This window comes from Thunnus albacares, chromosome 4, assembly GCF_914725855.1.
Source record: "Thunnus albacares chromosome 4, fThuAlb1.1, whole genome shotgun sequence".
Taxonomy (NCBI): domain Eukaryota; kingdom Metazoa; phylum Chordata; class Actinopteri; order Scombriformes; family Scombridae; genus Thunnus; species Thunnus albacares.
Genome location: NC_058109.1, coordinates 6,259,159 through 6,381,766, shown reverse-complemented (window position 1 = coordinate 6,381,766; position 122,608 = coordinate 6,259,159). Strand labels below are relative to the sequence as shown.

At 39.1% G+C, this 122,608-nt stretch overlaps 2 protein-coding genes and 1 non-coding gene across 3 annotated transcripts; 1 reads left to right on the top strand and 2 right to left on the bottom strand.

The window, feature by feature from the left end:
- Positions 1-42,990: 42,990 nt before the first annotated feature.
- rims4 (regulating synaptic membrane exocytosis 4) lies at positions 42,991-99,552 on the top strand. Its single transcript, XM_044349626.1, has 6 exons — positions 42,991-44,356; positions 73,233-73,377; positions 81,430-81,542; positions 83,571-83,672; positions 85,563-85,702; positions 91,489-99,552. The coding sequence occupies exons 1-6, from the start codon at positions 44,260-44,262 to the stop codon at positions 91,705-91,707; spliced, it is 816 nt and encodes a 271-aa protein (XP_044205561.1). The 5' UTR covers positions 42,991-44,259; the 3' UTR covers positions 91,708-99,552.
- Positions 80,357-80,439, bottom strand: trnal-uaa. Its single transcript has one exon. It is a non-coding gene; the product is annotated as a tRNA-Leu (tRNA).
- Positions 99,553-104,115: 4,563 nt separating the features above from the next.
- Positions 104,116-111,706, bottom strand: abraa (actin binding Rho activating protein a). Its single transcript, XM_044349625.1, has 2 exons — positions 110,615-111,706; positions 104,116-106,050 (listed from the first exon to the last, which is right to left on the bottom strand). Exons 1-2 carry the CDS (start codon positions 111,242-111,244, stop codon positions 105,613-105,615), a joined length of 1,068 nt encoding a protein of 355 aa, XP_044205560.1. The 5' UTR covers positions 111,245-111,706; the 3' UTR covers positions 104,116-105,612.
- Between the last annotated feature and the right edge of the window lie 10,902 nt (positions 111,707-122,608).

Sequence of the window (122,608 nt, the reverse complement as noted above, 5' to 3'; positions counted from 1 at the left end):
GTGTGCTCATATTGTACATTTATATTTCTGTTTGTGTATGTGTGGCTGAAAATCTAATAAAACTAACACATGGCATTATAAATGAATAAAGGTGGAGATTTTAGACAAGAGGCATTCAAATGAATTCCCTAATGATCTCTCTGCAGATGTCCCTAGTAAAATATATTACTAAAGCTCCAGATAAATATATTTGACCAAAATCTTATATTGAGAGGTAGCAGGAATAGACTTGAGCCAAAAAATCATGCTAGTTTTAATCATGCAGTCCTTGAAAATACACAAAGAGATATGGAGTGATATCATTATATAGTAATTTGTCAGTAAAACTAAAATCCCATATTATCCTTCAAAGATCATCCATATCTCCAGCTACTATCGCCAGATGTGACTCATGTCCTTCAATCTGAATTCCAGCTTTTACCCGCTGGTAGAAGTGTAAACTAAACCAGTATAAGCATTCATTTAGTCAGGCTATTAACACCAAAACATAATGTGTTACTGGTCACAGAGGTTGAGCAATACTCTATGTGTTCAATCGCACTTGTTAGCGTACATGTGTTTGGGAAGAGTGGATTATGAGATTGTTTGGGATTTTGTGTGGATATGCACGTAGGATTAAGTTCTCATTATTGTTTTTTTGTAATTTGCTTGTGCTATTTTTAAAAGGTTTTAAGCCTGAAATGACTTTGATGCACCGGGGCCACGCATGCAGAAAGTGTAAAACTCATGGTAGAAGTATGAGTGTTATATATTAATTTAATTTGGAGTTGACTTTATTGTCATTTCACAGAGTTAGTACCAGTACAATAACTACTAGTAGCAAAATGCATAAAAATACATGTATTTATACAGTGGATGAATACAGAATAAACAATAAACCAATATTTAGAATTGGTATGAAAGATATAACTATGATATGTAAAATAAAAAATAAACAATAAACTAATATACAGTGTGTTCAGTATAAGTGAATGCAGCCATGATACATCAGCAATGTAGTTATGTATCATATGGACCATTTAAATATTATGTACAGTAGATAGATTTTCTCTAAGGGGAAATATGGGCATAGAACATACAATACAATACAATACAATACATTCATACAATACATGCTGTCACATAAAAGAGAAAAAAAGATTCATCATTACATACATACATACAGACAAAAAGACTAAAATGCCTTTTTCTTTATGTTTGTGTAAACATGTAGATATGTGTCCATGTGTATGTGTATATACACATACATACATACATACATACATACATACATACATACATACATACATTAACACAGTATATGTGTACATTATATTATTTCTATATGTATGTAAAATAGTTATATTTATTGATTTATTCTGTCTTTTCTCTATGCATACTAACAATACTGACTCATATCTGTGGCATGTTAACAGTGGACTCAATGTTTGTTCCGCTTGTTTGTTTGTTCATGAGAAAACCAATAAGAGATCTGTAAAACAAACAAAACAACAACAACAAAAAGATTAAAACCTGCCCTTTCCTTGGCGTCTTGTATCTGTGACTGGATGGTAGTAGAGTGAAAAATTCTTCTTCTAAAGAATGAGTCCAGCTGGTTATGTACAGTATAAACAATAATGAAAATATGAGTTAAGGCAGTGCAGTGATAAATATCATCTATATGTAACACACAGAGGTAGAAGAAGATTCAGGGTTTCAACTGTTAGTGTTAATCAAGAAATAAACTCATTAAAAAGTAAACCAACTTATTTGCATGTATTTAAGTAGAGCAATTTCCTCCATTGTATCACCATTGTGAACCAAAGTAAGCAGGGCTGTTGAGCTTCAGACGTCGGAAGTCAAACTCTGTCCGTCACTTTCTTATGTACAGTTCACAAGTCTGTTAACCTCTTAACATCCACCTGGTGACCCTGGTGACCCGCTTAAGCCAGTTGTAAGCGGTTTAGCATCACGGAGTAATGATTAAAAGCAGTTGGCACTATTTGGCCATTTCGAGACATTTTAGAGAGGTTTGTGGTGACACCAGTGACATCATAAACTAAAAACTCACTTCCCTAAGATTAGGCCTAGAGGTCTGGAATTGAATACAAGCGTGGTTGACAAGATGTAGAAGGTATGTGGTGATTTACATAGTTCTGGCATAAAGCGTGTCCTAGTTATTGTTATTCAAATATGACTCATTATAGACGCGGACCATTTTGGAGCCATATTTGAGCTGATGTAATTTTGTTTGTGTTTTAGCCACATGCTAAACAAGCATGTTTCCAGAAACTAGAAGATGTTACTTTTCAAATAAACCCTAAGACATGCATTTTGGCCTTACAGTTATCTGTTATAAGCTTTTCCATTTGGGTATACCAAATAGAGGAAAATTCCAAAGGGTGGATGTTAAGAGGCTATAGAAAGTTAAACACTTGTTAACACTGACATACCTTGTTGACCCTTGTTAATGTTCAATGTGCTTCATAGTCGTATAATGAGTATTCTAACTGTTCTTCCCCATCTTCACGTCTGCATTTCTTTTAGTTTTTATGATATGCAAACTAAAAATCACTGTTAAAATTTCACCCAGTTTGGGTCAATATAGCATCAATACAACATTAGTTTAACTTTGCCCAATAGAAATCTGTTCTTTTGACCTAGTGTTATATACAACAAGCTTTACCCAAAAACTGTCAAAAATTTATTGTTTCATGTACAAAACAATGTGCATATGACATTCAAAAGATACACAAGTTATCAATCAACAAACCGTCATTTGTCAGTTTAAAAAGAGTAGATTATAACAAGCTTTAGTTTGGGTAAAGAACCCAACAGTAAAATAAAAAATAATGCTATAACTGGGTCAAGACAACCCCTTGTCCTATTTGGCTTTCAGGGTAACATTAACCCAGTATTTTGGTGCTATATTGACCTAGAATTTTAACCCAGTGGTTTTAATGTGTAGTATTTGCACTGTGAACATGTTGATTTTTTGGCTTCTGGTGATGTTTGGATGCACAACATAACCTGGTTGTTCAGTCGCAGTCGTTCATGTGTTTGTATGTTTCCACTGTTGCATAATATAATGTAATAAATAATATAATAAAACACATTTCTCACAACAAAGTAAAATGTTTTGCAGATGTGGGGGTGACATGGTGAGTTAATCCATTTCTATTAATCTAATATCTTATTGAGAAGGAAGCATTTAATGTAAGGGTTTATTTCTCTCTGCTCCTTTTTGATCATGGAATGTGCATTGCTTTGTTATAGATAATTGCTTATATTTTGTATGGAAATTTGTGTACACTTAAGTTTTATTCTTGTGACATGTCCTTGATGTGTCCTGCCTCTTGCCCAGTGCATACTGGGACAGTCTCCCACCTCCCGAGGCCCTGAACATCATAAGTAAGAAGTTGAGAAAAGGGATAAATGAAAGTCAGAGAACGACATACACAAAATAAGTAAACTACAGACAAAACCGGAGAAAGACAATATAATTCTTAAAGAAGAGACTCTGATAAGTCTTGTAGCTGAAATGCTCAGATGTGCTGCTGCGTCTCTGTGCTGTACCTCACTGCTGCAGCCACTAGATGGCAGTAAAGACTATTGGTAGTTTATATGTGGTTCAGCCTGATCTGTGGTGGCTCTTGCAGTTCTACACTCTTACATTGAATTAGTAACTCATTTTAAATAACATCATTCATTTTTAAAATTAAATTATATCTTAAATTATTTTTATTTATTTTATTGTTCATTTTCTTCCAGACCTATGGTGGCATAAATAGTAGATATATTCTGAATATAGAGTAGATATACAGTACCAGTCAAAAGTTTGGACACAGTTTCACTTGAATGAGAAAGTGTGTCCAAACTTTTAACTGTTACTGAATATAAATATTTACATATATGACCAATATTTTTTGGATTTTGCCTTTTATAAAAGACAAACAATAAGGAAAAACATTAAAGGAAAAGAAAAAGGGGAGTAAATGTAGAGTACTGTGTAAAAGTTTTAGGCACCATCAGAGATTCTTTCATCAGTCCTAAATTTATTCTGCAGCATGATAATGAGCCCAAACATCCAGCCACAGTCATAAATAACTATCTTCAGCGACAAGGAGAACAAGGAGTCCTGCAACAGATGGTTCGTCCCCACAGAGCCCTGATCTCAACATCATGGAGTCAATCTGGGATTAACATGAAGAGACAGAAGAACTGTGGCAACTTGTCCAAGATGCAGAAACACCTGATCTGCCAAGTACCTGAAAAACTGTGCCGGTGTACCGAAGAAAACTGCTGCCATTTGAAAGGCAAAGCTGCTCACATCAAATATTGATTTCATTTAGGTTTCTCTTGTTTACTGAACTTTGTATGAAGTTAATTGATAAATAAAAACTATTCATGGCAGCATTTTTGAAAGAATCCTCACTTAACTTACACATATTGTGACACATGTTTAAATATACTATTTTTAAAATTACTGTAATCTTCTTCTTCTTCTTCTTCTTCTTCTTCTTCTTCTTCTTCTTCTTCTTCTTCTTCATGTCAAGTTTAGTTTTATGTTTACAGCCTAATTCAGGAAGAAGAAAAACTCCACATACCACCACTACAAACCTTTAACAGAAGATAACTGAACACAAATTTATTTTATTTTTATTATTACTATTATACTTCATTTTTTATAAGACTCATATTCTATTTGTTTGATTGGTTTACATACGCTGCCACTGTGTACTGAGCCACTCGTCTTTGTGTAAACGCATGTGGACTTAAACTTGATAGTTTAGGCATCAGTTTCTTGGCACATATGCTATTTTCTTGTATGCTATTCGACACCACTGTGTATTCAGCAGCAGTAAACAAGTCGGTGTAATCAGCAAGCTAAAAACCTTAATACATGTTCTGGTTGTCGTTCCTGCGACAGCTTAACCAGTTTGCTGTGACCTAGAAGTGTATTAAATTTAGATCATCATCGTCCTCCACAGGAACTGTTTAATCTCAAGATGTTCTGTATCCATTTTGGAAAGGTTGGTTTGACTGAAATTCATTCATCAGTTGTCTATTTAAAAATAAAGTACTTCCTGCTCTTAAAGATGTTGCTATTTTGTCAGTGAAGGTTTGAGGATGATTCATAACTTCAACCAAGAACATCATTTTCATTTAAACTTTGGGGGAGACGTACCGGGGCCTGTTGTGCTCTGACTGTAATTGGATACTATTCATGTAAGTAATATACTGTCTATGTAACACTGAACATAACAACCTAATATTTGTTAACCTAATATGTTTATGCATGTTTTCTAAATAACTACACAGTTGGGCTGTTTAAAAACTGACAAATTGGTTGCAAATATTTGTTAGTTTGTCCTCTAAAAGTTTTTTAATGTATTCATTTATTTTATTATTTATTCTTATAAATTAATATATTCATCTGGTTCTGCCTTATAACTTTAATTCTAATTATTTGTGAAAAGTAAAAATATTCTTCACAAAAATACTATATATAAAATATATTTAAATGGATAAATAAATGGATGAATACATAAATGTTTATAATGAATCAGGATATAAATGTGATGCCAAGCTGTTAAACACAGTGTTTTGTGTCTTGGTTTGACTCTGATTCATAAAAATGTTTATACAAAGTACAGTATACTGTCTGTATTTAGGGGATGGAAAAAAAATTGATTCACATAAAATTTGCAAGTCTTTAAGCTCCAAACAAGATTTGGATCTCTGCTAACAAATTTGATTTTTAACTTGCGTTTAACAAGCTTTCTGAGCTACATAAGATCTCAAACAGGAAAATCTACATATGAAGTTACGATTTAAACATCAATTGACAATAAAACTTGCTGTGTTTGACTGCGGACGGGTGAACTGAGCTTTTACAAATTGATGACATGAGCCTGACCAGAGGCAGTCGGGGTTGATAACACAGTCGAGGTGTTTCATTAGTCTTGATTTATGTTTATTTTGTCAGACAACTTTGCGATCGTAAAATAGTCATTTAATCAAAGTCTCAGTACAACAGTAAGGGAGTTACTGTTCAGCTGGTTAACAGGTTGCATTTATTAGACATGACCAAATCAGTATTTTATGCTCCTTTAGTTGTCTGATGATGGAAATGGAAATTGCGTGTTTGACTCCATCGAAACACAGTTTAAGTGACAGCAGAAACTCAGCAGACTGTCTGTTGCACTTCTGAACATGTTGGTTGTGCAATAAAGTGAACAATAAGAAAAACACATTTTCACGTGAACTCATATAAAACCTGTCAGATTTTGCTGGTTTAGTGTAGCCGTACTGTAGTCTCAGTCTTTTCTCTACAGATCTGCTGTTCACACTGTTTGTAAAAAGTGTGAATGAATGTGATGTGTGAACCATGGACTGTGAGTGTCTCTCTTTATGTCTCTGTTTCTTAGAGGAGGGGAGAGATTGTGCTGCAGTAGATGCTGATAGAGTTCACTGAGGGGTCTTCTTGTGTCCCAATAAAATTACACCTCTGTGACGTAGAGTTTCCTGCCACCAAGCATTTCATCATCAGAAGAAGTGCCAGGTTTAGTTTTAATTGACTCAAATTGCAGATATCTTATTCTGCAACGTCTCTGTTTTGTTTGTCTGACATTTACACAGCACAAAAACAGCAGGTGTGTGTTTGTGTTTATTTGTGTTACTGATGAAGAGCTGAAACACATCTCTTCAGGTAACTTTGGAGACATGACATGACATGACATAAAGGCGGCTTTGCATAGCTTTCTTTCCTGGCGCTTTTCATCACCAACAGAAGCACTTCAGTAACTGAACACAAAGAACGTATAATGAATGAGTGAGCGGAGTGGAGCGATATAATCAAAGTTTACAGTGTTAAGCACATGACACAGAGATGGCAGGATATCACATGTGTTGTAAAGAGATAATGGAAGACAGAGAAAGTAGACTACACATTGTCAACAATGAAATACATGACAGTATTCTCATGTATTTTCAGTATTGTAGTGAAAAATGCCACGTTTATGTTGTTTTTTTGTAAAGCTAGAGACCTGGATCCCACTGTTAGACTTCAAATCATTTTGGTTAAGGTTACCCTAAAACAGCATTTCTCATGTGAATAAGTAAATGTGGTTTTTCAGAGGTTTCACATATCAGCATTCGGATACAAATGTGGTTTTTGGGCGTTTCACGTGTAACAGGTGTACATGAAAAAAAGCACATGTGGTTTCTGGGCGTTTCACATGAAAAGTTTCAGTTCACTTTTTTCACGCTTTTTTGGTAAGGGTTGTAGAAACTTGTGGTTTTGATTAGATGTCGACAAAGTAAACATGGCTCATGCTTTAAGTCACTGCAGACTTCACCATGAACAAGTTTAATAATGCTGTAGTTGCTATAAGCAGATACTGTATTGCAAGATCAAATATGTTGGAGAACAAATTAAATACATTGTTAAATACATTGTTACATTTTACTCACATGTTCAGTATCAACATTGTGCAACGTGCCATGTTTCCTCAGTCTGTTAATAGGAAACATGATATGGGCTGTATTATGTTTCCTTCGTAGTTGCTATAAATTTGTGGTATACACACGTAATTGCCAGGAGATGGGGCTGCGGTGGAACACATTTCATTGCGTTGAATGTCAATTTGATACGGTTATTTTATATGTAACTATGCATACATTTTCAACACCATGAAAAATACTCTTTTGTTGATTTCAGTCATATTGCCCAGGCTTACATGTGCATCATTTTATATTCATTTCCCTTCATTTTTTTGCACCCGTTTAATCTTAAAATAAAGCTCTTTGGTTAGTGGTTGATCACATTGCTTGTGTAATAATGGACCCGCAGGCACAAGGGGATCTTCCAGTGTTAAAGAGGTTACACTAAGATGGTAAATAGCACAGAAACACCTGATCATCTTGAGGTTTATTTGGTCAAGCTGCAAGCTGACTCTGAATTGGTCGTCATCCAGAGGAGTGACTGAGAGCTGCTTCGCCATGATGCAGGAGTCCGGTCTCTGCAATCCTCAATCAGTCTGACAGTGTTTTAATCAATATGTTATGAAGTCCTATAACTCAGGTCTTGCTGTGGGGCTCCAAGCAGAAGAAAGATCTACTGAAAATCAATGGAGTCACCGTCTCCCAACACAGCCATTTGGTCTGAATGTGACAGCTTTGGAAAATAAAAGGAACCAAAACTAGAGAAAGGAGATACAGGAGGAGAGAGACAGGCAGAGAGAAAGACGAGTGGACAGGGTGAAGAGAAAAGAGATAAGACAGGAAGACATGAAGACAGGCTGATGCAGAGAACAAGACTGCTATTCATTCATTCAACCTTTATGTATACAGGGTGGTCAACTGACTATACCTGCAGGGACATGTATAGTCAGTGTTGGCCATGTAAAATTTTTACATCAGCTAAAGAAACCGGAAACCACATCCTGCTCTAGTTTATCTGAATGCAACAAAACCTTAGAGAATAGTTAGACATTTTGGGAAATAAGCATATCCACTTACTATCTGAGAATGAGATGAGAGGCTGTATATTAAGAACAGAGCTGGAGTCAGCTGTACAGAGACCAAAACCAAACCTGTGCTAAACCTAGAGAGGCTGGGCAGGTGGATCAACATTAAGAAAAAAGTCAAGTTGATTTTTGTTTGTGTACAGGTTGAACAAATGAGATAAAAAAACGTTAATTTGTGAGCTCTGGAGGTATTGGTAGGCATATTTTTGAACAGAGGGATAAGTTCCAGTCCTAAGGCTATCACCTGTTTTGTCAGATGATGGAGAGACTAGCAGAAACACAGGGGTGGAGAAGAAAACAAGGAGGCAGATAAACATCAGTGGTGGACAGACAGCAGAGACGATTAAGAAAACAGAGACAGATAGGAACATAGAGAAAGAAAGACCCAAGGCTGGCACTGATGAAAGAAGACATGCGCTTCGGTCAAGATCAATACGGCCCTGTATTGAGGTTTCGCCTGTGTGTGTGTGTGTTTATCTGTGTAGCTGCAGATTGAATCTCGATCATATGTTGGGAAAATCCCAGGAGAGCGCAGGTTCGATTCCTCATTCCAGTCTTTTGTCATTCATCTTTCACTCAGATAAAGACACACACACACACACACACACACACACAGTCGTGTTTCCATCACTTCAGAGGATATTACATTGACTTATATTCATTTTGTGGAGACTTAACCTAACCCTAACTTTACCTTAACTTTAAGCCACCTGAAAATGTTATGATTTACTTTATGGGGACTTGCTTTTCATCCCAAAAATGGAGACAAGTCCCCACATGTGACTGTAAACAGATTTATGTCCCCATGCACCTCACAATGCATTTTGGATTCCCTCAGATCCACAGAGGAAGACTGAGCTCTGACAGTAGCATACACTCAATCAATCACACTGTATATTAATGACCACACGATGATGAGGTCGCTGTAATTTGCTTTCGGTACAGCATGGTGAGTAAGCTCAATTCAACAGTGTCAGCAACATCAAACACAGGCAGATATTAATATCATATTAGACAATATTAACAAATTACAAGACAAAAATCACAGACAATATTTACAATACAGTGAATACACTGATGTATTATAAGTTACCACCACTGTTGTGTCTTTTTTTTTTTATCCTTGCTAGGCAACCATCGAATCACCTGTCCTTAGCCTAATTGTTATTTCGCTGTGAAGTAAACTCACTCCAGGCCTGCTGTTTTCTGTTAAGTTCCTTCATTCATTCAGTTTCATTCACAAAAATGTCACCAAGGTCCTAAAAATAAGAATTTCATATGGCAAAGCTTCAAGTCCTGCTGGCAGAAATCATTAGATGAAACTATAACAAATTTAGCAACGTCAGGAGTGGTATTAGGGGATATTAACGGTGCAGCTGCCAAAGACATGTCAGAGCAGCAGCATATGTTTCATGTTCATTTCAGCATGTAGATCATCAGTATATTATTCATCGTTATGTTTGTTGTTTGGCTGGGTTACTACTGCATAACTTAAGCTGAGGATGCTTCTGTCAACATGGCAGACAGTGATCAGAAACCAGGACCAGGTGTTTACATGCCACAGTATGTTGATTTCTATCACAGTACTCCAGCTAGCATGTTTAGGTTTCTCAAAACCAGGATTAAGGGCTTATCCAGGTTCCTGAAACAAGTATATATAACGTTCACATGTGCAAACACATAGCTGGGACGCTCCAAAAACATGAACATAATCAGGAAACTATACAGTGTGCATGTGAACACACTCACTGATGTAAAACATTTAAGGGATGCAGGAAATGAGCAGAAATTCCAATGAAGCAGGAACTGTCCTTTGAGCAGACTGTCTCTGTTTTTTACGGCTCCCACTTGCTTCCTCAGATTAACCAGAACAGAACAGTTATTTATAGAGCATGGAGAACAGGGGATTAGAGCTATTCCTGTTGTGTTTTGGATGCTCATTGCTTCTTTGATGACTCAAGGTGGGGAAGTGTGTACTTGTGCGTATAGCAAATGTCTATGAGCGTAATAAACTCTCTCTTCTTCTAACACTACTCCCCACGTGACCATGGCAAAACGTGCATTTGTTTGTTTACAAGAGCATTTATGTGACGTGAATGTGCATTTCTGTTCATATGTATGAGCTTAAGTTATGTGTAAGTGTATAGGCTGTATGTTTTTGCATTGTGCAATCTGTGTTCGAAGTGGCCCACAGTTTGCTGTCACCATGAAGCTTTTTTTTTCAGTCGGATGAGTCAAACAAGCAGCAGGTTCCTGTTTATTTTGGACAGGATATTAAAGAACCCACAGGAGGGTGGTTCTGGTGGCCGCGCATGTGTTTGTGTGTATCTGTGTGTGGATGTATTTTTTCTCAAAATAACATTGATGTAATGACACAGACTGATCGAAATTCATTATGTTCCATGTGTAGCGAAACTTTTTTTTTAGTGTTGATAAACAGGTTATAAAAATACAAAGATGACGTTACTTTAAAGGAAAGCAATTTCCAGTTTTTAATAGAAAGTGAAACAGAACCACAGACCAGCTGGGTTGTTAAACAAATAAATGAATTGCATGAAGTTGGTTAATGTCAAAACAGTCTTAAATGGCACTGACATCCTTGAAATTCAAATTGTTACCTCCTGATGTCATTTATAGATACTAATGTGTAAAGTTGCCTGAAATATACTTGAATTCACCAGATACCATCCAATTTACAGAATGTCCATGTCACTTTGCAGCTGCACTCCTAGAAAAGATGGAAATATACAACAAATTTGCAGCACTAATAAGGCTAATAATGTAATACATTTTGAAAGAAATGTAATGCCACCTCCAATACGTTTTGTATCAACATAACGAGGAAACATTTTTATATATATTTTATGTATATTTTATATATATTTTATAATGAGAGTGAGCACTCATCGTTGCTGCTGCTCTGCTAAACGTGCTAACAGACACACAGCCCTCCTGCTCCTCTGCTCCATCCGGTGCTTTTATAAACATCTCACACACTCAGACTCGGTGTTGCGACATCGCTTATAGCTCTAAGATACAGTGAGCAAGTATGTCACTGCTTTTTGCTAATGGCTGAGTGGGCGTTTCCATTTGAACAACTCAGAAAAAAAAACATACATGAAGTCGTCCTTTAATGTATTTAAGTTGCAAAAATGTTGTATCTAGTTCTTTTTTCCCATTAAAATATCTGATCTTTTTGTACAATATCCACTAGAAGAAACTACAGCGTTATTAAACAGGTTATGTGTAACAGAGTCAATTCAAAAGCAGTAATATGTAGTATTATAATTACACAGAATCTGTAAATATTTATAACCTGACGTGCTACTCCTCCAGGGTCAATATGCGGAACAATTGAGTCTCAGTTTCTGTTCCCCCTTGTTCACTTCTGTGGGCCCCCGCCCCATAAATGATGTCTCTCACCTTTACCTCTCCCCTTTCTTATTGTACTCCATGGGAGAGGTAAGCAGCAATGTGGTCTTCCTGTTAAATTACAATTGTAAGTTTATTTGTTAGCTTAAACTTATTGTGTTGTGTGCTAACACAGTATTTCTGTGTCATTTAATTTGTGCAGGAGCTCAAATTAGATCATAGTCACAATTGACAGGAGGATTTTGTTATTTACTTTTGTCGTCAGAGTAAACGGAGATCACCTCCAAAGATATCTTGGTCTGAACCTCTTCATCAAAACACAACACACACAACACTAGAAACCACTGGTTACATATGGTTGTGTTTAAACTCTGGCAGCACTTGGCTAATGTTAGAAAAAGATCAATTTTTGGTTTAATACCAAAAAAAAAAAAGAAAAAGAAAAACAATTACTTGAGGCAAAACATGATTATTAACATTTAAGTATCATGATCTACCACTAATCTTAACCATCCTCCCTCATCTCCTCCCTCTGACTCCAGAGCCATATATACATGTAGGGTTTAATTCATTTAAAAAAAAGCTGCCTGTGAACATGATCCAGACAGTGATTATGTTTGCCAAAGCAGCATAATTGAGAAAACAATTAAGTCTTATATAAACATAATTTCTAGGAGACAAGGTTGCCTTAGGGAAAGATTGTGATAAGCTGGAGCATGTGACAGTTTGTGTTTACATAAAGGGTCATGCCAACAATTTTACACATAAAGATCAGTTCAGGAGGATTAATATTCAGCCTGTGGGGGAGAAAAAATATGTGCAGGAACCCCCATCTATAGTTTCTAATTCTTGGGCTTTGTCTACCTGCTGGCTTGTGTGCAGTACAAGAACATAGCACTTCCTGGATGGGAAACAACATTGCCAGTGAACATAGAAATTAAAGAGACTATCCTCCCAAGAAAAACGACACAACATGCCATCTAGTGGCCACAGTAATTATGACCTGGAGAGGTGGTGCAGTTCCGAGATACAGTGCAGCGAGCATTGTTATCTCATTGGGTTTTGGACTGTTGGTGGTGGACATTTTCACTTTTTGCTGACATTTTATAGACTAAAGAATTAAGCAAGCAAAAAAAGATCAATGCATGAATCAATAATGACAATAGTAATTTGCCATCAAATATAGAGACAAAAGGGAAGGAGGGAGAAAATAACATGAGATAAAAGTATTGAAATGGAAAATTCCCTGATTGAAGAATCATTTGTGGCCCTGGTGTTTAATCTTTCTTCTTCAGAGTGTAGAATTCTTCTCAGCATCTTCAAAAAGAGGAAGAGGAAACAAAGCAATAAGCGCTGTGGTTGTGTACATGTCACCACTTCTCCTTCAAGACAGCTGTGTCCCACGAGAGAGCTTCTTAATCTCAGGACGGTGTCAGTGGCCTTCTGGGAAATCTGCGGGGACCAGCTATGACAGAATACAAAGCTGATGCCCTGTTGACTCAGCAGAAAACATAATGAACTCCTGGAGAGGAGGAGCAGATGGAGGAGTGATACAATCATCTGAAGACTCTGTGTGTGTGTGTGTGTGTGTGTGTGTGTGTGTGTTTGTGTGTGTGTGTGTGCATGTGAGTGACCACACTGTTAACTGCTGCTTTCCAAGAAAAAAAACATCATGGCCTGCTACATCAAGAATCAGTAATAACACAGAGATGGACTTAAGATGCACTACAAGTACCAGCCATGTAACATGCATACCAATAAAGTAAAAATGAAAGACAGATATATGATGTGAATTTAAGAGGTATCAAAAAATGGAGGAAATCCAAATGTTATTTTTTTCTATTACACACATATTCCATCCTGCATTGCACATCTTATATCGGTACTTAAACGCAGTATGTAATTTCTGCTGCTGAGGGTCTATCTAATCAAAACAATACCAAGAAAACGAGTTTGAAGATGTTGGGAAGAAGTGTGGGATCATTGCCGATGAACTCTGGTAAGATGGTACTCTTGATTTCTTCCTGGACACAACTGGAACAGAATCGGTAATTATACTTTTTTGGGGGAAAAAACCATATCAGACACACATTATTCTAAGCAGAGTATTTTTATATGTCTGGGGGGATCTTTGAATAAGATTTTTAATGCATGACTTTTATTTGTAGTTGAGTATTTCTACATTGTTGTATTGATACTCTGATGACCCCTCCACTCCACTAGATGCTCCTGTGTTTTTTTGGTTCGTTGCTGGTTTCTCTTTGTTTTGCAGGATCCGGGGCAGGACGGAGGTTCGTCATCGGCTTCATGAGCCACACCTGGGCCTCGTGTGATCTAGTGTATAAAGCATTGCCTTCCACGGAGCTTCCCTCTCTTCTCTTCCTCTACCTCTTCCAGCATGGCGTGGCTGTTTTGTCTTTTGTTGGTGACGCACATACACACACATCCATACATGCATACACCACTGATCACTGACTTCCACGTCTTTCCGTTTTCATTCATTATTTTGTAAATAAATATACTTGTCCTAACTGGCAAACTTATCTGGTCTCCCATATTTGTCGTAGCCTTTGAGCTGGGCTGTGACAATACTTTTATTTAAGTAAAGACTCTGATTACTTCTTCAAGCACTGGCATGTCACCTGTTACACACAGTTACTAATCGTCAAGCATTTCTAGATTAAAGCATAAACACTTGGGAGTTTCAGGGAAGTTTTAAATAAATTGTTTTAAATTGCAATCTTGCAAAAACAGACCTACACAAGATTTATTTCCACAAGACTGTTCAGGACTCATTGGTTGGTTGATGGTAATATAACCTAGTTCAAAAATTTTGAGAGGATGAAGAGATGAAGAGAGGGAGGGAGACAGGAAGGAAGAAGAGGTGATAATTGTGAGTCTGAGCTCTAGTTTCTATATAAGCTGTCTGTCTGAGGCCGCGCCCCACTTTCTCTCCAAACTAGGCTGAAATGTCCTAAAAGGAATTGACTGCTGCACTTCAGACAGAAGAGCCAAGTACTTGAGTTTTGGCAGTCTGGGACACACACATATACACACACGTTTGTACCTCTATATTTCATAGGACCCTCAATGACATAATGCATTCAATAGTTCTTAAATCATAACTTTCACCATCACAGCTACTTGCCAAAACCCTTTATAATGCTGTTAACTTGCCTACATTTACTCTACCTTTAACCTTTGCATGTTTTGTGTTGTGTCAGTTTTGTAGTACAGAGTAGCCTACATGCAGATTAATTAGTTGATTAAAGGATTGACATGGGTAGGCAATACTCCTTCGGCCTGTTGACACTTTTATGTAAACCTCTCTCTGATGTCTCAAACAAGATTAGATTTGAATCAGAAGCACAAATCTTTAAGTCTTTATTAGTACAAGCAAACATACTTTTCTTGCAGTGGACCAAAGACTTCAGCACTTCATAGTTAGCAGTCCATCTCAAAGTGGAGCTGCCTCGGGCAGAAAGATTTTAACGGGACAGAGCTTCTTGTCCAAAATTAGAAATACCTCATGATCAAAATATCCAAGCAGCACTTCCCCAGACTGCAGCTTTTTCTTGATTTCAGTATATGATTGAAAAAGTCTGCAAAGCCTTTCATGGTTACCATTTTAGTTATTTTACACACAGAGAAGCCACTACAACTGACATAGTTCCAGGTAAAGGTGAAGAGTGACAGAAATGCAAAACCGGCTTTTGAGACAACAAATAAAGTAAAAAGGTCAGCAGTCAAATTTGATAATTTACACTGAGTGATCAGAAAAACAGAAACCACTGGAGCCCCATTTTAATGCAATTCACTAAAACAGACCAGTAATAAATTCTACCTTTATGGAAAATGTGTTGTTGCTGACGTTGTGTCAGACAGGTGTTGATATACTCTATGGTTGTTGTGCTGGACTGCATTATTTTGGAAAGTATTTGTAATATTTTGACTTTATTTACCTCATCTTCAGATGGGCAATATGGCAAAAATATATCCTGATTTTCCATGCAGATCACAGTCCATGATCTTTTTCTTGATGATGATCTAATTCTTTTTCATGTTGGTTTTTAAGACTATTTTACAAATTACTGAACAGTACTCAAACTTAAAGATTCAAAAAACTTTGAAATTTGTCTTAGGTTAGGGGCTTACAAACAACATAAATACATACACCCATGAAAGACTCACATGAAGTTACATTAAAACACAAACCATTCCATAAATAAATAAGAGCACGTGTGCAAAGCTGCATTAATAAGTAACAGAGAAAGTCTATTTGGCCTTGTTCTAAATGGATATTGCAGTGGGAAACCAAACTAACAGTACAACCAAACTAATGTCACAGCTGAAAAGCAAACAGTTGATGTTGCGTAGAAGCGTAGAAGAAGAAGAGGCACTAATACAGTACACCTGAGTTGACATCACGCTAGCTTGCAGCATAACAGAATTTAGTGCAACCAGTCAGCAAGCGAGCTAACTGCTAAATGGTAGCGTTTACCTGCAGCCAAGCTATCAGTTTAATATAATGTGCAGCAGGTGAGCTTCTTGGCAGGACATTGAAACTGCTGTCAGTATTTCTGTTAAAATAAACATTATTTATTTGAATTCCCGCTTTTATTTAAACAACGTAATCAGCATTTATAAAATTCTACTCTTGTTTCTGTTTTTGCAGGATACTGAGTATGAGAATCAAAAGCTACAGTCCCACATTTTCTATTGACAACATTTCTCATCCACTCCACCTGGACACATTACCTAACAGGTCTGTAAAGCCAAAAATGGTCTGATATGAACTGTACAGATCTGGAGGACTTCCAGCCACAATGTGCATAACAGCAATGTAAAGAGAAGAAGTAATGCAAACACAGATTTAAACAGTTACAGCAGCCACACAAAATGTGAACATACAGAGACATGATTTCATGTAGTCTGATCTTAAGAATCAGATCTTACAAATCACATTGAAATAACAAGCATAACCGCAGGCAATGACACAACAGCAGAGCACGACAGGCCTCAACTATGAGAAGAATGCATCCTGCAACATCTGCAACATCTAACCTTTATGAAAATGTCACACCAACAAATGACGTTGGCCTGTGAGCTATTTATGGTGTGGAGCCGGAGCCACCTGCATTGTTTCAGAAGATATTTATATTCACAAGAAAACAATGACATTAAGGAGCTGCGGATACTACCTCTAAGAGGTGGTTTGAATGTGCTTATGAAATTTGGTCAAACAAGCATGCATATAAGCATATAATGCAAATTTGTGTGGATTATATGAGGAGCAGCAACAGGCAAGTTACGTCACTGAGTCCCTATGGAAACTGTTGAAAGCATGTTCAGTTAATTATTCAGTGTAACAGGGACACTGTTTCTGAAAAAAAGATGTTGCTGCTGGATTTTTTTAAAAATGTAATTTTTAATACTGTGAGCATAACTGAAATGTCATCCACTTCCATTATATTAGTGGAGGCAGAAATATCAAAAACCTCAAAACCTGGTAACAGCAAAACTATGTATTTGCATCATCACCAGAGGTTAAAGGACTAGTGTGTAAGATTTAGTGGTATCTAGCGGGGTATGGACTTGGCAGAAATGGAATATAATATTCATAAGTATGTTTTAATTAGTGTATAATCACCTGAAAATAAGAATCATTGTGTTTTCGTTATCTTAGAATGAGCCCTTTATAGCTACATAGGGAGCGGGACCTCTGACCTCTTTCTACAGTAGCCCAGAATGGACAAACCAAACACTGGCTCTAGAGAGGGCTTCCTGTGTTTTTTATGAGTTTCGCAGCCACCGTAGTTTCTCCTACATGCTTGCATGCAACAATGCACTATGCAACCTCACCACTAACTCTACAAATTATTACATTAAATTATCATTTCGTAATTCATTCTCATTTAAAGTTACTATAAGGATCTTTTAACTGGTTACGAAACAGTCTCAAGATGCCTCTGATACCTCTATATGACCTACATAAGCAAACAAGACCATCTGCAAGAACATTGGCTAATTCTACACAATTATTCTAAATGCCTGCCACCGGGTCGGATTCTCTGCAAAATCAGACGAAACGATTAACGGCACGCAGACCGGAAAAGCCTGTGTTAACTTTACATGTAGCGTTGTAGCATGAGGGAGTACAAAGACGTTACTAGGACGAGGGGAGGACACTTCTCTTGGTTTGATAACGTTAAAAGTGAAGTTAGACTTGTTGTTGGCTTCCTGACTCATTTTAAAAAATGAGAGAACGAGAGAAAGGGAGAGACAGCGGTGGTGGTCAAGCGAGAAATAAATCGGAAAAAATAAAACACATCAAACAAACACATCCACAGGGGTGAAAGTTCCTTGTAGTAACTTTATCAAACCTTTGTGAGACTGTATTAGATGCTCATTTGGTAACTTTGTGTTTGAGTTTGTGTCATTTAAACACCTTTTCTCACAACAGCTCTGTTTTAACTTCGCCAGACTTGCTGCATGTCTCTCTTTCAACTGTTTTGAATCGTTCAGTATGGAGCGATTAAGTATTGCAGAACACCAGTGTTTATTGAGCCTGTCATGGAGTTGCATATGTAGTGTGTGTTAGATTTACATCTGCCATTTGAAAGCTGAAACACACACTCAAGACAACAGCTGATATGCGGTTAAAACTCAAACTGGTTTATCACTCGTCTGTTGAGGTGTCCTGCACAGATATGATACAGTCCAGTGATAATATATTGCACATCAAACACTGACATTTAAGATCTGCATCCATAGCTGTGTCAGTGAAATTGGAAATCTTTTTTTAAATGTCACCTGCACATTCCTTAGAGATGCTTCATGATAACAGGTTTTAACTTTACAGGGTGGTGTATCTGTCTTTAAGAGTTTGGATGAACAGAAAAGAAAGAAAATGACTTTTGAGTATTGAACACCTGTACAAAATTTCCCCTGAAAGCCATCCAATGGTTGTTGAGTCGTTTATTTAAACCCACAAATGTGAGCCTCATGACAACACAAGAGGAAAATGTCACCAAAGTTGAACTGGGAGCCATGAAAGTCTGTATAAAAAAAAATTGTGCCAATCCATCCAAGAGATATTTCACTGGATACGTGAAAACTTTGACCTGCTGGCGGCGCTAAAGAAAACGTTAAGGATCCTTAACGTTAGTAGGTGATTGAGATATTTCAGTGTGTGTTTGTGGTCAGGTACTTATACTGAAACGCTGATCAGAGGAATGAGGGGCAGGTGTGCTGGGAGTTGAAGCTTGGTTGACCAAGGAATGGTGGAAACCAAGTGAGGAGTACTGCTGGACAGCCAAGGAGTAAAAGTTTCCTATTCACCTCTATTAAAGCTTGTCCGACAGACAAATTCAAGCCTGCATTTCCTTCATAGGTCAGAGTTCACCTTTGTTTAACTTTGACTGGGCGGGTGTGCTCGGTCAGCCAATAGAAGCATTGTTGTGCTGTGTTTGGAAGTAGACGTTATTATTCTCCTGTGTTTCACCACCATTTTCAGTAAATTATCACACTGCCAGATTATTATTATTTATTACCCCGCATCAGAAACATGACATTACGTCCTTTATCGGAGCGCAAGGACGTTTCAGTGAACAGAAACATCATTTGATCGAAATGACAGGAAATGTTAAGAGACTGACAAGCATGGTAAATAGCAAAAAAAGTAAGGATGAATATGTCGCCGTGACAATGTGTCATTGAGATGTTAAGGTGTCCTCAGCGCTCCTGTTGCTCGCTCACATTCAGTACCTGAATTACACAACACAACACAACACAACACAGCGAGTCTGAGCCTCTGTAAGCTCGCAGGGATCATCAGTCATCTGCTGCCCAACCTGCACACTTCATGCTTCATACACATTCATCCTGCGGCCCTCAACCCTCGTGTGTATGTGTGTGCGTGCGTGCATGTGTGTGTGTGTGTGAGGGAATTACATTTAGCTGAATCCAATACTGCAGATTTATGTAGTGTTAGGGACACTAGATCACAGTAATGCTGCTTACACACACAAATCACATCGTTCCGGGTCTTTCTCCGCTTTCTCTCCTGTTTATTATTTTCTTATTTTTCTTCTGCACCTTCCCTAACTCCACCACATGTCACGTTAATTCACTAAACTTTATTGGTACACTACATTTTATATACTGTCCAATCCTTGTCAGTAATGAATAATGAAAACAATAATGATAATACATAATTCAAATAATAGAAAAATAAATTATTATACAGTTAAAAAATTAAACATGGGAGTACCTCTAAGGAATGATGCACTATAGTACAGTGGTTCCCATACTTTTTGGCTTGCAACTCTACAATATGCAACTCACAGGTTGCATTTTAATATATTATATTATATATATAAAATACAGAAAAGTTGCTGTTTTCAACTCCTCAAATGTGAGGATTTAATTTCATGTCATATGTTCAGTAAACTCAATATATTTTGGTTTTGGACTGCTGGTCAGACAAAAAAAAGACATTTGAAGACATCACCTTTGATTTTGGGATGTTGTAACAGGCATTTCTCACCATTTTATGATGTTTTATAGACCAAATGATTGATTGATTATATCTTTGTTAAACATCCAGTCTGTCAGGTTTGGAACCACTGCTACAGGGTGTTTAGTCTTGCAGAAAATACAGTAAGATACTAATAAAAAAACAACATTGCAGTGGTTGTAAATCTAAGTATTTGAGTTGATTTTACTATTTTTTTCTCATCTCTCTCTGCCTCTCTATAACCTTCTCAACCTTTGCCTCACTTCATTTCACTTTACCGTAGTTCAAGTCAATCCCAATCAGTTCAGAAATTCAAAAAATGTGTTGAAAATACATCATGATATAAAATATAAAAGAAAAAAACATAGCCAACAAAATAATGTGCATGCGGGTCCTTAAATCCTCTGCGTACTGTGCAATAAGAGCAATCTTGCTTGGTTCACTGCATGTCACTCTGTGCAAGATGGGTTTACTCAAATTTCTGCTGCAATCTGTGTCATCAGCGTGCATGTCAGACTTGCAAATTTACCCTCCGTGTGTTGAAAATGCAGCAAAACAAAAGACAAGCTTTGGACAACCTGCGGACAACTACCCTCCTCTTTTTTCATCATTAATTTCTCCCTTGCCTTCCTTTTCTTTCTCCCAGGTCTCCTATTTACCTCCACTCCATCAATCTCTCCTTCCTCCTCCAACAACCGCCCTCTCGCTCGCTCTCATTATCTCTCAACACTTTGATCTTGCTTGTGTGATCTTGTTACCTGCTCCCACTTTCCACTTCTTTCTTTTCTTTTTTTTCTTTCTTTCTCACATTTGCTCCATATGTAATGAGAAAGAGAAAGCAACCCATAATTCTCTGGTCTCCAAGAACTTCCAACCACAGACACGGACACACACTCACTATACACTGGTCCTTCTGCAGGAAGCACTTCCTACTGTGAGCGAAGAAATGAAAGGAAAGAAGATAAAGAATAAACAGTGAAATAGAAGAAGAGTGTGTGTGTGTGTGTGTGTGTGTGTGTGTGTGAGAAAGAGAGAGAGAGTGTGTGATCCAGTGTAAGTGGAACAGTTGGGCAGCATCTGTGTCCTTGACAAGATGGTATGTTCCCTCTGCCCCTACAGGACCTGCTGTCCCTTTGTAACTGCAGGACAATACACACACTCATTAACTGAACAAGAGGACATGCACGCACACACACACACACGTGTTGCTATTCACCTGGAATGTCTGTTCTTTGGCAACTGTTAATTAATGACTGTTGTGCTGGTATGTGAGTGGATCAGATATTGTGCACACACGCGTCTACATACCTGTACTCTGTTACAGAATGGTCAAAACATCTCTTCTAATTGCTTGAGATTGCTGGTATTTTCACAAATTAAATTATATAATAAATAAGCAAAATAAAAATGTAGTTGTTAAATGTCTAAATTTAGAGTTTGTCTGCAGGTTTGTCTTTTTGTATCATTGTAAAAAAAAAAAATACATTTTTGAGTGACTCTGTCAGTGTTGTGGTTCCAGTCTCTTGTTTGCTGGGTTCAGGGGTGAAAATCTGTTTGGACCCTTTGCCAGCTGCAGAATTAGACTGAGAGACAATGCATCTAAGTCTGCCAAAGCACCCATTTGGCTGCCTGGCACACTATTAGGCTTTATATGTTTACACCCTGAGCCTCAACATGCACATTTATTTATGGTAACTGGTAGCTGATGATACAAAATGTGAATAAGTGAGTTACACTAACATGCTAAATATTACATGGTACATTTTTAGAAAGTTAACATCCTAATGGTGATGTTTTAACCATTTTTGTTATTACTATGTTTGACTGATTAAAGTTGGGTCAGTGTGGTAATGTGATGACAGATTTAGTCTTTCTTTGATAAATTGACCAGCAGGTTTATTTATGATTAGTTACATTTATACACATTTATACTTGTGTGGCGTAGCAGCAGCACTTCAAGAAATCCTGTCGTCACAGTGAAGCTGTGGAGTTTATACAACCTCCAACAGGCTTAACCGTGACGTTAGCAAGCCAGGCAAGTCGAATATATTTAACATTACAGAGACTGACATTACACAGGAAGGTGGGGAATGAAATATTCAATGTGCTCCTCTTTACTCATCATTCCGGATGGGATTTTAACCATCTGGAAATGACAGGATATGGTCTGTAATAGATATGGACACTCAGCAGGACAAAGCCAAAAGAAATAGCTTAAAGCTTCAGAACTTACCTGAGAATCATCCCATTTAAGTTTTATTCAATATCAGAGTAATCCAGTGGTAGTTGTCCGTACATCCATGGTACATTAAAAGCAGGAACTGAACTAATTCTGCATACTTTTAATGGCATATATTTGCCAAAATGTAAACAAATTAAGGCTTAAATGGGAATCAAACAGGAATACCAGTACCTGCCTGTAACTGACATTACAACAGCCCATTTGATGAGTTTTTATGGAGTCTTGTTATTAGTTCCAATAGGCCTATATTTTGTTGTTGGCATGTTTCCATCAGATTAGCAAGAACATTTTTTTTTTGCAGTAAAACACAAGCAGCTCTTCCTGCAGAAAAAAACTCAGCCATCCACTTTAAGATACAAGGACGTCACTTTAAATTAAAGCTGAAAAACAGTAGGTCATTGCGGCTGCAATAATTACTGGGGGGGGGGGGGGGATTACCCACATGCACACTTCAGACTGGATTAAATTCACTCACCAGGGCAGGTAATGTTAAATTCACCCAAACTCCCCTAGAGAAATAAATCCCGTCCAGATGGGGCTTAAGACAACTCTGGAGTTAGCGGGAGTTGTGTTTTTCTATCAGACGCTAACCACCTCGCACCAGTGTTAAGCTAACACGTAGCCTCCCGCAGCAATCTATCCAATGAACACAGAGATCAAACTCATATCAAGGACAGAGAGCGGACCCTTATCGGGGTCAGCAACTGCAATGTAATCACTGAATTTCAAATTGTAATCCCTCTAGCTACTTGTTAAGGAAAACAGTAATCAGATTACTGTAATGTGTAATAATGCATTATATTGTGTCACTGCCCAATTCTGTACTCAACTGTTTCTCTGTAATTGACAGAGGGAACAGATCAGAGTTAGAATTTTTAAAAAGCTAAACAAATTCATGTAACATCAGGTGAAGAGTCACTTCATCACTGTCACACTTGCCGTTTTACACTTGGCTCACCGGGTTGAATTCTGCAGCACTGATTGAGTCTGTTGGTATTTTACGTCTGCCAAAAAAAAGGCTTCTGGCACAAACAAACAAAGCAAACAAACACTCTGCTCTCTTTCTCTGCTCCATCTGTGCCTGCGTCTCTGCCTTCTCCCTCCTGACTGAAAGAGAGACCGCACACATTCTTTTTGTCTCTCTCTAAATATCTCTCTCGCACATAAACTGCCGTACATCATCTCAGTGATGTCATACAGTATATTCGACGTGTGGGTGTGACAAGCTGCTACATCAGAGGTGTCATGTTTTCCCTTTTGAGGATCAAATGACCTCAGAGTGAGAAGAAATTTGTAAAAAAAAAAAAAAAAAAAATCCCCAAAGTGACATTTTCTGAATCGTAAGTGTTAGAGATTTATAATGAGTGAAAATGACAAAATCATTCTGCATATATTTTAATACTTGGAGTATATTTGGAGTTTTACATCTGTAGAGGTCATGCCATCCTTTCATCAGGAGGTTAGATTAGGCCACACAGTAAGTAAGGACTAAATAAGTCGAATAAAAGATTATTAAAATATAACAGAAAGGCTTTGTGATAAAAAGAAAAGAAGAACAGATCATGATTTGTTTTAAAGCTTATAAATAATCATGATGTGGTTTACTACCACTAAGGTGAGGTGCTGCAACATTGCTCATGATCAGTACAAACTTCTCTGTATGTTTGTACTGCAGTTTTTGCTCTGATGGCATCGATAACTTACATTAGTGAGATACATCAGAGATAATATACCTGTTCAACAAATGAAACTCAGTAATGAAGTGTTTGAAAAAGTAGATGTGAAGCTTTATAAAATTACAGCTTTTTTATTTTGTGCATATGAAGCTGAAACTCAACACCAGAAAGATTATACCAATGAAGTATTTTGTGCATTCAAGGTGTTTCTGTGTGTGTGTGTGTATCTGTGTGAGTGTGTTTGTGTGGGAGCCCAGCTGAGCAGCACCCAGTGGAATGACTGGTGATGGCATTAGTCATTCACAGAGGGAACCAGCTGCTCTCTGCTAATGTGGTTCTTTGACATTTTGGGGAAAACACACACACACACACACACTGACTGGCAAACTCAGTACAGTATGTACCTGCAAATATACACTCGCGCATAAAGCATTCACACACAAATACTGACTGACCTCCAGATGTATCCTGCGAGGGAAGGAAAGCTCAATTCAGTGGTGAGGTTTCTATGAGGTCACCACACTAAATGATAATGTAGCAATCTTGATGACAAGACATTTATTTACTACTACACTATTGTCCACCACAATCTTTCTTTGTGACTTCCCATCTGCGCTATGGTTACGTCAGTTTTTCTAAGGATGTCAGCAGAACGGAGCAGCGGGTGAACGAGACCGGCCACCAGATCAACTTCCGCCCCGCTGACCAGCTGTCTAGTGCCGGCTGTGTCCTTCAGGATAGGTTGGCTGCTGGTGCCGCTCTCTCTCTCTCTCTCTCTCTCTCTCTCTCTCTCTCTCTCTCTCTCTCTGCTCTGTAACATCAAACCAGCCCGCCGCTTGATCGAGAGGTGATGACGAAGAGTCTGGTGGAGAACAGACTGCAGGATACAGAGCGTTCATTTCTCTGATTTATGTTTCTATAAGAGGAAATGAAATATATTGATGTAGTGTTTGGTTGTTCTTCGCTGCTACAACTCACTACTGGAAACATTATATGACTTTGAAAATAAGTATGAAACTTGAACATTACTGGAAAATGATGTTAAAGGGTAAGTCTGGTAATTTTCTATATTTTTCTTACTGTCGACAAATCTCATGTGCAGAGCCAAACCAACAATAAACTCATCCTACCAACAAGTATTGTGTGTGTATCCAAAGCCTGATATATCTTATTCCTCTGTGCCATAGACTTATTGTCAAAAACGATTAAAAACACATCAATGAGCCACACCATCAGGCTTTAGATACACACATAATACTTGTATGTAGATCAGCCTTATCCTTTAAAGCAGTAGCAAACTCCTCCACACTATGCAATTAATCTACACTTTGCACGGACAAATAAATAACAAGGTATTGAAACACACTTTTCAGATATTCTGTAGCTGTATGTTGAAATACAACCCAATATTCCATCTCCAGAGAGTACCTGGAACTTGGATTTATCTCCGCCTGAGTGGTGCTGAAATTTATTTTCAGGAACTCTACAGTGGAAACAAAAGCAGATAAATGGCTGCACATTAAGTTCCTGCAGCGAAAATTTGTACCATATAGTTTAGTACAAACTTTCAACCCCTTTCTAAGATTTTCTTCGACATGAATCCCCTCCTGAATGCAAGGTACAAAGCATGTTGTGTTACTATGACAACCGGTAAGTGAGTTGTCATTAGCTGCAGTATTACTGCGTATTAAAAAAAATTTAATGCAGTGATTTCTATGTTTTTTGCTCATTTATTCAGTTTTAATATATTTGAAATGTAAAATCCAATATAACTGATGTAAATGTCACCTCAGTTTAAGGTTGTGGAATTATATTAAAAGATAAATGTAGAATGACATGAAAAAATTTGCATTATCCTTCTTCTATCTGCACCCAGAGTGGGAACCACTTGGTGAATGTGTTGAAAAATGACTTCTGTCAAATTAAAGAACTGAACTGGTGTCACATATGGTTTTGTCCTTTGATGAAAGCTAAAAGACAATCCACCTGTTGAATTTTGTAATGACATGTTGGGGCGACTTTTATTCATGTGAAATCCAAAACGCTCATCCGTGTCGAGGCATCGTTAAACTGAAACAAATATATTAATACAGCGATTCACCTGCCTTACTGGTTTATTTAGTCAGGTTGTACCAGATGGTCAGAATACTGTGTTGTGCATTTTCCAACATGGAGCAGCATATTTCACTAACCTAAATTTATTTTTTTTAATTTTTAATTTCTTTTTTCCCACTAGCTGCTACTCGCTCTCACAATTTCAAAGAGAAATTGATACTCTTTTGGAGCGAGTCAGTCAATTTGTTTTTTTTAAATTTTCTTCTAGCTATCAAATATTATAATTGAAGAAGAGTCATTTTTAAATCCAGCCCCTTGTTTTCTGTGTTATCTATTCATTCCCCATTTCCACTATTTTCTTCCTCCTGTTTCCCTGAACACACACACACACACACAGTCATGGCCACAAAATCATTATTTACATGCTCTGTACACACACACACACACACACACACACACACACACACACACACACACACACACACACACACACTCAGAGTGAGTGATGGAGCAGATGAAAGACTGGAATGAGGAATTGAACTGGTGTTCTCTTGGGACTTTCTCAACATGTGATTGGGATTCAGTCTGCAGCACCACAGAGAGACCAGGCCCATTAACTAGCATGTTCCAATACACACACACACACACACACACACACACACACACACTATACATGACATACCATCTCCTGAGTTCTCCATGAGGAACTAAGGAACACAGATACACACAAAGATAAACGTGTGTGTGTGTTTGTAAAACACATTTGAGAAGCTGAAAAGACGATTCTCTACTTCCATAGTTTCTAGGTCAGAGAGAGAGACAGAAACAGAGAACAGAGAATGGATGTGGTCGGTATATAAAGGTGCATTCTGACTGTTTTAATATTAAAATAATGAACAAATATGATATATTCTTGATGATTAATCTGCACGTCCTGCTCTACATAACCAGCTTACCTTTCTGTTAGTGTGTTTACGTAAGTAACTGTGTTACAGTCATCTTTCTCCAGAGATGACTTCTTAGACATCATGTAAATAACATTTTTTTTTTCTGTAATCAAAGTTTAGGATTAGAGAAACTTTATTTCTTTAGCTAGATTTCTGGTTGAAGGCTGGTCATGTATACAGTATATAACAAAATTGAGTACAGCCCTGTACAAAATAACTAAAATGTCAAATGATTCAAAATTGCATCATCTTACAATAACTGCAGTATTTTTAGGGTGAAGTGTTTGATTTGTAATGAAAACAGGTTAGATAGACTAAATTGAAAATGCAGGCCTCAAAGTACAACCTCAATGCAACAAGTGAGTAGACCTGTGACCACTGATACAAAAAGATTACACTTGTGACTTCCAATTAAGACTAATTGCCTGAACAAGATTATAAAAGAACCTGTGAACGCTGCAGCGTTCTCACTTTTAGCCTGGGTTGTGTCTCATGCATCACGGTTCCCCATGGTAAGGGCTTGCCTGAACAAGTAAGAAACCAGATTGTGAGACTTCATAAAGGTGGAAGAGGGTAAAAGATCATCAGCAGGCTACTGAACAGAAGCTAAAACACAGATGCAGCAGTGGTGATGAGGTACAAGAAGATCCATAATACCGATAACAGAAGGCACAGTAGCCGTCCTCGAAAAAAAATGACTACACACACACAATTCACTATTAATGCAACCTTGCATTGAAAAACAGATGGGCAAGTACTTCTGACTTGGCACAAGGATTATCTGTGGGAATTGGGTGTTTCAGTGACTGCTCAGACAGCGTGGAGGACATTGCTTGAAGTCGACTTCTGTGGACGACGTCCAAAAAGAAAACCATTGCTCGCAAAACTCCAAGATTAAACTTTGCCAAAGAAACATGAAAAGAAGCTTGACGAACACTGGCTGCACATTCTTTGGTCAGATTAAACAAAAATAAATTAGTTTGGATCAGATGGGGTCCAGTATTTTTGGCGTAAACCTGGCTAGGTCTACCACAGTGACTGCATAATGCCGACAATGAAATATGGAGGTGGGAGTGTGCATGAGTGTAAAAGGCGTAGGGGAGATGACATTTATAGATGGCACAATGAATGAAAGTTTGTTTACCCAAATACTGAATGAAAGGATGACTCTCAGTCTCAAGGAGGTTGGCAGGAGAGGAATTTTCCAACGTGACAATGATCCCAGACAAACTGAAAAAAATCACATAAGAGCTCTCAAAGAAGAAAAAAGTGAAAACTATAACTTGGCCAAGTATGTCCCCTGACCTGAATCCAATAGAACACCTTTTATTTTAAAGTGGAAAGTAGAGCAACAAAACCCCTCCAGCAAAAGAGCAGCTGAAGAGAATAATCTGTGAAGAATGACAGAACATCTCTCCACACAATTGGGCAAAACCAGGATCATCCATACCCAGGAGGATCAAATCTGTCATTGAAAATATTAAAACATAAAGGATATTGTTGCCGTTCATTCTTAAATATGGATTTTTCATTATAATTACATTAGTCAAACATTATTTTTTAATTAAGCGAATTAGCTGAATTCTTCTTGGCTATTGTCTAAAAACAAATACAGTTGTATTAAATGGAAAGGATTTGTAATTACTTAACATCTTAGTGATATTGACCAAAGGATGTACTAATTTTTTTTAATATACTGTATGTACATGTTTCTGATTTGCTTTTTACTTGTGAGCATGTGCAGGACAAAGACTTCAGACAGGAAAAATATTGCTGTGACAGCAGCATAATAACATGTATACATCTCTGTATATTTAAAATACTTCCATGCAAAGTCTGATTCAAACTGAAACTAATACAAAGTTGCTTAAAGCTTAAAGTCTTCACCACCAGACGTTTGACTATTAAAGTAACATTCAGACACAAGTTGACGCTCAATGGCTAAAAGTGAGACTCTCTGCCACCTTCTGAAATCAAGGACCTATTGTTTCAAATATGACAAAGAATTTCAGTGGTAAACCTTCCATTGTTATCATTATAAACAGCATATGTGCGGTGCGAGAACAGAGAGTTGCAGCAGTAACAGAGGGTTGCAATAGTTAAAGCATCATCTCCATCATCACCTCCTATAACCAGCCGCCTCCCTCCCCGTAACTGATAAATTAATTTAGACTCTGCTGCCTAAATCTCTTGTTTCAACAGGAAATACATCACACTGAGTAAGAGCTGTTTTATTCAGACTTTAAGCAAATGACTCAGCTCATGTTTTAGTGAGATTAAAACACAAACATCCCCTTCGCTGTGATGATGAGGGATGAGAAGAAATGAGGATGGAGGAGAGTGACAGGAGGAGGGAAGAGAAACGCAGGGTTAGGAGAGGTAAGGAGGGAGTAAAAAATGGGAGAGGAGGAGGTTAGAGGTTTGAGAGAGAGAGAGAGAGAGGTGTGAGAGGGAGAAAATAAAGATACAGAGCCACGTGGGAAGGAACGCCTCATCCTCAAAGACGAATCAATGTCACCTCTATATTTACACGCCCACTGGGACACACACACACACACGCACGGAGACAAACAGCTGCACATATCACGTGCCGGTGCAAAGCTGCTCACCTCCCCTGGTTCCTACACTCACACACACACACACACACACACACACACACACACACACACACACACACACACACAAAACACATTTTGCAGTTTCCCAAAATATCTCTTTTATTCCTGGTTTGTTTGCTCTCCTTTCTATGTGCATGTGTGTAAATGCTTGCTTGTGATCATGATTATATATCTCCACATATACACATGTGGAGATGTCCCGACCTCTTGTGTGCGTCTGTGTGTATGCAAACATCCAAGCATGTGTGTGTGTGTGTGTGTGTGTGTGACAAACACCTGCAGGATGTCTCTGTTTTATTTTATACTCTTCTATGTTTTCAGTAAAGCTGAATTATTCAATGTTTTTGATATTTAAAATGAAACAAATTTCTGTCTAAAGTGAAATAATCACTTATGGTGATGACCCCATATAATTATAAGCAACAAGCATCTTGTCATGTAGCCTACTTCTGTCTTTGTGAGGACTAATTTGAGTTGTAAGACCTTGAGAGACCTTGAGAGTAATTCCTCTAAATGGCTTTTTGTGGGGTTTATGTTAGAATTAGAAATGGGTATATACTTTAAATCTGTGTGTGATGGAGGTAGGAGAGAGTAATGGATCACCATTATGCTCCTATTTAAGCTCTCAGCCACCCTGTCAACAGAGATTAGTTAAAATAAGAAACAAAACAAAACATGAAATCACTCAAACTGGAAATTGAAGGTTGTGCATGAGTCCTTGAGACTGAATAGTGTGGACAAGAAAAACAACACTATATGTCATAATGTCAGTTGCCAAAAATGACCAATAGTTACATTTGAGTGATGACATCTAGTTGCTTTAGTAATTATGATCTGGAGAATTGGCACAGTTCAGATGACGTCTATATAAGGTGACAAATTTCCATATTCGGTGGTAGCGGGTTGGCTGGCTGGTTAGATCCTAACTCGCAAAAAGACTTTGGACTTTGCTGCAGGAAACCGCTGTTCACTTCCTGTTTCCGTGTCACGAGTGTCATGTTTCCAACTGCGAGTTGGGACCGTTTTTTAAAAACTGTTACTATGATTGTCGTGGTGTATATACTGTTGCCATGACGACAAAGGTTGCCTTACTTTAAGAAAGTAGTAACTTTAACCCACACCACGTTTTAAGTGATCATTTTAACCCAAACCATCATCTTCCCCTAAACCTAACCAGACCTTAGCTGCTGTTCCACTGACCGCCAAGCCTAAAGGATGATGTCTGGATTCATTTCGGATTTAAAACCCACAGGAAAAGGCATTTATTAAAACATTAATCTCAGATTTTATGAATCGATATCTGAAAATTCAAATGAAGATTGATTTGAATTGGAAATTGATTTTTTAAACCCAGCCCTATCCCTTAATCGTAACAATTTTAACCCAAATCACGATGTTTCCTAAACCTAACCAAACTTTAACCATAGCGTTGTCACATCATAAAACGTTAAAACGGCACAGACAAACGATGTCATCGTGCTGATAGTTTCAGATCAGAAAACACTTGTATGTGTCGTTCTGGAGTGGACCAACGATGGATTTTGTCATTTTATTTTGAGGACTTGTTGGAATAAAGAGACAAAGTGAGAGAAAACAAAAAGGCTGCTGATTATATTAATTAATATTAGCCAGAATCCAAATCATGAAAAAATGGCAAAATTACAGACTGATTGTGCTGCTAATTGATCAACAGCTGTTTGTACGTCCAAAGTAAATACTGAGGAGTTTTGAGGATTTTTTTTTCTAATAAACTAAAAATAATGAGGGCCGGGCTCTCTGATGTAATGGAGGAGAGATTTGTGGTTTCACTTTGTGTCTGTGTGTGTGTGGTGGGGATAGATTTGTCCTGACTGACTTACCATGACAGGTACGCACACACACACACACACACACACACACACACACACACACACACACAGTACAGGGTTACCTGGTGATCCATCATGGCAAGGTTATATAACATCTTTATCTGTCCCCCTCACTGTGTCTGCACAAGAACACACACACACACAGAAAAGTCTGGTGTCACAAAAATAAGCCAAAGCTCTTCGTTTCTTTGTCTCATAAACACGCATTCTTTCTATCTATCACATGCACAAACACACACACACACACACACGCGCGCGCACACGTACACGCTCATACGCACACACTGTGGTAGCTCAGTGGAGGTCTTTACCTCTGGCTGCTCAGCCTTCTGTCTCATCCTGGATGGACCCCAGAGACACAGCGAGACTGACAGACTGACGTCAGCGCGCGCGTGTGTGTGTGTGTGTGTGTGTGTGTGTGTTAGACACTAAAAGAGACAGCGTAACTGTGAAGCACAAGGTTCCTGGCCAAATAGTGTATCCATTGTGTCAGCTAGTCCTTTTTCTGATCAGCTGAAGTGATGTTTCAATGTTTCAAGATTGTGGAAAATACTGCAAGACTTGTATGAAATTTGTGATATTGTGTCTCAATAACTATCTGTAATAGTTGTGGACGTGGCTGCTGCCAAAACTGGTGACTTACACTCAACACTGCTCCTGAATGCACTCTGTGTAGACACTCAAACAGACCTGAAGCTGCTGCTGCTCTGCTAACATATTTGCTAAAGGCCAGTTCACGCTTTCCACGTCCACGTGGCCCCGAGGGTCTGCGTTGGTCCAGCTGATGCAAATTTTGTCATCTGCCCGTGTCCGCAAGGCCCTCTGCAGACCTCCACAGATGTTATTTGTGTTTTGTGCTGCTTTGTATGCACTTTGTTATTGAGTCTCATGTTGTAATGTATCTTTTTGTATCATTGAGTCCTGTGCAGTTTTATGTGTATTTTACTGTTGCATTTTATGTATTTTAAAAGCCCATCTACATGATACAATGAAATACAATCCAGCAAATCTGGTTGGAATAACAGATTATTGCATTTAAAGGCTGATCCAAGAGGCACTGCAAAGCGGTTTGTAATATTCACAGACTTGATTTTACAACTCTGGAAAGTTATAACGCTGCAACCCTGTTTACTAGTAACGTACATGTGGAACACTCGAAAGTATGTATGGAACTGCATGCAAGTCCACAGCTGTCCGCAGACGTGGAAAGCATGAATTGGCCTTAACACTACGCCTCCTGTGTAGATATTGAATTGTGCCGTGGGAAAAGGCAGAGGAGGCGCCAAATCTTATCCCCATATGTGACCCCACCACTCCGAACACCCTGTGGGCTCTCACCGTAAACCTTACCAACATTTTTTTTTTTTTTTTTACCTGTTATCGCAGTGGTTTGCATCTTCTAATTATTATTTTAATTGCACAGTAAGCACACTCAAACCCAGTCCACAGAAAAGTGAATAAAACAAGTATCACTCTCTCCCAAGTTTGTCTTTTTTTTATCTCAGTGACTGAAATTCTCTCAATAATCAACCAATGTGCCTCATATATTGATGACAAATTTCATTGTTTTTGCTGTAAACCAAAAACAATGCTGTCATATTTTTCTGTCAAACTATCAACACTGGGCAGATTCTCCCAGATTTTACACAAATTGGCAAACAATTTGACTTTAAGTGCCTTTAGAGAGCTCAGAAACCTGAATAAATCACTCAGTGTAAAGACTCTGCATCGTTTACCGCTGACGGAACATTACCGATGTCGATACTTGACTTCAGCCATGACCATCAGCTTTATCCGTAAAAGTATGTTTGTCCTGGAAAATCCAGTGATTCAGAGGAGAGGTAGTTGTGGCGATGGATTTTGAAATCCTTTGGGATTTCAAATCCAGTCAGCTGTGGAAGCCTCAACTTTACTACACTCCTTCCTTCATTCAATACTGCAAGACATGAATGTTAAGAGATTTAAAAAAAAAACAAAAAAAACCAAACATTGTCAAGTGGGATTTTTTTGAGTTTTATTGTCACATGTACGGCAACACAGCAGGTGGCAAAGCTGAAAGCAGTGAAATTTTGCTTCTTCAAGCTCTAGTTCCTATTAGATTATGAAACAGATATTTACAATTTTAAAAAGAAAAAAGAGAGAGAAGGAGGAGAAAGATAAGAGGGAGACGAAATAAAGAATATATATACAAATATAAAAAAGTGTGTAAATGTTCCAAAACATTTTTATTGATTAATTTACGTTTCCCAGACCTTAAATCATAAAGTGAAATAGATTTCTAGAATAAAAACAACTTAAAAGAGCTCAGTAAAATAGAAACTAAAATAAAAGTGTGTTGTAAGTTAGAGAACCCAAAAAATTTGAAAATAAAATTAGGAATCAGATTAGTAAAATTCAAAAAAATTTTTTAGAGATAATATGGAAGAATAAGGAAGAAGACAGATGTAGGGAAACTAAGAGCTACAAGATGTAGAAAATAGAAAAGAAAAGGGTATAAATGTGTGTTTATGAGAGAGAGGGAATGAAGAAAACGAGGAAGGGAAAAGCGAGCACTTTAGACCTGCTCTACTCTACTTATAAAAGTTTCAATGTTAAGCAGGATTATAGTGGAATAACACACATTGCATTGCATAATCTCAGTCGACTACATGGCTGTGCGTGTGTGTGATTTAAAAAAATAACTGATTTGAACACTGATGAGACCCTTCCCTATTATTTTTTCATCTTGTATTTATCTATTTCCACTGTATTCCTCAGCTTCTGTCTTGTTTTACAGCATGTCGTTGTAAATACACACCACTAGGAAACGTCTCCATGTCAGGTCCTTAATTATTTCTTGGCGTTTTCCATTCACTCTCTTTTCCTCTCTGGGTGGTCTTGTCATCTCACATCAGTGTCAGCTGATCCTGACGTCGCTGCTGCAACTTGCAGTTGCCTTGGCAACGCCAAGGTTTGGTGGGGCAGGCAGGCAAGCAGGCAGGCTAGATGTGACCTTTATGCCATTTCCTGGTCACACCGTCGAGGTCGTGGTTCAACCGGGCAAAAGTGGCTTATGTTACTTAAAGTTACTTCACTGGTGCTCTCTTAATTAAAGCTTTTTGCAGGAAGGGCAGAAATGTGAAAAAACAGGTTTCAGGTGGAAAAACTGCTTGCAAAGTGCAACTGTACATTAGGATTTGGCTTCTTAACAAAAACTTGTCATCATAATTGTCTGCTGCAGAGCTGGTGACTGTTTAGCTACAATTTAGCTCAACAGCTTCAGGGATGCCTGTCTGTTTAGGGGAAATCTTAACCTACCCAAAGCAATTTTGGGACATTTTTATCAAAATAAATGTTAGTTAACATCAGGTCAATAAAACAGAACAATGTTTTGACCCACTGTTTGTAAAAACCTGAGGTCACATGTTACGCTTATCTTAAAGATGACATATTGTGCACATTTCCGGGTCCATATTTTTATTCTGGGGCTCCACTGGAATATCTTTACATGATTTATAGTTACAAAAATCCTTATTTATCTTATACTCATCATTTATGCAGCCCCTCAGTTCAGCCTCTGTCTGAAACAGGCTGTTTTAGCTCCTGTCTCTTTAAGACCCCCCTCCCAATGAGCTCCCTCTGTTCTGATTGGCCAGCTTCAGGAAGCGGCTTCTCTGCAGGCTTGTAAACAAACAATAGTAGTAGGATTTCACTTCTTTTTACTTGTCATTTATGCCAAATGACAACTTCAAAATACATCCTTACCCCTTTGAGCCCAAATCTGATCTGAAATATGAGACTGGACAACGTGAACAACCTCCGCACCAAAGATTATGAAATGAATGGCTGTTTATGGACATGCACAACGTCTCAAAAGTTTAAAAAAACAAGAAAATAACATTGCAAACGAAGTGTCCTACAGGGAGCATTTTTACATAAATTCACATTCATTCACAACATCATAACACTATATAAATGACAGAAAACCACAAAAAGCTCAGTATGTCCCCTTTAAAATAAATGTTGCCTCTGTTTTTCTTGTTGCCTTGATTACATGGTTACTGTTTTCCCATCTGTACAACTCCAACTCCAAATGTTGTGCTTTATATATCCAGGTGCAACAGTCATTTGTAATAACTGTTGATCCAGCATGGCAGAATGTGCAAAAAGAGTGCCACAGACAAAAACTTCGATAAAGAACTTCGGGACAAATACGTCACATTACATCATATGTGCTTGATTGTAGTACAGAAATACAACATTGGTTTGCTCTTACATAGCAAACATGGAAAAAAAAGGTTTAAAACTAGGCTTAAAACTTCCTTTTTGATAAATCTTATAGTTAGGACCAGCCAGGCTCGCCTTGGATCAGCCCCTAGTTATGCTTTTATAGGCCTAGACTGCCGGAGACTTCCCATGATGCACTGAGCTCCTCTCTTCACCTCCTCCTCTCCGTCTGTATGCCTTCATATGCCATTAATGCATGTTACTAACTTGACTTCTTCCTCAAAATTTTTGTGCTTTCTCATCTCACAGGAAACTCCCAAGTCCGAGGGATGACAGCTTGGTCCAGCCTGGATGCCTTCTCCGGATATTATTGCTATTATTATTGCAAGTCATCTCTATTATTGTTATTGTTGTTGTTGTTGTTGGTATTGTTGGTTACGCTTCCCTGTGTCTCTCTCCCCTCTCCGCCTCCCTCCCTCTTTCTCTCTCAACCCAACCAGTCAAAGCAGATGGTCGCCCACCTAGAGCCCGGTTCTGCTTGAGCTTTCTTCCCGTTAAAGGGGAGTTTTTCCTTTCCGCTGTCGCCAACTGCTCGCTGGTGGGGGAATTATTGGGTCTCTGTAAATTAATAGAGTACGGTCTAGACCTGCTCTGTCTGAAAAGTGCCCTGAGATAACTTTTGTTATGATTTGGCACTATATAAATAAAATTGAATTGAACTGAAATGAAAAAAAAAAAGAATAAAAGATTGTCGATTTATTCAGTCTATCAAAAGCTTTAAAAAACATTTTTAGTGAATCTTTGAATGATGAATGATGCGTTACTTCCTATCACAGCACTTTCTGACACCCCTCATCTGTCCATGGCTGTCAGACCCTGAGCCCATTTACTCTTACTCAAAAACTCTAAAAATCTTAAAACTTTAAAAATCTTTAAAAACTGGTCATTAATATGTACTTTCATTTTTTTTAAAAAAGGCTTTAAAAAACAGCTGGGCACTGCAGTGCAATGTAATAAATGCAGCACAATTGCTGGGTAATAAACTCAGCTGTGGATTTTGTACTATATGATATATGAGGCTTTGGATACACAGACAATACTTGTCCGTAGGATCAATTCATTATTGGGTTTGAACTTTTCATAGGACTTGTTGACAATAAGAAAGATATAGAATAACATCAGACTTATCCTTCAACACATACATACACAGAAAAAGATATATAGGCAAATAGACAGATAACCACTAGTGGGGAACACTGCAGGCAAAACAATCAACAAATCAAACTCAGACAAAGAATCAAGTAGACAAATAGAGACACAGATGAGGGTGATGGCAGAAGCGAAAGTTAACAGACAGGAAATCTGATTCAGACAGACAATGGAGGGGAAAGAGTAGAAGGACCGGCAGGTAGAAGAGTAAACCAGTAAGCAGACAAGCGTAGACAACTGATGAAAGCAGCCGGAAGACAAATGTAAATGCGAAGTGGAAGACAGAGGTCTGACAGAGGAGCAGATGGAGGTAAAAGGCAGGGAGGCAGAGAGAGACAGGCGGCGACACGAAAAAGGCGGAGGAAGACGCTGAGGCAGGTACTTGTAGTAAAAGGTCAATGCTCCTGTGATAAGGCGTGCTTGGACAGCATGCTCACAGTGAGCGGGCGAGCACTTGTCAACATGATACCAGTGCACTTCACTGGCCACAGTACACTCAGCAGGGCACACAAGGACAGAAGCATCGCAGTGTAAAAAGCCTTTTATGAGGCATCGGCAGGTTCTCACTGAAACTAACACAAACATGAACGGGGCCCTGAAATACGACATCCACCATATAAAAAAAAAGGCCAGTGACTAAAAATGTCTGCACAGTGTTGATAAGGTTGTTTATCACTAATTACAGGATTCATTTACATTTCTCTGGCCTGTATTTGCTGAATGAACAAAACTGACTGAAGTTTCAAGTGGAGAGAAGACAGCGGTACATATCAAATGACTGAATGACAAAGGAAGATTGAAGGCAGTGGGAGACACTTAATATAAGATGTCCTCTCAGGAAAAACAAGTGAGTCACAAACTAAAACAGACTTCCATCTATATTCAAGATGAAGCTAAAAAATTGATTACAATGAGTAGACAGGAAGCAGACTACTTGTGTTTTTGAGGAAATAAAATCAATAAATCATCATTGAAGCGGTGAAACTCGGAATTGTAACAAAATTAAAATTTTAATCATCAGTTGAGAAGCTGCAGAGCAGCAGTGCCGGGAAGTACCCGGGGCTAGACCTTGAAATATACTGAGCTTTCGAGTTTTTCAGGTTCTCGAGTTTTAAAGTGATCTGTCACCTTTCAGACCATAAGTGTGCAGGACATGCTAATATGCGTTGGTACTGAATGGAAGTAAAACAATTTCTGCTACATTGTCCTGTCAAGAAATGAAGTGGTCGGCATTTGTGTTTATCCCACTAGAATATTAATTTAAAGTAAAAAAAACAAAAATATACCAATTGACCAGTTAAGAGTGTTTCTATGAACCCTATTTTCCCATCATTTTGTTTCTAAGTGACTAATGGGGACAACAATTCTTGAAATTGGTCCAGTATTGAATGAGAGCTGCTGCAATTGCGAAACAGGCTGCAATGTAATGTAACGAGGCAATAGAGCCCCATCGATGTATGTCCACTAAATGTGCTTGTTTTTGCCACTGACAGGCTCAGATTGTTATTATAAGTGTCCGACAACATTAGGAAAGGAGCATAATTCAGTCTGTTTGTTATTGTTTCTAACCAAGTCTCACTCAAGGAGAAGTCTCGTCGTGAAATCTCAAGACAGTTGAGTCGTTGTCGAAATCAGCTAAATATTCAGTCATGACAGAGTTGGAGAGAGGAGTGTTGGAATACAGAAAGTGTAGCTTAGTTTTATCTAAAAGATTTTCAAAGTCATGCATTCAGTATTGAGTGTTGTTGCTCCCCATTAGTCACTTAGACACTTAAGATCGAGTGCTTGCTTTTAACTAGGTGTTCGAGTGTGCATCATGGTTAGCTTATGAATCCTGCATTCCTTGGGAGCATTGCTTGTATACATCCTCAGAAATTAACGCTACACGTCCACGAGATACAATTCAGCGCATGACTGGTGGTGGTGGGTCAGTATCACAAAATAAGGTCAGTAGCAGTTTCTGGTCACAACAATGGTGGAAGTTTAGAAGAGAAACTCAAAGAGCTTGTTCACAACTACCCTCATCTATACGATGTCTCCATGCCGACGCTCGATCAGATATTCCAGTGAAGACAAGGGATGATTAGGCCCCAATCTGCCCTCTAGAGGATACAATTTTGAATCCTCCGTGTATACATGAAAATATGCAAGCAGAAAGTAAAAGCAATGGAGCTGGAATCGCAGCCACTGTCCATGCATATGCGTTGGTAACTAAAACTGTATATTTACATCTTATTTATGTCTTTATGTCTGTAAGCTGCCATATATATTGAAAATACACACATTACAAAGTATAAATGTTTTAAACTACGCAAATAAATGTTTTATACTTGAAATTCAGTATTCAGTATGAAAACTAAGTTTAATGTGCAGTAAGCAGTCTACAGTCCATATAATTCCCAATGTTATTGGGTGAAAGCCAGTTTAAAAAAGTAAACTTCAATTGATTTAATTTCTGCTCAAAGCAGACATTACTCTAATGGTAGTATTTAAACTAAAATGAAGCAGTGGCTGTTCCTATAAGTTTCATGAATTTGTACATTATTCTCTCACCATTTCGGTATCAGACTTGCTGTATGTAAGTGTGGGACAAACGACATAAGTGTGAGACAACATACGCCATAAATAGAAAAAAAAACATCCAACGTCACTTAAAAAGAACATCAGCTCATGAAAAAAAAATATACACCTAAAAATCTAGGAAAACAGTGAAAACGTCTATATAACATGTAGTTTTTGGTTCCACCTAAAAGTTGCGGATCTTCTTAAAATGGTCTTAGCCTCTTTCGAGTTAATAACACTTGTTAAACTGTCATTTCTAAGACCCAAAAGCATCAGTTACGATGCTTTTGGGAAACACCTTTAAAGCTTAAGAAAGGTTTGTAAAATAGATTTCACAATCATCTTAACCTTAAAATGCTTTTGGTATTTTTCAGCAGCGAGTATGTACGAGAGCTGGTATCAGCTGCAACGTTACCAGCAGAATCCGTGTTTGTAGCACTGAATGATCTCAGCAGCGAACACATACAGCTACCTGAGGGACAAACATGTGTCAGTAAGTCACCACCTGCACTACTTAAAACAAGCTAAACATTGTCACACAGTAGTTTCAAAATTAGTTAATTATTTAAAATGAACTTTTAGCAAAGAGTTTATTTCTCCAGAAAGTTTGGTTTTTCTTTTTTAGTCAGTGTGTTTACAGGAGAATATCAGCGCTGCCAGTTCTGACATTTTCATAAATGTACTGTGATGTATTGTTGTTCTTTGATTAATCATATGAATGGTTGACTGTTACCTATATATGTGTGTGTGTGTGTGTGTGTGTGTGTGTGTGTGTACATTTGTTTGCATATGTGGGTATTGTATCTGTTTCTATGTTTAATTACATATACAAAAACGTGATTTAACTGATTGTTACTGCCTGCATGTGTGTATCTGTTTGTCTCAAAATGTGAAGTGTGTCGGTGTTTGTTTATTTTGATCGTGTGTGTGTGTGTGTGCGCGCGTGTCCCCTATGGCTTCTATCTGTGGAAGCAGAAAGATGAATGGAGCCCTGCAAAGCACTGCTGATTACACAGCCCATCTCTTCTCTCCCTCTCTGTCTCTACTTCACAGAAAAAAAACAAGAGATACAAGAGGGAAAGAGTGCACAATGCAGAGACAAAGAGAGGAGGAAGAGAGATGAGGAAGAAAGGAAAATAAGAGATAAGAATGAAAGGAGAAAGATAGAGAGAGAGAAGTCAGTGAGACCTCTGGGCGAAGGAATGTGTACAACATAGAAATAAGGATGAAAGATAAAAGGATCTCCAGAGGAACGATCACTAAATGGTCAAAACGGATCCTCCTAATGATCTTTTTTGAGGTTCCAAGTCCAGTGCAAAGTTCATTTTCTCCAATCAACACTCTCCTCCAGCTACTGCTAACTCAGAGCGATATCACTTCCTGCTACTTATGTTTCATAGTAAAACCTTTCCATTGGTGAATCACAACATCACAAAACAAGAAATGAAGTTAGCGCCAATCAAGATATGAACATTTTCAGTGCTTCTTTCCAGCGGATCACTTTAAAATATCACAGGGAACAATGTTAAAAGACCGTTTCTTTCCCTCTGCTGCACAAATGAAGCATAACATCACACAAATCAAATAAAAACACACTTACATGCTGTCTGTATGTCGTCGAATTTATAATCCTTCATATTTTAGTCCCGTTTGATCTTTGTCAGAAATACAATAAAGGAACAACCGGTGGATCTGTTTGCAGTGCAGTCAAACGAACTTAATACAAAAGTAAGTCAATAACAATTGCAATGTGATATGATTTCATGCTGCACACACACACACACACACACACAGCGCAAGCGGTTTTCCACAGAACAGCGGGACTCAGTAAAAGGAGCCGGTGAACAGTTGGAGTTGTGCCACCCGCAGCTCTTCATCTAACATCTCAATGTGGCTGTTCCTTCCTGTTCCATTTCTCGCTGCAATATTTATAATGTATCAACTGACAAAAAAAAAAAAAAATCATATGAATGAAATGTTTTGTAGACTTGATGAAGCATCGCTGTCAACGCTAACCTCCGTGACAAATACATTGTGTTTTCTGTGACTGCTTCACAAAGAAACTCTATGAAACTCAGAGTTTCATCGGTTCATCAGTTGAATGCTTTTAATGTGAACTAGCAGCAGTAGGAAATGTTTGGTTTGCTGCTTTAGCATGCAACGTTTTTTTCGTAAGTAATGGATCTGAATACTTCTTCCACAGCTGCTCTCAGTGCTACAACATGTAACTGCAGGTTGTGCAGACTATCACACCTTAAACACGTCATTAGAGTTGTCATCTGTTTTACTAAGTTGAATGGAGAACCACTCATGCTACGTCCACGTTACAAAATATGATTTGGATTGCTTACGGCACAGCATGGCGCAGTTTTACCAACCCGAAGGAAAAATAGTATTATTGAGCTGTTACCTGAAATCTGCTCCTCTTATCATTTATGAATGAACTTTGCAGGCAATCACAATAAGGTCTTTTCGGGTCTTTAATTTCATTTTCTGCCTTAAACATAACACATAGTCATATTTGTGGTCATATTCTGCATTAAAATGACTCAAGGAAAGGCATTTGTTCAGCATTTGAAAACCTCTCTGGGCTTTTGTTCCATGTATTTCTTATGATCTGCGCTTGGTTTTATGACTAGAGCTGCAACGATTAGTCGATTGACAGAAAATTAATCACCAGCTATTTTGATAATCGATTCATCGTTTTGAGTTATTTTAAAGGAGAAAAATGTTAAAACTGTCTTTTCCAGCTTCTTAGATGTGAACATTTTCTAGTTTCTTTAATCCTCTATGGTAGTAAACTGGATATCTTTTGGTTGTGACATTTTAGGTTGCACCCTGGATCAACATTTTTAACCATTTTCTGACATTTTATAGACTAAATAACAAATAATCGATTAATCTATCATAAAAATAATCATTAGTTGCAGCCCTATTTTTGACCACTGGTTTTGAGAGACATAAGTAGATGCAGAGAGAGAGAGAGACAGAGGGAGAGACATTGTAAACTTGTCCTGCCCTGCATTGCCTCCACGGTCCCCAAGCCACACCCATATTCCCTCATCCGGATTTTGATTGGCCGGGCTGCCAGCAACAGTCTTCCATTTGCCCTCCCTCTCTCCCTCCCCCGCCCCCCCCCCCCCCGGCTCTCGCTCTCCTCACAGCTTGCCACTGAATGAGTCCAGTCAGACACAAGCTGTTAAACAGTACAGCCTCTCTCTCTCTCTCTCTCTCATCATCTCTCTCACTCGCTCTCTCTCTCTCTCTCTCTCTGTCCTTTCCCATCTTAGGAGCAGACAGTCATTGGAGCATCGGCACGGCAACGGAGCGACACAGGACCGATGGAGGAGAGAAGGAGACAGCAAACCTGGCTGACAGCAGCGCAGCGTTGAGAAGATTTACAGCAGCAAACAACAAAACAGTAACTGCATTACAATTCAGAGCAAAGCAGAAGCAACAGATTGCCCTCAGTTGCAATTGTTGCTGCAACTGATGCTCTCCCAGCCGATCTGGAAAACGAAGCAGATTCGCAACAGCTCCTGCAGCTGACGTCTCCTAGGTTTTGAAAGTCAGTTTGTCTGTGTGAGAGAAATGCTTTCGCTGTGTCAAAGAATGAGGAAATGACAACGCCGTGCGACAGAAAGGAAAAGCTTTGATTCGGTCGGAGAGCAACACGTTTCAAGATGGGCGTCAACATCACCTCCACCACCAGCGTCTCCTCCCGTCTTCCTTCCTTTACTGGGATCTGAAGAAGACCAGGCATCCCGGCTGTGAATGCATAAACAGGAGGGGGGGGGGGTGTTAGATTGACATGCAGAGGGCAGAGTTCAGGGAGTTTTGCTGTGAAACAAAAAGAGCGAGATCTGGTTTTATCAGCCTGAAGAAGCAGGCGAGACCTACGATCAGACAACAGTCAAGTCCACCAGACTATCAGCTAGACTTCTGAGGACAAGACAGGGATGAACAGGAGGATGTACAAGAGCATCTGCCAGAGAACGGAAGCAAAACTAAAATAAAAACACCGGAGCAGAAGATGACAGGAAGAGAGAGATTTAACTCTGCTATGCACAGTCACAGATAGTTTAAAAATAGAAAAAAGCAAAGATATCAGTCATTAGAACAGTTCACCTCATCAAAAGTGAGCTAATAACAGAGACATATCTTCACATTTTGTATTCTTAGGATCATTTCGCACCACAGGAGCTTGCATTTCATCTAACATACGGAGAAAGAGCAACATCAGAATCTTTCTTTGACGTCAACTTCTGCCACCACTTGCTGAGAGTTCTTTGCACCGATTTAAGTCGGTGTGAGCGTCTCGGGGTTCTCGTTTGACTCTTCTTTTCGGGGTGAGGTGGATCTGCCGTGGGGGGCAGCTGACAGCCATCCAAGACGCCGCGAGCCGTACTCCGCGTGAAGAATGCCCAGCCGCGCTTGGCCAAGCCGGCCGACCCGGGCCCGACGGCGGGCCTCTACATGGAGCGATCGCAGAGCCGTATCAGCCTGTCGGCGTCCTTCGAGGCCCTCGCCATCTACTTCCCCTGCATGAATTCCTTCGACGAGGACGATGGGGGTGAGTGGGAATGACATGCGCACACACACACACACAAGCACACACAACCACAATAAAATTAATGGAGCCATACATAAAACATAGGACACAAGGCACATGTTATTTGTCACCTGTCTGTTGGAAAACTGATGTTTCCCTCCGAACGTCAGTGTGTTATGTAAAACAGTCTCATTCATTAAATCACCTTTCAACATGTGTATGTCCTGGAAAAACCTTGTATACTGTTAGTGTTTACTATTTATCTCGGCTGATTTTCCAAAACCCAAAGTTCACATTTTTATGTGATAATATGTGAAATGATCCAATGAGACCTACCAGTGGTGCTGAAACAGTTTGCTGATTAATAGATTAGTTGACCAACAGAAAATGAATTGTCATTAATTTTGATAATACATTTATTTATGGAGCAAAAATACCAAACATTCTCTGGTCCCAGCTTCTCAAATCTGACAATTTGTGGCTTTTCTCTGTTTTATAGAATTAAAACAGTTAATATGTTTGGTATCTTTGTTGGTTGGTCAAAACAAATCATCTGAAGATGGAAATTGTGTTGTGCATTTTATGATTCATCTATTACTTAAAGAGATAATAGACAGATTAAATAATACTGAACAATATTTGTTAGTTGCAGCTCTGGTAACATTGACAGGACACATATTACTGTTAAATTGTTGCCCAAAAAAGCCACTCACATGGCAGTTACAGGTAGATTTCCACTTAGTCAATAATGTTGGTATTTAGCAAAATTAAATACATCACTGTGTGTGTGTGTGTGTGTGTCCAGTATATACTGTATGTGTTGCATGCTGTCATACATGTATGGCTGTATTTATGTGCTACATACATGTGTTCATACATCTGGTCATATTAGACTCTGCATGGTGAGACTGTCTTTATTTTCATCCACAAAGACAAATCGCATGTTGTCCCCTTGTTTCTGGGTTTAAGCAACATTAAATTTTGGTGGGTTTCGTCTCCAATTGTGCTCAAATCTTTCCACAAAAAGCATGTGTCATGTGTGTTATTAGCTCTGGTATATTGAAAAATAACATTTTATTATATTCCTATTATATACTGGTTATTCTAGTCCCCTTTAATCAGATGAGTTAAGTCAGTAAAACAATGGCAAAATTAGACCAAGATTGATGTGTTGTTGGTATGTGTGTGTGTGTGTGTATGTGTTTGTGTGTGTGTGTGTGTATGAGAGAGACAGAATGAGAGAGAGAGAGAGAGAGAGAGAGAGGGAGAGCCTTGCGCACCTGTGTGGTTATGTCAGGTTTTCTATGATGAGATTGTCGCTCGGATCAAGTATTTCCTCAAAGTGGATGCATCAGATGATGTAATTGATTTTGCTCTGAAGTGGTATTATTGCTACATAACATTAGCCCTGGTTTCCTGCCGTACTAATCCTAACTGTAGCACTGGATTGTCTTATCCATACAAATTGATAAAAGTAATGAATGCAAAGGATAAAAGTACACCCTCTGTATGAAAGTATCTCTGGAAAAATAACACGTTTTGATCAGAATGTGTTTGCAGATTTTAATGTATGTATAAGCTAACTTTAAATAGGTCACAGAAAACACGTTCTATATTTTATACATTGTAAGCTTATCAACTGACATTTTCAATATTTAGAAATAATGCAAACGTTTTAAAAGTGTGTCTTTACACCTTGTTTATATCAAGCCTCCCAGTGGGAGACAACTGATGGTTGTAGCTAGCTAACATGACACATTACAGTGATAAATGACTGATAGTTGTAGTTGTAGTAACCTGGACTCACCAATAACTTTGGTCTTGCAAGTGGTGAGAAATAAACTGATTCTTACTTCCAGTGGTTTAAAGTGTACTCCTGGGTGTGTCAGTACACTGTGATGTCACTGATGGGTGTGGTTACAGGACACAGCACACTGATATATAAATGACATAATGTAAAAGAAGCTCAATGATAAAACTGTTTGAGTGACAGATGCTAGTGGAACAAAGCTCTGCAAGAGAACATCCAACATGGCCACCAAAGACATGATCACTGTATGTCATGTGGTTCTGGTAATTTTATGTAATTAATTACAACTTGTAAAGGGTTTTTGCACCACTAAAGTATCAATGGGTCTTGCATTATTAGCTATGTTTGTGGGCATGTCTTGTAGAAGGACTCAGTGTCACAATCTAGTTTAAGAGTGTTATTTCAGTTTAGACGGTGCTCATATGACACATATTCCTAATGAAATTGTGTTTGCAAAAGTAACACAAATTGAGTATTTCTTTAGCATAGGAGCACTGGTTCTGGAATTAATGGGGACAACTTGAAAGCAACAGGGGACGTACACATTCACAGAGGGGAACAGTAGGGGCCCAACAGCAAATCTTTGCTTGCATGATGTCCCCTAACAGTTAAATTTGAGCATGGCCATCAGAGTTGTATAGAAAACCCTCTCCTATCCTTAAGGTTGTTCTTTGCTTTGATTGTAAGAACTTAAGTGTTGCTGTTGCCTCGCCAACATTTCCATAATAACCGTATGAAAAAACATGAGAGAACAAAAGCTGCAGCATGGTCAGCAGTATTTCATGTGATTGTTTTCACACAGCTGGAAGTTGTTGGTAAAAGAGATCAAATAGTCTGCTCGGCTGAAACCACCTGTTGTCATTATTTACATAGCAAATCAGTGTAATTTTCAGTCCAAGACATGGAGCAGATCAGTCTTAACCAAACCGTTTCCCCCAAAGTACTGAGAGGGTAGCTCATTTTTAGCACACCACTTACACCTGCCACTTCTCAGCAACACACACAGATGTCGGTAAGTAATTATGTTTATGCAGTAAGATTCTTAACGAGACACAAACCTGATAAAGGGAAGAATATGAGAAGAAAATGATTGTGACCTGTTTTTCAGATGGTAGAATTGACTAAATGACAAAGCCCTCTAGCGGCCATAAGAATTATAACTCTTGTCCATCTGGAGCAGAGGAGGCAGGTCAGGTGACGTTAGTCTGGAGGAGGTCAGGGTGGACGGAAGGGCCAACAAACCATCTGACGTTTCTTTAATCATGACCGGAATCGTTCCTTGCAGATGTAAAGGAACGATTGCGGTCTAAACAAAGTGGTTATTATTGTAAGCAGATGTCTGAATGTGTTCAATCTTCAGCAGCCACATTTTCGAATAAGGTTTTGAGTTGTGTCGGCGGCATTTTTCATGCCTTTCAAGCATACTGAATACATGTTTCATTACGTGTCGTTACATTTCATTAAGATGCCTTGTGGCTGTACTTTACACACTTTAATTATCGTGCTACCTCACACCGTGTTTCCTCACTCGTTGTGTGTTAGCAGCAGTAAAATAATCTCCGTCTCCCTTCCTTTCGCTCTCTCGCTACCTACTTACAAACAAGAAGAGCAAATTTTACTGTAAATATGTTAAGACAAAATCAGTGGGTGCGTTTCCATCCACCTGTTTTAAATGGTATTTTCAATTTGCACATGAAAATACATGAGTGGAAAGTCAGGAAAAATCCAGAAATATGGTGAAAACGTTTTTTTGCGCTTGGCTGAGGCAGAAAAGTGCAACAAAGTGCAATGAAAACAGACTTAGCAAAGTAATTATGACGTACATGAAACATGAGACTTAAACATCCACTGAAACTTCTGCTGAAGAGATGAAAACATCAGATCTATGTGGAGCCATGAGGAGTCCGTAATGCTAATATATGAACCAAACTTAAATGCCATATTTCCGTCATGGTTTCTACATTGTTTTTTTTTCACTGTTTGAGGTTTGACTGGTGCTCTTGTTATGATGTCATCTTGTTACACCCTCTTCCTCTGCAATGGTTTAATGGCCCCCAACTGGGAAATTAGTGCCACCAGCTGTTTATCTTGATGAACCAACTCCTAATATTCACATAGCATCAGTGGATAGAGACGCGGTTTATTTTTTTTTGCTGATTTTCTGGAAATTCCATAAAAGTTTGCATTATATTTGGATGGAAACCAAGCTATATATACAAGTAAAATGCATCATTAAATATACATTTTATGTAAATTGTCATTAAATATAGACATTTATATACATTCACAAGTAACAGACTGTGTAAAGATAACAGAGCGGAAAAAAAGAGCAGAGAGATAATCCACTCACACAGCTGGTGGACATCAACACTCCAGCTAGAACGGCTTCATCCGGTGAACAGCAGAGTTATGAAACTATCCAATAAGAAAAAAGTGGTTTGATCTGTTCAGCAGAAAGTTGTCCCTGAGAAACACACACTGCACACTGGAGGTTTCTTAGACACCAAGTAAACACAGCAAATAATAATAAGCAGGTGGAAACATTTTCAAACGTCACATCTCGTGTCCTTAATGTCAGTTTGATGTTACTTCCCATCATTTAATTTTCCATTATCTTCACTGTAAGCTTCGCCTAGCATGTCACCTTAAAATGGGGAAGTAGAATGAGTTTAATTGTGTTTGTGCTTCTCTGAGCGTGTGTGTGTCCCAGAGGAGGAGGAGGAAAAAAAAAAAACCTCACGTAATTACAAACTGTCGGCTATCATATAGAAACATAATAGATTTTGTAACTTAACAGATTTCCTAGAAAATTGGATCCCGGTAGTGTTTAGGTGTCTTAGGGGAAACCACCCATGTCTTTCACACACACACACACACACACACATGAGGATCCTTGCCAAAGCTAATTCACACTGTCACCTGCTTCCAAAGTGTGTGTGTGTTTACTGACGCCAACCACGAAGAGGCTGATGAAGGTCGGCATGTTGGGAACATCACCTGTATGTAGGTGTGATTTTTTTTTTTTTTTTTTTACACATGGGAGCAGATTTCAACGTGACGGCCGCTCTTTTGTCGCCATGAAACCCGTGACGAATCAATATCAAAACTTAGACACAAACCTTCACAAACCTCTAAGAGCACTCACACACACACACACATTTACACACCCAGTTGTGATTTTAGGTGCACATGTATCTATACAAATACAAAGGTACGTCTCCAGATACACACACACACACACACACACAGATATGAAGGCAGTGTGTGAGGTAATCAGAGCGGAGCGGCAGGCCGTGGTTTGTGGCTCTCAGTCTAATTAAATGCTAATATGGCTGCTGATTGTGGCTGACTGCAGCTAAATAGAGGCCTGATTGCAGGTTAATTCTCTCTCTCTCCTCTTCTGTCTTATTGTCTCTCTGTCAAGCCTTCGCTCTCTCTCTCTCTCAGCCCCCTTTCCCCCCTCGGCGGTTTAAAAAAATCCTGTTTGCAGGTTAACTCTGTCTTTCCACCTTAAATCGTCTTTTAATCACTTTCCCTCTTGTTTTCTCTCTCGTTCTTTCCTTTTCCCCTCGCTCTCTTTGTTTAATTCTTCCTCTCTCTCTCTCTCTCTCTCTCTCTCTCTCTCTCACTTAAATTAATTTAATTCAAATGTACTTCACTGACAGGACAGGAAGGAAATCTGTGCTCTACAGCAGCAGGACATCAAGTGAAGTAATAAAAATAGAAGCTAGAGCACTTCGGCTCCCTGATAAGCTACAGCCCTCGCTGTTGTTTCTCTGTGTTTGTATTTTGGATTATAAAACTTTTAGTAGCTCATTTTGAAGACTTAGATCAGATATTCCCAGCATGTACTTATGAAGCATCTTAATGTCAGAAAAGTCATTTTATCCTTCATCTTGATGATTTGTAAAGTAAACACGTCTAGCAGGAATGTGCATTTGAGTGTATTTGATTATGTGTTGCTGGATTATGTTACATTGCCACAAAAGTTGAGGCAGCATTGTTGGTCTGAATATGATCTATAAATCTACAAGAGTGCGGCAGGTGAATGTTTTGATAAATCATATTCTTGAAAAGAATCATCTGTTGCCTCCAATTACAAGTAAAAATACAAATTTTTGTAAGCTAAATTTACTGAATTTTACATTAACCCATAAGAACCCATGGTGACAAATTCCTTATACAGCTTTATCCTTGATTTTAACTCATGAAGTCCCTCAGTAACATCTACTGAACAGTCATGCCATGTGACAATGTGTGAATCTGTGTAGCCATGACATCACTTCCAAAATGGCGGTGTGCCTGGTCAGCAAATGTGACAGCTAATTTTACTAGCTAATTTTAAAAAGTTTTTTGTTACTAAAGGTAGTTTTCAATCCATTTAACAATTCTGATACTTTAATAAAAAGACGTCCTGTATTACATTTAACCTGTTCTGAACAACATTTCTTGAACAAATTGATATAAAACAAGTTAGGGAAATATCGTTATGACATATATGTTACATTACAGATCTTTGACACTGAAAGTAGAATTTCCAAAAAAAAAAAAAAAAAATCAGAAATGTGTTCCTTGTGGTCCATTTGGTCTGTTTTATATTCCCCATAATTTCCCTTTAAGGAGAAATGGCCTCTTATGGGTAAAAATATGATCAGCTAAGTGTCAACTGTCTGTACGTCAAGCTAATCTGTCTTCAACTTGCTTGTAAGTGACAGACAGACTGACGAGATGACAACCTCTCAATTTCAACTTCATGACATAGACAGATAATACAAATGTAATCACTGATATAGTGAGTAATTGTGGTTTATACACTCAATTGTACACAATAAATTTTCAATTTCTCAAGTGAGAGTGTTCAGTCTTTGTTGTGAAATAAAAGGAGTGGACAAAATATGGACACACACAACACTAATGCCTTAACTTAAGACTACAAAAGTAGTGACTAAAGAAATAGAAAACTGAATCATGAAAGAACAATTTATGAAATCTTTTCATAAAGCAGACGAGATAAAAAGCACACCTGAAAAAAAAAAATTACATCACAAAAACAATGGTTGTGAAACAAGTTTAATATGAAATTATCAAAGAACTAGAAAGTTTATTATAAAAACATATCAGGCTCTCCACAGTCTAGACTGCATTACTTTTAGCAGCAACTAGCTCATATCCACTAATCATTTCGGTTCTATTCTCTGAGTGAATAGCACTGAATTTACATTGTAAAGTCCATCTTCTGTCCACCTTAAACATTAATGGACCTTTAAATCAAAAGGTAGGTAATATTGAGTTCAGCTGATTTTACTTTTTACTGTCTCCTTGGAAGGAAAAAAGTGAAATGAAACACAAATCTCAGCTTCTCCTCACATCCCTGTCTCTGCTGTTTTTCCTCTCGGTTCTCGTCTCCTCACGTGATCAGCAGACAGAACACCCTCTCTCTCACAAACACATATACACACGCACACACATGCTATGTATGTGTCATATCAGCTTAGGTGTCATTTCACCGCTCTGGGTGACAGACAGCTGAGGTGATTCTCCTGCATTACGGAGCAAATGTAAAACATGAAACATTAAACATTCACTCAGCCTCTCATCGATCCGTCCACCTGCTCACCTGTCTGACTCAAAACAACATCCAGCATCCGTCCGCCTTAAAGGAGAAATCTGTGTGAAAGCTGTGATATTTACAGTAATGTATCCTAGAAGTTGATTTTTTGTAATGAACATATTAGTGAACCCATTGTCCCTTCTTCTGGTAGTGATTTCCTACATTTCCTGGAAGACTTGTCGACAACTTCCAGACAAGCATCTACTTGTTGAACTCAGCTGTGTATTTTTACATGAAAGCAGAGAGACTGATAGTTATAACATAGCTCGAGGTTTTCCAGTTCAGAAATGTGCTCCATGTTTTTCACTCTAAGCCCATTGCTGCATTATATTGTGAGCAGTTTCCTGCTTCAGTGGGTGCGGAAACTGATCTTTGTGTCTCTTTTACAATGGATTTCTTCCTGTATTGCTCTCTGTTGACATGGCAGCTCTTAAAAGAAGCAGATTGCTGTTTTTTTGTGATCAACAGTGACATGAACACTTTATTTTCAAAATGTTTCTTATCCCTTTCAACACAGCAGATTTTACCTGTGCTATCATGTCGGTCTGAATGGGGTATTGTACTGTAGGAACAGGAGTATTTGAGGTAAGAGTAGTTGTTGTGGTAAAAAGTTGCTCCTCTCACAGTGTTGCCAGGAGAAAAATCAGGCCCTATAGTGATCATGGCCTATTATTATTGAGGTGTTGAGTGCATTTTCTTCCTCATAAAGCAGATTTTTTTTTACTGCCACCAACCGCCAGTCAGTGAAATAGTGTGAAACCATCGACATGGGGGCAACAAAATGTGGACCCACTTTTAAGACACGTTGCCCCATAGCGCTACTAGATGGCAAAAACTTCCCAGGGTACCATTGTAAAGGTGTGTTATATGTGATTTATCTACTCACACTGGTTCCCAATCAGGTGGCTTCCTAAGGAGTCATAAGATAACTTTGAGGGGTCATGAAATATTTAAGAGAATAAGCAAACAGACGACATCACTGAAAAAGGATATGTGATTTTATTTCTGACATTTCTCGAATCTGTGCTGTTTTCCTGGAGAATTTTATTACTTCGAGACTCCAAAAACTAATAAAAATGAAGCAATTTGATACGGAAACTGCTCCTAGCTCAGAGACACAGCTGTCATTAGTCATTGAAGTGTCACAAATCAAAAATGTTGGATCTACTCCATGTACCACTGGCTCAGACTCTCATAATGCATCACGTTTGCTGAGCTGTAAAGTACATTTGAAAGTATGTGGTGAGATGTAAAGAAAAAAAGATGAATTCTCACAACATGGAAATACTCAAAATTGTACTTTTACAGTATGTTTGTATATCATATTTACTGGTAATATACTTACTGTAGTTAACATTCTTTATATGTCTGCACATTACTGACATTTTCAACAATCTAGTTTAGAAATAACTCGGCCCATGTTATTGGGAATAACAAAACACAAATACAAAACTACTGAAAGAAAATGGACCCAGAAAGCAAAGGTACGTTGCCAACAGCAGTCTTTTTTTTTTTTTTTTTTTTTTAAATAATGTGTTAGTGTTTTAGGGGAGGATTTTTTTTTAAATCTCTCAGACGTGTTCACTCTGAACTTCCCATTAATCAGATGGAAGAAAATCTTTAATATAGAAACAGAACAGGCACTGCTGCTGCTTGGGGAGACTAATTGAGTCTATATTTCTTTGTGTGAGAGTGTGTGCTCTTGTAATTCTGTGCTTGTAGGCACCAAATGTTCTCATAAGAGGAGAAAAAAAATGTAGAAAATCTTCCAAAGTGAAGTTTTTCTCTGCGCCCTTCACTTCCTTAAGCGGCTAGATGAGGTGATGATTTGGGCAGAATTGATGTTGAAGATAAGTTCAATAAGTTTAGGTTAATGGTTTTAATTAAACAGTTTGTAAATGAGTGTAATAAACTTGCAACTACGGCCGATGACGTATTTGTGTGCATAGGTTACTTTGCATAATTATATCAAGTGCATTTTTCTTTCTGTTCATATCCCTGTGCTTCCTGCAGGCGTGATCCTTAGATTAAACACTATCCTTTAAAAAAAGAGTGCAGGTTTGAACCTCGGTGGAAGCCAGTTTTCCCCCCCGAACACGTCACGACCCCCTGGCTTTTCAGTCAAAGAAGTTATGAATGAGATTGTCAGCTTAATAAGTGTGTGAAGTATGAGCATGCATCGGGTATTATTGCATTGAAACGGCAGCTATAGGTAATGAGATGTCAGTTATCGTGGGAGGATCTGGAACATTAGCCTTAAACGAATCAGAGGATGGAAAGAGAGCAAAGTAAGGAAGAAAGGAGGATGAAGAAAAGGAGAGAGGCAGCATCAATCATACCTCAATCACAGATCACATACATAGAGGGGAGATGAAGGGATAGAAGGGAAAGGAGAGAAGTGTGATAGAGGTGAAAGAACAGCAGGGGGGGGGGGGGGGGGGGGGGGAAGTGAGAATTGAAAAATTGAAGTGGCTCAGTAGGTCTCTTTTTCCCTCCTTGCTTGTTAACCTTGTCTTTTAGCCCCTCGTTCTTCCTTTTTACATCTTTCCCCCTTAGCTGAATTCTTTCCTCTCTATTCCCTCCTATCCTTCTCTCCATCCTTTCATCAGAGCAGTTCTCCATCTTTACTCCTGCTGTCAAATCCCTTGGAGCCCGAACACAGGAAGGGACAGAAAGGGAGAGGAAGGAAAAGAGCTGCTGGTTTCCACGTCGAAGTAAATCTTGTAACACTGTGAAGTTATGTGTTTTTTCTTTTAATGAAAAAAATAATGTAGTGAAAAGATCGCTACCAGCAGAAACGCTGTGAATATGATTACAGTAATGTATAGAGTGAAAAATGAGGCGGAAAGATGCACGGAGCCGATGTCAAATATATGAGTTATAGAGGAGAAAGAACGGCGGAGAGAGGTCTCTGGTGTGCTTCTGAGCTGAAGAGACGACCCAGAAAAGTCAGGAGTAAAAAATGGAGTGCTAGGAAAGGAGGTCTATTCTATAGGGAGGAGGAGGAGGCAGAGAAAGGGGGGGGGGGGGGGGAGGAAGAGGAGGTGAAGACTGCAGGTGTTCATTTGTTATACTGAGCGGTGTGGCAGCAGGGAAGGTGTTATTAGGTGTTGTGTTGTGACACCGGAACAATCGCTGTGGTTGTTCTTTAAATGCAGAGTTTCTCACCAGGCAGTGATGCACATCATCCATCGGCACCACACGGCAGAGAGAGGTTTGACAGATTAGAGTTTCATCACCCTGTGTTTATAATGTAATATGTGTCAGACAGTATGCTCTGTGAGTCTTAAAGGGGACATAAAATGCTTTTTTGTGATTTTCTGTTATTTTTATACTGTTGTGATCTGTGTTAAACATGGTCAAAGCTCCAAAACTTGAGATGAAAGTTTGTAAAAATGCTCCCTGCAAGTCAAAAGCCAGGGCTTCAACGTGCTCTGAATGCGTTGTTTGCAATGTTACCTCTACTTTCTCCTCGTCATGGCGTCATATTGTTCATGCATGCCGACAAACGGCTTGGTTGTTCACATCGTCCACTCGCATATTTCGGATCTGATTTCTGCTCCAACATGTACGAATCAAATGGAGACATTTATATTTCCTCCCGAGCCGCCACAGGAAGTCTGCTGAGGGGCAGCTTCCTGAGGCTAACCAATCATAACAGAGTGGGCTCATCGGGAGGCGGGCCTTAACGACACAGGAGCTAAAACAGCCTGTTTCAGACAGAGGCTGAACTGAGGGGCTGCATTAAGAGCCAGTACAAGATAAATAAGGCGTGTTTTGAACTGTAAAATAAAATGATAAACATAGAGATGTGCTATAGAAGGAACAAATAGAAAGAATTAATCCAAAAGGGACTTGAGGACGGTCAAACCCGTCAAATTAGTCACACTCTCTGCCTCAAAAAACACATTTTGATGCACCTCATAATCAGAGCTGATAAAGACAGCTGTTTGGCTTGTTGGCCCCTTTACTACAGTATATTTCTGCTATGGGGAATTTCAATTATACACATTTCAATTTTACAACCTCCATTTACAGTAGCAAGCAATTCACTTGAAGCTATTGATACCATTAATATCCTTTTACACACATTAATACTGAAGCTTTTGGATCACCGAGAACACATGGAGATCCAAATGGAGGTTCTAGCAGTGCAGAGAAGAGGAAGAGATAGGAGTGAAGAGAGGAGAATGCAAGTGAAGAACGGTCAGAAGACAGAAGAGAAGTGGAGGGCTGAATACATCGTCCCCAACTGTCCTGACAGGCTGCATTGTACCAAACTGAGAGCAGGAAGTCAAGTTGTCATGCGGGCTTCAAGCGGAGACAAAGCCAGACGAGTGGAGCGGCTGCGAGCTCCACAATGCCTCTCCAAACATACCGTTACATAATGAATGAGAGTGTGATTTCATTCTTAATGCCACAGCCGGTTAACAGCCGTGCTTTGTGTGGTAATGACAGGAAATCACTGAAAGGCAATTTGAATGTGTTGATCCGCCGAGCTTTGACAGCCACCTCCCATTGTCTCTGATGACACGTTAAATCCTCCCTTCCTGCTCGGCAAGCTTGTAAAACGCTTTGATACCAGTGGCTGTTAGGGATGACATAGAAATATTAGTTAATAAGAGGAGAAAAAAAAAGATCTAAAAAGACCTGTTTTAACCTCTTTTTTTTCTCACATCTTCCTCTCACTTTGACCTTTTCTTTCTTGTATCTTCCTCTAATTCTCCTTCCTCATCTGTTCTCACCTTCATAATCAGCTCTTCTCTCCATCTGCCCTTTGTTCCTTTCTTTTTAAACGATGTTCTTCTATGTCTCCTCTCCTCTCCTCTCCTCCAGGATATTATACATATGACTCTCTTCCAGTATATAAACATCATTTGTTAGAGATGCGATGCACTAATTTGCGCTGAAAGCTGTGACAGCATCACAGATAATGCATGTTAATGGCTGACAACCACACCTTTTCCTCCGCCTCTTGTTTCATTGGTGCGGCGCTGCTAATTCAAAGAGGGCGAACACACATCTCTCATCTCTAATGTTTGTTTAGGATCACGATAAAGCAATGAAGATAGTACACTTACAGTGAACCTGCCTTACTTACAATTCAGCAGCAATACCACTCGTGTTCCTCTCGTCGGTGTCGTGTTGCCTAATGAAATTTAGCTGGAAATACATGAAAGCTTTAATGAAATTAAGTTCATGTAATTCTCTGATGTGATTATCGGGTCATACTAATGCATCTTGAATCTAATGCCGCTGTAATTTGCTTACATCTCACTTCTCATACCTTTCGATGAACCTCAAGTTTGAAAATCACCAGATGTTTCCTCTCTTTTTTTTTTTTTTGCAGGGTTGCTAAATAAGCGAATGTGAAGATGTACATTACATCTAATTCTATTTCCTGTGTCATTTCTTAATGTGATTATTGTGCATTAACACTTTTAATAGAGTTATCTCTAATGACACCTGCATGCTGCAAATAACGTTTCCCTTATACAGCAGTTTTAATTAAATGAATTCGAGGACATGCAGTACAGAATCGCAGTAAAGTAAAGGTGTGTTTATGATGAGCCATAAAGCTGTACTCACTGAGGTGAGAGGTGAGCAGTTAAAGAGGCACTTTTCTTCATATGCAGCACTTTATAACTTACTGCTGCCTCATCTGGTCATTACACGGCAAGATTCTGTTTGTTGCTCTAAGAGCATCAAAGAGCGTGAGATCTGCCGTCGTTACTTTATTTAAAGATACACTTCCTGGTTGTGGTATTGTTCGCAACTGTGTCTCCAAATTTACTCCTAGCTCAATGCTCACATTTGAAATTTCCAAACAGTTCAGAGGTTAGTTTTTCGTGATTATGGTGTGTAGGTCTCTGCATGTATAACTGAAAAGATTGAGCCCAAAACTGATCTTATGAAATTTAGAGAAAAAAAAAAACTGTTTTTGACATTCATTGCCAATATCAGGATTTTACTTTATTTGTTTTATTTTTTTTGCAAAAGTGATATGGCAACTTCCACAGCTACCTTGAGAATATAATAGGTTTTACTTTCATATCATGTTAATCATTTTGTCAGAATAAATGCCTCATTTCAAACCAACATCCTGTATATCTCTTTTGACACTGCAAGAATTTTTCTAATTTTTGATCTCAGATTGGACTCAAATACACAAAATGAGTTGTTAAAATGGAGATTTTTGGTACAGAAGGAAAAAAGATGATGCTACAAACTTAACATCAATACATTTAATAAAAATACACAACGTAATTTCTTCTAAAAGTCACTTTTTATTTAGGAAAAACAAACTCAGTACTATTCTTACTGTGCAGTCTGGTTTTTATTTGTTATTTGCACCTTGTGACATTCAGATTCCAGGTGTCAACCTGTTAATAAGTGTTTCTGATTCTGATGTTGGCTGTAATTTCAATGCGAGCCATCCTTAATCGGACTGTCTTCTACATCTCAAATGGTGGAGGAACCATTTTAGAGGGACTCTATTTAGTGGAGACACCTTATCCAACCTCCCTCTGAGTGCTTTATACACTCTGACGGCCCAACAGCTGGTACGGTTAAAACTTTTATTGTATTAGATGACATGTCACAGTGCTCTGCTGTGATTCTCGATAATTCACCGTGCGCGCCACAAAAAAAAGTGTTCCGACTTTGAAAAGAGCTTCGGTGATGGTTACTTGCTTGTAAAAAAAAGAAAATGTGCTTGTTAGAGTCAAGTCTAGAAGTTTTGTTTTATGCAAAATACTGGACATTGTTGGAGTAGTTTATTTTAGCTTCTTTTATTTCCAATTTAACACTTTTAAATTGTATTTTAATGTCACTGGCACACTGGCTTGTGTTGCTTTTGTATTCCGTCTTGATGCCTTTTGTGCTTTATGTAAAGCACTTTGAATTGCCTTGTTGAAATGTTCTATACAAATAAATTTGCCTTGCCTTGACTAATACTCTGGAGAAAGTGTCCTTACAAATAACCTTTAGTGTCAATATGAAACCATTTTCTTTAATTTGTACTTGGCTTCAGCAGCTCTCTTGGAGCCACTTTTTTAATTTCATCAAGTCTTTGTTATAGTCGAGTCTTTGGAGTAGTCTTTTCATTTCCAAATGTCCTTGCTCAGGCATTTTCCTCATTTTAAAAGTTCTTGTTGGAGCCTCTTCTTCTACTCTGGACCAGTTATTCCTCCCTGCTGCCCTGCGGTCTCAATACAGACCTTGGCGGGAACAAATCACCACAGTGCCAGCTATAATAGAGGATAGAGGACTCTGCTGTGTGTGTGTGTGTGAGAGAGAGAGAGAGAGTGACTGAGTGCTAACACAAGTGCTTTGTGTGTGTGTGTGTGTGTGTGTGTGGGTGTGTGTTCTTGGTCAAAGATCCAGCCAAAATCATGTTAAATTTATTTCATTGGAAGCACCACCAGAATTGGTCCACCTTAAAGTGATTTATTCTCTCTGCAGCAACACAGCAAAACTGTCCAGTCATCATTACCAAGTGGAAAAGGAAGAGTAAAGACACAGAAGCTAAATGATTGGCTTTTGCATTTAAATAAATGGATTTCATATTTTCAGTGGTAGTGTTTTGGGCAGGTATGTACAGTATAGTACAGTATGTCACCTTGGCTAAACTTTCGGGAGATACAATAAAGAGATGCAGTCATTGCAAAGATGTATCTGTTGAGCTGATTTACAAAGCGTATCAAGTATTCGTCTGATAGGACAATTCTTTTATGTATCTGGACTTTTAAGTACAAGTCTGATACATGTTTAGCACAACGTTGCATGAAGACTGAAACCGGAAGGAAATCATCAGTGTAGCTTGATCAGCAGCTCCATACCAGGTTCAGGTGGGATCTACTGCATTACTTTGTTATAAACTACCTATTTAAGACTGCAGTGGAGGAACACACTTCATTTTATGGAGTACTGTCTGTCTCACAATGAAGATAAATATCAGTGTTACAATTCTCTAGAAAATAGTTTATAAGTTTGTCATATAGCTTCAGCGACACAGGACTTGATATTTGGAAGAGCAGAAATATGTCATCTTTCTCTTTTCCTCCCTTTTATTATCGCAATTTATCGATGCTGTCAGCCTCTCATTTTATCTCTTTCTATCTTTATCTCTTCTTCCTCTCTCTCTCTCTCGTTCCTGTCACTTACACTCAGTCTCATTCTTTTTAATTCTGACTCCTTTTGTCTCTTGACAGATTTTTTTCTCGGGAGTCCCTCCCTCTCCTTCTCTCTTTTCTCTTTATCTGTTGGTCTTCGTCTCATTTAGTGTATAACCACCTTTTTTTTTTAAAAAAAAAAAAACGTAGCAGAGTTTGTACTACAAACACAGATAAAATACATTTTAAATAAGACCATAATCTCCTGGTAGCCTGGCACCAACCAGACCAATTAGCAAATGTGAATTAGTCTGGAACCTCTCAGTTCATTTTCGATTTCTAAATGTTATCAACAAGCGCAGACCAAAATGCCTCTGGACACAATTTGATAGACCTACAACCAATCAGAACAACAAAAACATAGCGCTGAGCGATGGGAATGTAAACAGACTACTAGACAAACGCTGTCAGAAGTACGGGAAATACAAATTTCTTATCAACAAAAGCTTTAAGTGCAGTTGTTTGTTCTTCTTTTAGAGAAAATATACCGTCCGGTACGTCTAATACTGTCGCGACAGCGGATTCAACAGAGCACTCTAGCCATCTGGTTGTTTGCGAAAATGCCTCAACAGTGCTCCTCATTCGTCAGTCATCATATCAAACCCACCCTATTTAAGATAAACTGTTGTGATTGGCCCGTCCCAGGCCAGGCGGATGGAAATCTGTCTGAACGGGAAGGGGGGCCAGACGCATCTGCCAGGGCAAATAAAACATGAGCTCACAGATTAGTCTGGTTCCCAAGCTAATCTCCTGGTGTATTCAAATCAAACCGGCATGAAGCATCTATTTTTATGGAAATGATATGCGCTGGAGATATTTAAGTAAATAATGGATAAACATCCTGACGTCAGTGTCCTCATATCCTTCCACTGAGCACTGAACAGCTTACATCCCCAAGGAGGTTTCAGGGATGGAAGGAGCTGGCTGACTGAGGCTCAGCCAATGATCTTACAGCATTACAAAGTCAATCATGGCTCTCAAACAGTGGTTACCTTCAGGGTTCAGGGTCAGAATCAGATTTATATGTTTATGCATACAAGGAATATGACTCTGGTTTCTAGTGGCTCAAGAACAATATTCAGCAAGATACACATGGACATACAACCAAACAAAGCAAGGACAATAAAGCTGAACAAATATAAGCAAACGTAATATAACTACACAAACAAGTAGGCAAAATAATAGATACATGTAAAACTGTTTCTGTAAACTGGGGCACTATAGTGCAAGGTTGGGTGTTTGTGCAAAGAGTGTTTGAATAAATATTGAATGGGTAGTGTGATAAGTTATATACATACAGTGAGTGAATTTACTGTATGGTACAGTAAGGTTTGTACATTGTCTATGTACAGTACATACAGCCTTCTCTCATTTATATGAACAGTGGTGGATAATACAGTCTGTACATATTATGATTTGTAGTAATCTTCAGTAGTCTTCAGTTAGGACGTCACTATGTTCAGAGACTTGGATCATTAACATTTACAAGTCCTCTATGGGCTTCCATAAAAGTGCTGTGTGCGTATGTGTCTTAACTACAGCAGTTCAACCTCAGTGCAGCAGGTTAAAAGGTCACTAACGAACCAATGATAAATGAAGACTTTTATGATAGAAACGTCTCATCAATACACAGGTTTAAGCAGAGTATTGGCAACTGCAGGCCTGATCAATAACTCTCCCACAGGTCACTGGGACACTCCATTTACCCTGAATGGAAACGATGGAAAACATCAACTCCAATTTGCCTGGGCAATTTTCCTTAGCAGGAAGGATGAAACAGTGATCATGTGACGGCAATCCATACATGCACAAATACACACAAACAGCTTTTACATACGTCACACTGACGTGTTATATGACCTGTGGGATAATGTAGACTTTTTGCTCTTGTTATTGTTCAAGATTTAACTTCTGGATTCTGTCACTCGCTAATTATTTTGATAATTAAACTGCTTTTAAAGAGGCATTATTTTTAACTAATTGTTAAGTCATTGATCAATAACCATATTATCATCGTTATTTTTTCTCTGGGACTGGTAACATCTTTCTTTTTTGCTCCTTAAAGTCCGACTGGAAATAAATTGCCTTGTTTTGTCTACGACAGTATACATATATACTCTGTTAATCACTGGGATGAAACATGAAAATGGAAACAGAAAAAATAAAGGCTTAAATACCTTTCTGCCGTCCACTTACATAGCTGAAGTCCTTATTTTGATACAGCAAATCAAATCTTGAATGAAGTGATAACGTGGCGTTCAATCATAGGCAGAGCAGAAAGTCACACTAAGCCTGACAGCATTCTGCTACACAAGAGCCCCAGACTCTGAACAACAACCCACATTAGCTTTCCAGCTAAAGTCTCCTTCTTATCTAAATTAAGTTAGATAAGTTGTAGGTTAGATAACCCCAAATGCCTGGCCTGGGCATTCAGGGTTTAAATCCTGAATACTTTTTTCCCAGCCCTGAACATTTTTTTTGTGTGTGTTTGTTTATTTTTGTTTTTTTTCCCTTCCAAGCACTTGGCCACATCTGGTCTGGTGTCACCCCCAGCGCCTGCTGCTGTCACTATCACCCCTCTCTCGCCTAGTGAGTGATGTGCAAAGTTGACAGGTAGGGACAGGAAACACCATGGACAGCAAAACAATGGATGTATAAAAGTTTTCCCTCAAAAACACAAAAGCAGCGCTCTCTGGGGAGCCTCAACAGCCCGACGGACCCGCTGGGCCAGCAAAACCAGGTTAGCAGGTGGTGCCACTGCTAGCTTAGCTCAGGAACGTTAGTATCCGACGACCAGAGAGCTGCAGAGGAGAGGAGAGGAGACTTAAAGAGGAGGGGAGAGGAGAGAAGAGGATAGGAGAGACTTGGAGGACAGACGAGAGGATGAGAGGAGAGGAGAAGTGAGGTGAGGTGAAGTGAGGTGAGGAGAGGGACAGACCTGGAGAGGAGAAAGGTTAATTTGTCAAAATCACCCCTGCCCCCACGCTGGCTGAGACAAAAAAAGAGCATTTCTAAGATTTTCTTTTTTCTTCATTCAAATACAAAACTTTTAACAATACATTAAAAAAAAAAAGCTTGTTATTTTTGACTGCAAAGAAGGATGATTAAATGTGATTTCAGTTGGACTTTAGGTCTAAAAGAGTTTTCAGGCTCCGAAAATGGCATTTAGTAATGCCATAAATCTCTCCACTGCAAACTAATGAAATTCTCTCAGCCATAATTCAGACACTATAACAGTTACAGAGACTTTTGGTGCTAAAACCTGAATCTGACTTTTTTGCATTGGGCATACATGTTCTGGACCAGTGCTGAATGTTCCAGGATTGAGGTAGTAAGATGTGACTGAATCAAAAAGCTTAGTTCATGCTCTCTGTGTGGTTTGATGGGCTGCCAATTTGCCATCTCCATTTCAGCATCAAGCATAAACCAGCTCTTAAACTTCTTTCTGTATCTATCTTGATGTGTGCTTGAGGAAGGCTTTCTCTCTGTCGACTGCCCAGGTGTTCAAAAATAGCATACTGTACTCAGCAAAACCCCTCATTTGGAGAAAGGTTAAAAATTGCTTATCTACCGATAAAGTAATTAGCTCTAACTCTGTCTTCCGGCCCGCGAGGTTCTGCCTTGCCTGCCGTTTGTGGTGCCAAGAGGTAGCTTCTCATTCATCTCCAGCGTTAGTCATCGCTCGTCATCGGCTGTAGCACCTCCAAGGGAAAGTCATTTTTCAAATAAATGCAACTCTTTCAGTGTCTCCCAGGATCTTCTTTCTCCCATATCTCGCTCTGACAAGCACCTTATGCCAGATTTTCTCTCTTTCTGTAATGAATGGGCTGATGGTGACAGAGCAATTTCACTCACTGGATATTGCAGTACATCCATTTTATTTTATTTAACCATTTATTCATCCGTGGAGATTCCTCCCGAGAAAAATGACAGCATAGGTCGTAAATTAATTTGCCGAAAACGACCTCTAGTGATGTTCGAGCGATAGACGCCATCTAGTGGCCGTAGTAATTATGACCTGGAGGAGTGATGCAATTCAGATGACGCCTACGTGACGTGACAAATTTGGATGTACGGCTAGATAGATATATGGCAAAAAGTGGACTTAGCTGCAGGACACTGATGTTTGCTTCCCGTTTCTACGATTGCCATGGTGTTTACTGTTGCCATGACGATGAAAGTTGCCTAACTTTCAGGAAGTAGTGACTTTAACCCACACCACATTTCAAGTGATCATTGTTTTTGTGACTGAACCTAACCAGACCTTAACCACAGCATTGCCACATCATAAAACATGATTATTTTATAACAGTGATTTGAAAACAGGGTTTTGGAAAGCACACACAAATGTGGCAGATTAGAAAGTGCTCCTATGGGTCGTTCTGGAGTGCCTGATACAATCGACCTATGCGGTGGTTTAATTATGAGGACGTGTTGGGAGGTTTGGATGTGCAGCATGGCCTGGCCTGGACCTTTTCCCAGCACCACTCTCTTTCATTTTCACCCAGGAATAGAATAGAGAAAAAGTTTCAGCCAATGATGATAAGGAATGGAGTGATGACTTGGCTGCTTGGAGAAATGACAGATAAATAATGTTCAAAAAGTGTCTGCAGAACTAATAGATATGGTAGAATCAGGGCAAATGCAAGCAGGAGGTCTCTCACAGTGGATATTATGTGTACAGTACTATTCAGGAAGAGGAACTTCTACAAAGAGTTCTGTATCTCTGCCCCAGAAGCATTTTTAGATGTCTACGTATTTTCCCAAAGAGTTGGTGTGCGAAATTAGGCCAAGCTAAAATGTATCATGATGTTTTATCTTTTTCTTTTTTTTTCCAATGTCACCCAGAGGAGGAGATGTACCCTGACTGTCTTCGTTAGCTTTTGTGACAAATTCAGCGTAGCGTTACAATAAGATGGGTGGGCGAAGGGATACGTCACAAGCTCTCAGCACAGCACAGGAGGCACTTAGAGCTTCAGATATGTGTGAAGTTGAGAGTTTCGAATGTTTATAAAAGGTTTAAAAAGAAAAAGGCATCCTGAAGAGAGAGCAGGGAGTCTGTACAATGCTCCAGTTCACCGAATAGTCTGGCACCAACACCGACTAGGCTAGGAACTGTTTGATTCCCACTATGTACCACCCCGTTGTGTTATATTTGCAGTTCTGTAAGGAGGTTTGGATAAAATCCTGCACCAAATGGCGTCTGGTGGAGGGGTTGCTGTTTAAATATGTAGAGATTTGGAATAAATATAGAAATGCCAATGTTTTAACTCTCCACATCCTTAAGGAAGAAAACATGGAGATATAGAACACAGCTGTGAGATTCAGCTTCATTTCATGACTCTTTCTCTTCCCTCCTTTTTCTCCTCTCTGCTAGTCTGTCTCTGGGAGGATGTTATTTAACTATCTCCAGTGTACAAAATACATCTTGGACCCTCTAATTTACAGCTGGGACCCCTTGAACATCTCAAATCAAAATTTTAGGGGGGCTCAAAAAACTTGCTTTTTTTTTCTATTTATCTACACAGCAAGGTTTATTTTTATGTAATTGTTTTTAAAATAACACCTTAAAAATGTACTTTAACCAAAGCATTAAAAACATTTAAATGCAATTACAGTGTAATTTACAGGGTATCTACTGTGGCTTGCTGTCACATAGCACAAGCTGCCACTCAACAGGAAATGCTGCTAAATTTGTAAACTAGCACACATGTCATTCAAAAAGCTCATTTCCCTTATGAAGATGCAGGAGTTTAACGGCACTGATGTTGGCAACATCAACAAATCTGACAAAGCTTCTGCAGAGATAATTGAGCATGTTGCTCACGAGATGCGGTGCAAATTTGTTGACAATGTTAAAAAGACTGAGCCTCTGTTAAACATCGCTGTTCACAGCCATCCCTGTATGATCATTCATGTACATTGTGATGTAACAGGTGAGAGTGATGTTGATAATGTGCTCCTTGACATGGTGTAACTGAGAGAAGCACATCCTCATACCGAAACAACAGAATAGGTCTATTTCCAGTGACTCTCAAAACGACATATATGAGTGTTTCAGCGCCCTCTATAGGATGGATGGGGACCAGATTACATTGGACCTGCACTCCAGAACGACCCATAGGAGCATTTTCAGAACAACCCAGAGGGCCATGAGATGCCGCTTCAAAACTGTTACAAAGGAGTACAGCATAGTACAGCATACAACATACAGTCAATCAAGATAAAAACATTATCAAGTGATCATTAACATTATCACTTCCATGTAGACTAAAAATGACTTCAGTGGGATGGATTTCATTTACTATAATAATGTTTTATGGTGTGAAAATGCTGTGGTTAAGGTATGATTAGGTTTAGGCACAAAAACCACTTAGTTAGGGTTAAGGAAAGATGATGGTTTGGGTTAAAATGATCACTTGAAATGTGGTTTATACTTAAGCTAGCATTAGCAGTGGCTGGTAAGTTTACATGTCAACATTAGCATTTAGTTTATTTAAGTTTGCTAAATGATAGCGCCAGCTATTACTGTAGCTAAGAGTTGGTTCGTGTTAACTTCTTGAGCTTGAACTCTCATAAAGCTCCAACTTAGATAGTTTTGGAGTAGAGACCAGAGTTAAAAACAAGATACATAACTGTGTCACAATGGCCAGAAACTTATTTTACTGTTCATTTACACTGAATGGATCTGCACATCACAAACTTTAACAGGTGTTTATCTAGTCTAGTTTATAGATATTTTGCTAATTTGAATTTTGCAAATGATATTTACGGCATGGATGCTGGAAAATATTAACTCTTCATAGTATGTTTCTGTAGAAGCCTTTACATGTTTTTTGAGTCATTTAGGCCACACGGTATGACCCACCTGCAGTCTCCCCGTCTGTCAGTCAGTGTGTTGGTCAGATAAGTTGGCTGAATGGGGAGCAGCTATTTTTATATCTGCTCTGCTTTCATTAATATCTCTCTGCTGGGAGACAAACTAATGAGTCCTGGCTCTCTGATTGCTACATCACAATTTTTGTGCGTCACATCAGACACTTTTTGTGCTACATCACAGTGGGTGCTCCATATCACACGCTGTGAACTACATTCACCACAAACGCAGTAGGCTATTTTGGAGTGGGATTTGAATTTTCTTCTTTTTTCTTCAGAGATACAGTACACAGATGTATTGGGAGAGATGCACTTGCTCATATTTAAACACATCAGATTTAAGATATTTAAAAGAAACCGGTGTTCACCTTTTAACAACATTCCTAAGGGAATTAAATTATTTGTTGTGGATGTTTGACTTTTCGTTTGACCTTTGCAGGACACTGAGAGGAGCGACTGGCATGGGTGTGGTGAAAGAAAGGGGAGAAATAATATTGACAGAGTGGACACATGCAGACTTTGCAATTCCTCAGTGTGCAGATGCACTTAGCTACCAGATTTCATACGACTGGATCAGACTTAAGATCCCGAACATCTGGAAACAAATAAACAACAACAGCTGGTCACAAAGGGAAAAGCGGTCGGGCTCGGGTTTCCAAGCAGATGCTGGCTATCTGAACATCTGTCTCCTTATAGCCGTAAACATTCATGTTTTAGAGTCATTCATTACCTGTAGTTGGTCTGGATTACTCACTATGAAAGCAACACATAGACTGGATCAGTTTTCAAGAGGATTTTCTACAAACACATTGTTATAAACAACGTTATGTCATTAGAATATCTGACTAATAACAATGCTATGCTTACAAAGAAAGAAGTTGTTTCCCTGCTTGGTCAATCAGAGATTTGTTGGCAGGATTAAGAACCTCTTGAGCTTCCAAGTTACATCAATGCCTGAATGACACATCTCTTGAATCAACATACAGTCAATCAAGATAAAAACATTATGTTAGTGCAGCTTCCATGTAGACTGATGAATGACTTCAGTGGGATGGATGTCACTTGCTACTGATTGGTTTGGGCAAAACAAACAAAATAAATAATCAAGTAACACGAACTCGATATCAGACTGAATGAATGAAGTGAAACGAAATGGAAATTCATTTTGATTATCAAGCTTGGGACTTGAATATTTGCAGTGTCCTCACCTGAATGTCTCATTCAATTGTGAGAGTAAAAAAACATCACAGGATTGCAGAACTTTAATTATTTCTAATTGATGGTTTGCTAATTGATGCACTAATCTGTGAATGCAGTTTTAATCTCTGCTTTACTTAATGAACTAAACTGTTGCTGTTCAACCATTTGGCTGGTAGAGTCTTCTTAGCTGTGTCCCAAAACAGCACATGTACAGTCTGTTTTTCTGTTATTTCTAAACTGTTATAATGCCGGATGTCTATGTTAAACAAGGTCAAAGTTCCAAAAGTTGGGATGAACATATGTAAAAATGCTCATTGCAAGTCACAAACCAGAGCTTCAGCCTGTGGCCAAACGGTGTAATTACAACTTTCAGGTCCGTCACGTGATCCCAAAAATTTTTCTCGCACACAATCATTGGAAAAAGAGCAGCTGTGAAATACATTTTTTGAGTGTCAAAACTCCCTCAAAATGATTTGTTTTCAGATCAGAATTTGATCCATTTGTTCCAATAACATTTGGAAAGTCTAGAAAAGCTGCACTATTAAATTATTTCATCCCCATTCAAGTGAGCAGAAGTCTCTAGATGCTCTATGGGCCTAAAAATGCAGAAGCACGAGCAACATCCAGGAAGTTTCTTTCCAGCTAGAGGATGATTTTTTGGCTTCATTCGCCACTGAGCAACTTTCACAGGAAGTGAGTTTGGTATCCAGTTCTCCTTAATATATCTGTGCTTTGTTTACATAGCAAATGTGTGCAGAGGTGCTTCCAGAAACTGTCAATCAATCAGAACAAAGTGGGCTCATCATGAGTGGGGCCTTTAGGACACAGGAGCTAAAAAATAGTCTGTTTCAGACAGAGGCTGAACTGAGGGGTTGCATAAATAGCCAGCATAAGATTTATTTATTAACTGTAAATCATGCAAAGATATTCCATTAGAGCCCAAAAGGTTGTTGAAATACAACAACCTAAACAGATGTGTCAGTCTCAGTCAGGCATGGATCTAACTTGGTGGCTCTCTAGCTATAGAAGAGGGATGCTAAGTCCCAAAAATGTATGTTTTCTGCAGAGTGACTAACACTAGATGCTGACTGAAAAAGAGAAAGCATCGCCGGCTTATGTTAATGTGGAAAGTGTGGGAGACAAAGAGAATCAGTGTAGAAATGTTGTCAATAAGAAAAACCGTCAATCTTCTAAATTTTAATCTTTTATCCTGATTGCCTTGCAAGATTGCCTTTCACTCTGCTCCAGATAAAGCATTTTGAATTGGATTGAACTGAACTGAGATAATATCCCATCAGCACCATGAAAGGGTGGCCGCGAGGCAGAGTGGTTGATGTGTCTCCAGCCATTACACACCTGCTGTATTAGTTATGTAACTCTACTCCACCTCGACACACCACCAGTGACAAGAAGCGACAGGAGGTTACGCACACACACACACACACACACACACACACACTCACAAGCTAATGTAGGAAATAACATCCCTCTGTGTTAAAAGGCTCTCAGAGCAGCCTCACCGCTCAGGTTCCAACGTGGTCTCCATAGTAACGGCATCCATGTCCATGGCAACCGTATCTGTGTCAGCACTGCTGGTGACACAATGTCCTTTTCCCATGACGGTGAGACAGACAGACAGTGAGAGACAACACATAGACGGTTTCTGTAGAATAGAGGACATTCTTTATACTCGCAAGCATGCGTTCACACACAAGTGCACATAAGAGCACACAGCTACATGAACAAACAACTTTTCCTGCACACACAAACACACAATTTCAGTGGTAGCAGTTCAGGAATTGTGTATTTCTTGCTATGCATTTAAAAATATTTTATAATCAGAAAACTACTCTCTATATAGAATAGAACTTTTGGAGAAATCTTAATTTTACTGAATCTTACTGATTATGTTTTAAGTAACATTTTAATCAGTTTAATTTGTCTAAACGTCTTTTTTTCATTTCAATTGTGTATAAAGCCTTGTGAGTTGCATTTTCTGTGTGAAAGATACCATACAAAAATGGATTCTTTGTTTACTGTTAAGTAGACTCTGCCCAGCATCAAGGCACTCACTGTTGCCCCCTCTGGATTTAAACAGTCAACGGTGTTAATGTTTCCGTCACTGTCTGTAGCTGATCTTCTGTTTTTAAAGAAACTTGTCTGAGCGTTGGTGTAGTAATTGTACAGACTTTGAAAGTAGCACACTGTCTCCAGACTGTGAAGCGTGTCATTCTGTTAATAGCTGTAATAAATCCTACAGCCACAGGTGGCCAATAGTGAGTACTTTAATGCTATAGACACCGACTCAGGCACTTTCTACCACTTTCACGTACGTCATGTAGTAAACAAATAAGATTTTTTTGAGTTTGAGTGGCTTTTAAGTTCATAAACTCATCAGAAAAAATGTTTAACAAGAAGTTGGTGATTTCATTGGGACCTTTCAGGATGTCTGATTCAACGCTAGTTAAGATTAGGATGACTTTTGACTGTTCTTACCACAAAAGTGCACATTGGCTGCAGGGCGTAGCATAAATCGTAAATCCAGATGCAGAGCAAGATTAGGATTAGGAAGTTTATCTTACAACTCCAAACATTTTTATGTAGCTGCTCAGGTTGCTTACCAGGTCACAAAAGCATTGAAAGTGCTTTCTGACCCAATTTTGTGTTGTTTTTCAGTCTGTAAGTTTAAACTTATGCCACTGTAGAACTCATTGTAAATCACTCTGACAGCATCAGGTAAATGCTTAAAACAAAAACTAATTGCATGTGCATACTACATACTCATGAGTAAGTATGTGCATGACATTGGAGTTATGCAGTCAAGTTGAAATAATTGCGACTGAATGTTGATGCCCACAGACCAGGTGACCATACATGACCTGGCCCGGGCCCATAATGGGCTGCTTGGTTCAGAGGCTAAAGATGTGAATTCATTTTGGTTGAGAATCAGTTCCAGTTACCAGCACTTGCCGGCCCCTGGAAGTCTGGCGTATCATTCATTACAAGTATGGCTTGAGTCAATTTAGGCTATTTGTGGCCCAAGCCATTTGGGCTAACTGAGTCATGCTCAATTGAAATATGAATGTTTCACTTTGTTGCAAACTCAAGACTGCCAGCAACTTTATATTAAATGATGATTTCTCTCTTAAACAGTTTAATCCTTGATATTTTCCTGTAGCTGCAGTGGAGTTTAATGGGACAAAACCTTTGAGAGACAGAAAACAAAATTTGTGAAGGTCAGGTTTTGGCGACAGTCCCTCACAATCAAAGGTCAAGGGCTTCTTTCTTGTGCCATCATTTTGCACCAACGTTCAACAATGATAGAGGAAATAAATCCGTTTGAAAGCAATTTCTTGAAACCCCAGTCGCCATAGACAGGACTGCAAAGCTGCAAGACATGTTGGGATTTCATTAAGTGCAATAAGGGATGTGGCTGAAATCAGTGACTTATCCCAGGGGAGTCTCTGTGCCTTAGTGGTCTAAGGTCCATGTTGATTCCACCTGGTCCATTCCATGTCCTTTCACCCATTGACACTACCCTCTACCCTCACTACAATCTACCAAGACTTTTTTATGTCTGTATGTTCACACAACTCTTCTCCTAGTATTTGTAGGTAACCACAGGCAGCACTTGAAGAAGATGCAGGCTGTGGGAATGTAGGTTTAACGAAACAAAACAAAACATCACTTCACCCGGAGAACACTGAGCATCTTAGAAGATTCACAATTTATTTCCTCTCACAGAAACATATTTGTAGGTCTTTAATTCAGTTGAGTATAACTTCACTCGCTGACTGAATTACGGTTTTTCCGACTGCTGTTCTGGGCCGAGCGGCGTCGACGTATGACTACGCTGCTGTGACTAACACATGAGATAAGTGATCATATGGAACCAGTCAGGGAGCAGAAGCGGTAACCCAAATCTGCCAACATCCCGTCCCACATGTACGAGATAGAAATAGCACCGTTCTAGGTCGCTCTTAATAACTGCAGAACTAACTTCATGACACTGTGCTATTGTGTGTGCTCGAGGCTTCCTAAAACATTTTTCTTCCATTAAGATGATTGAAACTCTCTGTGGAGAAAGAAAGAGTGTGACATTGTCTGGATTTGATCAGTGGCTGTAACACAAATGCTTCCGGGGGATGGTCGGGCTGATATATGTATTTTATTTAATTGATTTTACCTTCAATCCACTTATATGATGAATTTAAGCATTTATTCAGTCAAAAAAAACCCATAGTAAAACTCTAAGATCTCCTCTGAAAAGGCTGTGCAAAAATAACTTCACATGGTCTCATTTCTGTTTCAGACACGTGTGTGTGTGCGCGTGTGTTCCTGTGTGTGTCCTCGCTATTAAAAGGAAAACAACTTTCCTGTCCTGTCCTAAAAACAAGGTCAAAGACCTCCGGAGCGTTTCCTTATAAACTCAACCTCCATCAACACACACACACACACACTCACACACACAAACACAGGACACCTTGCAGCCAGGGAAAGGTCCCATAAAATCTGCCGTGCATCGATTTTGTGGTCTATTTTGCAACAAGATGTATTTCTCTGCTCTGAGGAGGAATCGAGTGCTTTTGTCCTTGGCCTTGTAAAGTAATTTCTCATCACTGTGGTTGTCCTTCTTCTGACACTGATGGGGTCACAGACGGACAAACACATAAACACCTACAGTTTAGAAACACAAGTGTGGGGATTGTATTCAAATTTTCACTAAAAAAAAAGTCATAGTTTTTAATTTTTAGATCTGTTTGATTGTTACGATAAGGTTAAAGATTGATGGAAAAACAAATGTGAAAATTAAGATGGAAATCAGATTCCATTTACAGAGCAAACATTCACTAATTTAATCAGCATCTATGGTATTTAGCTTTTCCTTTTTGCATATTCTGAGCTGTCCTTTACACTAGAGGACCCGTTTTTACTGTAGAATGTAACGAAGCGTGTCCTGAGGTAGCAGGAAATATGTGATTTTGATGTGTTGGAACATACTGTTAAAATGGAAAGAGTGGAAATCAATTCAAAACTACTTCTTTAAAACAAATCTGAAAACAATAATCCTAACGCAATAACAGCAGCGCTACTATATTTAAGTGGAGGCCAGTTTTCTTTCAGGATATTTCACTGGCTCAAGGTCCTGTACTTTGCTGGATCAAAATCTATTTTCACATGTTTACAGCAGCTGAATTTAGAATTTATTTGTGCTTCTGTCTGCAGTGGATACGGAGGGCAGGAAGTTGAAGGGAGGCATCCAGAGGAGCACAGAGACGGGTTTGGCTGTAGAGATGCCCAGTCGGACCATCCGCCAGGCCAGCCATGAGTCCATAGAAGACAGCATGAACAGCTACGGCTCTGAGGGCAAGTGAGTAACAACCTGTTCGTCAATATGAACACAACCCAGATTCTGGGCTGGATCCAACACATTCTGATGTGCTTTCATGAAATTTTGTTATGTTATCAAACACATTTTGGGTTCAGTTTGGGTGGATGCATGGACACATGTTTATGAATGTTTTTTTTTTTATGCAACCATGGTAGCGACAGCCGCGGCTGGGGGCATTATGTCCGTCCGTCCATCTGTGAGTCTGTCCATACCATTCTCATGAATGTAATATCCCAGGAACGCCTTGAGGGAATTTCTTCAAATGTGGCACAAACGTCCACTCAAGGATGAACTGATTAGTGGTCAAAGGTCAAATGTTCAGGGTCAATGTGACCTCACGTCCATCCCATTCTCATGAATTCAATATCTCAGGAACACCTGGAGGGAATTTCATTACATCTGGTATAATCTAATCTAAATATAAAGCAAGGACTCTCTGTCTGTGTGTATGTATGTATGTATGTCCTTCACATATCTCAATAACTGTTCATCTGATCTACTTCACACTAGGCAGGTGCATTGCTGCACTCCTAAGGAAGTGCAGTATCAAGTGCGAGCTCATTATTCTCATTATAACCGATAAATTATTGAGAATTATTAAAATTTGACAGAACATTTCTCTTTTAACCAGTGCAGCTTTTCTAGCCTTTACGGTACTGGTTCAGCAGCCCAGGAAACTCACAGACCAATTGCATTGTTTTAAATCATCTCATGTGATGCTACTCAGCCAGGGGAGAGACGATACGAGAGACTGTCAGAGAAATAAGTGAGTCACAGAAAAGTAATTTCACATGGTGTGCTCTAAAAAGAGAAAAGTAGACAGCGAAAACAGAGCTTTTAATTAAGAATGGACAGACTCTTACCTTTTCATTCTTCCCACGGGCAGGTCAAAACCAGTTTGTCTCATATGTTCCGAGACTGTGGCGACTGTGAAGCGCCACTACTAGACAGAACACAAACCCAACAACATACCCACTTAAATCCGAACTGAAGGAACAGAAGATAAATGATCTAGAGCCGAACATGATCGACTTTACACGATCCACTTTATTTTAGGATACACATTTTTTCAAAAGCTCTCTGTTGGGGCTGAATTATTCACTGGAATCATACATGTCAATATTGTAATAACTTCAGTTTCACCATAAAATACACTTAATACCTTTTATTATTAAGGCTTCACTACATATTTTATATGAGTCTGGACAGACATGGATGTAAACTGCAACTTGACTGGCTGGTGGAGGAATACAACCGTGAGGCGATATTTCTAGTGTCATTCCAGTCTCTTTGTATGTCTGTTAGTTAGCAGATTATTTAAAAAACTGTAAACCAGTTTCAGTGAAATTTGGTGATAGTTAAACCAGGAACTCATGAATAAAATTGTCTTCTGAAACCAGGAGTTTTTAAAGGTTTTCTTACAGTAGCATTGTGAGATAGAATTTTTTGGGAATTTTTGCAATTTTCTCTTGAACTTGAATGAAAAAAAAAACAGGCACATACCACATATTTTGGCTGAGATATGCATGCTGTGGCTGCTTTATAGTTTGAACTAAAATATGCAACTGCATCTCTTCATGATTGCTTATGAGTTTGTTTGGCCACCTGGAGGTTTTGTTAGTTAACTTTTCTACCTGTAAATTACTAAATTCCCATTAAATCTGGCTTTCAGATTAAACATTAGACTATTTGATTCAAGCCAAAACTATGAAATAGCAACAGATAGTGACTTTAATTAAAATACTGTAGGGAAGAATTACAGGGACACAAAATCTGTTTATCTAAGAACTGAAGCAGCGACAGGAGTAATATTTGGGGGGTGTAACAGCAATTTGGAGGATTGCGGTGGTGGTGTTTACATGCTTTTAATCTTTTTTTGTTTCCATTTTATTTTTCTTCTCTTAAACCTGCCTCCTGCTAGTTTATGTCTATCATCCATCTAGCATAAATTGTCAGCAGAGGTTTTGACGATGCCACACAGAGAGACGGGATACAGTAAAGCCCAGTGGAAAAGTGCCTATGACCTCAGTGATACTAGTGTAGTACTACTGCACACATACACACACACACACACACACACACACACACACACACACACACACACACACACACACACTCAAATCAGTGCCAACCTGGCTACCAGCATGAATTCCTACAGTTACATAACAAGACAAGGCAGACAGATAGATAGATAGACTGATGGGGGGCTGGGAGGGTTTAAAGACAAACAGAGGAGGGAGGAAAACAAGGAGAGGTAGAGACTGAGAGGATGATTGCATCACTGTGTGTGTTTGCATGCATATTAATATTCCATTTATATTTGGAATATGCAGATATTCTGTTTATTTAGTTGCTACATGAAAACATTGTTTAGCTCACATCCAAAATGAAAGAAAAAAAAGAGGAATATGTCAGCTGAAATATGATGATGATGTTTATTCTATGGTGTAAACTCGCAGAGGCAATAAATTAAGTTTTAGGTGGCAGTATTTGAAGTCTGTTCTCTTTGCATTGTAACACAAAATCAAATTTAACATAATTTGAATTGTTACTTTGCTTAAGTGCTAGAATAATTTTACAAACTGACCCTGATGCCTTGAAATACAATTAACTTATAAATATTGGTCAGTGCTCAAGAACTGAGATCTTTTCACCCTTCAGGAAATGAGACCAAGATGTTAAACTTTGTATTTTCCAGCTCAATAAATTAACTTTTTTTTATTTTCCTACACCCTTAACTTTTAGCTAATTCACTATTACCCTGCACAAGATATAAGCCAGTATAGTTTATGGACCGATGGATGAAAACTACAGGAAACTAGTTTTTTTTCAACTGTTTTAGTTGGAAAACATCACAACCAGCCTTAAATAAAATTATTCTTCCAACTGTAGCTAAATTTAAAAGTTAGATAAACTGTAATCCTTTTGTGTGGGATCTTAATCCTTTCATTACCTCTTGATTCTGTCAGACAGAGAGAGTTAAGTGGTTAAAATGCAAATCTGTGTAGCTCTAGGCTACAAGCATCGCTACATAGAGGGGAAACTACAGTAGAATCATTAAATTGAGCTGCACCACAACATTCATTTAAATCAGCAGCACCGAAATTGCTGCTTGTCTTCCTGTCTGTCTGTGTCACTGTGGTTCCTTCAGCTGTTTGGCTCAGTCTGCTGATTGAAAAGCTCTGTGCCTACGTATGCACGGCCATGAATAAGCACTTTGTTAGCTCACACCATCCAATCACACTTATGAGCTTACTGATTTATGGTTCGGGTAATTCAGGACTCAGCGAGTATGTGTGTGTGTGTGTGTGTGTGTGATGATGATGATGTTAGTGGTGGGGCTAAATGTGAATCATTTGCTTGTGTTTGTTTGTGTAAGGGATATTAGAATTTTTTTCTCTGTTCAGTTTTTGGTCAGTGAAGACACTGTTGACATTTGATTTGGTTTGAGTTGTTCAGTTTAAATTTACTGCATTTTCAAAATACTCTCCTCTTCTTGTTGTGATGTGCAACGATATGAAGTTTACAATGCTAACAATAATTTAAATAAACTGTGTTTATATGCAGCTAATTTGCAACAGAAAATATTTTTTGAAAGTAATGCTGCCTGGAGCTCCAACATAGTGAGAAAATGTTGCTAATGAGAGTAAATAATGTCAGTAAAGTTGCATGGTGTTCATAATGAACATAATATTAACTTCATTTTTTATGGTTATGTGTGTAACTCTAAGTATTTGTTTAAAGATAGGACGTTGTCTTAGATAAATATTGAAAAAGTCAACAGTGACATTAAGCATGACACAGAATGTATTTACATTTTCAATTTCATCACCAGATAAATCTCTCTGTATTTCACAGTATACAGAGTTTTTAATCTGATGTCAGGTTTGACATTCCTGTGCTGGCTGGATGAATGCATACTACACATGCTCTACGGGCAGAGTGTGTGCACTAGAGACTAGGGGTGTGCCTGAATACAAATACGTTATTCGGCAAAGCACAAATAGTGGGTTTCTTACTAATATTTGTTTCATGTTAAATACCAGCGCACAGGTTGGTTACATCACTATCTCAGTGTCTCTCCTCTGCTCTGCTGTTACGTCTATCAGCAGGTCTCAACAAGGGGAGTCACATCCACCTGCTACATGACGCACATTTTCTAATTTGGAAATCAATCCCGGAGTTGGGGGTGTTCTCCAGAGATAAAGCTGAACTACTGACACAAATGAAGTGCTCCCAAGGGATCACTTCATGAACACTTATTGTAACACTTTCATTTTCTAAAATTAAAAGCGTAATAAAAACAAAAACAGGATTTTAAAACCTCTTTACACTTTTATTTGAATACAAATACAAATACAAATAATTTTGCTGCCTCAACAAATACAGATACAAGTACAAATACTGGGCCCTCTGCACATCCCTACTAGAGACTTCCACCAGCTGAGCCACCTAACTTCTGGTTAGCTCTCTGCTAACTTGAACAGAGATGAAATAATTTAATCATGTGGCTCTTCTAGACTTTCCAAATGTCATCAGACCAAATGGATCAAATTCTGACAGTGAAATGAGTCATTTTTTGGGGATGTGTGATGCTCAAAACAATTTATCCACTGTTTTACAACAGCAATGGTAGCGATGGAGTAGGCTACGGGGAGACAAAAGTCCCCCCGCAGCTTTGACCAAAACCACAATCTTTCCCTGACCTTAACTAGTGTTTTTGCGTCCTAACCTTAAACACTGCAGAATGTAGAACATTGAACTCAGCCTCTGTTTTCAAAGTCCTGCATTTTGCATGCCCATCACCCACCACGACCACCTCCCTACGAGTTCTGTGTGGAAAAAAATTTGCCACTGAACATCATCCAGGCAGTGAGGACGTTTCCTTGAAAATTTGGCAAAACATTCAGTAGTATAGAAAATGTCATTTTTAGCAGACAGGGTTGAGATTTCCAACTCAAAATTACCACTTTTTGGAAAGATGAGTCCTTGATTTCACACAACTGTGGAAAAAAAATCTGGGTTCTCATTTTTAGCCAGCAGCTGTTGCTTTCGCTGCCTAAAATGACAACATTGAAGCAGAATTTATCAGCTGTATCCAGGTAGCTCATTCCATATTGAATTAGTGAGTTGGACAACTCACTAATTCAATAGTCTCAGGCTCTGGCTGCATTGTTTGAAAAGCACAAGCATGAAAAAGGCTCTTCAGCGTGGAATGTTATGGCTATAGATATGACATCATACTTTCTGGTCTCTCGGCATGGTAATGATGCAAAACAGGACAGGATAAAGCTTTACGGGTCAAAGGCAAAATTGCTAGTAGTTGAGCTGCTTAGCCCTATACAGTGTACAGTATTTATTAGGAAAAATGTGCAGATTAGACACCCATTTGGATGCGTACTATAGCAAAAGACACAAAGAAACCACACAAAATAACTAACATTTCATTTTTATTGGTCCATTTCATGTTTCCAACATCACATGTTGACAAGGACCAAACAACTTCAGTTTTAATTCCTCACCTTCATTCACTTAAGCTAATTCAAACCAGTTTTTAACTTCATCACATTAATTTGCAAAACATTAATGAAGATGAAGAGTGTTGTCATTCTGAGCTGAAGTGCGTCAGAAAATAATCATGAAAAGTGAAAAATAGACCTAAAAGAGACCTAAACATTTCCAGCGTGTCATCTGCCTACAGCACACAGTTTACATTGAGCGTCATATTTCTGTGAAACAGCAGCATAATCCCCAGATGTGCCTCACACACCAACATCATAATCTAAAGCTCAGGATTTTATCACCCAGTAATACCCACTCGGCTAATGTTGCTTGACTTATTGCATGTCAGCGCACACACACACCACACACACACACACGATCGTACGCGTATAAAAAGGATTTTATCTCATTAGAATGTCTCTGAATCTAGTATGTTGATTTATTAATTGCATGTATCTTAATTTACTCATCGCCACACATATGTGCAATAAGTACATAGAATCGCATGCACACATGCAAACCAACAACACATAAAAATGGAAATATGCCTTCTGTCAGAAACACACTTATAACCATAAAAACAGCACAAACAAAAAAAATATGTAAATAAGATGTAAAGGTGTATCTTTAAAATATTAAAAAATGACCTGCAGTAATTTAATGTCTGCATACGTCTGCATAAATTACTAATCTAAGCTAAGTGCTTTTATGTGTTAATCATATTGAAGAGAGACTGTAAATTATCTTGTAATGACTGCAGAGTGTTTGGCTATTCGTTCTGAAGTTAATATTAAATGTAAGTCTGTATATCTTTGTTGGGACAATCTACTAAATATTTTAATACTTTTTCTTAATTCAACATTGAAGACAAAGCTGTTGGGTAATTAAGGTTGCTGTCGTTGTGGAAAGACTGAAAAATAGTGCCCCATTTCCTTAAATGTGCAGATAAAGTACTCTCATCAGAGTAGGACTGTAAACTAGAATGATATATGAAAGTAAAGACAAGACGGGGAATGAAGGTTAAAGAAATGTAGACAAAGAAAGGGGAGGAAAGAAGAAGAGATAAAAGTAGAGACAGGGAGAGAATTATATCTCACGGGGATCGAAGGAGCTCCAAACTGCAAAAAAACACACCAGAGGACTGGAGGAAGGGGAAAATGAGAAGTTTAGCTAATATGTCCTGTCTTCATCTTTTTACATCCTTTATACACACAAACATTTTACCATTAACAGTTGTATACTTTTACTAAACTTTCCTATGTAGCACTTACCTCTTAAATGGTACAATTTTACATTATGGTATTGTTTTTACCTGCATATCCACACAAGTGTTTCCGCTGTTGTCCTGCACTAACAGACAATGTAATTAGGCAAAGTAAGTTGAAACACCTGTGTGGATATGTAGACCAGGATCTTGGGACCCAAATACTGCTGCACAAATTAAAGCTTTGCAACCTACCAGGAGTGGGGTTCGAACCCACGTGGGCTCATGCCCATTGGATCTTAAGTCCAACGCCTTAACCACTCGGCCATCCTGGTTCTGATGCCTATAAAATATCAACAGCATTCAACTCAGGCTCCTAGAAATTACGTTCATGTACAACTAAATTGCATTACCAATTATGTTGCTTTGGCAGATGTAATCGCTGCCTGGATTATGTTCAGGTTAGATGTAGGCAACAAAAGCACTTAGGTTAGTGAAAGATTGTGGTTTCACTTAAATGTTAATAAATATGTTGTGTTTCAAGTCATTGCAGACGTTTTTTCTGTATTAAACCAAGAACATGATCTTTCCCTAACCTCAACCGAGTGCTGCCGGTGTCTAAACATAACCATTAAATGTTTAATAATGCTGCAGTTTCTAGAAGCGGATATTGTACTGCAAGATCAGATATTTTGGTGGGAAAAAAAACAACTAGGTATGTTGTCTCTGAACAATGATTAACATCATTTTCTCATTATGTTGAGAGAGAACGTAATTCAGCAGATTGACGTTTCTAGCATATATATGTGCTGTTGCAATTTAGTCGTATATGAACATAATTTCTAGGAGACAGGGTTTTAGCATTAGGGTGGATCCATCTTTTAACTGCGGTCCATGACACGCACACACACACATGCACACACACGTACACATACATGCACACGCACACACAGTAGTAGAGTACCTGGCATTTTGCCACCAAAGCACTCTGAGCTGATTTCTTTGCATACACACACAAACACACATAAAATAGGGACACAAGGGGTCAACTCTGAAGCCAATAGGCTGAGTTTTGTTTTAGGGAGCCAATTTGAATTTTGGGAGTTGAACCAGTAGTGATAAGTGGCTTTCACTTATCAGTTCTCCTCATTTTCTCTCTCATCTTATTCCTCCACTGTTGTTGTCTGTCTGCTTCTCCTCTCCTGTGTTCTCTCATTATGTTTTAGTCTCTGACTCACTTTCTCTACCTAATAAATGTACAATTACAATTGTCTGAGCATGTTTAACTATCTCTTTCTTCTGTCTGCATCTATCTCTCTCTGCAGTCTGAACTACAGTGGGATGTGTCTGGCATCAGATGCCCAGTTCAGTGACTTCTTGGATGGGATGGGACCCGCCCAGTTTGTTGGGCGACAGACTCTGGCAACAACATCCATGGGTGAGAGAGCACAGACATTTTTTAAAAAAAAATTCAACCATTTTGCAAACACTATGAACAACAGGAACTATCAGCAGTTCATCTACAGTCAGTCAATCAAAATTTTAATATAAACAGAGATGGCTACTGCAAGACAAAAAACTTAATCTATCCCTCTTTCCTTTCTTTTCACCAAGTTGAAAAGGAAATTAAGATTTGGGGGTCAAAACTATTACGTATATTTTATGAAATAGCCTGAAACAGGCAACAGGAAAGTCTCCCCATGAAAAATGGGTCTGAAAATTAAGGAGAAAAAGCAGCTTATTTCCTCATAAAACTGAACCGAAATGACTGCTGAAATTATTTCACATTGGCAAAAAAATGCGCCTCATAAATCAAAGCTGTGTTCCACTGCTGAGTTTTCCTCATCGTCTCCTGCACTTATTCATTTCCAGGCTGTATATACTGGATATATTGTACGCAGCCTGTCCTCCACAGCAGTGATGTACTGTAAGTGGGTCAGTTTCCTCGCTGGCAGCCAGACAGTGTCCTTGGCCCAACAACAGTGACACTGACTGGACCAACTCCACTCCAAACCTGCTGTCCAGTCCAATATTATATAATGTCAGAGAACCCAGAATAACTTGGCCGTCATCTGTGCTCTGTCACTTTCAAAGGAATGCATTTTTCATATTGGGGACATTTAGCTGAAAATATTATCCAGAGTGACTTCCAGTGAGTGGCATGAAGAAAAGTTTCATTTCCCACATATCAAAAGACACTAATATCAAACATGCTACACACAGATTTGACCACTAGAAGGAAGAACGACACACAGCCCTAAAATACTGTCTGCTTACAAAGTTGATATGACTAACATGTTAGCAAACAGATGCACATTCAGAGCAACATCAGCATTCATTTGGAGTTGCGTTTCTGTCTAGCTAATGAATGTAATCCACTATTAACCTCCTTTTAGCTCTAGTTTGGTCTCCACCAACTCTTGAATAAATAAGTGGCTTTCTTTAATTGCTACCCGCTGGCTTTGTCTGCTGCAGAGCGGGTTTGTCAGAGCTTGTTTGCTGAAAACAGCCGCCTGCTATGGCTGAAACTGAGATTAAGGGGAGCGCTGAGACTGAATTTTGCAGTAAATGTGCCGTAAAACCAAAACAATGAGCTAAAAGAAGCTAAAAAGCAAATTGAACTCAGTGTTAAGCCATGAGAAGTTTGCTTCATGCAGTTTAAGTAAGTTAAGACACACAGGACTCACAGGATGTTTCTGCATCCATGAAACTATTAGGGACAGAGAGGTGCTACCTAAGAAACATCCTTTTACAGTCTGTGTTTCATTTACTGCCAAACCAGACAGATCAGGCATTCTACTTTGTAAACAGTTGAAAATCCAGAGTCGGAGCTCTCTGTACTTTCCAGACGAGTCTCTGACATCCAGAATTTGTCTAATTGTCAGCAGTTCTTGGATTCAAAAGTCTCTCCAGTTCGCTACAAAAAATTTAAAGGACTCTGTTTATGTTTGGAATGTAAGGCATTGATTGCTGAACATACACACTCATTGCATGAATGATAAAGACTAGATCTTTGCTTGTGTTGCATCAACTCTCAGATATATGATGCTTTGGCTAAAAGCATCTGCTAAATTAGATTGTAAATTGTAAATGATAAAGGTTTTATTAGCTCCTGCATCTCCGTTGTTACTTTAAAGCTCTTTAAACATGATATTTGACAGTTGGAATGGTTGGTTTCGTGCCCGTTTTGTCCTGGTTTCTTGACTTGGTCTTGAATTTGGTAATCCTAACTGCAGCCCTGTTCAACCACATTGTGTAGAAGGTTATAGTACAATTTCATACCCACTACAGTATCATTATAAAGCTTTGAGTGATGGTGCTATCATCTCTGGCAGTTTTCTGACACTACATAATTGTTAGTAATTATAATAAATAGAAAATATACACATATTCACCTCCTCCACAATATACAACAGTATATTGTGAAATCTTTTCTAAACATGTCTCCATGTTTTCATCCATTCAGGTGACGTAGAGATCGGTCTGATGGAGAGGAACGGGGGTCTGGAGGTGGAGGTCATCCAGGCCAGAGGACTCACCATGAAACCAGGTTCAAAAGGACCTCCAGGTAAACCATCACGACTTTAGTCTGCCAATCGATCGATCAAAAGAATCCATGCCGTGTTTTCTACAGGATGCCACTTTACATCTGAAACATCACATATTCAGAATCAAACCATAACAATTTGTCCCAAAAAAATGAAAAAACTTGAACGCACCACGGGAAAGCAAATAACATCAGCTAGACACACAGAACACAATCTAATCTAATTCCAAAAACACAGATACGCAGGTCTGAAAGATGCATGAGGGAAGAAGAGGAAATGGTGATTTTAATGTTGAGTGAACATCAGGGTGGAGGGAGGTGATCCCCTGAATAAGTAAGAACTACATGCTTCTGCTAATGCTGAAGTGAAAAAGCAGTGTGTTGCTCTGACTTCAAATGTTGGTCTGTAGTATTTTAAAAAATGCAGTATCTGGTCTGGATAGTCAGTTTGTTTCGACATTTCTTTTCCCAAATTTACAGAAAATGAATAAAAATCTATCTGAAAACCACCAGGAAGACGGTTTGCCAGGAGAAATGTGTGAAAAATTGAGCACATTTGTAAATCTAAACCACAAAGATCTTCAAGTTTCATGCATCACTGCGCCTGAAATAAATCAAAATTTCATTTTGTTTTCAAACAACCAGCGAATTAATTAATCAGATCAATTGACCCTCTCTTGTACTGTATCAGTGATATGCACTGGTCACAGGAAATGGAAACTTGACAGACATCACTGTGCTGCTGGGTTTTTTTTAATTTTCTTTTTAAGCTGGTTTGATTGTGTAACAACAAACTATTAACTCTGATTGTAGTCCCCCTCTGTTGCATAATGTTAAACCACCAATTGATCCTAATTGCATAAGAACAAAACAGCATCAGCAAAAATGGAAAACAACTAAATACTATATCTGGGAAAGAACTATGAGAGGGGAGAGAGAGATAAAAGAAGAGAGGATAATGAACAGAGCAAAGCACAAACATGAGTTGGGGGGGGGGGGGGGGGGGGGTAAGTAGAGAGCAATTTAATGTGAATGAAAGAAAAAACATGCCAGTGAGAGATGAGAGATGAAAGGAAATCCATATATCGTATAAAGACAAAGGAGGACCTCGATCCAGATTTCAGTGTGCCAAGGTCTAATCTTTAATCTTGTCATCTAACATACAGGACAGAAAGCTTTAGAGTGTGTGTTTGTGTGTGCGTATGTGCCGATCAGTCGAAGTCCAGGACATAAAATAAGTAGAAGACTATCAGTATATCATTAGTAAGCTGTAGTTCTTTCGAGTGGTTTCACAGTGATGTGGTGCAGAATTGAAAAAAGAAAAACATCTCTTAATAATCACAGACATTATTTGCATGAGGATGTATTCATTTTTGCATTTTCTGATGTTTTCCTAAAGATTTTATTGGTCTTTTTTTGGTCGTTTTTGCAGACAGAAATCCAGAGAAACTAATGGTACTAAATGGTCTTGTATGTACAGCAATATCTTCTACTATAGCCTGCCTTTATCTACTCATATATACTCTTTTCTTTTTGACCACACTGCCTTTGGGTTTTTATTTTTAAGGGGACATGACATGCTTTTTGTGATTTTTGCCCACAAAGCTGGTTATTGCTAAGGTTGTCCACTCATTCTGGATCAGATTCAGGTTCAGATGTTTCTGAGTTTCCATTCCGAGTAAAGAACGAGAAAAAGAAGTGAAATCTACCTACTACTGTTAGTTCACTAGACTTTATTCTGCCCTTGTCTCTTCTACTGTACTGTATGGTAGTCTACTCTTAGTATAAACAGCTCTAAATCTGTGAATCTCATCAGACTCAATCTCTAAACTCCAGAGTAAAGCCAGTCTGAAAGCAGAATTGCAGAAAGTACTCAGAAGAGTTTAACTTTTCTTTCTGCTGTTGTTCCAGCGGCCTACATCAAAGTTTACCTCCTGGAGAACGGGATCTGTGTGGCCAAGAAGAAGACCAAGTCAGTGAGGAAGTCTCTGGATCCTCTCTACAACCAGGTCCTGGTCTTCTCTGAAAGTCCACAGGGGAAAGTGGTACAGGTAAGATCCACCATCATGCCAAACAGTTTGTGAAATGAGACAGACATTAAACTTGATTTCAGCTTTTAGATAAGATTTTTGAAAAGTGAGGGGATCATCAAAGTGATTTCAGTCAGGACCCTCATCAAGCTTTTAACCGTTTATTGCAACAACATGCATTTGACATTGACAGTAAGGCTCTCATCATGTGATGCTCAGGAACAAATCTGAGTGAGCTACACACAACCCCCGCCTTAGATACACGTTTAATGAACATCAAACATTCAAAATAAACATTCAAAATTCACAAACAACTGAATGCCAATCCAGGAGGAGGCTGGGGAGGTGGAGGGAGTTAAATTCTGAGCCAGCAAGGGCAGAACTTAGTGTTGTTGAATGCAGACTGAATGAGCGCCAAATGCTTATACGACAGTCTGTTGAGAGAAGTAGGTCATGGACATATATATGTTTGGAGGGTGTATGCCTGAACTACCACCAGGCTCCCTTAAAATTCATCTTAATAGGGATATGAATGTACCAAATGTTATGGGAATCCATCCAATAGTTGTTGACACTCATTAGGATATATCTCCTGGAGTCATGAATATCTGAATATGAAAAAACTTTGACCCACTGGTGGTGCTGGAGGAAAGGTCAGAGGGTCACCAAAGTTACTGGAATTCATCCTCTGAGCACAATGAATGTCTGCACCAAATTTCATGGCAATCCATCCAATGGCAATATTTTTATATATGTCAGTCTGGACTGAAGTAGAGTCGTGGACTGATAGAAACAACATTGCCATTCATAGCCAGCATCACAAGTCAAGTCAAGTCAATTTTATTTATACAGCCCAATATCAGAAATCACAAATGTGCCTCAGGGGGGCTTTGCAATCTTTACAGCAATGCAACATTCTCTATCCTTAGAACCTCGATTTGGAAAAGAAAAACTCCCCCAAAAACATTTTAACAGGGAAGAAATGACAGAAAAAAAAACTCAGGAAGAGCAACAGAGGAAGGATCCCTCCCCCAGGACCTTGCAATAGATGCTGTGTGTACAGAACAGACCAATCCAAGCGCACCACCCTGCTGTGGCGATGCAGTGTGGTGGAAAAAGTAAATTCACAGTCCCAATTACAAAACAACTCTACCAGATTGCTCCCCTAAGACAGCAAAAAAAAAGAGAAGAGTTCCACCAGGATCGTGTGGATTGATGAATGTAAGTTATAAATGGCTCCAGCTGGGTTGTTGTGACTCTGTGGGAGAAGTTCAGGTGGTGTAGAGGAGAGACAGCAGAGGACGCCGGGGGGAAAAGAGCTTGACATTTACAGTGAGAATCTGACTTGAGGGACCAGGAGGCCGTTTGAGCTGATTGTCTACTGTAATTTGTTTGAGCTTCAGCTGCTTTCAAGATCAAAAATGTCACAAAAGACAAACTGAGAGAGACTGATTATTATGGCAGATTCTTTCATTCTTTCCTCCTTCATTTTGTGTTCTTTCTGTGTCTTTCCTTCCCTTTTTTATTCTATTTTTCTCCATGGTACATGTTCTATTCTCTTAATGCTTTCCCCTTTTTTACTTTCTCTCCTTCTTTTCTTTTCCACTCCCCTCCTTCCCTAGTTTCTTCCTCGTTCTTCTCTCCCTTCCTACTCTTCCTCGCCCTTTCCACACTCTATTTTCATTCCTTTTTTTACAGCCTTTTCTCCTTTTTCTCCCTTTATCGCCCACTTAATTCTCTCTTCTCTCTCTCTTTCCTTCATTGTCTGCTCTTTCTCGCCTTCATTTCGTGTTTACTTTTATCCTTCATCTTGTGTCCTGTTTTATTTTTTTCTGTTCAATTAAAACGTGCAGTTAATGAATCAGTTCATTAAATCAATCCTTTCTTGTTTTGTTGCTGCACTCATCTTTGTTCAGTCTCTGTATGTTCTTTACATCTTTCTGTCTTTCCTTCCCTCCCTCTTCCTTCTTTCCTGTTTTTACTCTCCTCTTTACTATTTTCATCTCATCATCATTCTTTATTTTTGTCATAATTGTCAGTTTTGTTCGTTTTCACTATGTTCATACTTTGCTGCGATGCTGTTTTCATCATGCCTTTAAATAACACACAACACCAACATTGCGTGCATGTGTGTTTTAACCTGACGGTGTGTCAGATTTCCTCAGTAATCAGCAGGTGGAAACCACTGTGTGTTCAGTGAAGAGGCCTTCAGCTCTGCCTCGGGCTGCTCTGCTGCTCCTGTCGCTGTGTAATTAGCCACTAAACGCCTCCCTCTTAATTATCTGCTGTCTGCGTCGCTGTCCTCTGAGTTTCATCAAACTCATTCACACTGGATAATGAAAATCGCTGAAATCAGCAGCGCTTTTCAATTTGTCACTTCCTGATTTAGCAAAGCGGAGTGCTGCGGGAGACTACACCAGAAATTCATTCAAAAACCTTCCTCAACTCAGTGATTTGAGACGCATGTTTGTTTAACTGTCCAAACAGCTTCTTTGTCACCTTGTATGCTGACATCATACTTAGTGTATTTAAGTTTCAGGTGATACTATGAAGAAAAATGTCCTTTTTTCCCAAATATGAACATTTTTTTTAGGTTTCACATCTACCATTACATGAAGTTAGCGGTAGAAAAACCTCAGTTGAATTAATTCAGATGCATGTGCATCATAATGCATTTTACATAACTCACTTGTATTGTCGCTGCATGACAACAGTATGAATGACCCCAGAAATTACAGCGGCTATCACCTGCTTTTAATGGATGGCATAAAATTATATAAATCTGGGGGAGTTACCATAATATTCAGTTAATTTTCTTCCTGTGCAAATAGGACTTTAAATGGCAGCTGTGGATGAAAAAAAAGGAAAGATAAAACACTTAATCATGCTTTCAAGCACTGTTGCAAAGGAAGATCATGTATTAGGTGGAATAACAGTCGAGTAGCACTTCACTTCGGCTGCACATTGGCTGTGTTTTTACATATAATTAAATTACTTTTGTGGTGAATTGAGTGTGAAAATGCAATTTAAATAGATCTTGATGTGATTTGCTTAAATTTGAGTTTTCAGAGGACAAACGATGTGCACAAATTAGAGATGTATTGGTAAAAAAAAAAAAAAAAAACAGAACAAAAAGAAAGGACATTTATCTAATATGTGAAATCTAAAGGTCTGCAAAGCACAAGCTGACACTAATGGCCACATAATGGACATACAGTTTATACTGACACTGATAATTAGCATGTAAGTCATTATGATACTTGTATTTGAAATTGTGATTTATATATATATCAAAGTCGCAGTCCTTGTTCCCTTTAGAGCACGGTCACTCACACAGGCTGCTGTCTGTGGTTAACAGAGGTCAGGTCGACAGGTTTTTGAAGGTTGCGGGTTTGAACTGCTGTGTTCAGTGAAAAGGCCTTCAGAGCGGCCTGAGGCTGCTCTGCTGCTGCTGCTGTCACTGCGTAATTGGTCACTAAACGCCTCCTTTCTAATTATCGGCTGTCCATTGTTCTCCTCCTCTCCTCCGCTCTGCACCCTCTGCTCCCATGCTCTGATCGTCTCATTTTCTCTCTTATCTCTAGCTCTCTGTCGATTTGCATGTAATCTTTTATATTGTCTTGAGCAATTGGTTTTCTGTATACTATTCCATATGAAGTTAGTGCGAGATAAATGTCGGCTTATTCTGATTTCTGTGCTCATCTCTGAATGTGTACGAATACTTAAAGATCTCTATCAGGTTGTTTTTGCTTTGTTGACAACAAGAAAAATATAGAAAATCACCATCCTTATCCTTTAACATCATGTCGAATAGCTTCGGAACCCCCTCCCCCCTACACCTTTCTGACATCCAGCACTGTAACTTTCCGAAACCACCGATCCGACATTCACAACCTCTTTACGCTGTGATTGGCCAGCTGTGAAGAGGGGAGAAAGAAAGCAAGGTTTGAACTTCTCTCTCTGGCACTCTTTCTCTCTTTATTTCATTCTTTACACAACTATTTCTGTCACTTCTCATGTGAAGTGCAGCACTATGAAAGCCTGCCAGGAGAGAGAGAGAAAATATGCGTCACACGATATTTCCTCTCCTCCGTCTCTCTACGACGGCCGACTTTTCACTCCACCTTTGAGTGTAGCTGATTTCTACCGTACGCTCTCCTTCAATTCAAGTTCATCCATCCATTGTGCACTTATCCTCACCATGCAACACGCTGTTTGTTCTTTTAATTAAATCCCTTTCCCCCTATTCATTAGCACTCCATCATGGGTGTTTACGTGTGCTCCACTTCGTAGAGAGCTGAGCAGCAGAGGACACTGCAGCTTCCACACTCAACACTCGGCCAGTTTGTTTTTTGCTCTACCATTCTTTTCTCCCTTTCTCGATGTCTCTCTCTACTAAGTTGTGGTAGTGGTTGAGGTCAAGACCATGCTTGAAGAACTGATCGCAGGCAGACAGAAAGAGAGATAGATTCCCCTTCTTTAAAGATGGAGGGAATAGATTGAAGCAGATTTGGCCTCTGAGTCTCTGTGGAAATCACTCGCGGACCCGCACAGACACACTCACCCACATGAAACAAATTGGTATGCTGGCATGCACCGACACACAAGACCACCGCACGAGTGGACACACGCGCAGACGGATATTGATTATTTTGTCCGCCGCTTGACAAGATGTGGGGCGGTCTGAGATGAGACCTGATGTTATCAGGATGTCAGGAGACAGAGGACACCGAACGTACAAACACACACACAGGTTTACAAAGCACATACCGTTATCATCTCACTCCCTCACATGCGCACACAATCCCTCTTCATTTGCTTTAATTGACACATCAGCCTGCTCTACGCTGCTGTAACAGAGAAAGAAACTGTCAAGATCTGCTTCAGAACCGATTTCCAAACTATCTTGACTAATGCTAATTAACCCTGCTCTCTTAACCTTATCACTTTGTCAATTAATCTGACTGTTCCTCCGTTACCCCCAGAATGCTTTATGTGCAGGATTAAAGATCCTCCGAAGCCACATTTAGGCACTAACTACCTTGAAATAAGACTATGCTGATCAATACCTTCTATTCAAGACTATGTGATATTTGTGACAATATAGTCTGAATATTAGATTGAAAATGGACTGTGAAGTACATATTTTTCATCTCTCTTCTGTTACTATGTTTAAAATATATTTATGGGACTTGTTAATTAGTGATCATGAACTCTGATCTCCATTGTCAACGTCCTGTGCTTCGTACGCCTGAGTATCCTCCCTGACCTCCTCCCTATGACTTCTATGCCATACAGGAATGTCACACTTCCAGGCAGCAATTGTGTTTCCTCCTGTATTTGGCAAAGGAAATTCCCTTTAGTATTTTGGGGGAATTTAATAAGCCTTTATTACAGACAGTAGAGAGAGGTGACAGGAAGCTATAGAGGAAGAGATGCAACAAAGGTTCCCAGCTAGACTTAAAACGGGGATGTCATGGTTCACGCTCCATGTCTCAACCTCCAAGCTCCCAGGGCACCCCTGGCAAAGGAAATTCTTAGTGTATAAATGTATGTAGAGGACAGGGGTTGTTTTGTGGATTTCAGCTTTCATAGGACAGACCAGCTTCTGGATTTAAGTTTTCATGTGCACTAATGCTTCGGTATCCTGGGTGTACAGTAATACTGTTATATTCCAGGTATCATGTTGGGGTTTCTTTAACTTTGTGTAAAAGTTGTGAATTCTGACATATATGTTGCACTTATAATACTTAGTAATATATCAATGCATACTTTTTCTCCTAATTTTTATCTTATTTCCTCCATAGGTGATCGTTTGGGGCAACTATGGACGGATGGACCGCAAATGCTTCATGGGCGTAGCTCGAATCCTCTTGGAGGAGCTGGACCTCAGCACGATGGTGATTGGCTGGTACAAGCTCTTCCCTACCTCCTCCATGGTGGACCCAACGATGGCGCCACTCATCCGCCACTCCTCCCAGATGTCCCTGGAGAGCACTCTTGGGCCCTGCTGTGAGCGACCCTAAGACTCAAACAAAAATGTTACGTTTTGTTTTTGCGGCTGAGACCTGCTTAGACTTTCAGAATTCTTTTACCGTCTCAACCGAGTCATAAGACACATTTTTATATACCTGCCCCTGGAGCAGGTAGGTGTTAAGTATTTTACTCGAGGGCACTTCAACAGGTCCAACCACACTTGGGACTGAACCACTCATCTGATTGGGAAATGACATAACATTCGGGCACTCATTGGAAATGTACTATAATTCTTTTGATACTGTATCAGATCGTTTTCCCAAGACTCATGGGAAGCACATTTCTTTTGTTGTTGCAACCGACCGCCTCTCAGATTCGCAGGAAAATTTTGCTCTCTTCAGATCTCTTTGATGAATAAACAAAACCCTACTTAATGAGGATACTTCAAAGGAGGGCTCGGTTGCCGACATTGATCACATCCTATTGGGACCGCAATACACTGCGGGCTCAGCTTTGCTTCAGCTACGCGCCTTCTCCACAGCCTACATTCGATTGTCATTCCCAGGACTGCTTGTTGTCTTTCTATGTCCTCATTAAGGGGCTGGACAGCCTCTAAGCGTTATCTGTCTATCCATGAGTCCGGAGAGAAAGTGAGACTGCCCTCAGATTGTTTGAGACACCAGCCTTCCATTTTGCAGGAGCATTGGGACAGTAGGTTATGGGTGAATGGTGAATCTGTACGCAGCAGAAGACTTTCAACTTATATAAGACATATTGGTTTTGAACACTTGACTTGAGCTGTTTTTGTTTTTTGTGTCACACATTTGGCCCTTCAATGTTCAAATCATTGGGTACTAAGTGTATTGTATGTATGTGTAGAAAGCCCCTTTCATCCTCTGGAAGGATCCAGATCTCTACCTGTTCTTGGAGATCCAGAGTACTGCTGGGTTGCTATCCTACCAGTTAGTGAGGACTGCAGGTGCCAGGTATAAATCAGTTCCTGGGTGGATTTATATGACTTAAAAGAATAACTAGCAGGTTCTGAGTTCCCAAAGATCATGTGCCATCATGACCCTTAGAGCCTGTAGATTTTTATTACTATCAATCACTACATTAGCCGATTTTACAGATTATTTTGTGCAAGGCACTTATCAGTCAAATCAGCTACAGTTGTGTTTGGTAGGAATGAAAACATGCAGCCTTGTGTTTTTTTCTTAGAAAAAAAGACCAATGACCCCATTTTAGCTGGTTGTTTCTTGAATCCGTAGCAAATTAATTTACATCCAAATAGAAATTTCCAGCCTATGCGAGCTGGTGTAAATGTACCCAAGACACATCAAGAAAAATATTGAAATCTGATTGACTGACCTACTTCAGGAAGCAATTCTGTTTTAGCCAAATGAGTGTAAAAGCATTTCACTCTCCAAATAATGTGTGTGAATGAGAACCATGCATAATATTCTGCTATGTAGTCATCAAAGATATATCCGAGAGTGGAAACATGGCGGATACAGATATTTTGTTTTGCAGACAAACTAAATTGGATTTTATGCATGCAACTTACTGTATTGATAAGAATTCAAAGTGGCTAACGATAGACGCATCTGGCATGTCCAAATGCAATGTGGTTAAACCTTATCGGGGTGCAATCTAGACACAAGTGGTATGAAACAGCCAGGTGTAAATGGGGTCTGAAATGTTGAGGGTGTTCTGTCTTCATTTAGTTCAGTTCTGTTATGTGTTCTCAATATTCACATTCCACCTGGTAGTACAGGTCACATCGAGTGCAGGGTGAGTGCAGGGTATTGTACCTGTGCTGTAGCACTGACACATGACAAGCTGATAAAATAGACAAATGTTTCCAAAAGCAAAGTGTTGAGGTTAATAGCCTGGTTCAGAGTGTGGGGCTGAAAACCGACCGAGTATCCCAGTTTAATTGTAGTTCGGATTGCTCTTTAGCTAGTACTCTAGAAGTAGATTTGTACGATTCCTCCTCTCTTTTTTAAAGCTTTGGCTAACAGTTGTCTAATAACAGTTTCTACTGTGCCAATTTTTACCAGCAAGTGTCTTCTCCTTCCTCTTCTTCAATTACCTTGCGGCATGTGCCATTGTGAGGGAGGAACAGAAGCAACCACTCACAACATCTGACAGCAGTATTCAGGCTGTGCAGAGGAGCGTCCCTTTTATTCTAAATTACAGCTCTAATCCACAAACCGCCAAGGCACCTGGTGATTAGCCATGCTACGACTCAGTATGGAGGGAGGAAGAGAGGGACGAAAAGGAAAGAGAGGAAGGAAGCATGAAATGTACTTTGCATCATCCAAACAAAGGATCTGTCTGGACTGATGTCAGGTCTTACAGATTTTAAAAAAAGGAAACAAAAATAGGATGAATTTAAAGGGAACACAATGTGTACACTGTAGAGAAATTTATAGTTTATTAAAGAACAAAGGTATATGTATTTCATTTGGGCACTTTATGATTCTTAATGTCTTTTTTATGTGTAAATATTATGGTTGTTAGTGTCTCTTGGAGTGAGCCAAAGTTCATCTATAATGACTTAGTTGATTAATGTTAAAACTCTGAGGAAGGGAAGGGATATCCTTGGTAGTTACCGTAAGATTGTAGCATTAGCTGGTAGCATCCGCATGACTGATTAAAACTTCTAATTAATTAGCAGAAAACTTGATAAGACTAAGCATGAGCTATAAGCTACACAGAAAGAGGAGAAACGAAATAGTGTATGTTCAATTGAGGAATACACGCTTATGTAGCAGTTTAATTCAGATTTTTACAAATGTGACTGAATTTGGGGCTTTTCTCCTTCACAGACAAGACTGAGATCTGTCATAAGAATAAGAATAAAATTAAAAAAAACAAACCAACAAAAAACCCCACATTTTCAGCCATTTAAGTTTTTTTTTTTACTTCGATACAAGATCTCAGAACAAAATTCAATTTATCTTACACTAATCAACTAATATTTTAATTAAACCACACAATTTAGAGTAATTGTACTCTAAAAAAAACTTTGCAAAAGTGGGCTCTGTTTTGCCAGTAGCAGTGTTGCAGGGATATTATCTTTTTTCCAAACAAATTAGCCACATTCTGTAAAGCAATAACCAGAAACATCTTGGCATGGCATATTTTCAGTTTCTCAACACACACTGTGGAAAATGACAAGTTTAGTCAGTGATTCATCTTGTGGTGTATATTTTGTATATATCAGGATGAAGGTGGCAGTATTATTATGAATTAAAATACATATAATAGCTTGAAGAATCTGATGACAGAACCTGATGATCACTTGATAAAAATCTGTCATCTTTCCACAATACATTCATGTGTCTCCATTATCATTATAACAACCTCTGGCCATAGCTTTTTCCAGGGAGAGCATCATGTAGTCTCTGAGGAATCTCTGTAAAAAAAAATACCCAGTAACATCCTATGTAACATGAAAATCTCCAATTTGAAAAATGCAGGATAATTTTTTCTCAACCTAAAACGATATTGAGTAGCATGGATTTTAATCTCATGATAACGATGACTACCTGGTAGTTAGAACAAAAGGTCTATTTTTAAAAAATGGAAAGAAATAAAAGAAGTGATATTAGAACACTTGTACAAATCAAATATATAACTCTTCTTACTGTGACCCAAGGAATGTGTTTTTGTCAGTGTTCTTTTGTGCCAAAATTTAAACATTTTTGAGGGCTGATTTCCCAATCGAGGACCAATGAAAGAGAAAAGTTTACACACTTGGCATTAAATAGCTTCATTCTTCAGCCACACATAAGCAGAGTACATTCTGGCTTTGCAGCAACTCTGTGGCTGAAACAAAAGTAGCATTGCATGATAATGATCTAGATTTAGCGCAGATAAATCACAATGAGAGTCGGCTTGGTAACCATCCTAGAACTTTCCCATCTATCTACATCTAACCTGCAGTAGCCGCCTGTGCAACACAAGTGAACAGACATTTTACAAAGCATTGATTGTGGTTAACAAAGAGCTGATTGTTCATTTAACCATTTACCAGCTTAAATACTTTCCGAACAGTTTCTTTTAGGGGTGGAGCAGCATGGCGGCAGCAGTGTGGCACGCATGCAGGAAATGATGGGTTTTCCACGATGGCTACAGGTGCAGACTCTGGTTAAAGTGTTAATTTGGTGTACACATGTATGACCCTTGCTAGAAATTGTCATCTCTAATTGTTTGAAAGAGAGACAAAGTATTTGCCAACAGATTAAGAGTAATTAATGTTTGTTTATTGACGTCGATTGTGTAATTTCATTTATCAAAAGCTTCTTGTTCACTGTCTGAATTTGATTGTGACATTTTGTAACTCTAAAGGCAAGCAGATGAGCTAATGAACTATGTATTGTTATAGTTGACATACTCAGCATTAGAAATGTACTTTTTTTTTTTTGCATTTACCCCATATTTTGATTGAGTCCGCCACACAGAAGTTAATTATGTACTACTATCAATTGTAATGTAAGTAGAGGCCTTAAACACACCGATATACATTTTGTCAGGGCTAAGGACTAAGAATTGTCACATAAAGTAATCAAAACGACGCAAAAAAAAAAAAAACGTTTTACAGTGTCACCATTTCAGCCCATTACTTAAAGTAATTTAAGTGTCATCTATGAATAGGATTATCTTTGCATATGTTCTTAATGAATTTCTGATATGCTGATATTTGAACTATTTGTGTATCCTCCCCACTTCTTGGCGTGGGCTTAATTGAACAAACTGAGCAAAAAAAAACAAAAAAAAAAAAAACATTTTTGCAGCGTAGATATTCAAACAGTCTGACCTGTTTCTTAACAAGACTTATTTTCTAAACTTAGAAAAATAACGCTATTGTTTGTTTATTGATGTTTGAATGGACATAATGGTACCTTGTGGTTTCAACTGAGTAGATTAAAATGAAAAAAAAAACAACAAAAGAACATTCGCAATCTACTGTAGCCATCTGTCAGAATTGTACTGGAGTTCTGTTGGGGTCCTTTTCCACCCTAACTACCTTTCAGGTTGTCATTCTGCAAAACTAGACATTTTCCCTTACTCGTTAGTACTGCTCACTTCTATGAGACCATATTGCCCAAGATACAGAAAGAAAAATCTAGGGACGGTCGTATTACATAATACATTAAGCAGCATTTGTGTTAAGCTAATAACTTTTAGATGCAAAACAAAGGTAACAGGACTGTCCCTAAAATTTTCATCTTTTTCTTGATCTTGAGAATATCTACAACCATGAGTGATGTTAGCACGTCAGTCTTCTTGGTTGACGCTGGCTACATTTACATGCGCACATTAATGTAATTATTGCCAGTTCTCAATTACACGATTCCATGCAGCAGGTGGAACTATGGATTCCTGAATGATTTACACTGTAAATTCACCTTTGAATATTAACTAATTTAACTTATATTAATCAAATCGAAACTAATCAAAAGCAGATATGTTCAGGCAATCAAAAACACAGCTGTAACATACAAACAAATCTAAAACAGACGTCAGTGTAAGCGCCCCACTCTTTTCCTTTCAAGCAACAACAATTGGTAGCCTGCATGGATGTATTAAGACAGTTGGACACCATGTTTAAAGATGGATGGCGTCCCGATTATACCAATCAGAGTTTCTCTACGCCTAAAAAGTCTTTCAGGCTTCCTTGGGCTTCCATATTTTTGGGCCCATTTTAGCCTGAGCTTTAGAAACCTTCCTCTTTGCTCCCTGCACACATGATAAGTATGAAAATAATTTCCTGGTGCAACTCTTTGGGAGTTTTAACATTTTATTGCACCTAAAGGCCCAAATTCTCATAATACAAAAAGCTTGCAGACAGGGTTGAATTTACATACTTAGCTATGATTGGGGAGTTGTTTTCTCCTGTTGCTACTAAACCATTTCCCCAGATGTTACCATGCATCGCTTTTCTTATTCAAACCCTGGTAGCTTATTAAAGTTATTATTCAATGAGCTACCGGGCACAAAAGGTGATTATCACTTTTTTCCTCCATGTTGTTTGAAGATATTTGATGTAATTGGGTTTGAGTATAAAACAACTATGCTTCTGTTTCCTAAGGGAATCAAAACAAGCAGAATTGGTTGGCTGGTTGTCTGGGCAACTTTTGAGTCTTGGGTCGCAGTAGATGGCACCAGAATGTTACTTTCAGATTCATTTCTCAATGGAAGGCCTCCAGTGTTTGAATACGTATGTGTAAAAAGGGATTAATATGTTTACATGGCTCCTACAGTATATCATTCACATTAGTTTCCTGCAATATAACCACATTTTTGTGCACATGTGTGGTCACTGGCACACTCTAAGCCCAACTCTAAGCTAACCTGGATGCAAAATGGAAGAAAAGTTTACCTTTTTGATTTTTTTGAGTGAAGCCATGAAGTCTCTGGCTGTTTTTGCAGATGATCAACCTAAAAGTGAATCTGAGTAGAATTCCCTTCTTCAAAAACCCTTGTTATCTGAGCTTAAATCGTCCATATCGTTTTCCTCTTAAGTACATGGGTTTACTTACAAGAAAGAAAGAGAGCACTGTTTGTGTTTTCTCTTAGAGTGACAGTGTGTATGTTTCTAGACACATATCATATCATGTTCTCTCCGGGGGAAGAGGTGTAGGAGTGGGAGGATGAAAGGGTAGATGCAGCTCCTCTGCGACTGTTACGAAACGGCGGCTGGCGGATCCCAAAAGCAACACATCTCTTCCAGTCTGCTGTGCTGCAGAGGCAGAGGTTCTCACACTTTTTTTTTTTTTTTTTTTACCACCCTTTGAGGCCCTCCCCAACCCAACCCCCTCACAGAAGTTTCCCCACATGCCATCTGGTAGATCCTCTCATCCAAAGCATCCCACATTACCCCGACTGATTACATTTTTAGGTTGGGTGGCCCCAGTGAGAATCAAAGTGCCATGATGTTTCACAACTTTTCTTTTTCAACTGTTTCTGGTAAAATTACCTTTTCATCTTTCTCTATGAGTTCATATTTATTTTAAAACCCTCCAACCCAAATCCTCTGAACAAATCCTCTTTTTATTCCTGCAGTTCTGGTTGATGATACAAAGCCATTATATCTACAGCATTCACAGCCTTAAATGATCATCTCTAAACCATCATTGGAGACCTTCTGAGGACATTTGAGCCAATTTCCAAACATGACATTTCCTTAAGGCCCCCAAATATTGTATGAAGGTGATGTTTTGGTTTTTGGATATTGGATGACACACTTTCACAGGCCTTCTCATGCTGTCAGGAGCATGTGATATGGGCAACTTTTGGAATCAATGCTGATGGAAAATTCCCTCAGTGATAAGTATTTATCCAGGGAAGATTTGCCAAGCATAGTGTATATTCTTTTTCTAAGTTTCACATCCATTTGGTTGAACACATTCGATGTAAGTTGTTCCAGCCGCTGAGTAGTGTCATTGGAGCGACTGACTTAGTTGCATTTTTTTCTCAGTGGCACCTCAGCAGTAGCAAAAAGAAGGGAGAGTATCTCACTTCTATTCCTTCAACTCCACATTCAAAGAATCACAGAGTCGTTTAACTATTTCAAACTAGCATTAACGTTCAAATGGTAATTTTTAATGTTTTTAACACTTTTCATCCCATTTGTAGATTAGCATAAACTAATGTTAGCAAAGCACGACGCAGCAAAAGCCCATCTCCATTGCTTTCCATTTGTTGCTCATGTATTGCTACCTAGAGGGCCTGAATGTTATCAGAAGAGTAACAAAATGGTGCAACTTTAGTTTTATTCACCGCACTGTCATTTAAAACACAAGTATATTTGCAGATTCTTTGTCAAACTGTTATATTGTTGAGTAAATGCACAATTTGGTGTATTGTTATTCTATTCCAGCTGTCAATAAAATAGTTTAACTCCATCATGAGATGTTTTAACGTTTGTTTGTATTTATTTAAGTGTGGTAATGTCATGCTTGGTTCAAAGGCTGAAGTGCAAATGTGCCTGTTATCAGTTTGAGATTTGTTCAGGGACGCTGTTATACAGGAGTCACTCTGATGACTATAGATCCCGTGTGGATTTGACAGCAACAAGATTCATTGGAAATGACCTTGAGTAATGACAAAATTACATTATAAATGTGATTATATCTTGGAGTAAAACTTTACTACAAGTACAGTAAAAATATACTAATTTATCTTAGAATATTCACAAAAAACCTTGGGAAAATTCCAGCTTTTAAGAAAGACTGATAAAAGAAATGGGAAAACCCCTCAAGTTATGCAAGCCAGTGGAACAGAAACTAGCTGGGAACGGTAGCAGTATTTTGGTTTTACTATAACCACATAACAAGTTCATAATATGCTTTGGGCTATAGACAATTCATAAACTTTCTAGATCAAGTGGACAATGTTATTGCTCCCGACAGAAGTTCCTTGTACAGCAGATGCTGTTCATATCACACACTCTTGACTTTGTACTGAAGTGTAGCAAAAAGTCAAGACTTTGTAATATATAGCACAACAAGCTAGCAAAGCTCTGTAAATAGAACCACATGCCCACACATGCTCAGTGGCGTCTGCCTTACATAGAACTACTCACTGGAGACTGAAAATGTAATCGCTGTTATTGGTCTTTGGAGCCGTTTCTAAACTAACCATAGTCTTTAGGACGAAGGAACATGTCACCCAGGGCAACAGTGTGGCTCAATGATGTGTTTTTAATTGTTTTTGAACAACAACTGAGGTTTACAGCACAGAAAAATAAGATCTTTCAGGTTTCGGATACACACACAAAACTTGTAAGTAGATAAATTCATTGTTGGTTTGGTTTTGCACATGAGATTTGTTAACAATAAGAAAAATAGAGAAAATCACCAGCCTTGAACATCATGGCAGAAGAAGCAGCAGACTCTGATGCTGACCTCACTGCACATCCTGATATACTGCCCCCACTGTATTAACTGTAGCATTCAATTATGAGGACATGCTCAGAGGAAATGCAAGGTATGAGGGGGTAGCCACCATGTGCACGTATGTAGTTAAAATGTAATAATGTATATTAGGGCTCTAGTAGAATTCATCGCTGAAGAGGTAAACCAGTGACTTCATGTCCTAAAAACTTTCCTGAACTTCAATAACCTGCAAACCTCTTACGGGAAGAGATGAGAGGGGAGGGAAGAGAGGAGAAGGGAGAAAAAAATGACACAGGGGAGGAGAAGGAAAAACAAAATAATAAGAAAGATGAGAATGAGATTGGGAGCTGAGGAGAGAAGCAGAGGACAGGAGGGATTCATTTTGTTTGACAGTCAGCAGCTAAGGATGACCAAGTATGAAGCTTTAGCCTGTCTGCCTCTCTCTCTCTCCATCCCTCAGATTTTACCTCTTTCTACTCCTCTATCTAGCCCTTTCTCTTTTCCTCAACATTCCTTTCTCTTCCTGTATTTCCTTTTTCCTTTTACAGTATCCCTCTTGCTCTCTTTCTTTCTTTCTTTCTTCTCCCATCACTCACTATTTCTCCCTCTCTCTGTCTCTTTCTCTGGAAAATGTCCAGACTCCCTGGTGACCAAACTGATCAGCTTGTATTAAGGTCTCTCTCCCTCTCTCTCTCTCTCTCACACACACACACACACACATAGACGCACACTCACACTCATAGCAATTGCGTGACAGCCAGGCAGGTCACACTAGGCAGACACACTCAAACACTCTCTCACACACACACACACACACACACACACACACACACACACAGACAGACACACACACACACAAACACACACAGGGAAAGGCAAAGGCATGACTTGCATGCACATGCGCAGACTGACAGACAGAGAAGACACCACATCACACACTCACACACACACTCACACATACACACACACATACACAAGTGCTAGCGTGACTTGCATACACAAGGACAGAAAGACAAATTCACACACTAAAATTGGATGAACCAGCAGGAGGCCCCTCAGATGGTGCAAATGCAAATTGAGACATAAATCATTTTCTCCACAGGAGAAATTACAATTCCAAACAACAGCATGTTTCACCTCACTAAGACACTGACATCATAAAGGAAGGAGTTGTGCCTCGACGTTGATGCTCCTCTGCCTCGACTCATTGTCACTGTAGCGCCCCCTGCTGCATGGCTGTTTAGTCGTGTGGTATTTTCAGGTATTTCGATTTTACATGAAGAGAAAGGAGGAAATCGAGATACATTGGACTAGACTTTGACTGACAGGATACATAGAAATGTCTTCTGTCATCATCCCTCTGTGTCCTCCTGCCCTCCACTCTATCCTCCCTTTCTCCTCTTCCTTTATTCCATCTCCTACTTTTTGCCTTTACCCCCTGCTTTTCTTCAGCATTTCCTCCTATCCTTTTCTACTTCCACTTGTACTTCTCTTCCTATCTTTTTCCTCTCCATTTTCCATTTTCTCCTGTACCCTCCTCCCCTACTCTTCAACTGCATCCTCCATCCCAATTGTAAGTCTTCTTTTGCTGCTCTTCCTCCATTATCACCTCCTTTGGTCTTCTATCTGCTCCTTTGCGCAAACACCACCATTCACTTTCTCCTTCTCCTTTCCTCCTCTACCTCTGCCTCTCCTCATTTACTGACTCATTCATCTTCTTCCATCTTCCTTCTGCATATCATTCTTTCCTCCTCTAGCATTTTCTTTTCTCCAGCACCGCCTTCATTTGTGGTTCTTCCTAGGGATAGCTGAACAATTTGTGTGGGGATTAACTACGTCCAAACTATATCATTATGAAAAAAAAAGAAAAGAAATACGACCTCACAAAGCTCACAGTTATGGTCAATCTGCTTTGTAGTTGATGTCAAGTCCAACTTTCCACATCCAAGTAGCTGTGAGGATCTGCGAGGGTCCAAGTGACGTAAATGTCACCATCTGCTCGTGTCCATGAGGGTCTGTGGTTCTGATGTGGTCAGAAGACACTTACGATATAGTTTTGATACCCCAGCCTTAAATATGAGGGGTAAGAACAGCTATGAAGTCCTACAGGGTGTTTAATGCAAACAAAGTCCCAAACAGCCTCTACTCTCCCCTCGTCTCTTCCAGGTTACACCCTGGTAGCAGAGGAGGATGTGGTGATAGCAGAGGATGAGGAGGAAAAGAGAAAAAGCTCCACAATTTGCCAACAGTGTCTGGACTGACAGCCAGAGAGTCCACACGGGCTTAAGACTGTCTCACTGCAGCATCAGCAAGTGCATAAGGGCTCTGGCATGAACTCCTGCAGACTTCCCCAAGGATTTCTGGCAAGTGTGCAACCCTGTGGACTTTTCAGAGGGAATAGCTCATAATTTATTGCAACAACAGTGACATCAGTAAATGAGGACACCAGGGAATCATCCAAGGAACTAAAACAAATCAAGTCACCATACAACTATAAATAACCTATCTTACATCTTTTATTGCACCTGTGTACATAACAGTGTATTGTTAAACACGTGTTTATCTGCTTTTCAAATCTGTTCTTATGTAAGAATAGATGGTCTAATATGTCTGGACTGTTTGCATCAAACAGTTTGACTGTATCCAGCTTAACATTTGATGTCAGGAAGCATGTTTCAGCCCCCCTGACCCCTCCGGTGATACTCTGAAGGTGTCATCCAAATCCTAATGTCAGAATGCTAATCATCATCATGTTGATGTTGAGCAGGTGTAATGTTTACCTTAGTCATCATCTTTGTTTATCGTGTTGACATGCTAACATTTAGCAATTAGCACAAAACACAACACAGCTGAGGCTAATGGGGATTTCATATTTGCAGGTATTTGGTCATTTACCAAAGTATTAAACTTCTAAAATTTTGACCTGCTGGTGGCACTAGAGGGACAGTGAAGGGATTATCAAAATCAGTAGGTATTATCCTTTGGGGAACATAATTTCAAGGCTATCCATGTAATTGTTGTTCAATTCAGTCTGTACAAAGTGGTGGATTGATGAACATTGTCATTCCTAGAACTGCTAGTGTGGCTAAAAACATTTTGAGACATATGAGGTATATGCAAGAAAATTGTTTCATGGCTGCCAAAGTACGGACACTGTACAGTTGTTGTGAAGTGCGCACTTACCTGAGTAGCATATAAAAAAAGTGAAAATATTGTGACACTCAGCAGAGTCCCATTTAATTTCCTCAGCGCTGATGATGCAGGATGACTGTGGATAAAATACAGTCGTGTTTGGCGCAATTCAAACGAACTCTGGTCTCTCAGGACTGGTATAAATGCTGTCCATCAAAATCTAGTGCAGGCCAAACAACCACGCCATGACCAGTTTAAAATGTGACACAGTGATGCAGTGTTGCACTGTCAGGGGCCAACAGTATCAGAAAATGACTGCGCAGCTACTGTTCGCTAACTTTATGAAGTAGCAAGTCTCCTCAAACAAGGAGGTCATCATCCCACACTACAGTTTAATAAAAAAAAACAGGATATCAGTTATTTAAATTCTGTCTTTATTGACAAAACTCTTTCAGCAAAACTGTAAATTAATTTTATAATGACTAAACTCTTACACATATTTACAATAATCTTATGTGTGCATGATCCACCAATCTGCACAGTTTTTGTAACACATTTACAATATTGTCCTTCTGTAAGAAGACCACATGCTTTCACTTTGAAAGAGGAAAATTAATTTATCAAGCACCTCTAAGTTTCATTTACAACACTCAAGTCTCTCCTAAATGTTAAAATGAGGTTAAAATAAAAAATATTTTCTTCAAAACTACCCATACACTTAATAGACAAGAGTTTTTCAAACACTAATTAAGATTTCCATTACTGTGCTCAAGCTCATTGCTATTGCCGTTTTCCTATGTGAGTGTTTATCACAAACCCTTTTGCAAAGGTTTTCTGTTCTGAAAATCAGGCAGCCCCATGTATCCATAACTGGCTAAATCTGCATTTGTTTGAAATACCTGGTGTTTACCTCCTTACACACCCTTTTGTCTCTTTGACGGTACGAGCAAAAGGTGATATTCAAAAAAATCCAATGGACGCTCATTTAGCATAACCATTTAGGCTACTTATTTGTTTACCTGTTGTTGCTGCCATAATGTCAATATTGCAAACTGCTGTTTAGCTTTATTCAAATTCCTTTAAGCTCTGCTGGCAAAATTACTTTGGTCACATCTCTGTGTAATTCTTGTCATTACTTTTTTTTTGCTTTTCTATTTGTCTTTAAGTCTATCTAAAACACCAAAACGTCACCATATTCTGTGGCGAGGCTAATGTCATGCTTTCCTTGTTTGTTTGTTGCATCATGCTCATGCAAAGCACTTTGTGACTAATGTCTATGAGAAGCGCAATATAAACACATTTTACTTACTTACTTACTTACTTACTTGTTTTCTACATAATTAGCTTAAGAGTGCAAAACGGTGAGTTTGTCAAGTCTGTCAGTTAATTATGTGATGAAATCAACAAGTTTCTTCAGTAGGAGTCTGAGTAAAGCTTTCTAGCATGACTGCCACTGTGGTGGATTCTCAAGGCTTCTAGCATGTAGCATAATTAGCAAGGCGAGCATGTTTAGCATGCTAAAGATAGCTTCCCTTCACCGGATGTCCTGTCAAGTATGAGAAGAACTAATGAGTCTGGTGCATGTGTGTGTTATCTTACACGTGTACTCTCACGTATCTGCTAATTTAAGCTACATTAAAGTTTTAATGTGAATAGTTTTTGAGGTTTCATCTTTATTCACATTTTTTACTGATCAAACCATCCTTTCCCTCCAATGTGTATCTTGAGCTTGTGTGTGTATGTGTGTGTGTTTGAATTGCTTTGAAAATGATAATCACATTATTCTTTTTATGCCTTTCAAATATTCCTCAATTTTTCTTAGTTTTGTTGTTAGCATGGTTAGCATTGTTGCTCTAGACAAGCTGATTTGTGAGACCTGTAGTCTCTTGTGTGTTTGCAGGTGTGTGTATGTCCTCAGTCCCTCAGCGTAATGATGACATGATCGTCTTGTCCTTTCCACAGCATCTCCCCCTCAAAGTCCAGCATTTTGTGTTTGCGGCAGCGCAGCAGAATGCCCACCACCTTATCTGAGATCTTCACGTAGCGGTCAAAGAGCCGGCCAAAGGTGATGATGGTTCTCCCCTCTTTATCCTTAAAGTCCATGTCTCTGATAATCCACACCATCTCCTCCATCTCCCTGTGGATGTGTTTCTGGGCCCTGTCGCCCCTCTCGGCCGTCTTGGAGCCGTCTTTGGGTCGACCATAACCGCTGTCACCCTTGCGGAGACGCTGGTTCATGGCATAGTCGTAGTCAAACTCCTCACTGAAGGGGTTGAGCTTCTGACCCTCCATGTGCTGATCAGACCATTGTTGCCAGCGGCTTTTGATGTCGCCCATTGTGGCAATCTTAATCTGGAGATAAATGATAATGGACAGGTTAACAACCAAATTTAAAGAGCATCTGATCATTTTCCAGACAAAAACATGAGCCAAACAAAACATTTACTCTGAATTAGGGGCTCCACACAGTTAACTCTTAAAGGGAGGAACTACTGAAAACAGTTGTATAATATCTTCTGTGGCTCAAGTCTGAAAAAATAACCCTGATGATGTCATGGTGATGTCATCAAGGTTATCTTGGCTTGGGCTTGGACACCAAAAGTCTTTATCAGAAAGACTGCATTTCTGAGGATGTTGAGTTTGGAAGAAGGCGTTTCTGGGGCAGGAAATGAAAGACATTACTAGGTTGCATTATGGGAATTGTAGGTTCCAGCATTTTTCTGAGCTTTTGATAGGGAATAAAGGTGGGAGATCTCAGACTTTGCTGCACTCAATTTTGACTTTTTTTTTTTTAATAGTTTCTTAAAAATTTACCAACTTTATTGAAGTGCAAAACAAAATTGCTGGGAAACTCTTGCTTGTTTGTCAATTTTTATTCCCCTAAACATGTAGACCACATTTCCCATAAACTCTGCTGTTTCAAAGAACTTGTTGCTCTTTGCCATTTAAAGCTAGGTTGCTGTTACTTTTTTCAGATCTGCTAAAAATTCTGCAGGGACCCCACCCCTATGCCAATACTGTATATTAATGTTGGTTAATGACCCCTCAACATTTAATTTAAAACCCTTTTAGTTGGTGTAATTGATCCCCAGCTTGACCTTTGCCTCTCACCCAGACATATACACTAATGGGAATATTTACACCTTTGCACCTCTACAAACCAGCAGACGCATACTGTATTTTACATATGTGAGGACTCATGAATACTGTAGGTTTTAAAAACAGAAGCAGTGGGCCTGCTGGCTTTTCCTCAGAAAATTGGAAGACAGATGTTCTTTTTTGTGCATTATTGCAACATTTTATGGTCTAAAAAACTGCATCTGTGAACTCTTAAATTGTACTACAGTTTGTAGTTCGTCATGCTTTGTGAGGTATCAATGCAACTACTTCTAACCACTTTAAACTTTAAAATTCAAGAACTTCACCATCTCCTAATTTGTCCTTTCCCCCCACCTTTTACCTTCCTCTCTCATTTCTTCCCTCTCTTCTCTCCTTCCCCTCTACCCTTGATGTGTTCTCCTCTATCTTTCCATCCCTCCTCCCTCGGTATTTTCCTCAGCTTGCCAGGCCTTTAGATCAGTGTCATTAGATCTGTTTGGTATTTGACCTATAAAAAGTGGAGACTTGTCACTAAGGGACCTTCCAGGAAACTCTGTGAACCCTTAAAGTGATAATGCTCCTGATCCTCTTTTTGCTTTTTATTTTGCCTCCATTTTCAGTGCTTCGTTGCTTCAGTGTTTCTGCTTTGCATTTGCCAGTAAAGTGGCCAGTGGTGAAACACATTCAAGAATTGTACTCAACTACAATTTTGAGACCCTTATAGGCTACTTTACTTAAGTGTTTCAATTATGTGCTACTTTATATTTCTACGCCTAATACTTTGGTTTATGACCAAATTCCTTCAAAACAAATGATATCGGGGTTTGTGCTAATTTGCAAATGTTAGCATGCTAACACACTAAACCAAGATTGTGAACATGATAAACATCATACCTGCCAAACATACGCATATTAACCATAAACTGTATACAAAGATGGATGTCATGACAGCTCCCCAAAAGTGAAGCCAAAACATCTCAATTTCCCCCTAGTGGCTGGCTGCAGTATAGTTCATAAATCCCGCCCCCTCCATGTTAGTGGATGGTACATGAACCAAACTAAAAAATCAAAGCACACGTCAAATACATTTTTCCCAAAGATGGTTTCTGTCATTTCAGGGAGTTCTTATCATAGTGATGTTTGTCTAAGTGCTCATTTTTCTCATAAGTTTGTTTTTTGTTAGTTATTTGACGATATAGAGAGGGGGTCTGACGTCATGATTGACAGCCGTGATACCCTCTCTCAAACCTCCGTCAGGCCGCGGAACCCGCCGTACTGTACAGACTCTGGCTCCAAATGACATCACACAAGCAAGATGGCAGCTCCCAGAAAGGAGATATTTTGGCTTCACTTTGCACAGTGGTAGGAAGTGGAGACGCGTTGTTCTTCACAGTCTACGATATTAACATTGTCATTGTGAACATGTTAGCATGCTGATGCTAGCTAGCATGTAGGCTAGCTCAAGTACAGCGTTGCAGAGCTGCTAGCCTGACTGCAGACTTGTTTGTTGGTGATGTTTGGTTTAATGGCACACTCCTTTAATGATCTGGTTCAGTCTAACAACTCTCCTCATCCTCATTCCCAGGAACAGCAGTTAGCTGTTTTTAGTGAAAAAAAGCTTTAACAAACCCAACAGACACTACCTGCCCAGCACCAAACTACAGACTGATAAAGTAAGTTGCTGCTGAGGAAAGCAGACCATTTAGCTGCTAAAGAGACAGATGTTTTTCTCAGGAGTTTGTGGAAAACAGAGCTACTGTTTGTTTGCCTGTGACCAACATATCTTTAAGGCTGGCAGTCGGATTGCCAGGAAATGTTCTCCACCATTAAACCAATCAGTTTTCAAATAGACACATCTTCTGATGACTTAGTAAAAAACACTGTTTTTCAGCACATTCATGCCCCCATTAGGAACACCAGGTTAACATAACAGTTATAACCCTGTCTTCTTCTTCTTCTTTTAATTATTATTATTTGCATCATATTGTTTAAAACTGACAATACATTTATCAAATCAGTTGAATCCAGATGACATTTACATTACATGACCATCAATGCCAACTCATCCAGATATAAACTAATAAAATTGATCAAATAAAATGTCTTTACACAGTTCCTTATATCTTTTCTTATTTTTCTTTAAATTATTCTCACTGCATCTGTCTCTATGTCTCAGATTTCTTCACTCACTCACGTCCCTCGCTCACTGCCCTCTCTCCTTTCACCCCCTTTTCCCCCTAACTGGCTCTTCCACCTGAAGGTCAGGTTGGAAAACACGCTGCAGAGCATGCCTATATTTATTTACATATATTCCATTGCGCCGCGGTCCGGCTTGTGTTTTTATGAGTTGGACTCACTCACTCTGGCGACCCCCTCGACATTGTGGGGGGCTACCGGCCGGCTCCTTTGCCTTTTATAGGAGAGATTTTAGTATTGGAGTTTTGCAACTGTTATGCTGTTTGGTGTCCATGAGGGAGCTGGATTACTTCAGGTGACATCAAAGGAACTTCTGCTTAAAATTGTTTATTCACGCTGTGTAATTTATGTCGGAATATTTATGCTCTGTTTTGAGAGTATTTATCCTCCTCTGTGTGTTGATTCAGGGAGAGGAGAAACATTCATCTCTACAAGAGTCTAGTCAAATCTTGTGTACACTCCACTGTCTCATATTCAGAAAAAAAAAAAAAACAATTACAGGGTATTTATACAAGATTCTTCTTTTGTAACTCTAATCTGCTATTAGTTCTCCTGTAATCCTGTCACTAACAACACTCAAATGTGCAAAGTATCTATTTTCTAAGGAAATCTATCCTAGAATAAGCAGTTTATGTGTTAGCCAGCGATACTGAAAAGTGTTTCTGTGCTGTCTTTCTGTATGTTGTAAAGACACATTACATAAGAACTCTCTACATGACTTCAGTTATTTGGGTTTTGGGAAAGGACATTCCCCACGGAGGTGCAGATAAATCTAAAACACGTATGAGTTGCATGCAGAGAAACATGATTCATAAATGTATGGATATCTGGCGTTATTTTTGGCACGGCCTGGCATGGGTTCTCATAGGCCTGGCGGCCAACCAGGTCTGTGCAATTATAGGAGAGATACTGAAGAGTAACTGGACCCAGTCTAATAATTCAGCTTGTCTTGCCAACATGGTGACAACATGATTTTTCCACAACCTGCACAGTAGCTGGGTGTGGTCAATAGTGCAACAGATCATACTGACCATGCTCAGCTGCGATGTTGTGTTCGGCCAGAAATTCACGAGACTTTTTAACCAGAGACACCAGCGCGGCTACGTGTTATGTGCATTGATCGATTTTTTTGTTTGTATTTTGGCAACTGTTGCGCTGCAGAACAAGTTGTAAACACACCATTAAAATATTATCAATTTATAAAGTTGTTATGGTGAATGTGTTAACCCATCCAGTAGACACAGAACAATACTGTCATTTTTGTGGAGTTGTGTTTCTTGCTATATGATGAATGTTAGTCCAATATTCATTCTCCTTTTAGCTCTGGATTGGCTACACTCTTCGCTATGTTCCCTGGATAGTTGCTAACTTGGTACTGGGCAGGTAGCAGACATTTGGTTTACTGTCTGAACTGTTTTTTTGCAGTCTCCTGCTGCTAAAAACTATGTTGATAACAGCGCAGAGACTGAACCAAAAAGTATATTTACTGTAAAACCAAAACTATCCTTAGAGCTGCTGAGCCGGGTGATAATTATCTTTGAGTTTATCAGTACGAGCAACAATGAAAATACTGATGATTGCAGAACTAAAACGTATGTGAAATCATTTTAAATCACTCTACCTTGGGCCTGTTATTCTGTTTCTTGAGCAGGATGTTACCACTCTGCTCAGATTTTGATTCGCTGTTATCGCTGAGCCCCGCCTCCTCTCCTAGCCCGCTGTCTTCCGTGTCCAAACTGCTGCTCCTCGACCCCATCTTCTTCTCCTGAAGCATCAGCTTCTTGTCTTGGAGGACTCCTCCTCCACCCTGTAGCGCCCTCATGTGGCGCCGCCGTGTTGGCGACTCGTTACCCAGGAACGGCTTGCTCTCCTCGGGACCTGACTCCATCTTGCCTCGGATAGCGTTGACCAAATCGCTGCTGCTGCACTCGCTGCGTTTTGGCTGGACTGTCTTGGTCACAGAAACAGTCCGGATCTTATTCTCGCTGTTGTCGGTGTCATCTACTGTGATTACACGCGGGGTGACAGAAAGTTTTACCACATGGTTGCGCTCTCTTTTGTCATCCTCTTCGACTGATGAAGGCATCCAGCCACTCGGGATGTTGTCCTGCTTGTCTGTGTGCTCGTTGGCCCAGCCTTGCCAGCTCTTGGCCAAGCTGGCCACCATGGCGGCACATTTTATCTTCCTTACGGCACGTTTAAAGGCCGGAGGCTCTTGTGGTGAAACTGTGGCGGTCCCACTACTACTCATTGTGAATACCAGAAGGGACGTTTGTCTTCTATTGTTTTGATCCTTTCAAAATCTACTCAGGTGCACAAGCACTGCTGGGAAAATCTAACAAGAGCTTGCAGAGTGTTCGTGGTTTGTCCGGAGGTCTAATAAAGTCAAAGTGTTTCGAAGATTGCTCAATGTAGAAGGCACTAAATGTAATCAGTATCTTCAAAAGTCAATCACTAGTTCAGTCTCCCAAGAAAAAACTTGAATTATCTTCAAGTAATGTCTGAAATCTCAAAATCTTTTCCTTTTTTCAGATGATCTTGAGCAAAAATCTTTTCAAGTCAGTCTTTACAGCAGGGATGGATCTTCACAGAAACATCCAGAGTCTTTCAGATCATCAGTCGGTCAGTGGGTGAGCTGCCGGTGTAAAGAGTGTGAGGTCTTTGGTTTTAATCCCTTGCTGAAGCCCCTCTGGCTCCACACTGGTCTTTAAATAGTGAAGGGTCGTGAAGGAAGTGATGTCGTATGGGGGTCCACGTGAGACAGGAAAGTCCAGTGTCAACATTCTCATTACTGCAGCACAGGTTCATGCACACGCACATGCACACTCACACACACACACACACACACACACACACACACACACACACACACACACATACACAGGAGTGGAATTTCTCCTCAGGGATCCGGGGAACAGGTGTCCAGTGTTTTTAGCGACTCAGAGGTTTCTGTCCTGACACACAAATACACTGAGACAGACACAGGCCTTTGCTCTGAGTCAGCCTGCTATACACAGGGGAACAACATATGTGTGTGTTTTGTATGTGTTCATTGTGTGTATATATAGGGATGTTTTCATCCAAATACACAACTTTCCTTTATTGCATGACAGGTTTGCATCACTTAAACATACATGGTTGTGTGTGTGTGTGTGTGTAAATCGTGGGTCACGGACAAAGCATCTGGATGAGTGCTTGTGTGTCTGCGGCTAGTCCTATTTCGGTCTTCGGTATATTTGTGAATGAGTGAGTGTAGATTTCTAGATTATGATTCATATATTTAATTATCATATCGTCGTTATCATATATCGTATCATATGTCATATTTAATTAAAGTGACCCAATAGTGGCTTCAAATAAATAGACTGTATATAAAGATGGAAGTAGCGAGGTATGACATCACCCACTGTTTTGCATTGAAGCCAGTTTAAAGTATAGCGTTGCTGCTTATTCTCACCACCATATTTTCCGTTTGGAGGCAGGACCTTCCAAATAAGGAGCGCGGTATGTTGCCTTTTACACTCTGGAAACATGCCCCCGCTACCTCGGACCAAAGCTAACGCTAATACCTAGCAGTGCACACTTGGGCTAGCTACTTAAGCTTTAAACTTAAGCTTAACGAGATATTGCGACAAAAGTCAGACTCTGCGTGAGTCCCGGAGCCGGGGAGAGCAGCAGGTGAGCGAACTGTCAATCAACGCCAACACTCTACACATGAAATTTGTTGACAATAAGAAAAATAAAGGAAATCGCCAGCCATATCTTTTAACAATATTCAGAGCATTTTTTTGAAATGCCAAAACACACCATGAAGAAGTGTTTGAGTTGTATTTGGAGTTGATCGTGACATTTAGTTGAACTTTGTTGCATCACCGTCACACACACAAAACAGAATATAAAAAAAACCACTCAGGTTTATTTATTTTATTTTATTAATTTATTTGACAGGGACAGTGCATATTAATAACATTTCTAAAAATATGCCAGAGTGAGCCAGAAAGGCTGATTTTCATCTGTAGTCCCTGGACAGGCAAAAAGTTGGAAGCACAAACGTTCCGATATAAAAGCATTGAAAATACAATCAACGATAAAAGCGGTGAGGATACGCAGATACAAACAGAGTCTGCACTAGAGACAAGAAAGATAGCTCTTCAGACACACAAAATCAACAATTGCATGACAACAACAAATCAACTAATGGGATGACAACACACTCGACAAATAGCATGACAACACGACGTCAGGACCGGTGAAGTGTGGATATGATATACAGAGCCTATGATAAACAAGAGCAGCTGTTACACAAGTAAGACAACAAACGACATGAAAACACCCCACTGTTCTAGTGTTCACAAGTTTGATTTCTAATGAACCAGGCTCTGGTGTTACATATGAACCAGGTGTTATTGATTTACTCAATAAACCAAAGCTTAATTATTAATTAGCAAATGTTGAGTACGATGCATGTTGTGACAATTGAGAGTATATTTAAAGTCCTGCTGAAACATTTCTGTCTCTGACATGCAGCCAGACAAAGCCGAGTTCGTCTTCTAAATGTGTGTGTGTGGACTAAAATAACCAAATGGGGGCCAAGCCGTCAACAGCTCAGGTTTCCGGCATATGTGTGTGTGTGTGTGTGTGTGTGTGCGTGCATGTGCTTCAAGTTCCAAGCCCCAATGCCAGCAGCTGCCTCACGTGCACGCTCCCGCCGCCCGCTGTGCACGGCAGACTTTCACAGAAATAGACATGCCTGGCACTAGAAAGCTATGAGAAAGGTGTTAGAGCGGTGTGTAACGATATGAGTATTTATACATGACTCAATCAAAGGAAAAGTTCTTTTTACACTGTATGTGAACCATGAGTCACCGGCTATATAATTATTATGTGGTATACTTTGTGGAGCCCAGTAGGAAAACTCTTTGTGTCAGCGTGGAGCAGGTTCAGCTACAGAGCAGTAAGCTGGCAGGGGGCCTGCGTTTTGCTGAAGGGCTTTTTGTAAGCTTTAGGTTCTCTGAAATGAGCACTTCTTTTTTGTGTTGTTGTTTTTTTTTGTTTTTTACCTTATATTTTATTGAATTTAACATCCTGGTAACAAAGTAAAGCAGACAATCTGAAAATAAATGCTCACATAATATTGAATAAATAGATAAAAATAAAAACAAGGCAAAAAGGAAGACCATGTTATGCAAAAAGAATTACCAATCCACCATTTTCACTATAAACAAAGAGATACTTTATGTACACTTAAACCTTTGTCTTCTCACAAATTCCTAATTTCTAGTAGTTTTACTCAAGAAAAATTGCTGAATTACTTAATTTAGCAGTTTAGAACAATAGAAGTTGATGTGTTGTATGTGATTTTTTTGTGAAGGCATGAATAGGGAAATCTGCTATTATGCAGATATAGATAGAATACAGTTATTGGCACCTGTCAAAAAAAAGACTTCACTTTATATTATTGTATGCTTCACACTGCGTTGTCTGTGATGGTGCCTGTTCACGCCTGTGTACTACAGGAGCATAACTGTGCTGCACTGCTGTTGTGTTTTGTACTTTAGGCACCCTGCAGCCCTGATGCTAACCCCAACAGCTTCAGAGGATGCTTCTGTGCAACAGAATTGTGTTCCTGTTTGATGTCTTCACTAAGGTAGATGAAAGTAACAAGCCACAGAAGTAACATCCATTTTAAGAGAATATAAAACTTATTGGCATGAGTGATTATTTGAGAATGAAGAAGGTACAAACCCATTGGTGGAGCATCAGGGGGTGCACCTGGACCAACAGACAGGCCTCCATTAGCAGTTGGTAAATCGTACAAAAAATGCGCAACATTGCAATAAAATTGAGGACGACGTCATAATGGGTCATGATTAAGATTAGCACAATTACCTAAGCACACGTACAAAAAAGTTGCACAGTTAATCACTGGTTTAATGCACCACTGGGTGAGGACGCTAAGATTGAACACCTGGTGACTTGGTGTGAACAAAACAACTTGGACCTCAACGTTATAAAGATGGTGGAGATGGTTGTGGATTTCAGAAGGAACACAGCCCCACCCATCTCCATCACCCTGTGTGCCCCCCCGGTGACAATGTGGAGTCCCTCTATTTCCTGACCATCAGTCAGGACCTCAAGTTCAAGGTTCAGCAGAGGATTTACTTCCTGTAGCAGCTGAAGATGTTCAACCTGCCATTGATGGCGCACTTGTAAACCATCATCACTGAATCCATCTTCACCTCCTCCATCACCATCTGGTACGCTGCTGCAACTGCTAAGGACCAACACAGACTGCAGCGTATTATCCACTATGCCGAAAAGGTGATCGGATGCAACCTGCTGTCCCTCCAGGACCCGCAGCCTCCAGGACGCTGAAGCGAGCAGGAAAGATCATGGCTGACCCCTCCTACCCTGGACATAAACCCTTTGAAATGCTCCCCTCCAGGCGGACCAAAACCAAAACCAAAACCAATACCAAAACCTTCCAGACTGTTGCCGGCCTTATCAACGAGGCCTGGGACCCCCCCACCCCAAAAATGGACATCACTCATTATATTGACGTAACACAACACAATCTCTTATTTGCACATCAGTGATCTTGATCCTACATGGTGTATTGCATTAACACAACTGTATAACTTACTATAAATCATGCATACTGCATACGCTGTTTACTCCTGGTCAGCCCTGTACATTCATCATACATTGTGGGCTGCAGCCACTGTGGTGTTTCTATATTTTACATCTAAGATGTCTTCTTTGGTGATGATTTATTTCACCGGTAATTCTATAAGAAGTGGTAGGTTATTTGATTTATGATGCTTGTTGCAAGCACTGCTGTGTGCATAGCTCTTTTTATTCCTTTTCTGTTTTTTTTCTTCTTTAACCATCTGAGTTTTACCCTCTTAATAAGGCTTCACTGAGGACTTGTATGCACAAGCTGCAAAGTGTCTGTCTATAGAAAAGGAATTGTAGTTGGTTTGGACACAGGCCGCAGATTGAGTATTATCCTCTTTCTCCGTCTGCATGTTTGTTTGATCATATTTTTGCCACAATATTATGCAAATACCATCACCCATTACTGTGCTACTTCCACCACATCTTTATTTTTGTATATAGCTGTTTCATTAAAGACTTGTTGGTCAAAAAAAAATCTTTGTTACAGTAAAAATGTTTCTTTTGACCCAGGTCTCCCCTAATCTCACATAGCCAGACGTCCTTCTGGTTGGACTCACGATGATAAGCTGTTGATTTACAGTAAAACACAGTGAAACTTATGGCAAAGGCAAAGCAAACTTTCATCTTTCATCATTCTTTGGATGTTGCATGACTTGAAGTTTTCAGAGATCGATTTATTGATGTGATGTAATTGGGTTTGCTCCAAATTAATGACAAAATGTTATGACAATGTTGCAAGAGTCAGGAGGAGAGGTGATTTATGAGCTGGACTCAAACCCTCTCTGATAAAAAAAAAAATACATGCATGTTTCATCCTTCTGCAATCTCTCTCTGCAGACAGTGGAATTATATTGTTTATTCATTTTGTAAAATTTCTTAATTTGACTACGCTAGTGAACCACTAACAATCATGGCTGCAGTGCTTTAAGTGTGGATCCAAAACATAAACAGAAAATTTCTTTGTTGAAATTAACAGTTGAACGATCTTCATCAGCTGCTGCTATGACTTCACTGTTGCTAACTTCAGTTGCTTATTTCAGTGAAAATCACGCCTTACCCCTCCGTCACCCTTATATTTTCATTTGACTTCACTGTCGGGCACTGGTCCCAAATAGCCATCACTTTATTGGCAGTCTTTCAACACCTTAGGCCAATTAATGACATATTCCACACTGGTTCTGTTGATGGCTACTTTCAAAAATACATAGTTTTACACTGGACAACTACATGGAAATCTTATATAATTGAATTATATTGTATATTTTAGTTCCAACTGTTACAACCTGTACCTGTGCTCCTCGTTAATCTACATACATTAACACAAGCAAACAAAACTAAAAAAAATTGGCACGTCTTTTGTTTTAATTCAAGCAATTCCTGCTTGCATCCCAGATGATTATATTTTTTGTGTGTGTGTCTAGCCTGTTTAGAGTCTTGGCTGCAACCAGGACCATAAATAATACTGAGGAATATTGAATTTGGGTGATTCAGGTACAGTATCGGGGGGGGGGGGGTGCAATAAAACTGACGTTAACACAAAAAATACACGAAATGCACAAGTATCTTTAAAAATATAGGAAAAAAGTACCATAATTTATTACTGGCAGTGTGGAAAAAGTTCAGGCATTAATAAATAATAATAATAAAATATTTATAATGATAAATAATGTATATATGTCATGTCTGATTTCTGAGGTGGGTGAGTTGAGTTGTAGGAATGCAGACTCATGACCTCACTATTTCTAAAAATCCTGATTAAGGTCATGACAGCAGGAATGATGGTGTCATTTTCCCTTTTCTCTGTTACTCGACAGTAAAAGTCTTGTTTATTGCAGCATTAACATATAACCCCCCTCCTTCAACTTCTACGCTCCTGTCCGACCTAATGGCAGCTTTCATTACTCATCTTCATCTCAGCTAACAGGAAGGGAAAGAAGGAGGATTTTACAGCACACAAACTGTCCATTTTCTACACTAAACATTTCAGCAACAGACAACGAGGCCAATTATACCAAAGTGTTTTTCACCGACACAACAGCTACTTGTGTTGCGACATATTTGCGCACAGTTTCTATATTTTCACCGTACGTGCTTCTCTCTTGCATAATGGGTATATTTTTGTCTAATTGGAGGATGTCTTTTTCTGTGGCTGCTGACGCCATCGCTGCAGGAAGGCGAGCCAAAAGTGAGATCTCATTACTGGTTGGTTTCCTCTGGCCGAGCCAAGTGCCAGTCCTGGCAGTGTGAGAAACACACTGAGACCGCTCAGACTGTGACACACACCATTTGCACTTCTATACTCGTGAGGACTCTCAGTAACATAATACATTCCTTTGCCCCCTTACTCTTATCTCAATTATCACAAGTACATGTTTAACTTGAATCCTAACCCAACCTTTAATCTAAACACTAAATCTAAATTAACTCATAACCTTCAAACAGTCATTTAAAAAATGAGGACAAAAATGAGTCACTTTTCAAAACTGTCTACGCTCTCAAGGACTAAATCCCAAACTGGTCCTCACAGAGATAAATTTGGATAAAATGACATGCAGGCAGACACATACACATGCATAAAGACTGCACACACACATACACACACACACACACACACACGGGTGATTTGTCCAACTCTCCCTGTGAGAGAACAGATTGCAGTCACAGTGAGAAGAGAACGTTTCCGTGGCTACCCATGACGACAATGACATCATCGGTGCTGTCGTGGCGATGAACAATGTGTTCTGATCCATCTCTGGTGAAAAGAGCAACTGTTCCTGGCTCCGTATTCTCTTCAGTCTGGATCGGCAGAGGAAGCTGTCACACAGCAACAGTTTCAGTGCTTGACTAAACAGTCTCCCCTCAGGATCCATTTAGCAGCCAATCTGGAGCTTTTGATCATAACATGATCGTGAAATGAACTGAAACTGCTGTTTCTGAAGGTCAAGAATCAACTACTTGCCATATTGACATTAAGTTACCATCAACTTATTTTTTTTGGTCAAAATTACATCATCATGTTGCTGCGTTAGAGACTGGTTTGGTTGGAAATTCACTTTTCAGTCACCCTACAAGCAGATCCAGTTGATCCAGAACGCTGCTGCTAGAGTCCTTATAAAGACCATCTAAGCAGTGTGTCAAAGAAATGACTTTAAACTCTAACTGCTTGTCCATAAATCTCTGAAGGGTCCAGGTCCTAAATACATCTCAGATCTTCTCATACAGTAAGAACCTTCCAGAGCTCTAAGGTCAGCTGCTTCTGGTTTTTCTTGTGGTCCCTAAAGTTAAACATGGTGAAGCTGCTTTTAGCTTCTGCTCACATCTGGAACAAACTACTACAAGATCTCAGACTAGAGACGAGACTGACTACTTTTGACTCTAAATTTAAGATACATCCGTTTGTTATGCATCTTAATTAAAATTAAAGCTGCACTTAATTATTAATTTCTATCCTTTATGTTGCTTTCTTGTCTACCTTCATGTATTTTACTATTCTATTAATTTTACTTAGCTCTTTTAGTCTTGTTTTTGTTTTTATTGTTGTTATTCATGCTCTTATTTTCATTTGAATTTCCTTCCATATGAGATGTGCTATATAAAAAAACTTGCCTACAATCTGACATCCAAGAACTCAGAGTTGGCTTCCGAACAGCAACCCTTTCAAAGAGTGGGCGTCATCCTAGTTTTTCTTCAACCCTGGTATGACTTAACTTTATCTAAAAAATATACATAAGATATATCTGCTTTATAGTATAAAACATGTTTCCTCCCATATGTTGTTTGCTTTCACCAAAAGTGATTTGGTTGCTGGTTATTAGACAGTATGTTCTGTTGCATGTACCCTTCTCTTGTTTCCAGTCTGCATCTTCACTGTAAACTATGTCATAAAAATAAATAAATAAAATACTTGCTTTCCATATTATGTTGTTTTTAATGCAAGAAATTATCAACGTCATGAAAGTCTCTGTCACTGACTTCCATGCCCAAACTATGCACATTTACCTGTTTCGTGCCCTGTTTCACAAAAGCTATTTGTGAGCACATCTTACAAATGCAGATCACAAATGGTGTCAGGCAGAGTCTCTTTGGGGTTAATGGCGGTATCCTACAGGGCTCACATGCTTGTGCGTCAGTCGATAGTAAACCATTTGCTTTGATTGACGAAATGTGTCAAAATGAGTGAGAGGAAATGATCTTATGTTGCAAATCACAGCTTGCATGTAGCATACTTGGTGAAAAGGGCTCCTGGCTAACTGCCTGCACACATGAATGTTACAGTCCTGACACAGCTCTTGGCAGATTGCAGTTGAAATGTGAAGTATCTACTGGATCTGACGGTTCAAATTGTGATGATCTTGATCATTGTGTGATGGTAACCAGCGAGTGTGCGGTGCAGTGAGTAAACCTCCATCCCAACACCTTAAAAGACACACTAGCGACAGATGCTAGTGCCCATGGGTTTTAGCCTCCTTGCTAGGGCGCCCACCTCCCATGACTGTGGCCGTGAGGTCGAGTCCAGTACGAGACTGTGCTTGTGCACACAACGCAGGTTACAATTGAGCATCATGTGACGTGTACTTTAGTGGCAACTATGGCCACTATAATAAATATGTTGACACAAGAAATATGCAAAATGCCAAAGTACCTTTAAAAATATAGTTCAACATTTTGGGTTTTGTGCTTGACTATTTCTTGGCCAGGCACAGTTACTTCCTGGAGTCTTGTTGTCACATGAGGTTGCCAGGCAACCAGCAAAGACTGCAGGAAGTTAATCGACCTGTCCAAGAAATAGGCACACAAACCCTGTAAAACCTCAATAGGTTGTTTTTAAACTTTGTTTTTTGTGCAGATTGAACAAATGAGATATGAAGTGTTATTTAGCGAGCTTTAGAGGGGCTAGTAGGTGGATTTCATTACTATTAGCCAAAGAGAGACTGCCGCCAAAGGCATGGCAGAGCTAGGCTAGCTGTTTCTAGTCTTTATACCAACAGGCTGCTAGCTCATTTAACTCTTTCAAAATGTCAAAATATTCCTTTAAAATGTTTCATCTACTTCACCATGTGTTTTTAAAGCATGAAATTAACTGATATCAAAGGCTTCCTGCAGTGAGGAAATCAGTTTAAAACATATTCTTTGCTTTGGTAAATGGTCAGCAGTAAAATGTGCAAAACCCCAAAACTATTTGTAAGGTCCCTAAGTTATTTTACTGGGTTTTTCTTGATTTATTTTGATTGATGCTCCCTTAATAACACTTACCGTCTTGGTAAGTTAATTTACCATATCGACCGTGTTATGGCAGCAAAATAGCCTCATTTAACTGTTCAAATCTATCATAATATAATATCATAATATATCTATCCTCTGACTGTCTATCAGATGCCATAAAGGCGTTTGGTCCACTCCAAATAGACAAATCATCAACCATAATGCTATGCAGCGTCAGTCCACAGTGACAGATTGTACAAACAGTTGATGCTGACTGTATGCATTATTTTGAGTTTGTGTAAAGGTTTGAGGAAGAAGTCATGAATGCTGCAGTAGTCATCATCAGGTGTCTTTAGTTTTAGTTTCTTTAGTTTTGTTCGTTATTTTTTCTTTACATATACAAGAGAGCAGACTGGGAGAGGGGACTGGGAAGTGGGACAGCAGCACATCAGAGCATGAAGCCCCGCTCAGAGCTGCACCGTCGCCCAGGCAAGAGCCAGCTGGAGACAGAAATAAACTGACAGGCGTTCTTTAGTTCTGCACTCCTCGCTCTGTTCCTTCTCAACTGTGAATATGACACAGCCGAGTCACACGGTAACATGTATGTGTGTGACAGAGAGACACTTTGCTAGTGCGATTAATTAGTATGCATGTGTGTGTGTGTGTGACTGAAGCTGTTTCAGGTGTGTGTGTGTCAACAGAAAAACTTAATAGGATCAGTCAACTTCAATCATCTGTCTTGACAATACACCAACGCACCTATGCACATCTCCTGGTTGAAGCGTGCGTGAGTGCGTGTGTGTGCATGAATTTAAAACCCACCAGCTTGTCCTTATTTCCTGCTATAGGCTAAGTAAAGCGGATTATAGCGGTTTACCATGTCGCCATTGTCGTCTCCAATATAATCTCACCGCTGATGTGACTGAGCAGACAATACATTGATTTGTGTGACACACTTATTCAACTGTTATTTAATTCTTCTGTTACATTCACAGCATCGGCACAGCATACTAATTTGTTCTACTATAAATTTCCCATCGCTCTCTCGTCCTCCATCATTTTCTACTTATTAGTATTTTTCCTTATCAGCCTGCAACAATAAACTGCTACATAACTTTGATTTTTTTTTCTAGGCTACCTGTACATTTGTCTTTTGTTGGTCCTTATACATTTTACCAGTATTTCTGCACAGCTCGTCCTCTGGTGGACTTTCATGATGGTGCCTGATGTGGCTAATAGATTTGTAATGCAACTTCCAGCCTGTAATGACGTGTTACATCACCAGCAACCTTCCCAACATTTCCATGTCTGTCTCTTTCTCTCCCCGTTCTCCTTCCATCTATCTTTCTCCTCATCCTTGTGTTTTTTTATGTGGCATGGCAAATAGTATGTAAGTTGAATGGTTGTGTTTAGGCTCAGTTATAATTTATGTGGTCTCAGAGGTAACTGCAGTATTTCTGTCACACACACACTGCAACTATGGGGTTTTTGTTTTGGTGAATTTCACATCAATACCCATATTAGCTTCTACCAAATCCTTTGCAATGATGTGATTGTGTGATTATATGATTTGTGCAGCCTCCATTCTGTCTCTGAAGAGTTTCAATCTTGGGCTGGTGGTCATTAATAAGAGCGATGCTCTACTCAGACTCTCTGCACACCATGGATCCCACTATGAGCATAAAAAAAGCTTCATATTTCACTAAGATGTCTCAGACCAGGGTTTACATGTTTC

Bases quoted from the DNA above. Each gene is read 5' to 3' on its own strand.
- rims4 (XM_044349626.1), top strand. From the start codon at position 44,260: ATGGAGCGATCGCAGAGCCGTATCAGCCTGTCGGCGTCCTTCGAGGCC. The intron at 73,378-81,429 runs GTGAGTAACAAC...CTCTCTCTGCAG, and splicing joins AGCTACGGCTCTGAGGGCAA to TCTGAACTACAGTGGGATGT. The intron at 83,673-85,562 runs GTAAACCATCAC...CTGTTGTTCCAG, and splicing joins AGGTTCAAAAGGACCTCCAG to CGGCCTACATCAAAGTTTAC.
- abraa (XM_044349625.1), bottom strand. From the start codon at position 111,244: ATGAGTAGTAGTGGGACCGCCACAGTTTCACCACAAGAGCCTCCGGCC. The intron at 106,051-110,614 runs GTAGAGTGATTT...ATTTATCTCCAG, and splicing joins AACAGAATAACAGGCCCAAG to ATTAAGATTGCCACAATGGG.